This window comes from Sinohyriopsis cumingii, chromosome 5 (genome assembly GCF_028554795.1).
Source record: "Sinohyriopsis cumingii isolate HCF-2022 chromosome 5, ASM2855479v2, whole genome shotgun sequence".
NCBI classification, from domain to species: domain Eukaryota; kingdom Metazoa; phylum Mollusca; class Bivalvia; order Unionida; family Unionidae; genus Sinohyriopsis; species Sinohyriopsis cumingii.
In genome coordinates this window covers 68,335,693-68,479,871 of record NC_142965.1, presented here as the reverse complement: position 1 = coordinate 68,479,871, position 144,179 = coordinate 68,335,693, and the positions used below count along the sequence as shown (strand labels likewise).

The 144,179-nt window shown below is 36.6% G+C and overlaps 2 protein-coding genes across 12 annotated transcripts; one reads left to right on the top strand and one right to left on the bottom strand.

Annotated features, from left to right (window-relative positions):
* Positions 1-35,775: 35,775 nt before the first annotated feature.
* LOC149799370 (AMMECR1-like protein) lies at positions 35,776-124,779 on the bottom strand. 3 transcript variants are annotated; one of them, XM_089958704.1, is made up of 7 exons: positions 124,531-124,779; positions 99,000-99,110; positions 95,508-95,622; positions 91,465-91,555; positions 86,745-86,815; positions 76,063-76,164; positions 35,776-36,224 (listed from the first exon to the last, which is right to left on the bottom strand). In XM_089958704.1, the coding sequence occupies exons 1-7, from the start codon at positions 124,740-124,742 to the stop codon at positions 36,132-36,134; spliced, it is 795 nt and encodes a 264-aa protein (XP_089814830.1). In that variant the 5' UTR covers positions 124,743-124,779; the 3' UTR covers positions 35,776-36,131. The 3 variants fall into 3 exon arrangements, with proteins under 3 accessions (XP_089814830.1, XP_089814829.1, XP_089814831.1); XM_089958703.1 differs by lacking the exon at positions 35,776-36,224 and having other exon boundaries at positions 70,166-76,164; XM_089958705.1 differs by lacking the exons at positions 35,776-36,224; positions 76,063-76,164; positions 86,745-86,815 and adding an exon at positions 86,827-89,611.
* Positions 124,780-136,013: 11,234 nt separating this feature from the next.
* Positions 136,014-141,574, top strand: LOC149799369 (WD repeat-containing protein 53-like). 9 transcript variants are annotated; one of them, XM_089958696.1, is made up of 3 exons: positions 136,042-136,058; positions 136,729-136,841; positions 139,787-141,574. In XM_089958696.1, the coding sequence occupies exon 3, from the start codon at positions 139,787-139,789 to the stop codon at positions 140,816-140,818; it is 1,032 nt and encodes a 343-aa protein (XP_089814822.1). In that variant the 5' UTR covers positions 136,042-136,058; positions 136,729-136,841; the 3' UTR covers positions 140,819-141,574. The 9 variants fall into 9 exon arrangements, with proteins under 9 accessions (XP_089814821.1, XP_089814824.1, XP_089814822.1 ...); XM_089958697.1 differs by lacking the exon at positions 136,042-136,058 and adding an exon at positions 136,071-136,087; XM_089958695.1 differs by lacking the exon at positions 136,729-136,841 and having other exon boundaries at positions 136,014-136,087.
* The last annotated feature ends 2,605 nt before the right edge of the window (positions 141,575-144,179 follow it).

Here is a 144,179-nt window from a genome sequence, read left to right as displayed (position 1 = left end):
AGCAGTGTCGTGGACAGCGTTCTTAAGCAATGTATCTAAGATGCAGATTAGCTAAGACCGCACATACTGGCTTTTATTACCCCGTCTGTCCAACCAATCTTGCAAAAACATGTATGTGAAACCTTTTGGCACATTTCCACTATCTTCTAATTAAAAAAAAAACTGCATGTGATTACCCTTCCAATGCTACCAAATCAGTCCATGAGTTTTTATCTCCGCCACTAATTTTTCTTTCTTTAGTTTATATACATCTTTATTAGCGTTATACGTTTTTCAATAATGTGACTCAATGGGACATCATGCTCTCTGTCTCCGGCATGATGCCCCAGCGATAGACATCACTGTAAACTGCCACACTGCAGACATAGTAGCGATATGACTGAAAACTTGTCAAAAGCTACGTAAAAATCATAATCACACACACACGTTTTTTTAATAATATCTATTACAGTATAAGTTTTTTGTATTTCTATTACTTTGATGTATTTCTAGATGTGGTGAAATGTTAACATTGTTGCAGAAGAATTTAAATTGTTTCCGATTTATTGTTATGTATATTTGATTTAATTTATATCTGATTTAATTGTTTGTAAATTTTAAAATCTTTCTATTCTTGTAAATTTCATTATATGTCAAAATAATGTAGTTTGCTTACTAGGACCTCATATTTTTTCCAGAAAATAGTTTGACCATGACTGTTCATTTCTGTAAACTCATAAGCTGACCTGTTTCCCGACCTTAATTCAAATTTAGTAACTGTCACCTCAACAAGTTCTTTTTTATTTTTATTGTGGCAGTAATAAGAGTGAGATCGAGGCTGTAATGAGTACGTGACCCAAGGCTTGTAAATAGTTTTAGTGAAGTAAATAACTTTTATTCTTAGAGTAAAATGATTGATTTTTGTCGGGGTCATGCTGAGAGTACGTGATGTAAACATGATCACGTGACACTCATACGGGTACGCATTCTACGTCTCAAAATTACTGTATAACCATTGTTTTAGAGAAATAATCTCATTCTGGGCTAAGAATGCTTCAAGTCAAGTCGCTTCCATCTGTTGAAGCCATTTTTCCAGTCATATGTTAATTTTTCTTCAGATTATTTGGATTCAAAAGGATTAATTCTTTTTTCCTGGAAATATACGTGTGCTCGTACAGAATTCTTGTGCAAAGACATTTCTTAAAAACTTTATTTTGATTTCAAAAACCGGGGGATTATTTGCTGTGTTTTACAAGGAACTGTAGACAACCACACTACACAGGATACAGCATACGTTATCGCCTTCCATTTTGGACTCTTCGTCGGGATTCGAATTTGAATTTATTTGAACATATCAATATTAGGATTTCTAAAAGTTTTATTCGTGGATTAGTCTTGGATAAATTTTGGATTTGATTAAAAGAAATAGTTTGTTAAATATTTCAAAGCTTGTTGTTTTCACTCTTTCTTGTGTTACTGTTTATTCGAGACTAAAAAAAATACGTAACATTAAGTAGTTGCTGCTTGAATGAAATCTATTAGTACTTGGTAGTGATATTACATACTTACTTCCTCATTTGGAAGTCAACATGTAACATACAAACAAATTTAACTAACACTGGGAAACTTTGATAAATATCACATGAACATTCTTCAGCCAGATGTTGCCATCCGCAGTGTTCATTCGGACTGGTTCACCATCAATGTTTACAGTATATCTAGTAGAAATGATTAAAGGATTATATTTAAAAATACGAGATTCAATATAGTAAATGTATATCTCGTTAAAATGTTTGGCACGTTTATTCTATCAGCATCGATTAACTATTTAATTGCATTCAACTCAATCACAGGACAATATTAACGTGCTAAAGGCGTTTCTATTTAATTTTCAGTATATTGTGTCAGCGATAACTGTAATGATCTAACTTCGAGAGACCTCACAACTGACAGACACAACAACCAAGGAACCATCACATTATAAGCAGTATCAATGACTTTTGAGCTATATCATCTTTCTTTAGGACTACATCCTGCAACGCGTGGACTGTAAACTATAAATTCTGGACTAGAGTCCACCAATGTAGTTATGCGCCAAGGCTAGACGGTCTGTCTCGGATCTACACAGATAGTCGGAACCTAATGCCCATTAAATAAATTGTAAAAATCACTTCGAAATTCGCTTTTCTGTGCAAATACAATAAGCGCCATTACTTTTCTTCCACAGTTTTATTTAATTATTGGTTGATTTCTCTGACTATGATTTTCATTATTTCACTGTAATAGCATTTCAATCTCGTTGATTGTGCACTAATATCACCTCTCTAGTACTTTGTAGTCCTTTTTCCATTATATCAATTTTTTTTTTCTATGATGCATTTGCAACATTTTACAACTGATTATGACAGTGTACTCTTTCACAGAATTTCAGATTAAACCAAATTTGCCAATGCCACAAAATTGTATATCATGTAAATGGTGTCAAAGGAGTTAGAAATCAATGGATTGGACTTCGTTCATGATATCAGAAATATTGATTGTGGCATTTATGAATCTAGTCTCATTTCAAATATCACTATGTCAAATGAAAGTTCTGAAGAAAATAATATTTTAATTGCTGAATACCTACTCACGTTGGAATGGGCACTGAAGTTTACTTCATCCATGTATGTATGTAATCAATGGCTGTTTTTATCTTCCGTTTAATTGCCAAAAACATATTAGTGCTGCATTCAAACCTGCTAAAGTTGTTATCGCAATAATTAGGTACCTTTGTATAAAGGTCAGGTGTACCGTGTTGCATTTTAGTGTAACATAATGAACATTTACCTGCATACTGGGGTCCGCATATTATCAGGGCCAGATTTGGTCAGTTTCTTGCCATTCATGACATTTAGAAGCATGTTTCATTGTGTTGTTTCTTCTCTACGGTGACTTAATCGTATTACTTACCTTGACTGAAAAAGACATCTATTTCTATAATGGAAATATCTATCAATAGTGATCGTTCTCTTCGGTCATTCTTTTGTTTTATTGCAGTCATATCATTATACAATGAAAAATTATTCCCACTATTGCTACTCTGATTTATAGATGTGAGTGAGTCTTGATCATTTTCAAGCAAATGCCATATCATTCTATTCCGGCTCCTGTTATTGGTCACAGTATGAATTCAGTTCTACCCAAGACCCAGCCACTTTTTTCGGACTTCACCCATTCAGAAAGAAACAATTCCGTTTTGGTACGATATCACCGATGACAATTTAATCGACTATTGATCGATAGTAAATCGTTCGCAAGCTCGATGATCGATCATAAAATTTAATGCGATTCCCAACAATAATTATCACCACGCCTTTTCGTTATACAGAGGCAGCTGTTCCACGTTCGGTAGGAGATATAAATATACGTCAGGTCCACGCACTCCGGCAAAACCAATAAACGTCATTTCTAGATATTTTCATCAATCATATAAAAAAGGTTAAATGAGTGGAAATGTCACTTTTCACTCAAGCACGGCTGTGATATTTATTTCAATCAGTGTTTCATGAACGACTTAAATATATTTGTTGTGCTTGAATGTGAGCTGTTTTAGATAGAAACTTTGTTTAATCATAATGTCGACCTTGCCCACAACAAAAATCCCGCCCCCACGGGCTCAGAGACATTTCCAAATTGTTACCGAGATAAACACTCTGTTTTCACGTAATTCCGTATTGTGTAGATATTATCTTTTGTTGCTTTTTGTGAAAGGTCATATACATTTCGCAAAGGAAATATAAATGTCACATAGCCAATATTATTTGATTGAATAAGTCATTGATGTATCAAGCGAACGCGAAAAGTTATTATCGACATTTATACATTATATATAGAGGTTAATAATGATACTTCACAAGAAAACAATACAAATATTTTAGTAATCTGGTCACATTTAAAAACCGTATCTATAAAAATAATTTGGCAACAATATCATTGGTAAATACCACAAAGTAATGAAAGTTTTTCATTAAACTGACCCCTCTTCCATCCCATCCCAAAGTCTGGAAAAGCCAGTCCCAAAACTTAGAACGATCCCGGATTTCAAATATTCAAAGGCATGATTCGATAATGGACAGGGCCTTCATGTAAAAGTATTTTGTTCTTTTATTTAGCGACGTTTTCAATGATAAATTAAATGATGCACACCTAAATGCCTATAATGTATTTATTTATATTTTAGTTTTAATTGTAAGTTACAGCACTATTATTTCCTGATGCATGAAACAATAAACATGACATTTGTGCTTCCATTTTAATAACAAACTTGTTATATGTTTTATCTAAAATTTCTGAATGTATGCCTTCTATGATGTGTCTTATATGTACACGTGTTTTAATGTTTATCTACATGTTGTTGTTTTGTCTTATGTATAATGGTAGAACCATATCCACCGGAACTGATGATCGTTTCTAGTTGAACGATTTCAACATTTTCGTAGTATAAATGGTTAGTGGTTACCTTATTTGGCTAGTTACCTCATTCGGTTGAAATATTCAGGATTGGGCATGATAGTATTCTTGTAAATTGAAGTAGTTAACACCAGGCAAAGGCACGAAATACTGGTACTGATGATACACTGTCCGAACGCTATGGAGAAAAAATATTAGAATACCGTTAGAACTGCGATTTTGACAGAGTACTCTTTCACAGAATTTCAGATTGAACAAAATTCGCCAACGCCACAAAATTTTATATGATGAAAATGGTGTCGAAGGAATTATAAATCAATGGTCTCCACGACGATACGAAGACTCCACGCCTCCTGAATCAATAACACAATCGAATAATGACATATAGAAATGTAAATGATTTTTTATGACAACAACACAAGTATGATAATCACAAAAACTTCACGCTACCCGAATCAACAGCACAATCAGTTCATGACAAATATAGAAAGAGACAAATATTCTATGCCCAGCCCGAATCAACAGCACAAACGGTTCGTGACATACATAGAAAGAGACAAATACTCTATGCCCAGCCCGAATCAATAGCACAAACGGTTCATGACAGATATAGAAAGAGACAAATACTCTATGCCCAGCCCGAATCAATAGCACTATCCGTTAATGACAGATATAGAAAGAGACAAATACTCTATGCCCAGCCAGAATCAATAGCACAAACGGTTCATGACAGATATAGAAAGAGACAAATACTCTATGCCCAGCCAGAATCAATAGCACTATCCGTTTATGACAGATATAGAAAGAGACAAATACTCTATGCCCTGCCCGAATCAATAGCAGAAACTGTTCATGACAGATATAGAAAGAGACAAATACTCTATGCCGAGCCCGAATCAATAGCACAAACGGTTCATGAAAAATCAGAAATGTAATTGTTTTCTCGTAATGACACCATTTCAGGTATGATAATCACGAATACTCCACGCCCAGCCTGAATCAATAGAACACACGGTTAATGACATATCGAAATGTAATTGTTTTCTTTTAATGACAAAATTACAGGCATGATCATCTCGAATACTCCATGCCCAGCCCGAATCAATATAACAAACGGTTAATGACAGATATAGAAATATAATTGTTTTCTTTTAATGACAACATTACAAGTGTAACAGTCAATGCTATAGGAGCTAATAATCGACCAAGGTTACAATTGATTCACGCAGGAGTTTAAAGGTTTTTTTAAAAAAAAATTTATTCAGAAAGACAATCGAAGTAAAGAATCATAGTGACTACGGAAGTTTACCATTTTTTCATGGTTTATAGGCAACAGTTTACAGAAGCCACTTAGCAATTATTTGATGAAAAACCAATTTAATTAGTATGGTCAGACATTGTATTTATGGTGGAGATGATGTACGTAGGATGATATTGAATCAACGCAATAACCATTCCAACAAGTTTCATCTTTAGTGTGTTCAAACGAAACACGTGCCTAACGGAACATGACTTTGTGTCGAATGTCAAAGCGAAGTATTCCTGAGATGCTTTCAGAAATACGAAAGTATACATTAACAATCAGCTTTTTAACTTGAACGATAACCAAATAATTGATTTCTTCCCACGAAAATTTAAAATCATTACATGTTTCTACTTGTTTATGTATCCTTTTGTGTATGCGTTTGTTTATTAAGCGATCTCATTGTTTATGAAAGAATAACAAAGATGGTTGAAATTTAAATGTTTTACTTGAGAAAAACAAGTAGAAAAGTTACGCATTCGGTCTCGTGCGGTTGACAGGCACAAAATAATGTGATGTATTATTATATTCTTACGCACAAAATGAGAAGTGCCTTCGTAATTATGCGGGAAGAACAATACTATTAGGTGCCGGTTCGCGGCGCTAGGGACTCAAAATGGCGGATATGGAAGTACACACGTTTTGTGACGTCACGTGAAAACAACTGATAGCACACAAAAACCAATAATATAAATGTTTCCAATTTTTACACTACGAATCATTGCATCTGAGTTAGATTCTTTGTACCGTTGTTTTACAATGAATAAATAGCGGTTCGTTTTCAGTAGGATACATTTATTTTGAAAGCATCATAACATGATCATTTGCGACTTGACTAATCGTGGAAGGACTATATTCGCAATAAAATCTAATAGAAACGGAATACGAAAATGTTCAAGACTGCATCGTTATCAAATGTCAGACTTTTATGTACAGGTTATTATGATAAATTATGCGCATACATTAGCTAAGTTTTGAGAGTTAATGGAGGAGACCTACTAATGAAAAAAATATTGTTTGTAAATGCTGACTCTGTGAATGATAACAACGAAAAAACAAATTTTAAAAATAACCTAACCGAATTAGTTTTATCTGGTAGACATGTTGAAATATGTTTGTTACGGTGATAATGCTAAAGTGAATCTGTGAAATAAAAGATATCAGTGAAACTGCACTATTTTAGTGGCGTTTTACAACAACGACAAAAAAGTGAAATCAAATACAAAACAAAATTATCAAATTGTTTTTTAAGCTTGATTACCCCTACGACTATAGATTTTGTGTGTGTCTGTAATGTAATATGCTGTCAACCACTAAAATCTTGTCGTCATTCTTTGACAATGCTTAAATCTCCTGATCGTTATGATCTCAGTAAAATAACATCCTGGTAATGTTCTTTGTGACTGAATATACCATATTCGTATATTTCAAATTTCTGAATCGTTTTCATCACGCCGTTTTTTAAATTTTAAAAAGATACTTATTTTTCTTTATAAAACCTTTCTTGTGTTTCTCCCTGTTATGAAGGAATAAATTCTGACTTTAAAACATCATTGCAGTCCTCTATGAAAAGTCTTGGAATTTTATTATGCACTTGTGGAACACCAAACATGTTGCTCTTTTTGCAATCACCAATGTCATTATACGGTTTCTTGACTATTTCTGTCTCAGTACAAATACAAAAAGCATCGGTATTGGGCAAGTGTTCAATATAGATGCAGTGCATCAGTATTGGGTACAAGGTCAATATAGATACACAGTGCATCGGTATTGGGCACGAGTTCAATGTAGATACACAGTTCATCGGTATTGGGCACAAGTTGAATGTAGATACACAGTGCATGGGTATTGGGCACGAGTTCAATGTAGATACACAGTGCATCGGTATTGGGCACGAGTTCAATGTAGATACACAGTACATCGGTATTGGGCTCGAGTTCAATGTAGATACACAGTACATCGGTATTGGGCACGAGTTCAATGTAGATACACAGTGCATCGGTATTGGGCACGAGTTCAATGTAGATACACAGTGCATCGGTAATGGGCACGAGTTCAATATAGATACACACTACATCGGTATTGGGCACGAGTTCAATGTAGATACACAGTGCATCGGTATTGGGCACGAGTTCAATGTAGATACACAGTGCATCGGTATTGGGCACGAGTTCAGTGTAGATATACAGTGCATCTGTATAGGACACGAGTTCAGTATAGATACACAGTACATCGGTATAGGGCACGAGTTCAATATAGATACACAGTACATCGGTATAACGGGTTTCCCAGTTTGTATCTTCCCTTGAAAACACCAGAGGGCATATCGGTGCAACTCACTTCCGTATAGTTCAGTTAAGATGACAGATGTAGATCAAGACAATGTGACAGATCGCTCACATTATGCAAGCAAGATCGATATCTCGTTATCTTAAAAAAGAAATTCTGTTAATATTTGATCAATTATTTTTACATCTTTTTTTCTTCACTAACTTGCGATGCTCCCAGCTTTTAAATAAATATTAGCCATTTCACAACTTCATTATCTTTCCATTACTACCTTATGCTCTAGTTTGTGCGAAAGTGTATCGCTGAGCAAAAAGTTCTTATGTTTATTTTGTACAGCTTCAATCATAGCAGTTAATGGAGGTTGAACGTCAGTAGTGAAGTGGGCCACTTTAGCATCAATGGGAATTAGCATTAAAAACCACCCTGGGCCACTTTAGCGTCAATGGGAAATTTAACATTACGAAAACCCCAGGGCCACTTTAGCGACAATGGGAAATTAACATGAGAATATATTTTGGGTCTGTTGAGCGACAAGGGAAATTTAACATTGGAGAAAAAAAGCAATTCTAGGGACAAGGGGAATTTGGACATGGGATTTTTGTTGTTGTTTTTTTTAAAAAAATAAAAAAATATAAAACAAGGGGTAGGCAATTGAAAGTCTATCTCTTTTCGAGAGATGTGGGTGGCCCTGAAAAGGGCCTTTGGGTTTTATGTTAATATTAAGATATATTAACATAAATGGCACCGCATTGGTCTTCTTCTTGTCCTTAGGCTGCGCCTGGCTGCAGGACCGTAAATCAGGACTCTTTTGAGGCATCCTTGACGCTCTACATAGACTCTTCGCATCCACAGGCTGGTGTCTGTCCTGTGGATAACTGTCCAGTTGGATCGGACATACATTGGTATGTCCGTCCGGAACATCATCGAAGACACAAGCGTGGAATATTGTACGTCAGTCCACATGTTGAGGCGCCGAGAACAGGTGAATCAATGCAGTGAACTGCACTTATTTATAGGGAAAGGAAGGATTGAAACGGATTGAGTTTGTTGACCAATCCAAACACGCGTTACAAAATTCAGTCAGATCGCATCCAATCCGAAGAGAGCAGTCTGTGATGTCTCGTGGTCTATATAGATTCGCTAGCGTCTGTGCGAAGTCAATTCATGCGACAGTTATTCAACATGACGGAAACTCAGAAAACGATCAATTGGGGTGCACTAGCAGTGGAGACCACCCAAGGGAACCCGGACTTACTTTCAGAAGAGGTGAACTGGGGTTTTATGGATTTTCTTACCTCGCAAGAATTTGTTCCGGAACCTTCGTCACCTTCTTCATTACCGCACGTGGAGAATTTTAGACAGAGGCAGAAAGAAAAATTGGAGAAATTTATACAACAGCAAAAGGAAGCGGAACAAGCTTTTCTTCTACAGCAACAACAGCAAGAAGAAGAGATAAGAAAAAAAACAAGAAGAAGAAGCAGCAGCAAAGAAACAAGGGTGTGAAAATCAAACGGTCACGGTACTGTTAGACATTTTAGCGGAGTTAAGAAGTCTGAAACAAATATATCAGACTTCTTTATTACGACCGAAGAGAATACGACCTTCCCGAGCTAAACACTCCAACCCTGTGACTAAGCCTACCGTACCACCCTTAGTGATTTCAACCAAATCATCATCATCAACAGTACGCAGTCCAGAAGTAGGCCTTGGCCGTGGCAAAGGCTTAAGACAGTTAAAGTTGATTGCTTAAACTCACCCCCTACACCAAAAACCAAAGGCCCTTTTCAGGGCCATCCACGTCTCTCGAAAAGAGATACATTTTAATTGCCAATAACTCAAAAAAAAAACAATTTTACCTCTATAGTGCGTGTGTATGAATGTGTGAGTGTACGTTCTTATTTTAAAATCAAAACCCAAAGACACTTACCTTTTTATACCTAATTTATTCTTTTATAAATATTTACAATCCAATTCACAATTCACAACAGAGCACTATAAAAAGTTCATAGACTTCTTCTGTCTCATTGTTTAGTCTCTCTGTTTTTTGAATTTCTTCACCGTTACAGTCTTTTCCTCCTCTTCCTCCTCACTTTCTTCCCTTCTTCTTTTCTTCTCCTGTTTCTTTTTCTTCACCTGTCTGCTTTCTTCATCCTCTTCTTCTTCTTCTTCCTCTTAAGAATCCTTCTCTTCTTCTGGTTCCTCTTGTTTCTTTTTTGGGCAATCTGGAGACCAATGTCGTTTTTCTTGACAATAATAACAGGTATCTTGACTTTTATCTTTTCTAACCCCTTTTTTTCTTTTTTGACGGTCTGGACACTCTGAAGACCAATGCCCTTTCTTCTGACAGATATAGCAAGTATCTTGACTTTTATCTCGCAAGGAAGGAGAGTAGTCCGTCGGCTGGTCTGAAGAGAGTTTTCTAATGACCCCTCGCAAAGCTCTGATGAAACGTTAGATTTGTGTAGTCTCTTCCGTCGTTGTGCTCGGTTTGAGAGTGAAATGAATAGTGAAAGGACAAGACACACACCCTTTTATATACGCTGGTCTGCCATGACTATAAATTAGTCCATGGTGTTTAAACTTTAGTCATTTGACGTTTTGCTATCAAGATGAAACGATCCAATTCATTTAAGAAGAAAGAAGAAGAAAGTAAGAGGCAGAAACGTGATCTATCGCCTCGTACCAGGGCTGAAGTCTTGGCACAAATTCATGCCAGTGATTTTGAAGAGGACATGAGTGAACCAGAATCCGAACCCTCTAAACAAAGTTCACCACCCTTAGTCAATCCTGAAAATTACTATTCCATTCAAGAGACGGAAAAGCGTCCCTCTAGAAAATTTAGAACCACGGCTTACAAATACACGGTGAAGTTTAAAGATTTCAAGTCCGAAGTACCGTTAGAGAAAGCAGAAGGGTTCATCACCGAGATGTGGGATTCTTTACTCACCACACTCAAGCGACAATGTCAACTCAAAGAAGACGATCGCTTGAGACTTTCCATACAACACGACGGCTTGAAATCCCCTGTTTGTATCGAGTTTAGCAGCCCTGCAGAATTGACCGCTTCCAAAGTCATGAACAAGATTCAACACGTGCAACAATCCAATCACCAGTTTGACATCACCGATGGAAAAGCCACACTGGACATGACCCACTTCTCTCCTCCTCAAGGAACTGGCCGCAAAAAGATCTTATTGGTGAACGACCTTCGCAGCACCAAAAAGAGTCTCGTCCGAATTAACAACCCTCAAGACCAGATGTGTCTAGCCAGGGCTATCGTGGTGGGACGAACCTATGCTAACAAGAATGACACGGCAGAATGGAAAAGAGCCTGGAAAACTATTCAACAATCTGACCGAGCCAAACAACGAAGTGAAGCAGAACTCCTGTTACAACAAGCCGCCCTGTCCAAAGACACACCCTGTGGCATTCCTGAAATGCAAACATTGCAAGATGTCCTAGCTCCACGCTACACCTTGAAAGTGCACCCTCAAGAAATGCGTGGGCCTCTGTTGTTTCGAGGGAAAGATTTTAAAGATGGAAAATGCATTCATGTCTATTATCACGATGACCATTTCGATACCATTACCAGTATCACCGGATTCCTGGGATACAGATAATACTGTGAGAAATGTGACTATGGCTATAACAATCGAGAACAACACAAGCATTGTGGATCGAAATGCTCAGGATGTTTGGCCTCTCCACCCTGTCTGAACGAAGGGCAAGAACCAGTGCATTGTTCTGCTTGTCTGCGTACGTTTGTCAGCCATGCCTGTTACCAACAACATTTGAAGACGCAAGGTTCACAGCAGAAATGTGCTTGTCAACTGCTGAGATTGTGCCCTACGTGTGGACAAGGCATTCGTACCAATAATGCCAAGGCACACGTATGTTCAGGAAAGAAAAAATGTCACATTTGTCACCACATCGTGGACTTGGAACACCAATGCTACGGGCAAAAATACCAATCCCAACCAGAGAAAGAGGATGGACACAAGAAGAAAGGCAATTTCATCTTTTTCGATTTCGAATGCATGCAAGAGACTGGCATTCACATTCCTAATTTCTGCGTGGCTCATCGAGCGTGCGAGAAGTGCATTCAAGAACCTATCTTCAGTCATTGCCCTCACTGCAGTAAGATTCCCGGAGGGCGTGAAAAAATCTTTCGGGGACCGAACACGCCAGCCGATTTCGCCCGATGGGTCTTAGACCCTATCGACAAGACGTAGAGCCAAGAGGACATCGAATGTTACGGAGATTGTCATCGTCATGCCACGGTGATGGCTCACAATTTCTCCAGATACGATGGACAGTTTCTTTTGAGATACTATACGGAACAAGGCACCCAGCGTCCTAAAGTGACTTTCAACGGAGCCAAAATCATTTTCATGCAAGTGGGACAAGTACAGTTTAAAGATTCGATAAGTTACTTGGCCATGCCTTTGAGCCGAATGCCTAAAACATTTGGAATGACAGAAATGGCTAAAGGGTATTTTACTCACTTTTTCAATACCGAAGCCAATCAACACGCCGTTCTACCCCATTTACATGAGGCTCACTATAACGACCCTGACAATATGCGTACCGCAACGGAGGGGGCGAAAAGACCATTGGAACGCATTCGGTCGATGGCTGAGACTTAGAAAACCCCAAGATCGTGTACGAGTTTAACGGTTGCTTATTTCACGGATGTCCCGTCTGTTACCCTGGCCGCGGCACTAAAAATCTGTTTTTACAACGAACCATGGAAGACTTGTACCAAGCCACTTGTCAGCGACGCCTAAAGTTAGAACAGGAAGGATACCAAGTGGTGGAAATGTGGGAACACGAGTACGATCACCGTTTGAAAACCGATCCCGAGTTTAAATGCCTCGTGGAAAGTTACCATTTCATGGACCCGCTGAACCCGAGGAATAGTTTGTACGAAGGAAGGACCAATGCCACCTGTTTGCTGTACCAAGCCGACGAAGAGAAAAGAGAAGAAATCAAATACTTGGACGTGTGTTCGCTGTATCCCTACGTGTGCAAATATTGTCGCTTTCCTGCAGGGCACCCACAGTTGTTCACCGAACACGTCGACCTGAAAAACATTCGACAATACGAAGGCTTGATCAAGTACAAAGTTTTGCCTCCCACGAACCTATACCATCCCGTCTTACCTCACCATTGCCAAGGCAAATTGATGTTTCCTTTGTGCCGTACTTGTGCCGAAACGTGCAACCAAGACCAACCTTGTCAGCACACCCAGGAAGAACGGGCCTTGACGGGGACGTGGGTCAGCGTAGAATTGTTCAAAGCTCTGGACATGGGATGCCAACTGTTAGAAGTGTACGAAATTTGTCACTTTCCCAAGACACAACAATACCACAAGGGTGACCCCACGCAGAAAGGCATTGTCGCAGACTACGTGGATGCCTTTTTGAAACTGAAGCAAGAAGCCAGTGGCTATCCTTCCTGGTGTCACACTCCCGAAGACCAAAAGACATTCAAAGAGAAATACTGGGCACAAGAAGGCATCACTTTAGACCACATCGAGAAAAACGAAGGCAGGCGATCGTTTGCCAAAGTGATGTTAAATTGCTTGTGGAGAAAAATGGCACAACGACCGTGTTTACCCAAGACGGAGTATTTGACAGAACCTTCCCGCTACTTCCAGATGATTCACGACAAAACCAAATTCATGAAACACGTGGACGTCGTTCGCGAGGATTTGATCTTGGTCAATTACGAAGAAGATCTGGACTTTGTACAAGACGACCCCTTTGGAAATGTCATCATTGCGGCTTACGTGATAGCTCATGCTCGCTTAAAATTGTACGAAGCTTTAGAGCTGTTAGGGGAACGTGTCCTGTACTTTGACATGGACAGTTGCATTTACATCGATCACCCGAGTCAACATCACCCTGACATCGAAGGAGACCGTTTAGGAGCCTGGACAGACGAGCACCCCGACGACAAGATTCTAAGTTTCGTCAGTGGTGGTCAAAAAAATTACGGCTATGAATACCGGGACAAACAAGTGCACACGACGTGTAAAGTGAAAGGATTGACTCTGAATTATCGGACCAGTCGTGTGGTCAACTTTGGGGTATTGAAAGAAGCCTTGCAGTCTAGAGAAGATGAACACTTTAAAGTGATTACCTATCAGCCCAACAAGATTGTACGTTTACCCACTCACCACATCGTCTGTCGACCCTTGGAAAAAGTCTATCAAATCGTGTACCAGAAGCGAGTGCGACTTCCTAATCATTTCACCTTACCGTATGGACACGTCGGTACTGGTCTGTATATAAAAAGGAACCCTAGACAAGATCGATAGTTCATTGTGACTACCAAGACCAAGCGAACAAGATGAATACTTTCAGAGAAACACAAAACAAGTTCAGAAAGGCACAATTCAAGTTTGGGGCTTTTGAAGAGGAATGCGATTGTGAGCCTTGCGATGGGAACGATGCTGTACGTTGTGACCTTTGCGATGCCGTAAAGCATCATGGGAACTTTGTTCTCACTACCCCTATCATGGCAAGGGATGCTGTGCGTGTCAAATCTGAGGGATGCGAAAGCGATGCCGCTCGTCCTCTTGGACACTTTACTGGGTTTCGTTTTAAAGGTGAATGTCCACCTTCACTTCTACCCCCCTACGGATGTCATCCAGCCCTGAGCAAACTCCTGCCCATGTCACCCAACCCTCATCGAAACGAACCTGTGAAAGACGAATATTCGTTCCCTGTGCGTTTGTTGGAAAACTGCGACTTTGAAAATCGTCTTCAATCGTTCAAAGGAAAATGGCCTAACTATCTGGGAGGACCGACCCCCGAAGAATTAGCCAGAGCCGGATTTTTCTACTTGGGCCAAGGGGATAAAGTCAAGTGCTTCAGTTGCGGTGTGTCACTTCACCACTGGGAACCGCAAGATTCGGCCTACCTAGAACATGCTCGATGGTCACAGAATTGTCATTACTTACCCTTAGTGGGACCGAGACATTGAAGTAACTTGCCATGTCGTTGAAGAAGAAATGCAGATTGGCTAGGAATCAAATGTTGGATATCACCGAGACCAGTATTTAAACTCCATTTCAAAAACGATATTGAATCATTACCTAAAGAACTGCAAGAGCAGATTTACAAGGAAGTTCGGCAGTGACTTGCTAGAGTGAAATCTCAATGGGTAACTTAAGAACTTTTGTGCTGAGAAATTCACAAGAGGAAAGTGAAAAAAATTAATCAGTGTGTTAGATTTCTCTGGGTCAAGTGTGCATTCATCCTATTATATCACTCTAGACCGTTTACATCAAAAGAGTTCAATGAGATTCTTAGATGTTACCCTGAATGGCAGTGGTCAGAAATTACTCACTATGTGGATTACTTTTGCTCTAGGAGAGGATTGTGAATTGTACGGACTGACCTATTCATGGATACTTTACAAGAGAACATTCGTGCTTTGCCTGTGGAGTTGAGAGAACGCATTTACCGAGAGCTGGTCAAAATACAAGTCAAACGTAAAGAACAGTTGCATCCGTTACGTCACCAGAGGTTTAACCACTGGTACCTGAATGGTATAAGAGAACTGATTCGTCAGAAATTGTTTCAATGGTCAGACCTTGTTCAACACTTTGACCTAGTGAATGAACGAAATGTTTGTAATTTTGGTTACTTCGAGATTCACCTAAAGCAACGCATTGAGGAAGACGAGTTAAAGGATTACCAACATATTTTACGTGGAATCTGCTTAGCGGAAGACGAAACATCTAAACAAACTCTGAAGTGTAGGTTACAGTATGCAAGATTTAGATTCCTCACTGGAGAACGAAGATGTCTAGTTAGAAAGTACCTTTATTGCTTTCGAAATAAAGAGACTATAAAATCAGGAATCCATGCCACGGCTTATGTCACAAGTGACTGAACAGATTCCTTGGAAGGAACTCAATGACCATATTCAAACCGTGGATCATTACCATCAATTATTACAAGAACTCTATCCGTTCAATTTGGGACAACGCATAGTGTGTGTCTTAGTGACTTGTTTTCTGGGATTTCGTTTACCAGCGGATTCCTTGTGGACTCTTTACGAACAGTACTTACCACCCAAATGTCCTTAAATGGTCACGAAAGACTCCTTTTGCTCAAAGCCTTGCGTTTTCATCTGGATACTTCTCGACCTCTACGGGAAAAAAAGATTCGTCAACCTTTAGCTACCGAAGACGTGTATGACGATGTGTGTGTAGCTTGTGACTTACACCCCCATTAGACAGATGTTCGTGACTGGAAAAAGGAGGGTTTTGAGGCTTGGACCCATGAAGTGGTCCAGTATGCACAAGAGTTGTTCAAGGAAAAAGTTACTTTTCAACCTGTGTTAGTGACAGTGCCAGAAGAACCCGTCACCGAGAACAACCACTCGCTTCAGGACAGGACTGTCATGGACATTCCTGAGAGGTCATTCCGGGAGGACACTTGTGTGACAATACCTCATGTAGAGACTGTAAGAACGTTACACACTGTCCCTAGGACATATTGGTTACAAAAAAACATGTTGTACAGAGACTTGTTTATATTCCACTTTGATCGTTTTGATGTGTTTTTTATTGCTGTACATAACTATTTGGCTTTTATGTATTTTTGTCTTTCGTCTTGTTCATATTTGAAACATTCAATAAACGTGTCCTGAAAAAAGTATATAAACTCTTGTCTTGTTTGTTTTCGTGTCACAAGTGACATTCCTAACACTATGGCTACCTCTGCTGTCTCTGCTCCCTCTTCCTCCACTGTCAAAGTCATCGACGAACACTTAGATCGTGCCAGTTGGGAGGCTTTGTATCTTCGCCATCCCTTTAACATGCTCATTGCTGGACCTAGCGGTTCAGGCAAAACCGAATGCGTCAAACGTTTGATCGAGCATAAACATCATTTGATCGATCGACCACCTCAACGCATCATGTGGTGTTACAAAGAGTGGCAATCGGCGTACAGCCTCTTGCGAGAAAGTCAAGGCGATTCCATCGTGTTTGTGGAAGGCATTCCTAAAGAAGACGACAGCATCGTCTCTGACTCCCGTCAAACCCATTTGGTCATTTTCGACGACATGTTAGGAGAAGACGAAGAAGAAATTAAACTGTGGTTCACGCGCAAAGGGCATCATCGTAATGCCAGTGTCGTTTACATCACTCGAAATTTGTTTCAACAAAGTAAAGCCCATCGCACCATCAGTCTCAATGCGCATTACGTGGTCTTGTTTAAAAGCCCTCGAGATAAATCGCAAGTGCAAGTCTTAGCCAAACAGTTAGGAACGCCTTGGTTGACTCAGGCGTACGACGATGCCACTCAAACTCCACACGCTTATTTACTCGTCGATTTGAAACCTACGACCCCCGATGATTTGCGATTTCATACCCACTTGTTTCACCACTGGTGCCAAGACGGACGGCCTGTCCTGTACACGTCTCCGTCCTCGACTTAACTTCACTCAACAAAAAAAATCTATAAAAACCTCAGACACTTTTCGTCTGTCTCACACAGTTTAAACATGACGTCCCTTCAGTCGCATCTTCCCGTCAAATTGATTCGTGCCTTGTATGGCATCAGTCGAGAAAAAAATCCACAAATACGAGCTCGTGTCTTAGAAGCTAGTCTCAGAGAAGTCTTACGATGGTTCACGGTGACAGCACGTCAATTACTACAAGGGATCATTCAGATTCCTCATCAAACCAAATGCTTTTTTTGATCGAAACAAAGTCGCTTTGACCCAACTGGCCGATCCCCGCATCGACACTCAAACCAAAAAACAAATCATTTTGAAACCTGGAGGGAGCGGTACTCTAGGAGGGGTCATCATTCGCTTTCTCTTAAGATGGGATCCTAATGCTCCCAAACTTCTCCCCAAGAAAAAGGGCAAACGAAGCTCCAAGAAGAAGAAGAAAAAGACCAGGTCCCCAAGGAGACCCGTGTCTGCAAGAGCTTCTCCAGTGGCGGGACCCTCCTCTTACCAGACACCACCCCGGAAAAAGAAAAGAAGCCACCAGAAAAAGAAGCAGAGAAAAAGTCCCCAGAAAAGTCCACAGAAGAAAACTAGTCGCAAGAGAGGCACTTCAGCCAGGACGCAACCTTACACTCGCAAACCACGACCTGCCACGGCGGTGACCGCGTCTCCGGCAGCCTCAAGTTCATCCACTTCCCCGTTGATGACACCAAGAACTGAAGAGTACTTGGAGACGTTGATCACACCAAGAACTTCTCCGTTGATGACCCCAAGAACTTCCCCAGTGACAGGACCCTCCAGTTTAGTGGCAGTGGCTGCTGCTCACAAAGTACCATCTCCCAAAATCAAAGTTCAAGAAAGATCGGGCATGTTACAAAGTTTACTGGATTTGTCCAAGCAAGAACTGGCTCGATTTAGTCCGTTGCGTCCCTGCATGACGTGTCATGCCTGTCCTGAAGTTGATACGACGTAAAGACAATCAGTGGCGACGCGTTCCAGTATAAAAAGGTGTGTGACCAAGTAGTAGCTTTAGTGCCTTACAAACGATGGATGGAATACCATCGTTGGCAAGAACAACGCACCCCGCATTTACCTCCCAATCCCCATTTGAGCGAGATGTCCCAGTTACAACACGAATTCCTGTCCTTGATGGATCGCCAAGATTTGTCCGAAACAGAAAAATTGCAAAAGTACGGTCAACTCTTGCAACGACTGCAACTCTTCCACCAGAAAGCTTTAGACGAAACAGCTCTTCCCACTCTGAAAGATTTTAAGACCTTGATGAAAAGTCCAGCACCATCACCAGTACCACTACCATCACTACCAGTGACCAAGACAGAAAAAGGAGAAAAAGAAGAAGAAGGGTTTCAAACTCCACCAGAAAAAGTACGCAAGTTAACAACACCACCTACCTCTAGAATTGGATGGATTAAAAAGATGATGACCACCCCTTCTTCATCACAAGAGAAAAAGAAGGTGAAGACAGAAGTGAAACAAGCAAAAATATCCCCTGTTCAGGCATCCTCCTTCTCCACACCTGTTGCCGGTCGCACACGCAAAGCATTGCAATCCAAGAAAATACCCCAAGAGAAAAAGAGTAGCATCTTCCAAGAGTGGGTGCCTTATTAAGAAACTAAAAAAATGGAGAAGGTGTTAGCCAGCATTTACTACGATCCCTCTCATCCTGCAGGTTACGCAGGAGTTCAAAAATTGTATCGTGCTGCCAAAACGCGATTCAAAAGTCTCCGTTTACCTCAAGTTCAACGATGGTTACAAGAACAAGCTACCTACACTTTACACAAACCCATTCGACGCAAGTTTTCCAGAAGTCGAACCCGAGTGGAAGGCATCGATCATAAATGGCAAGCCGATTTAGCCGATGTCTCTCATTTGGCCAGCTACAATCGTGGCTACAAATATTTGTTTTGTGTCATTGACGTCTTTTCCAGATTTGCCTGGGTCGTGCCCTTGACTTCCAAATCGAGCAGTGAATTAGTGCGAGCCCTGCAACGAGTGTTGAAACAAAGCGGCCGTCATCCTCTTCGATGGTAAACGGACAAAGGCATTGAATTTCTGAACCAAGCTTTCCAAAAAGAATTAAAGAAATGTGACATTCATTTTTTTACCACCGAGAATCCCGAAACCAAAGCCAGCATCGTGGAACGTTTTCAACGCACTTTGAAAGAACGGATGTGGAAATATTTTACGCATCACCACACTCTGAAGTACATCGACATCTTACCGCACCTGGTGCAAGCTTACAACCAATCTTACCATCGAAGCATCGGAAGTGCCCCGCAAGAAGTGACTCCCGAGAACGAAGTGCTAGTGTTTGAGCGCCTGTTTGGTACGTCCCCGACGAGGGCTGCCCCAAAGAAAAGTGGAGTGTTGACCGTAGGAGATTGGGTACGCACTGGCAAAACCAAACGCACTTTCGACAAAGGTTACTTACCTAACTGGACGACCGAATTGTTTCGTGTCACTGGACGAGTGCATGGCCGTGATCCTGCCGTCTATAATTTGGAAGACATGAACGGAGAAGTGCTCAAAGAAACGTTTTACTTACCCGAGTTACAACGTGTCACCAAAAAAGAAGACGACGTGTACGACATTGAAATCATTCTCGAACGCAGAACCCGTAAAGTGGGCAAACGACGTGTCAAAGAAGTCAAAGTACTTTGGAAAGGATATCCACCCAGTTTTGATTCTTGGATCGACGCTTCGCAAGTCATCGACTATAAAAGAAGTGACCATCATGCCCTTTCACACAGACGCAGCTACGTCGACCACTCCTTCACCTAGTTCTTCTCTGGAAGATTTATAAAAACAACCTTTGTGGGTGTGGTGCGGAGAACGTGTGCCTAAAACGCAAATCGTCTTTTTCTGCCAAATCTTCGTGATGTATTGTGTCATCGGGGCAGCCATCGCCAATTTAAGTTTGCAACAAGGAGACAAACAATTGTGGACCATTTTATTGAGCAGCTGCATCGGTTACCTGCTTCACAATACCTCCCTGAAATTCTCCTCGAACGGGAACAACGGGAACCTTGTGTCCAGTACCAGTGTCAGTCACCACTCCAATAACAACAACAGCAATCCCATTTTGGGCGGAGACACTCCTCTGACGTCCGGTAACCCCTCGGACAGCCACAGAACTCTGGAATTATGAGTCACCAAAACCAATTTTACTTAACCTTACCCAGTGACAGTTCCATGGAGGTGTTTCCCAAGAACACGTTGTGCTGTTACAGGGCCCAATTACCTCAGACCATCCCATTAGATCACGAAGCCCATTGGGAAGTGGCTTTAGTAGAAATCATTCACCCGACCCAAATCCTCAATGTCTTCCCAATCAAAACTTTTTTGATGTGGAAGTTCATGACGAGCAAATGCAACAGTACTTGGATACCCATGGCAAATATAACATAAAAACCCCTGGCACAAAAAATCAAAAGTACACCACCTATCACTTGTTCATTACCCCAGGTTACTATTTTAGTGGTCAACATTTGGTTGGCACCATAGCCTCCAGGTTTAATGTCGTGTTTCTGAAAGCTTTGGAAAGTGTCAAAAAAAGTGTCACCCTGGAATACCACAAATCAGCTCGTCGCTTCTTGATGAAATTTCACGGGAGTAAAATGGTGTCCATTTTATTTTGTCCTGAATTGTTTGACATGTTGGGCGGAGACATGGACATGAGAATGGCCATGCTCAAGAAAAACGAATTACCAATCATTTACGACAACGAGTCTTTTACCAAGTTATTTCGTTCCCCGGTAGAACTGAACCAAGGACTGAATTTGATGTTTGTGTACTCCGATGTGGTGGAGTACAATGTGGTGGGACACACCTCTGTGCCGTTACTGCGTGTCATTCCTTTCAAAGTGGATTCTGCCACGACCGCTGACGAGGAAGATGGAAACACTTACCACGTTCACCGCGAATTTGTACATCTTCACTATTTGCCTGTAAGCAAGTCGTATTTGGACACGGTCAACATTGCTATAAAAGGAGATCTGGGACAAAATATTCCATTCACCAAAGGAAATGTCACGGTGAAACTCCATTTTCAAAAACGGTTCTCTCACGAGTTTTAAGTCATGTATCCAGTGTACCGAGGGGTTGCTCGACAGCGAGGACACGGTTTAGGAGATATGCTAAAATCGGCCTTTCGTTCGGTGGCTCCGGTGTTGAAACCGATGGTGACACGCGGATTGCACGCCTTGAAAGATGCGCCATTGACGCAAGGCAAAGAATTTCTCCAAAATGTCATCATCGACAAACAAAACCCAAAAGAAGCCTTCTTGAGGGCAGGCAAAAATATCTTGCTGCAAACGTTTCCCACTTTAGGTAACACTTCCCTTTTGGGCCGACGAGACACACCTATAAATGCCCTGCACGCTACCGAGTCAGGCATTCAGCAAGGACAAGGCAGAAAGAGACGACGAAGAAAACACCCTTTCACCAGACTTCACACGTCTAAAGCTAGAAAGGCAAAGAAAAGAAGAGGTGGCGCTCACCAGATAATAAGTACTTTTGAGAGAGTGACGTATGTAAGGTGAAGTAGTTCGCATTTAAAACATGCACAGTGGAGAGAATGTTTGCATACCTCTATGCTACATTAATGTAATGTGGATGATATTTCTTTTGGATATTGTACTTTTGGAAATTTTACATGATTTAAGCACACTGCTAACTAAAATGACTGCTCCCTTGTGTTAAAAAATCAGTCTGAATTAGTCTAAAGTACACTATACATAGCAGCTATTAAAACAGGGAAAATGAATTTTGCCAGACTAGACAATACCAGCTTCTGAAAGTGCAATGAATGAATTACCAAATATATAAAATGTAAAAAAGTTATCGGCTCTTTTTTATACAAATGACCTCTGAAGTTCAGGAAGTGAAAATGACCAAGTAGAGCTAGCACTTTTTTGAAAGGTGCACATTTGAAGTAAGGCCAAGCTGTATACTCTATAACCCATAGTACACCCATCAATCATACACCAAAATAAAGGGAATTAAAGGTTCTTTGCATTATACCTAAGATATACAAGGTCTTTTTTAAATAGCCAGTATAACCAGTGAGGAAAGCCGGGGACATTCTTTTTCTTTAAATTCCTAACCCTATGCAAAATGCGAAACTGTATAGCGCCACCTTAAAGAAAATAAAAAAATGTTTGCAATTATTTTTTTTTATTTTCATATAATTATGTATGATGTTCTGAATAAAATGGTACATTCATATTGCGTTTAAGCATGAAAATAAGCTAATTATGATCATTTTTCTCTTGCTTACATAATTTGCCATGAGGTATGTTTGTGTGAGTAGTGACCTTAATTATGGGGAAATTAGAAGACTTAGAATATAGGAATAGAGTCAACTTAAATTTAAAACTGTTGCAATAAGTGACAGAAATATATGGTGAAAATGTTTCTTTTCATTTATTTGCAATGAAATAAAAAAATAAATGATGAGAAAGTGAATTCGCTTCTTCCATATTAAACAATAGGCAAATATTTTACACTTTGACCTTTGACCTTTATCAAGCTGATGAGGTACCTCCCTTTTCTAATTGTAAAATTCATTGTTGATATCTCAGAAATAATTCTGGCTAGTTTCATGTTCCTATCATTCAGCATAACATTGGTTGCTATGTTTACAAAATGTAATGTGCATTCTTAAAATCGCTCACTTTTATCATGGGGGGGGGAGGCTGGACTTGTTAGAGACTCTGACACTCATAAATACTGTTCTGTGGGGAAAAAAGCAGGAGAATTATTCATAAGGATTGTTTTGATGCTTGCGACTTAAATGTTTCAGCCATATAAACATAATTAAATCATAAAAAATAATACCTACATCTTCTTTATGGTGGCGCTCACCAGTGAGGAAAGCCGGGGACATTCTTTTTCTTTAAATTCCTAACCCTATGCAAAATGCGAAACTGTATAGCGCCACCAGAACCGTTCGAGACTAAGACGTTTTCGATTATTGAGAAAGAGAAAAAAAATGATGCACCGAGAGTCTTGCGCTTGTTCTAAGTCGGAACTGGATCTGTTTGCCATGCCACCCACCATGATGACCATGCAAAAATCCCAATGGGTGGAATTTCACACCGTCTCCTCTTTGACGGATTCCGCTCCCATCGAGTTTGAAATCAAAGGTCAGCCCGAAGATTACATCGATCTGAATAGCAGTTACCTGTACTTGAAAGTGAAAGTGATCAAAACGGACAACACCAATCCAGGAGGCGATGCTAGAGTAGCTCCTGTCAACAATTTCATGCATTCCTTGTTCAGCGAAGTGGACTTGTACTTGAATAACAAACTGGTCAGCAGCAGCATGGATACTTACCCATATCGTGCCTACCTGGAAAATCTCTTGACGTACGGAAAAGAAGCCAAGAATACTCATCTGGATGCTTGCGTGGTATGGAAACCTGACACGGCAGGTGTAGCCACGTTTAGTGATACAGTCCTGACAGAAGATGACAATCCTCACAATGTGGGGTTTAACGACCGTCGTAAGAAAATTCTGCAAGGGCGAAGTTTAGAACTGATGGATCGTTTGCATTTGGACATGTGGTTACAAGAAAAGTATTTGCTCAACGGGGTGGATATCCGTCTGAGACTGAATCGTAGCAGTGCCGCTTTCCATTTGATGGCCCATGCCAATGAATACAAAACTATCATTCAAGAAGCCCGACTTTACGTGCGTCGTGTGGAAGTGTTACCTAAAGTGGGAAACGACGTCAGTCACACGTTGAGCAGAACGACCGCCAAGTATCCGATACGACGCGTAGAAGTGAAAACGTTCACCATTCCCGCTGGACAGCGATCTATGATCGAAGATCATCTGTTCCAAGGACAGTTACCCAAACCTTTGATTGTTGGTATCGTCAGGAATTCAGCCTTCAACGGAACCCACGATCAAAATCCTTTTGAGTTTCAACATTACAATGTGTCCAAGATCGAAGTCAGTCGCGACGGCAAGACCTTGTGTACCCGACCCTTTGAGCCTAATTTTGGTGTCACGAAGAATTATTTGAGACCGTACATGTCCCTGTACGAAGCCACGGGACAGTTAGGAACCAACACCAGTCACGGTATTTCGTACGACGATTATGCAGGAGGCTATGCTTTGTGGGCTTTTGATTTCACTCCAGACCAAGGCAGCGACGAGGGACATTTCCACCCTATAAAATCGGGTCAGATTCGTGTGGAACTTCAGTTTGCAAATCCACCTCCAGATCACACAGTGAACGTCCTCCTGTATGCAGAATTTGACAATACCATAGAAATCAACAGTTTGAAAGAAGTCATTCTAGACTATTAGAAGCCATGGAAGACTGTTATCCCTCTTTACCTAGTGGAGAAACTTTGGAGATGGAATGCGAGGAGACCGGGAAAGAAGAATCTCAAGACAAAGACGAAGAAGTCATCATGATGAAGTCCAGATGGCCAGAACAAGAAGCCCATTTACTCTCCTGTTTTGCCAAACACTTGGTCGAAAAAATGACGGAATTGATCAAGAAAGATTGCTATGGATGTCAAAACGATCATCCCAGTCAAATTCAACACGATAAATGCCTGATGCTGAGTCAAGAAGAAAAATTGAACGAGTATCTGGACGAAGCTTGGAGTCTCATCTCCGACGAAGTCGTGTTGCATCAGTGGTATAAAGACTTGCGTGAACATTCTTGTTCACCATTAACCACTCAAGAGATCTATCGTGTCGAAGCTCTTCTGAATCAGAGTGGGGAGACGAAGCTAAACGCCTTTTACTTCTCAGACATTTTCAAGCAAAAAGTCAGGATCGTATTGATCACTTATTATTACATGTGAAGAAGAAAAAAAACACACAAATCAATGGATACCTGGGAACTTTATTATCTTTTGAACCACAGCTCGTACACGGCTTCTTGGAATCCTGTCGTCTGTGCTAAAGATGAACTCCCTCATCGCAAACCTTAAGTCCATCTAGCTTATGTGATCAACACGGACGACAGTCATCTCCCAGGAACCCACTGGGTAGCCGTCTACTTTCCTCAAGAAGGATGTGTGGAATATTTCGATTCGTATGGATTGCCTCCTTTGGAAGACGATATCATTGACTTTATGTGAAGAAATTCTCAGACCACCCGATTCAATAATGTGAAATTACAAGGCACAGATTCCTTGGTGTGTGGACAATATTGTGTGTATTTTCTGCATCATCGCAGCCTGGGCTATTCCTTAGAACATTTAGTGACTCATTTTGATCCTCGTTCTTCTTCTAGAAACGATGTGAAAGTAGATCGATGGTTTTGTGACCATTATGCTTATCTTTTGTCTCAAGCTAGGAAACGTAGTGTCCATCAATGGCCTAATGACTTCCAACAGTGGAAATCACAATTTCATTCACAACGTTGTCAACCCTGTCCAAAATAATGTGTGAGTTGAAAAAAATGTTTGATGTTATATTGTTGGGTTATTGTTAAAAATGTTAGAGTTGTTTGTTAGTGTTAAGTGATTTTGAATAAAAAATGTTGTGTTTTGAAGAAAAAAATGCCTTTGTGGTTTGTTTGGCTATAGGAATCTTGATTCATGCTCTTTGACTTCTTACTATCCCTCTCATGACACTCATTGAACGGTCCGGCTCGAAAACCGTGAAGGGATGTTTTCCTTCACGTCCGCGCTTTGACTTTAAAGCCGGGTTAGTTTCCAGTCTAACCATCCATTGTCGACTCATCCTCCTACGAAGATGTGCTCCAAACTAGCTAAGCTACACGAAGCCTACGTGAATTTGCATAGGGTCAGACACAGTCTGATACCGAAGCCAGAAGAGATAGAGAATGTGAGAATGTTAAAAGTCACTGAAGACCTGATAGAAGAGCTCTTCAGAGAAGAAGTGAACAGGGAGAAAGAAGAATGGACAGAGAAGTACAGACTTCAGAAACAGCAGAGAGAGCAGCAACAGCAACAACAGCAGCAGCAGCAGGAACCTGAACCTGACAGAGGCTTTGTCGAGTGTCGTATCGACACCAAAGAGTTCTTCTTCTCTTTCCGAAGAAGCAGACCTATCGTCAGAAAGTCTATCGTCAGAGGACGTCGCATTCTTAGAAACTAAAAGATCGCCCTAGCTTCAACTTCGCACACAAAAAAACAGCCCTTTTCAGGGCTACCCAATACTCTAGAAAAGAAACAAAATAGATTTGCTAATGTATGTATGTATGTAGAGTAGTGTGAATATAAACACTGAATCTTTTGTGGTGTGAGTGTATGTGTTTGTGTGGATAGTAGATAATGATAATGTTTTTTTTTGCTGTTTGACGTCCGTGGAGAGTAGATTTGGGGTCTGATTTGATTGCTTTGCGTATGTGGATAGTATATTATTTTTAATGAAAATTTTTAAATTAGTAATGGGTAGTAAAAAAGTGAGTGAGTGTTTCTTTTAGGTCCGCGCGTTGTTTGGTCATGATCTAGGTAATATAACTTTTGTCTTGGGGATGTTTTCCTTCACGTCCGCGCTTTCACTATAACTTGAAAATCGCTCAGCAGTCTAGCTACCCTTGTTGATTGATGAACAATAAAAATGAGTAGCAGACTTGAAAAACTTTTTGAACTCCAGATGCACCTGGAATATGCCAGATGCCTCCTGAATGAGCTGGCTGCGGAGGCCCTTGTGGAAGAAGCCATGATAGAACAGGAGGAGGAAGAGAGAAAAATGAAAGAAGAGGAGGAAAGAAAGAGAGAGATCAGGTGTCACCCTATGATGAACCCTGTGTGCAAGGTGACACCTGAGGCAAGGACATCTCCCCAACCTGTAGCTGCACCACAGTTACAAAAGGAGGTAAGGATGCCGATTCATCCTAGAATTAGAAATAGAAGAAGAGAAAGGGAAATCTTCACTATTCCAGAGACAGAAGATTGGAATAGTGAAGCCACTCAACCCGCCTCTGCGCTTACAGAGACAAGGGTGAATTGGCAAGGAGACTGGAGTCGAAGATGTGTGTGCGGTGCCAGACCAGGAAGGTGCTAGCATTAGATAGGTGCATCTGGAGTTAAAAAAACAGCTCTTTTCAGGGCTACCCCAATCTCTAGAAAAGATATAGTAATCGATTTGCCAATGTGTGTATGTAGAGTAGTGTGAATATAAACACTGACACTTTTGTGGTGTGAGTGTATGTGTTTGTGTTTTTAAGAGCTCACGTACGTTTGTGTGGATAGTAGATTATTGGGCTTTGTAAGTGATCAGGTATGTTTCTGTGGATAGTAGATTTGGGTTTCATTTTAATGCTTTGCTTGTGTGAATACTAGATTTTGGGTTTGTTTATTGCTGCTTCACGTATGTGGATAGTAGATCATATGAAATGAGAAAAGATGGGGATGTTTTCCTTCACGTCCGCGCGTTTTAATTGATGATCTAGGTAATGTAACTTTTGGGCTTTAGGGCGATATTTTCCATCACGTCCGCGCTTTTCGTATAAGAACCCACAGTATTCGTCGTTCATACCATTCTACAAAGAACAAAAAGAAGATGTCTTCGAACCAACCTGATACAATGAAAAAATTGCAAGACGTCCTGGACAATTTGGGTATGATGGAGCAAATGTTAGTTAACCTAACCGAGGATCACTATTCTCATAGTCCCCATCGAGTGAAGATGGAGATCAACAATTTAAGAAAAGTAAAGAACATGATCAGTGATCTGTTGAAAGAAATAAAGGAGGAGAAGGAGGATGAAGAGGAAAGGATAAGGATGAGAGTATGGAACCAAAAAAAATGAAAAAGAAGAAGAAAATGAGAAGAGGAAGAAAGAAGAGGAGGAGAAGCAGAAAGAAGAGAAAAAGAAGAAAAAGGAGAAAGAAAAGAAAGAAAAGAAGAGAAAAAGTGTAGGACAGAAAACAAGAAGCTGGTGGAGAAATAGAAGAAATTAGAAGAAGAAGAAGAAAACCAAAGGCCCTTTTCAGGGCCACCCACATCTCTCGAAAAGAGATAGACTTTCAATTGCCTACCCCTTTTTTATATCTTTTTTATTTTTAAAAAAAAACAACAAAAAAAATCCCATGTTCAAATTCTCCTTGTCCCTAGAATTGCTTTTTTTCTCTCATGTTAAATTTCCCTTGTCGCTCAACAGACCCAAAATATATTCTCATGTTAATTTCCCATTGTCGCTAAAGTGGCCCAGGGGTTTTCGTAATGTTAAATTTCCCATTGACGCTAAAGTGGCCCAGGGGTTTTCGTAATGTTAAATTTCCCATTGACGCTAAAGTGGCCCAGGGTAGTTTTTAATGCTAATTCCCATTGACGCTAAAGTGGCCCACTTCACTACTAACGTCAACAATAAAAGAATTCTAACTTCTTAAGGTTCTTTTATTATTGATTTAGACTGTTTTTGCTTTTCTATTAATGTTCATTATATTTTTCATGAAATAACTTGGGTATTTTTAATATGCACAAATGTCAACCACGCTTGAACAGACAGGCGCACGTACGAGTCTCCTTGATGCATATTTGAATTTTATTTCCTTGGCTTTTCTATTAATGTTCGTTATACTGTTCATGAAATAACGTGAGTTTTTTTTTTCAAATTCACCAATGTCAACCACACTTGAACAGACACGCGCACGTACGAGTCTCCTTGATGACTATTTATTTTATTTCCTTAAACGGTTGGAAATTTTAGAGTATATTAGAGTATACACTTTGGAGAAATATCGATGTTAGACACTATCCATGTATAGGACATTTGTGGCTCTCACCTATCTGCCTGTCTGTCTGTATGCATGCCTGTCTCCTTTCATCTGGTGCATGGGTATGTATATCCTCGAATGAATGTGTGTTCGCATACGTATATTACATAAACATACTTCTGGTTAAAAACGAAGATAAATGATGCTAAACGTTAGAAAGAGTGATTGATAGATAAAGACAACAAATATGAATATTTGTGAGTATCCATTTATTGCTGACTTGTAGAGCATGTTCTTACAAGCAGTCTCTTTTTTTTTCTTCAAATCATACTGTTTGCAATTTTACATCCGGTCACGTGGATCAATATTGATTTAAAAGGCGAACCAAAGTAATGTGACGGAATCTGAGAAATAATTGGATCTTTAAAACTAACATATTTGATGCAAAGAAAGTTAAACGGAATTAAACTAATTTTAAGAAGGCTGTTCTAGATGAATTTGCTGGTGGCAGTCAGAAATGTTGTCTAAAGACCCCAGCAAATTTGAGAGTTATTGCGTGTCAGCAAAAGTAAAGAACAATCATGCTGAAATGTATTGCATGTACCGTCCGATACTTGATGTTTCAAAAGTCAAAAAGAAAATAAATTTTAAAAAAACGTCATTGGGCATGTTAATTAATCTGAACATTGTACGATATTTACACCCAAATATGAATAAATATTCCGTCTGCATTAATTACACTCATTTATCGTTATGATAGCTAATGTAATTATTGCTTTGTTAAGTTCCTCTGAATATATTAAAATACTGTGTTCAATTTTTTTAATTAAAAAAAACTTTCTGGATTAAAATATTCAGCATTACAAATCAGCTGACGTATCGAATTGGTGTTATAATTTTCTTATCGAACTTGTGTTATAACTTTCTTGACTCGTGTTATAAATGAACTATTAGCCTTGCGAAAGTAACTGAGAAAGAAGGATATATCAACATATGAAAAATGCAAAATGTTGAGATTGTTTTCGTTAATGTTATATAACCAAAAATGTGCAATAAATGTTTAAAATCGGAGAGCAGAGTGAAATGTTCCTACAAATGTATCTAAAATTAATGAATCTGTATTATCAGGTATGGACAGTGTATTTAATTTAATTATTTGATATTATTTAACTATGGAAAGTAAATATTATTTAATTATCTGATATAATGTAAGTATGGACACTGAATATAATTATCTGATTTAATGTCTATAATTATTCTACTAGTATGAACAAAAGATGTTTGACATATATAATTGATTCATTGTTTTAACCATAATGATCTGTATGTAGTACAGATAAAATTCCTTCCTTTGTTGACTTTATGTTTCGCTAACCAAGTGTATTACGGTGAACTATCCGGAACTGGAAATTTTATGTGGGCATGCGCATTGGAGCTAAGGGAGGTAATTTTAGGCGCTACGATCAGTAACTCCGTTGCAACCGTGAAACCCGCATAGGGCACGAGTTCAATATAGCTATACACTGCATCGGTATTGGGCACGATATAGATACAGGGTGTATCGGTATTGGACACGAGTTCAGTGTAGATACACAGTGCATCGGTATAGTGCACGAGTTCAATGTACATGCACAGTGCATCGGTATAGAGTACGAGTTCAATATGGATATACAGTGCATTGGTATTTGGCACGATTTCAATGTAGATGCACAGTGCATCGGTATTGGACACGAGTTCAATGTAGATACACAGTTCATCGGTATAGGGCACAAGTTAAATGTAGATACACAGTGCATCGGTATGGGCACGCGTTCAATGTAGATACATAGTAATCGGTATAGGACACGAGATCAATATAGATACAAATTGCCTCTCTATAGGGAACGAGTTCAATGTAGATACACAGTGCATCGGTATTGGGCACGAGTTCAATGTAGATACATAGATAATCTGTATCAGTCACGAGTGGTCGTAATATAGATTTCCAGTGAATATGTAACTAGTCACGAAGAGTCTCAATAAAGATATAAAGTGAATTTGTATCAATCATGAGTAGTCTCGGTATAGATACAAAATTAATTTGTAATAGTGCTGAGTTCTCTTAGTATAGCTAGAAAGGGAATCTGTATTAATCACGAGTGGTCGCAATATAGATACATAGTGACTCTGTATCATTTGTGAGTACTCCCAGCATAATATTGTGTATATTTAATTTGTATTATTTGTTTCGTTTTCTTAATGATTTTATGTTATATACAGTTGTATCTAGTACCTGACCTTGTCCCAAATCAGGTTCACTGTTTACCCAACCAGGGACATTTATTTTGTCAACAACATAATACATAGCTAAAACTTATCTATCAGTCTGGATTTTCAGATCATTATCGTCGAGGCAAGCACATTTATTGGGGTCTGTGTCAAGGACATCAAGTGTTTTACTTGCAAATTGTTACTCATTCTTGCCTTAATATCTTGAAGCAGGATCAGTCTTATTGTTGATGGATTTATTTACTGAGATAATTTATTCACTGGAAATACAAAGTGCTTATTAATATTATTGGACAGAAACATTAATATTTAGCACATATTCACACTCCAGGTCACTGCACATTAGCATATTCGTGACTACTGGCACACCATGACATTCAATGTTGGAACTTATTTAAAATACTTATGGGAATTTTGTTAGAATTTGTATGGCTATTTAAATTTTATTCACAAATCTACTCCGGTGGCCTAGTGGTTAGAGCGTCCGAATCTGATGCGGGAGGTCACGGGTCCGATCTCCAGCCGAGTCATACCAAAGACTACAAAAATGGTACCAACATCGGCCTCGCTCGGCGCTCAGCATTACGAGGTTAGTGTTAGGACAGGTCTGCCCGGTGTCAGGATAATGTGACTAGGTGGGACATCATGCTGCTTGTCTGCGGCACGATGACCCAGTGCTAGACATCACTATAAACTGTCACATTGCACACATGGTAGCAATGTGACCGAAAAATTGTTAAAGCTAAGTTAAAAATCCAAATTACACACACACACACACACACACACACACACACACTTTGTGAATTAAATCTAAATAGCCATACAATTTCTAACAAAATTCCCATTGGTATTTTAAATAAGTTCTAAACCAATAGGGTCATTGGAAAAAAAAGAGTAAAAGTTGATGATAAAATTAAATGAATTATATATGACCATTTCGATCTGCGTGTACAAGTATTTTGATTTGGAATGATGGCAACACTGGTATTTTCCGAACTTTTTAACTTTAAATATTGTGGTTTATTTTTTATTTTCACATTTTGAAAAGGGAGGGGGGCGGGGTGCACCAAATATTTTCAATGTTTCGGGCACTTGAAGGCCTTAATCGGTCACCGGAAAAAAATCCGTTGTTTTGATAATTAAGTAAACTGCATGCATACATATCTACCTTTTAATATATGTAAATGAAATAAGTAAATAAATCATTCATTTCGTGCATACTTAGAAATGCTGTACTGCACCAGACTGAGACGTCATCTCTTTATTGCAATTAGACAACAATACCAATCAATATATCATACCGTACATAACTTAGAATAAATTTCCATCTTTAAAACAAAATTTGATTGCATCATTGTTTCTGTAATGTGTTTTCTTCAACCTTGTAGCACCTTCATGCTATGAATAGAGCATATGCTGATTGATGGAATCTTTTTATTTGATGATGATCGTTTTTAAAGGCACTGGCACCAAACGCTAGATTAATATTCAGTCTGTTCTTACAAGAATTAAAAACTCAGATATTATTTTAATTTTGTTTGAAACGTGTTTGCTTGTATTGAATATGACAATATAAGTATAATAAGGCATTTATGTGTGATCCTTGTCTTGTGAGAAATATAGTAAATATTAGGCTCTCCCAATCCTAAAAGTCACCATTTCAATATCTTCTTGAAAATAAATATGCGTGAGATTAGGACACTCGTTTCGAGTCCAACGTATGTACACCATATATGAGATCATGAAACACGTTTTCAGAACAAAGTATATATACCGTACATGAAATCATGGTACTCATTTTCAGTCCATCGTATGTACACCATACATGAGATTATGACGCTCGTGTTCAGTCCAAAGTATGTATACCGTACATGAGATTATGACGCTCGTATTCAGTCCAACGTATGTACAACTTACATGAGATTATGACGCTCGTGTTCAGTCCAAAGTATGTATACCGTACATGAGATTATGAAACTCGTTTTCAGTACAAAGTATATATATCATACATGAGATTACGCCACTCATTTACAGTTAAACATGTGTATGCCACACAGGAGATTATGAAACTCGTTTTCAGTCCAACGTATGTACACCATACATGCGATTATGAAACTCGTTTTCAGTACAAAGTATGTACACCATACATGCGATTATGACACTCATTTTCAGTACAAAGTATATATATATATATATATATATATATATATATATATATATATATATATATATATATATATATATATATATATATATATATATATATATATATATATATATATATATATGTATATATATATGTATATATATATATATATATATACATATATGTATATATATGTATATATATATATGTATATATATGTATATATATGTATATATATATATATATATATATATATATATATATATATATATATATATATATATATATATATATATATATATATATATATATATATATATATATATATATATATATATATATATATATATATATATCATACATGAGATCAGGATACTCATTTTCAGTCTAACGATGGTATAGCATACACGAGATTATGAAACTCGTTTTCAGTCGAAAGTATGTATACCAAAGCAGAGACTCTGACACTCAGTATGGATACCACATCTTCGCTAGCCAAGGATCCGATATGGTTACCCTATCGACACCTTATCGGATCGAACAGATAGTTGTGTTTTGTCCTAGCGACATCTATTGGATTTATTGAGTTGCCTCCCTTAGTATGTAATACCCTCTAACCAAAAGCGTGTAACAGCGGTGCAGTCTACATCGGTCGAAAATGATGGAGGCAATTGACTTAAAAAGGATACTTTGTAAGTTTAACATCGAAGGTATGACTTCGTTCCAGAGGGGAAGTCATTAGATGTGATTTTGAGTGAACGGTATTTCAACCGGCAGTGGACAATTGCTTATTTATCAGTCCATTCAAGTGACGTGCTGCTTTGTCTAAATAGTGTAGGAACAAGGTTCAAAATTGGAAAACTTAATTTTGATTGGATATGGTGGCTTGCCGCCGCGTCCAGTGAAATTTAAAGACCCGAAGCACAGACATATCTGCTCGATACGCCAAGGTGAAGATAGGGTTAACATATCTGAAACTTGCCTTTTTCTGAAAATGACCCATGGATCTCAAAGTTTGTACGCACGTTTTATACCATAGATGTTTACAAGTGATATGTTGTCTTTAGGTTCATTTACTGAGAGGATAGAGTGAAATTTGACAAATTTTGGAAGCATCTCTCTTCCAAAGCAATAATCTGAGTGAAGAATTTGGCCCAAAATCATGACCTTTTCCTTCATTTGAACATCTTAATATATTCATCTCTCTCTCTCTCTCTCTCTCTCTCTCTCTCTCTCTCTCTCAATCCATACAGGGTTTGGGCTTGAATCCCACCATTTGTCCAGTCTTGGTCATCAACCTGAGTATATCCTTTGACAAAACCTTTTATTCCAATTGCCTCGGTAATAAATAACCTATTTATGCTGCTGTGCCTTAAAGCACCAAATCAAACCATACCAAACACCTTGGTCTTCACTTTGCACAAGCCCCACTACCCCCCCCCCAAAAAAAAAAAAAATTGGTGTACGTCTATGAAATGATACTCCACTTAACCGCTGTCTTGTATCTTAAATTGTTATTCATGAGCAAAGAACTCTTGTGAAAACGCATATAAAAAGATGCAACTATGTCACAATGTTGATACAGACAGAGAAAAAGAACATGTATTAAACAGATCTGGATTTTATCTCCTTTTCAAGTTATCATGACTCTAATGTGGCCAGTTAGCTTTTACTGCCTACTACTGTAGTCCTAAAAAAAAATTAAAGACAAAAAGATTGAAACGTAGACTATTCAAATCTCGTTCTCGCAGACGGAAAGAGATAATTACGAGCGACCTTTCCGCCATATATTTTGTTTTGTTTTAAAGTTTTTTGGTGTCGGGAGTGTCGTTTTTTATGCACATATAATTTATTTTTGTAACTTTTTACAGCAGCATTTACTCCCCTTTTGTAGCATTTACTCCCCTTTAGTACTCTTCGAACACAGAAGAATATCATTCAATTTAAAAACTGTTCTGTTTTTTTAATTATAAGATTTTTTCTCATGTTATAGAACTTTGAATGTACTGATTTCAATTTATTTTCCTTACAAATAGTTTAACGTCAACCACTGTCGTTATGTGATATGTCTCGTATTTTGCCTGTCATTTTAAAAACTCAGTGCAAGACGTACGGTGGAAAACATTATAACCTCACGAATAAAAACGTTTGAACAGATCCATTATCCAGTAACATAAACTATTACATAAGGATTAACAGTTTATTTATTTATTTACCTCACTGAAGTATGCGCAAAAAACCTCTGTTCATAATTGTGGATCATAGTTTTCTTAAGTTCACACAGAGTTTGGTTTTCTTCTGTTCTAGCTTTATTGAACGTAAACAAAATAAACTGGCAAACCCTTTTAATAATCTTTTAAATCTAATAAAGATAAAATAAGGAGAAAAAAATCAGCTGAAAAGTGTGTTAAATAAGCCATCCAATGCCGGTCTATGAGTGCATGAATACATATAATCTAGCTATTAATGTCCATAATTTGCATACAATCAATCAAAATACGACAACCACCTGCTTGTCACGGTGGCACAAAGTAACCTTTGGTCATGAAATCATTGTATGAGCAGCCTCCGTTGAACCATGAAGTCCAAGTATCCAAAGTGAAATCAGTGGTAGACATGTACATAAATCAACACACTGCAAGAAAAATTGTATATTATTAATTATTTTTTTTATCCCTATTACAATTTGCTGAAATTTGAGAGTAAGCCTACTTGATTAAGTTAGTATACAACATTAACTATTAAACATATATTTTATTTCATTAGCTTCTGTAATATGGTCTAAAGTTTACTTGAAGTGACAAATATGTCTCCTTAACAGGATATTGTTTTCTTAAGATCGAGATACAGTAACTCCATTGTTTATCGATCTAATGAACGAACAGAGTAATAAAAAAACTCAAAATTAAATCAGTTAGAACTGATCTATAGAGGATATCTACGTTCTTTGATGATAGATAGATAGATAGATAGATAGATAGGTAGGTAGGTAGGTAGGTAGGTAGATAGATAGATAGATAGGTAGGTAGATAGACAGACAGACAGACAGACAGATAGATAGATAGATAGATAGATAGATAGATAGATAGACAGATAGATAGGTAGATAGATAGATAGATATATAGATAAATAGATAGATAGACAGATAGATAGGTAGGTAGATAGATAGATAGATAGGTAGGTAGGTAGGTAGGTAGATAGATAGATAGGTAGGTAGGTAGGTAGATAGATAGACAGACAGACAGACAGACAGACAGATAGATAGATAGATAGATAGATAGATAGATAGATAGATAGATAGACACATAGATAGGTAGATAGATAGGTAGGTAGGTAGGTAGGTAGGTAGATAGATATGGAAATAGTTCATGATCGAAGTGGAAACATTGTATTGGCTGTAGTGGTAAAGCCACAAGTGAGAATACAAAATGTTTCCACTTTACAAATGAAATATGTTGCTACATCTTATCAAAAAAGGCGAAGATTTTGTTTATGTTATACATTCTTAAAGGGAAAAACTTTAAATTTGCAAGGATTTATTTCACCTTTCTTTGTCAATGAAATTAATGACAGCATTTTACAAATTTAGATTGAACATATAATGCTTCAGATTATGTGTCATGTAAAATTACTGAATGTTTTCATGAGAAAATAAGGAGACTTTTATTATCGTGAACACACTGCTTGCGCTGATTGGTGTACATAAGTTTTTTTCTCACAAATTTGTCATACTGTCATTGTGTGTAACATGTATACAATAATGAATGAATGGGTAACACGGAATATCGAATAGCAACATGTCACGAAAGTTAAGTCACGTGGAAAACTAATGATAAAAATGTAATTCCTGAAACCTGATTTTGTTCTTTCGGGATTACTTTTTATTCTTTTGTGTTTGCGCCTTTTCATTCATCACACATGTGTATTAGAAGGTATAGAGTCTTTACACACTTTATGATATATTCATTCTGATTGAGAGAGATAGAGAAGGTAAAAAAGAAACAATACAATAGGCCAATATATGGATATGCTGGTCTAAAGAGCATAATAAAATACAGATATGCTTCCTAAATGGAAACAGTTTGTTCCCACAGTGACAAAAGTGTTATCGCTATGGTGCTGATATTATTTTTCTCCCAGTGATGTCATTAGCTATCTTATGAAATATATGATAGAAGCTGATAATTAATCTATTTGACACTAACACGTGCTACTTTTCAAGATACCCAATGAAAAGTCTTTTCTTTTTGCTTGAAAAACGAATGTGAAGCACGACACCCTCGATAAAAGCCAAATGAAGTCACCAGATACAATTTAATTTTCATCGACTGTATCCATGGAAATGAGTGTGTGTGCGTGTGTCTATATATATATATATATATATATATATATATATATATATATATATATATATATATATATATATATATATATATATATATATATATATATATATATATATATATATATATATATATATATATATATATATATGTACATGTATATATATATATATAGAGAGAGAGAGAGAGAGAGAGAGACAGAGACAGAGACAGAGAGAGACAGAGATAGATAGATAGATAGAAAACATCATGCGTGTTTACGAGAGATAGAGAGATTGCAAAGTTGAAAACGCGAGAGAAAGAAAGTAGCGCTAGTGGGCGGAGCTAAATTATTATATATTTTCTTCGATTCATTCGGTATGAACAAAAGAAATTCAAAAGGGCTTAACCAACCATAAACCATGACGAAGAAAGAAAACTTGAAATATGTGGATATTTAACGGACGTACTGGGTAGACCTACTTCATGTAGTTCCATTGTACATATATTTTTCATTTTTTCTGAAAGATGGACGGGTATAACATAAAGTGTGTTATTGCAACAAGCACAATGGTGAGAATGATGGCATGCATTTATGTTACTTTCATGTAATCTGAATATTCTGTATGTAGCGTATGGTGGGGGGGGGTGCTCTTTAGTACACTAAATTTAGACGCTATCAAAATACGGAAAATTACGTTTTGCCCAATGTAGACTAGGCTAACTTCCGAATGTGCAAAATAATGAAATATAAGATAATTATTTAAAACTTTGATACAGTATCGTATAGTTTTTTATCTTCCTAATTTAAATATGAAGTCTAGAAAGCAAAAATGACCAAGCTACTAGTCTTTTGAGAGACAAACATGTCAAGTATGGCCAAATTGTGTACTCTCTAACCCGAAACTCATTTATCAAACACACCAAAATAAACAAATGGAATTAAAAGTTGGGGTTTTTTTTAAACCTAGGATAAAACGTTCTACATAACCAGGATAACCCAAGAGGAAAACCCGGGAAATTCTTTTTTAATTAGAATGTACAATACTGATATTTGGCCTTTTTTTCCAATGCCCAACTCTATCACGGTTTCACGAAAAACAAATACTTCATTTCACGGAATGTTATCTAAGTATACACTTAGACCAAAAACACTTGCTATATTTAACTGAACCATTTGGGTTCCATATCCCAAACCGCTTGTTATTTATGTCTAAATTGTGTGAACACTTTCTGTATATGACTGTATCTGTATTATGTGTAACTTTTAGCTATTGTTTGTAGATTGCATATGATCTATAAATAGGTGTTTACAAGCTTTAATTTCAATAAGAATAATTATCATATCCTAAGAAACTAAATATTCAAATTATTGGAATTGCGAAGTGCATACAAGACTCTCTGGACGTAGTCAATTCTGGGGATTATTGTGATGTCATGTGATTTTGATATTTTAACGTAGCTTTAACAATTTTTCAGTCATATCGCTACGATGTTTGCAATGTGGCAGTTTTATGTCTAGCACTGGGGCATCATGTCGGCGACATGTACCATCATGTCGCACCCAGTCACATTATCCTGACACCAGGCCGACCAGTCCTAACACTAACCTCCTAATGCTGAAAGCCAAGCGAGGCAACTCTTGGTACCATTTTTGTAGGTCTCTGGTATGACTCGGCCGGAGATCGAACCCACGACCTCCCGCATCCGGGGCGGATGCTCTAACCACTAGGCCACCGGAGCGGTGGGGATTATTGTGAATTAATTCAAATACGTTATGAACATTGTCATTGTGATTTATCAAGACTGTTTTTTTTTTTCTTCTGCTTTAAGACATTAAAAGCTATTGACACTTCAGTACGCTCAAGACTGTTGGCACTTAAGCAAAATTCAAGCATATTTGTACATCACCACATTCGAGGACCTGGAATTCGTTTGGAACTTTATTCTTTCGGACTTGTGATATAACCTTTGGGGATTATTTTGGACTTAATTCATAATACGTTCCTCTTAAATTTTTATATTTTAACTTAGAGAATTAAATTATTTGTTAAGTTTTGCAAAACGTGTTGACTTTACTTCTTTCTGTTACTTAGTTTATGACCATAAATCTGTAATACACTGAGGTATGGGGAATTACCCAGAGTTTTTACTGCAAAAGATATCTTGAGAACTGGTGTACACTTTGGAATTGTTATTGCTGTTTTGATATATTTTATATTTTTTTATTAAGTTTTAGTACGTTTTTTATGGTAGCAGCCATTTTACAACTTAACATAGGTTTAATTGGGGAATACTGTTTGAGAAATTTCACTAACTTATTCAATACATACTGTTTTGCATTATTTGTATTTTCTTAATTTAATCTTTAGTAAGTGTATTTAGGATAGCAGCACAGTCTTTGCTATATAACAAGTAACGTGTGGAAAACAAAACTGCTGGAGAGAACTTTTACTAAATTATTCAGTACAAACTGGGGGCAGAAGGATATCAAGAGGTCACAAGGTATCAATCCGCGTGCTTTCTGGTGATGATATTTCAATGTACGTCGTTTATCTCCCTCAGTAACGTGCACTAGTTTAATTGTGCTTAGCCGAAATCCTTACACTGACGTACTCGTTATCATAACAACTCTATTCGCGCTCGGCGCGAGCTGTAAAATTGTTCGCAATCCGCCTTTGCTGTCAATTAATTACATCCAAACAGGCATATACTGTAAAACATAGTACATGTATTAGCCACTGACAAGCGCAGGGGATTGAAACGTGTTATCATTATAATATGATGATTTGAACACTTCTTTATTGGACGTGGGGATTTTTTTCTTTTCTTTTTCCGCAAAAAAATGTCAAATCTTTCTTTGATTATGATATAGTACCTCTCGTGAAGTTTACTTGCTACCACGCAATCTATCATTATTCAAAGATCACGTGGGAGACAAATCAAATGTATCGCCTATTTCATTTTGTAATTTCCGCCAATAGAGAAAATGCATGTTTAACAGGAAGCAAGTGCGATACAAAGTGTTCAAGTAACAAGAACAGCAACAACAATAATAATAGCAGTATCATTATGGAGGATGGGTACTGGATTTCGGTAGCCAAGACAGGCCAACTCCTTCCATTCTCTATAACTTTATTACTTTTACCTTGATCATCACCCACAAAGGTTACTATTGTGATGATGAAATGGTTCCAACAACAATTCCGACTATGGTGCCGATAATAGTTTGGATTTGGATTTTTTTAACGTAGCTTTAACAATTTTTCATTTAATTAGCTAAAAATGTCTGCAGTGTGGCAGATTTTACTGATATATATCACTGGGGCATTATGTCGCAGACGTGAAGCATGATGTTCCACCAAGTCACATTATCATGACACCAGGCCGACCAGTCCTAACACTAACCTCGTAATGCTGAGCGCCAAGCGAGGCAGCTGTTAGTACCATTTTTGTAAGTCTTTGGACGGCTCTAACCACTAGGCCACCGGAGCGGTGCCGATAATTGTTAATGCATTCGTGATTCCGCCACACCCAGGCCAACAATGGTTGACCCGGTTGTGCTTGTAATATGAATAGTGCGGTTATTTTGGGTGTGATTTCATTTGGCAGCTGTTGTTTATCTTCGATTATTTTTTTCACGTCGGAAACATTGAGGATCTGTCATTCTTCTTTTATTAATAATATTATCGCGGAGTATAATTGCTCCACTGTCTTGCCTTCTTCAGGTGATATAACTGTCACACAATTATAGAGAATCTATGCCTGGTGAATATTTAAGTGTCCAGCGATTGTGCCTTCTGAGGGCGTAACATTAAATAATGTATGAAACAACTGTTCTTGTCTTCTCTAAAGAAACTGTTACACGGACAAGTGCATCCTTGTTAAATAACAGAGCTTCTTGGGTGAGTCAACGCTGGTACATCATAATCAACGGGGAATCTAGCTTGTTGGTGAACTCCACTTCATCGTTGTAGAAATAATCCATGAATGTTTTCATCCTTGGCTCGAAGTTGACTAATGAGCGTTTTAACGTGCAAATGCTATAACACTAAGTAGGCATTGATACAGCAGGGCAGTTCCATCTCTTGATTTTTGTTTTACCTCAGCAAGATTAAATTTCAGTATATATAATAGCAGTATAGTAAAAAGAGGCTATGAACTCTCTTTTGTCGTTATTACGAGAGCACCGCGCGCTCTTTATGGTGTACCTGTGCCTGTACAGTTTACAGTTGGATTTGACATCTAAACAAATATATATTATAGTAGTTATGGTTTGGTTGGAACAATGATGTTACGTGAAGTAGCCAGGTCACCAGAAACGTCAGTCACTGATTAAAGCAAAACATGTTCCCAGTCAGATCATTGTCGTTGAACATGTCCAGTTTTTCATGCTAAAATCCGGATTAAAATAGTAGATGAAATGGCATGACATGGTATCGACTATAGTTCTTAGCGCATGTAACGCATGTAAAGTTGAGCAATTTTTGGGAAACATTTTATGAAAAGATAAAGGCAGGGGCGTAGAGAGCGATCACCGGCCCTGGGGTAAGAAACACACGGGTCTCTTCTAGTACTTATTCAAACAAACGTTTTCTTTTATAAAATTGAAAAGTGTTGTTCTGCTATGGCCCCCATATGGGTCCATATCCTTGCTTGCCCCCAGCTCTCTTGTCAGCCCTGGATAAAGTTCTATAACATGATACGAAATTTGAGAATGCAGCAATCAAAAGTTCATTAAATGCGCAAGATTACGATATTTAGCACAGGACATTGATTTGTTCATATCCCATTTTAGTTAAATTGTAGTTGAGAGAAATTGCTGCAAGTTTTACCTTTTCGTGTAGTTGATTGGCTAACTCATATGTTGTCAAACTGTTCTCTTCTGATGTTGTGTTACTATTATACAATGTTGTAATTAATTTTTAGGCAGACAGAGGCATTATCTATTACTCAAATCATTAAATAATTAGCAAGGATCCCAATGAAACTCTTTTCAAAACAATATCTTAAAAAAGAATTATTGAACAAACAAAATCTACAAGGTCAAGAGTTCCTCTTGTTCTTTTCTATTTAACGAGTGCTGAAATTTCAACAGAACTCATATTCTAACATAAAGCAATCTCTCGCTATTAGGGGAGACAATTACAAAATTATTATGGCACTCGAACAAGGGAAGTAACTGGTAAAATCTGACTACAATTAGCTGGCAGATTAGGCAGTCTAGCAAGATTCTTGTTGATCTGGTTATGAGTTGATCATCATTCCATTTGCTTGTTAAATCATTTAGTTACACATGCAACATTAACATGGAGGAGAAAAGCAACAAATCCCATGCAAATCATCTTTCTCCATGGGTGCTCAAATGTATAATATAGGAAGGGATCAAATTCATTTGCTCACCTTGTATGTCATCTCTCCATCTGCATGTTGTTAACTTGTGTGTTGATTGTAGCAATTTGTGCTGAACTAATAATTTAAAAATACAATTGTAAGTTGGCCTTTGTTGTCGTTTTCATGGATGACAAGGAGTTTATATTATAGAAAAAAGGTATTGTCTAACATGTGCTATATATTCAGAAATATTTAATTTTAAAAATGAAATGTGTGAAAGCTAGCTATTGACATTTTAAGAACTGCGTTAATCTTAATTTAAACGTTTTGAATTCATGACATTGCAATTAACAAATCTGTCTTCAGGTAATTTATTGATTCCAAGATCTGACTGATTTGCAAGAATTCGTATTTATTTTATTTCAGAAAGTTCGTTTTTGTCATTTTCTTAAATACTGAGTGTAATCTCCAGGAGGTTATTTTATAATTTAAAAAATATTATCCCTAATTGAATATTATACAACAAACTTGAATAAAATAAACGGATAATAGTTACATGATTCAAATATAACGGGAAATGTTTTTAAAAAAAGATAACGAATGTCAGCAACCGCGAATTTGGCAAAGATTTATTACTGATCCCGCTTAAACAAACCAAGATAGAATGACGGCTGGTGCCAAGATTGTTCTTTGCTTTCTACACTAAGCTAAAAACATTTTGACCGCTATAGTACTGCACCCTATCATATGTCAACTGTTTACCCGTAACCTTCTTTTCCTGCAATATAATATATATAATACAACAAAAATGTGGCGAATAACAATCCTTTCAAGTGCACTGGATCCAGCAAGGGATGACGTGTGTCAGGGATGGAGTAAGATAAATTCAATAAACTGCCAACGAACAATGCGAAACTAGTACTTAACTAACCTTAGCGCTTTTGGTTCTTTAAGGGTCTTTTTCAAAGACAAATACAAAACATATACAGCACAAACAAATAAATCAGAAGACGGTTATGTTTGCGAAACTGTACACGGCTGTCTCTACAGGAATTAAACCTTTTAACTTTATTATGTTTCAACTAGGGTTTTTTTCAGCTTGTTTCTGATACTGGAAAATATGTATTGACCTAGAAATTGATGAGCCATAACGACATTATTTTATGTAAATTTATGTAAGTGCAAATTATATCCCGGATATTTCACTGGTATAGGAGTCATAGGCTATTAACCAAATTTAGAGAATTATTTCAAAGAAAATGTGATGGGTCCAAAATATTATTTTGTCTGTGCACGATTGACTTTTTCTAGTCTTCTTGGTTTAAACGGCTTAGTTTCAATGCTCTAAGGCGGTGTATCCAGTAAGATTCCTTTTCTTTACTGGTTTGGGAACGCCAGTTGGGGTTGTGAGCAATTGTAATAAGTGCTATATCACTGAAAGTGAGGTCAGGGGAGAAGTGTTCTGCAACCGGGCTTCTGTATAGCTTCTGTGTCATTCAATCAAATCTGTGAAGGCTGATCCTTTTGTTTAGCTTTTCAGTTTCTCCGACATACTGAAGGCTACATATCTTACATATGATGTTATAAATGACAGTCTCTGTTTTGCACGTTTTGCTTGGACCATGTATGTTTCGTTTTTCTCTAATCACTATGCTAGAAAATGTCCTGGTCTCCATCATATGTCATTTGGTTTTGCACCTTTTGTCGCCACAGGGGCCAGATTGACTAGGGTGGTCTTGATTAGTGATTGCCATTAACTTCGCCATGATTAGGATGTCCTTGAGGTTTTTTGGTCTCCGGTAGGCGACTACAGGTTTGTTAGGGAGGATTAACTTCAGTGTGTACGACGATTCCACAATGGGCCTGTGTTTCCTGATGATCTTACCTACTTTGGGGCTGTCTGGATGGTAGGTCAGGATGAATGGTATCCTATCAGCCATTTCCTTCTTTGCATATTTAATAGGTCATCGCGGTTTGATTGTTTAGCCCTTTGGGATGCCTCCGTAATCAGGTCTTTGTCGTAGCCTCGGTAAATTAAATGTTTCGATAGCTCTTCAGACTTTGTTAGGAATGTTTCATCGTCGGGGCGAATTATGCGTATCCTCAGTGCCTGGCTAAATGCGATGTTCCTAATGCAGTGTTTTGGGAGACAGCTGCTTGGGAGGAGATACTGGTGTTTGTCAGTTAGTTTCGAGTAGATGTCTGTATGAAGTTGGTTTTCTACCAGTCTGGTCTTGTGTCTAGGAAGACGTGGTTTGAGTTGGAGACTTCTGCCATGAATTTTATTAAGGGATGGAAGTTGTTTGCCTTTGATATGAAATCGTCCAGACTTTCTCTTCCATGTTGCTACTTCATTTCTATATCATCGATAAAGCGTACCCACTGGTATGGTGTAAGTTCAACCGATGCTAAAAGTTGATCCTCCAGTTTTCCCATAAAACTATAAGCATATGAAGGGGCCGCCATTTTTGTACCCATTGCGATTACATTAATTTGGAGTTAGTTTTCTTCATTAAATTCAAAGTTATTGAGTTTTAGGACAAGCTTCAGAAGTTGGACTAGGAAGGGTGAAGGTGGATTGTCTACAGTTCTAGTTTTCCATGCTTCTCTACACGCCTCCATCCCTTCGTTGTGTGGTATGTTAGTATACAAAGATGTGACGTCTAAGGAAACAAGCAATGTATCTGGCAGTAATGGTTCGCTTGCCTTACATTTTATGAGGTAATATGTCGTGTCCTGAAGATATTATGGTAATTATTGAAAATATGGTCTCATGAAATGATCCAAAATGTTTTGTTTTCCTTTATGTGGGATGCCCGTTACCGGAGATTATAGGTCTGCCCGGGTTTCCTTGTTTGTGGATTTTAGGTAGGTAGAAGATAAAATCTACCTGCCCTTGGGTTTTCTGAGCTTAAGTAGTTTGTCGTTTGCTGGTCTATGTGCCCGATTTAGTACGCCACATCAGTAATATTAGTGATGGTTTCTGCATATTCCAGTGTTGGATCGTGGTCTACTTTTTGGTAGAACCTACTGTCACCTATGTGTGTGTGTAAAGGCACCATACTATGTTACGAAGTTTGTGGTTAGCAAAATATGCATTCATTTTTGCGTTGCTAAAAGTAAATGCAAGGCAGGGAATTAACTCTTGTACGACTGATATGCAAGCAAAAGAGGTAATTCTTTTGACACCTTTAAATTAGCATTAAGAGGTTTAAATTAAAGCAAGCAAGGGAGTTAACTCACTCTTGTTACCTTATAATAAATGCATGTAGGGGAGGTAACTAATATGAGCTTGTCAGTCTTTGTTATCTAAACTCATTACATAAGCATCATCTTCCACCATCTGCTCTCATTTTTGTGTAAAATATGTATATAAACTATCGTCACCTGCCACACTACGCCATAATTGTTCTCTAAAGGGATAGTATAGCATCATTATCTGCAAGCCGGGCCATCGGTTTTATGTAAGCAACTCTAAATGATAGCATTGTGAAAGGCGGCTATTGAGGTCTCTCCATGCATTATTACAACCTCATATCAAAGCTGTTTCCGACAAAAGAATGTGCCGACAAAACTCGTTTCTTGATGTGGGCTCAAGTCAACGCCTGCATCTCATAATGACAACGATCAATGTCTGCACTCTAGAGTTATACGTGAAAACGTGCTAAGCTCATCTAATGACTACACTGGTGAGCACATAAGTGCATATTACTATACGGCTTACGATTGGTTAACTTCACTCTGACTTAGAAGGTCGTCGACAAGTGGAACAAAATCACCGTCATATGTTAGCATCACTGGTCAGACGATGCTACGCTGGCAAACTCATCATCGCGATAAGAATCCATTATGTAATGATAAATCTATAACACAAATGACAAAGACGGTTAAGTACCCCTTGGGAAAGACGTCGAGTCATTTGAATTGAATTGAATCTCCTCTACCAAAATTATTGATATTTCATATGCAAAGAGTATGTAGCATTGTCGTCTTTGTTCGGATGTATTACTAAAAGTCTACCACGTTGGTCCATAAATCCCATTGTCATTGCACCCCACCCGCCTTAAGATCCCGTTAAGATAAACAAGTACGATCCGGACTCGCACACTTTTAAGATGTGAACTTTACGGTTATCAAACCTACCCCAGACATGACTGGAAACAATGTGATCATTGATATATTAATAGTGTGATTTCTTTTCCTTCCTTGGTTAATATTCCTCCAAATAATCCCCATGATTTTACTACGCGTGGTGGAAAAGGTATCTCAGTGATCGTTTCATTTTTGTATAGCTTTTGTAGCATGGTCATTTTCAACAAAGTCTTTGATAAATGAAACCGACACACCAGAGTCTCTGACATTCTTTTCGTTTCTTTACAGTTCGTTTACGAGACGATATGCAGCCTCAAATACCTTTTTCACAAGCAATCCAAGATGCGGTTACAACTATCCCTTACCCGGCTGCTTTTGCAAAAGCTGGAGTCTCGGCCGCTGACAACGCTGGAATAAATGCGAGGAATGAAAATATTTCACTAGTCTTTTGCGTTTGTGCTTCTTGGGTAACCTTGATGTCAATGTATTTTTCTTTAGTTTGGCTGCATTCAGTTGATCAAATATTACAGTCAAACTGACGGGGAAAATTCAGTTTAACTTTTCCAGAGAAAGTTTTACCTGCAATAGTTTTTGTTGTATCGCGCACCTTTTTTTTTTGCAAGCTTCTTTCGTCTATGACCAAACTTAACTTCGTGATATTTAATCATTACAAGATCTACAATTACAGGTTTTGACACTGGTGCGTGAATGACCATCATTGGGACACGTACGCCCTCCAAGAACAGTATCTTATCCGAGAAAATCACAGCAATGCACCCCTAACCACCGGCGGGAACCTGAGTCACAAGTACATGAAATTGCAAGTCGACCACAAAATATACAGGTCAAAATGATCCACGGAAAATTAATAGATCGGATACAAGGTATAAAAGTCATGCTTGGAGATATGCATAAATGTGTCAACGTTTCGATCCTGACGCATGAACGACCTCCGCTTTTGATACGCACGTGCGACAAGAGTGTGGGTAAAATCAACCAAACTTTCTTCTGAATGAGCAGCGGGGGGGGGAGGGGCAAATCCTACAACTTTTAGAAGGTTCCAAATGCCGAAATAAGCCCTTTATAAAACCGCGAATCCTAAGGTTCCAAATGCCGAAATAAAACCGCGAGTAAACGCAATTGTTGCCGTCGTTGCTGCCCTTTGTTGTCGTTGCCCTCCCTGCGTCCTTTTTCGAAAACTAAGGTTTTTATCGAGGTACGAAAAAAATTATTTGCGTGTCTGTTGTCATAAATTAAAAATTTAAGTTAACAATAATGGCCAACATTGGAGAAGCACATTCCGCTAGATTAACTCGAGAGCGGCTAGAAGCAATAAAAAAATTTCTTCCTGTGAGAGATTCTGTAAGACAAAACTTACAAGCGCGGCAAGAAGCACAAGTTGAATATGCAACAGGCGCAGAACAATTATTTAAACCCATAACAACAGCTACTGAAAAAGCTGCGGCGATCACAGAAAGAGCTTTACTGGGAGATACCAAGGATGAGAAAGGTATTCTTCCAATATTAAAACAGACCGCTGAGCAGACTGAAAAAATTGCTACAAGAACCAAACAAACAAAAAAGATTTTACGAGATCTTCCAACTGATATAGCTGCAGCTCAGCCACAATACTTGAAGGTGCTGTTGGTGAAAAATCAAAAAAGGAAAAGAAAGGAATCGATTTTAGGGAGAAATTTGCTAAAGATGGTATACGAGAAATTCAAAAATATAAAATGAAAACTAGACAGGACACAGCCAAGTTTGGTGAGTTTGCTGTCGAACATTTTTCTTCCAAAGATCGATTTTTGAAACCCGGATACGTTAAAGTAAATAGTGGTACATGGAGAGATTGGTTGTTTAAAATAAATCAAAATGTTGATCATATAGACAAGGAAGATATTGGTTATAAGATTTATTTAGAAGGGGCAGAAAGTTATGATAAAACACTAAAGGAAAAAGAGCAAAAACAAAGAGAGCAAGAAAAAGAACAAAAACAAAAACAAAAAGAACAAAAACAAAAAGAAAAGGAACAAAAACAAAAGAAAAAGAACAAAAACGAAAAGAAAAAGAACAAAAGCGAAAACCGAAACAAAAAACGCAGGAACCTTCACCGCCATTGCAACAAACGGAGCATCCAGATGAAGAAGAAGAGTTTTACGATATACCTGACACTGGTGCTACTGGCAGTGGTTTGGGAAGTGGTCTTACTTGTCCTAACAATATCATCAATGATGTATCGCGGTTAGAAGTTCTCATAGGAGGAAAGCGAGCTGGAAATAATTCACCAGAAATAATTAATGAAGCAGCTGATATCTGTCAGCGATTATTTCAAGGTGGTATCATGGATGCTAGTATATACCGAGAACTTATTGATGAACTCGCGGACGGTGTCAGTGGCTACTACAGCGATTAGTTAAATAAATAACTAATTAAATAAAATGATCGTAGACAATTCTCATAATAGACCAGTCATGGTCAGGGTTGTAAACTCACGATATCATGTATACAAGATGACTTATGGAAATGGATTCGGTGATGTTGTTCAAGGTTTATTTGCGAGGATAGCTCCTAAAGCAATACCGATCGTAAAACAATTATCGATGGCCATTGATGTTATAAAAGATAAAGCTACTGGCGCTGTTGGTAGAGCTGCCGGTAAAGCGTTCTTGGCAATCAAGGACAGACTAGCACGATTAATACGAAGACCACAAGTGGTTCGACCTTCGCCGGTGAAATTACCAAGCACCGCAGACATGCCTGCAGATGTTAGCAAAAAAATCAATGAAGCTGCAAATCAAAAAATAGCGTCGCTTATTAATCAAGAAATAAATGCAAGTTCGGCGGCGGGCGGCGGTCTTCGTTTTAGACGATAACTTTTGCAATAAAATGTTTAAACGGGAATCTGACACAGCATTCGATATGGATCAACCGGTACGCAAAGATGAATCTGTGTGGTGATTTTCAGTATTATTCTTATGACGCACGAAACCCAAATCAACGAGGACGAATTGAATTACAGGTTCAAGATACAAGTAGATATTTCTTGCCTGCTGAAGCATTTATTGAAGTAGAAGGTGAAATTAAAAAATTAGATAACACAGACTACGCCGAGGGGGATACAATCGGTTTTGTCAATAACGGGATTATGGCCTTGTTTAGTTGTTGTTGTTGTTGTTGTGGGGTTTAACGCCATTTTTCAGCACACGATAGGCTATACATGGCGGCCAGTATTAATGGTGGAGGAAGAACCCGGAAAGCCCCGGAAAGAACCACCGACCCACGAGAAGCTACTGGCAAGCCTTGTTTAGTAGTGCCACTTATATGATTGATGGAAAAAATATTTGAATCAATTCAGAATGATGTCGATGTTGCTACAACAATAATTGGTCTAGCAAGATATTCTGATGACTTTACAAGATCAGCTGGTCCATCAATGATGTTTGCCAAGGACACTTTTGATCGTCCTAACAGTAATCAGTTTATTATTAGACGACCAAAAAACCGTGCTGCACCTAATCCTGCTGATATCGACGTGGAAGACATGATTATTAGCGCTAATACAGAATTTAATCTGGGTTTTGCAACGCGCAAACAAATGTTGAAAACGGATAGTAGAAAATTTTCTTGTGCGATTTCGCTGTCGCATATCTTTGGATTTTGCAGAGATTTCAAAAAGGTAGTTTTCGGAGCAAAACATACGGTTGTGCTTGTTAGAAAAGATATTGACAATGATGCTTTATGGCGACCTGCTGGTGACGCTGGTAAAGTATTAATAACAAAACTATCTCTGTGGATGCCGGTAATACCTCCGGCAATTACTGAAGAACAGCGATTACTTTCTTTTATGGATAAAGGTGGCAAATTGTTGTTATCGTGGTTTACAACAACCACAGATAGTATTCAAAGTAATATTAATGGTTTATTTACATGGCATATAGCATCACAGCAAGGGGTTTCCGTGCGGCGACATATTTTTATTGCTCTTCAGGATGCTGCACGAGTAAACTCACAAACACATAGTCATATGATATTTGACCAACTCGGTGTCTCAGAAATTTCTTTAAGAATAAACGGGCATCAAGAACCATCTGAAAACATACTGTTAGATTTTGGTAATAATCATGTTGCACGTGCATATCAACGTTTGACGTAATATCTGTCGCGTGATCTAAATATTGATACTGGTTTGCAAATATCACAATTGGATTTTATCTCTCATTATCCAATCTATTACTTTTCACTAGAGCATCTTGATTTAACTAAACAGTCTGTCGTTGATATGCACTTCCGGGCTAATGTGACAAGAGGAGCTATAGCTAATTACAGAGCAATCGCTGTTATACTTTCTGATAGAACAATGTTAATGGAAGGTGCTGGCGGCCGAATGAGATTCGTTGACGCACCAGTGGAAAACATGTAGACAATTAGATCAATCTCATATTAAATAAATGTCATATAGTCACGTTAATGTCACTCTGACTCCTGGTCAGATGAAAAAATTACAATCGAAAAACGCGAGCGCATGTGGGGCAACGATAACGCTAAAAAATGATCAAATCGCTAATGGTGGTCCAAACAAGTTATCGCTGACTAAAACCCAACTAAAACACTTCAATAAAGCAAAACAAGCGAAAACTGGAACTCGGCTTGATTTCGCTCCAAAAGCCATCAAAGATATGGTTAAAACCGGTGGTATATTTCCTCTTCTCGCCGCGATAACAGCACTGATAACTGCTGCTGCCCCAGCTGTCGCTAAAGCCGCCGCGTTAGGAGCTGTTGGAACCGCTGCTGGAATGGCGTTAAAGAAAGCAACTGGAAAAGGATACAAAAAAAAAGAGGACACGGCCTAAGACTTCCAGGAACTCCGCCCTCATGGTACCCAAAACGGTTCTGATAAAACACAAAGAGTTTTCACCAATGTCAAATTTTGATTTACTCGATGCTGTTAAACAATTAAATATAAAAAATTTCAGAGGCGTTTTTATGAGAGATCAGTTACCACAACAACCGAATAATCCAGAAACTGGAATTACTAATCTTGATAACACTAACGGTCCAGGAACTCAATGGGTTGCTTACGCGATACATCCACGTGGAATTATCTATTTCGATTCGTATGGGTTAGCACCGCCAGTTCAATTCCTCAAATATACAAAAGACATCCCATCGAAAGTTTGGTACTCAACGCTACCAACACCAACACTGACCGATCCTCCGATATGTGGTCGTGAAGTATTAAATGTCCTAGATGCGATATCAAAATCAATCAAACCGCCTCACAAAGTCGTTCATGAGTATAACCACTGGTCAATTTAAACAGTTTTCTGTCAAATAATGGTTGATATCTACGGAAGATCTCTTCTCAACAGAAAAGTGAAGCGCACCGATATAGACTTATCAAAATATGCGACCAAAGATGAAATCGATAATCTTTTAAGCCTGACGGGGATAGACCCAGATGAGGTTGTTATTTTTTAGGACCGACACGGAAAACTAAAGACCAGCGATATCAAATGGCATGAAATAATTCGTAGGGTTATTGGAGCTACTCCGGGTAACATCCCTGTATTCACTGACAACGGAAAAATCAAAGATTCGCTGATATCAATCGCGGCGTTAAGAGATGATACGCAGAAAGCTGCAAGGGAACGTGTAAAAAAGACCGGCGACACAATGACAGGTGAACTCAGCATGAACGGTAACAAAATAACTGTGTTAAGAGATCCAACATCCCCGGAAGATGCCGCAAACAAACAATATGTTGACGCGTTATTTACAACCGTCGGAACCATATTTGCTACTCGTTTAAAAAATACCGGCCACACAATGACAGGTGAACTCAACATGAACAAAAATAAAATAACCGTGTTAGCGGATCCAACATCCCCGGAAGATGCCGCTAAGAAAAATTATGTTGACACCGTTGACGGTAAATTATCCACGTTGCGGGACGAGTATGATGCTCACGTAAAGGCGTTTGCAAATCTTCGCAGAAACTTTAGAAAAATTTATGAAACCGGAGAGGAATTCTTTGGTACTCCGCACACCGTTGACATAAAACTTTCTGATATCAAGACCAACATTGATACGATCAAACAAACATTGCAAGATATCGTAAGTGGGATTCCTGAGATCGTTAACAAAACCAGTTTGATTAAAATCCCACCTGGAGTTACCCCCGGGCATATTACCAACATAGTATACACAGTATCATCCGGGTTTGCAACATGGTCTAAACAAAACAACACCATCAAATATACAGCAACAGTCTCTGGAGTGTATAGACTGTCTGTGTTCAGTGCTGCAAAATTTGAAATTTTCACAACATATCCCTGGCGACATTCCACTGACAAGTTTTCCGGGGTTGTGACTATCATATTAAACAAGGGGACCGAAGAAACATTTATACTGGAATCCGCCGACAAGAAATTAACCGCAACATCTTACTGGTGGTGTTTGGAATATGTAGCTGAAACACCTCAATTGGTTACTGCGTAAAATAATAAATGGCGTCAGAGTCAACAGATGCTCAGCAATATAGGTACTATCAAGTACGCGAATGGCAATCAGAGTTTAAAAAAATACCATTAACGTATGCACAATAAAAGTAAAAAAATACAAGCGGCGTGTAATCATCCTAGACACAACAGTGTATTCGGTATCCGCGATAGTTGCATTTACGGGCGTGTTATTGTCAGCGCTAACACCAGTGACAACTGCAATCGCAATCACAGTTACAGTTTCAACATCAACAACAATTGCAGGCGTTGCTAATATTATCGTGAAAAAAAATATCCTCATGCACGCTAACAAAATTGCACGAATATGAAAAGTTAAACAATGCGGCCACCAGCGCCTACTCGAAATTATCGTCGCTGATATCAAGTCTCGACGATACAGTAATATCAGATTCCGAATTTACGCTAATGGCAAAGATATACGAAGACTACACCAGTCATTTGAAGCGACAAAAGATAAATAATAATGTCGGAATTACTTCATCAAGCTCTGCTCGATATAGTCGCAAATACAAATCTGGTGAAGACTTCAATGATAACAATAATTTCGACTAAACCAGAATTCAGTATTAATTTTCCAACTGCGATTCCAGTAAACGAGATCGCGTTAGCACAATTACGAGTATATCACAGTTGGCCCAATATCAGATCAAAATCGTTTGGTGGATTGCCAGCAAATAATTCGTTTGTGTTTGCACATAAAAATAAACCCGATGGTACTCCCGACTGGAATGTCGTTGGGTTACCAACCGGGTCTTATCAAATCGAAGAAATCAATGAGGAATTACAACGTCGAATAAAATATATCACAGGAAAAGAATCTAAGATAACAATAACTGTTCATGAGCCAACGCTGTCTTCTGCCATCCAAATAAACTCTCCTGACTACTCCGTGGATATATATCAGAGTTCGATCAGAACACTGTTCGGATGGCCTAAAACTCCACCACCGGCACCACCAATACCACCAGAACCTAAAAAGTCTGATTATGTCACAGATGCGCAGTCATACCACGAAGTTGAACCATCATACAAACAACATCTGGATAGTATAAAAAATGCAACGTTGGGTAGTATTTTTAGCTTCTACGATAAGGACACTATTCGGTGGCTTTTTGAGTATAAACAAATTCCTAGCGGAGAAACTAGATTCCGGTATATTGACCTATCTCAAATTATTGAATATTTTAAAATCATTAATCAAGAACATAAAACACAACTAGAGCAATTACGACAAAGTTTCCAAGAACATCTTTTTGATATAAGTTCACGCAGCGAAATCATCAAACGCGTAGAAATATTAAATCAGCTTGTATCCGACATGGTATATATTAATCGACGAGTAATTCAGGCAATAATTGATCACACTGATGCCATAAATCGCTCTAAACCACCATTTTTATCTGCTTATTCGCTAACAGAAGCTACGCTGCCGAATTTCAAGTTTCCTGGATATAACGCAGACGAACTAAAAAATCTGTTAACGAACTAATCGATGAGTTCTTTGATGACATACTCGCACAGTACAGAAAAACACTACCGGAGCCAACTATCTTCAGACACAATAATAGTCAAACCGGAGACGGACGACATGTATCTCCGGGCATCGTAAACATAACTGAAGTGGTCGCGGTCAATCTTGTGTGTGATGTCATTAATGGCAGTTACAGCACGGACACGACAGTATCAAATCAAGTCCGGCAAGGATTTGTTCTTTATTCATTCACCCCGAAAGATATACCACCCGGATTTCTAATCTTGCAAGAGCCGATCAATCCAGTCTATCTACGATGTTATAATCCGTGGCTGACCAGAATAAATTTTAAACTAACAGACCAGTCTGGCCACCTTCTTGATTTTCGAGGTGAAACACTACATATTAATTTGCTTGTGAAATCTTAAAATTCACAAACGTTCAAGGTGGACTGTAGCTCAGTAAAAATATTTTATTTATATATATTTTGTACACAATTTCTCAATTTTGATAGGGTGTTTACTAGTAAAAATCATAGAAATCGTCGGATTTGTTAATTTTGATAGGGTGTATACTAGTAAAAATCATACGAATTTAGTAAAAAGTATATATATATATATATATATATATATATATATATATATATATATATATATATATATATATATATATATATATATATATATATATATATATATATATATATTACTGACTGACAATTAATCAAGCGAGTATTATATAATGTACCACCGCGTAAAATGTTTCATACATAACAAAGAACTTGTTGATGAAGCTGTCAAAACCGGAAAAGTTACCCCGGAAAAAATAATTGTTGACGAATACGGCACTGACGATTTTATACTGACTGATACGCAACTACAAAGACTAAAAAAAGATCATATTGTGATCGTGCATTGCAGTATACCTCAAATTTTAGAGTATATACGCGTATTTAGATCTTATATTTATAAATCTATATGTATCATCACATAAATGTTTTCGTGTATGACAAACAAGCGCTCGAGCAAGCACTTAAGGCTGCATTTACCCAAGAAGAAATTAACGTTAAATTCATTATTGACGATTACGGAAACGATGATTTCTTACTAACACAGCAATAGTTAGATAGTCTCAGACGCGAGCATATTATTTCAATTGTATGTGACCGAGATCAAATTCTCAATTATGCACACTCTTGCATTAAATCCGATCGACTAAGGAAAATATTATCTAACCAAGTATCAAGGAAGTAAAAAAAAATATTTCACTTTTTTTTTACTTTCAATTTCATTTCCAAGTACTTGACTTCATTTCCAAGTCATTACTTCCTTGATGAAGTCAAGGTGACTTTGTCAAGGTGACTTCGTCAAGAGACATACAATTCTTTAGCTTTCTTACACGAGTATTTATCATCTTCCTTGTTTTATATTCTTGGGCTAATTCCAACCTAATTTTTTCAATTGCACGAGACAACGAAACAAATTCATTTATTTGAGCTTCTTCTACTGTAGCCAGCGATTTATATAAATTCGTCTGGACTCATTATAAATCTGTACTGAGCAGGCAAAATATAACGCCCTGCGCATTTATCCTCATGTAGTGATTCAAAATCAGACATGATTGTTTCAGGATTTAGTTCATCGGATATATCAAATCCGCGCTCTTCTAATTTTTTATAGCAACAATCACATCATTGATATTTTCGTAATTCATATATATATATATAAATATTATATATTTAAAAGGAAAAAAAATTGTTCACCAACGACGACACATCTCCTTTGAGTCTCTTGGGTGTCTTATGACATCCTACCAAACTCAGGAGCGGAAAAACAACCCCCATGTGAGCCCCTAACCTGTCCAATAACAGTCTAGAATGCCCAGAGGGTGTGTTTGCGAAAGACGAAACAATTCCCCATGTTGAACCTCTAGCTTACCAAATGATATGCTAGTGGGTTCATATAAGGACAGATATATACATACACTATTTACATCTGTAAGCTCCTAAGTTGCCACCACATCTTAACAAGTTTACAGAGACAGACAACAACATATAGTATTTACACTATTACACATAGTATTTACACTATTTACATCTGTAAGCTCCTAAGGTGCCACCGCATCTTAGCAACTTTACAAGCGAGTAAGGGACAGCACAACATATAATATTTACACTATTTACATCTGTAAGCTCCTAAGGTTGCGCTCACCAGATAATATGTACTTTTGAGAGAATGACGTATGTAAGGTGAAGTAGTTCACATTTAAAACATGCACAGTGGAGAGAATGTTTGCATACCTCTATGCTACATTAATGTAATGTGGATGATATTTCTTTTGGATATTGTACTTTTGGAAATTTTACATGATTTAAGCACACTGCTAACTAAAATGACTGTTCCCTTGTGTTAAAAAATCAGTCTGAATTAGTCTAAAGTACACTATACATAGCAGCTATTAAAATAGGGAAAATGAATTTTGTCAGACTTGACAATACCAGCTTCTGAAAGTGCAATGAATGAATTACCAAATATATAAAATGTAAAAAAAGTTATCGGCTCTTTTTTATGCAATTTACCTCTGAATTTCAGGAAGTGAAAATGACCAAGTAGAGCTAGCACTTTTTTGAAAGGTGCACATTTGAAGTAAGGCCAAGCTATATACTCTATAACCCATAGTACACCCATCAATCATACACCAAAATAAAGGGAATTAAAGGTTCTTTGCATTACACCTAAGATATACACGGTCTTTTTTAAATAGCCAGTATGACCAGTGAGGAAAGCCGGGGACATTCTTTTTCTTTAAAATCCTAACCCTATGCAAAATGCGAAACTGTATAGCGCCACCTAAGGTGCCACCGCATCTTAGCAAGTTTACAAGCGAGTAAGGGACAGCACAACATATAGTATTTTTTAACTATAACTTATACTAAGGACAGTACAACATGTATTTTTTAACTATAACTTATACTAAGGACAGCACAGACAGATACGGGGTTATACTCTACGCTCAACAAAGTTGCACACCCTCCCCAAAATCAATCCCGCGAGGTGTAAAATGTCACCGCGTCAGGGTGATAACGCAGAAGTTGCACAACCTTTTGGCTTTCGAAACCCCGTACATAATTCGGACGCTAAAGTATATAAACTGACTGACACTTTGAAATCCAAAAATAGCTCACTCGGTTTTTCGTACTTCTTTTCTTAAATATAATCGCAGAAAAAATACAGATGAACCAGAAAACCAAACGAATTTAATAAAACAAGGATTTTATCTGTGAAAAAAAATATTATTTATTGTACGCCCGCCCGTGTGATAGTCTTTGATAAAATTCTTGACTTTGTCACCTTGACTTGTCAAGGGGAAGTAATTGGAGATGTTTTACTTTCCTGTTGTGATCATACAGGTTACACGGAAAATTGTTTACCCTTTTGTAGTGTATATCATTACAGTTAACTGTTGACTACAGTTGTTGCAAAATAATACTTGAATTTAGTCCTACTTATATAACCCGCTAAAGGTGATGACATCTTTTGACAAAGTCACCTTGACAAAGTCAAGGGGAGGGAACTAATTCCATGAGATATGCTTAACGGAGTTATCTCACTTAAATAATGCTATTTACATTTAAAAAACTTCAGGATTTTAGTGAATTACCTAACAATAATGAAAACAATCCTTTGTTTATTATATTTTTTGAGATGGCAGATTTGTATATATTTTCTGCGACTTTTCGTACTGAGGGCATGCAAATATCAAAATATTTGCCAGCTGAGTTCATCGATTGAAATATTATTTCTTCATTCGTATCTAAATTTATGGATACAACTCTCTTGGCTCTTTTATCACTACAGCCAGTATTACCAGACTTACCATTTTGACTTTGTGTTACAATTCTCAGATTGGATAAAGAATTGTCGAGTTTGTTGTTGTTGATATGATCGATCACAAGACCGTCTTTGATCTCTCCGTTAAATACCTCAAACACGAAGCGATGATTGTCATAATGTTTCTTTCCAACAGTAAACATTAAATAACCAGCATTGGTAACAACACCAACTGGTTTTTTTCAACTTGCAATTTCTGACTATTCCCTCACGATTTGCTTCATAGTTATTGATGATGGGATGTGGGACAAATTCTTGATTCATTTTATATATACAATGTATTTGTCTAATTTATAATTTGTCTGAAAACTTAGTTATATAATCGCGCTCACATTTTAGCGCAACATTATTATTTTTTTTTTGTTATAATATCTTTTAAGTTCACGGTATCTTTTTCCTGCGCAACTTGCACATAACTGTGTTTTACCCCTGACCCCAACACCACATCGCAGACACGGTATTGATCCTAAACTCCCCCTTCGGATGCTTTGGGAATGTTCCCCGCAGAATTCTTTTCTGCAGGATTTGTTACAAACAGTTACAGATCAAAGTTTAAGCCACTTGCATTGATTCATTATATATATATAATATTTCTTATATAAATGTTTGTCTTAAATATAATATGGAGGAGTTTGAAATATTAGCTGCAATCAAGCCCTGGAAAGCTTCTAGATTCGATCTTGACAGGCTAACTCCTGACTCGCGGAGACGAGCCCTGACTGATCTGTTTGATATTATCAGGGGTGCCAAAAAAGAATTTCGTAATGATGGAGCATCTCACGTATGGTCTACATTCAAAATTATACGCCTTGACAGAGTCAAGGACGAAGTCAATGTCGACTCTGTCAATGTTGACTCTGTCAAGGACGCTACAATGAATGATGCACGAGCGAAAACAATTATCGATTACCTCTTTGATAATCAGAAATATTTTTTCGGAATAAAATTTATTGTGCAAGCAGATTCCGATACGTGGATTATCCGTGATAAAAATGACCCTGTCCTTGCTAATGGAAAAACCGTTCTGTTAAGTAAAGATTCCAAACCAGGAATGTTGACTGGGATTGATAAACCATATTCCGCTCGAGCGTATCCTGTGACCACGGTCATTTATGGAATCTATCCGATAAAAACATCAAAAATCAATAAACTTGCCCCAATGAGATTCTCAAAACTGAATTGTGTAGCCGAGCGAGTAATGGAACATTTCAAAAATGCGATGCGCGGAAACGGTCTAACTGATCTAAGATGTTCCAAGATAGCAGCGTGGGCTGAAAAAGTCAAGGATACAGGAGCGTCAATAAACGATGTTGCCGAGCTAGAAAAAGCACTAAGATTTCCCATAACCGTAACAACGATAACAAAGGAAGTATTATACAAATCGAAATATAATCGGAACGGAGCTCCAATATCATTGATCATAACGCTCACGCTTGGACTAACGCAGTTACGATATTTCCGCGGGATCGTGTTGTGATATATTAGCCCCCGGAGTTTTCCGGGGAGAACTCTGGTAAAAATATGTTTGATTTTATTAAACAGATAAGCAAAAACGATCCTGTGTCGGTGTGGTTGTTTAAAAGTTCCGAAGATGGCGAGTATGATCAATTTGTAAGATCTAACGGTGAATTATACCGGACGGAATCTCTGCAACAGGAAATGAAAAAACTCCCAGAGAAATATTCAGAAAACACTGAGCAGTTATTAACTAATTGTTTTACAGTTCCGAGTGTTTCCGCTCACGCCGCCAGAGAAAGAAATTCATGGAAGCCAACCCGAAGTGAGTTTCTTGAAGATATACAATTGAGTTGTGTCGAGTATGGACATGGCGGTTTGTGGAATACCAAGTATGACCGCAGCGAGATGATATCAGTTGATATGGTTGCGTGTTATCCGGGAAGCTTTCTTGGGATGGGCGAGAGTAGTGGATGTTTTAAAAGATTTGGACATCCCACGAACTCGATGACACGAGTTGCTATAAACGGTCCTTTACCGATTTTTCGCTGACAGGATTTGCTCGTGTGACGTCGTTTGAATTTGCTGAAAAACTTCATCCGTGCTGTTATGTTTGGTTTGGCAGACACTTTAGTGAAAAGCGCTGGGCACCAATAGTGCTATTGCGATATATGCTTGACAGCCGAATACTGGTATCGTTGACTGTCAGTGAAGCAATCATATCATATCGACCGCAGACTTTGGTTTGGTTACCAACACCGGAGCGTATCAGTCTCGATGAAGGTATTGAAGAGTATGCACGAGAGAGTCCAAATACTCCCATGGATGTCATTGTCTGTGAGGCTCCTAAAGTTCTTAAGATTAAACTCAGCAATAGTGAAAAAAAAGCAAAGGATCTCGGGAGAAGAATAATAGATAAATTTACTCAAGGTGGCGCATATGATCATAAACTACATCACTCACGATTGATTATCGATGACGCTGAATTAAATTTTATAACTGCTGATACCACTGCGAGAAATATATTTTGTAATCGGGAGGACGCGCTCTTGTCCGACGGGAAAAAGTTAGGCACAATTGTAAGTTATATTAATGGAGAATCACCTCAACACACACATTTAAGAACTTCGATGCTGGCTTATGTTTCTATAAATTTACTTTCGATGATAAATCGATTTCCCAACACTGCAGTTAGAGTTGCAACGGATTCATTTTGTATCAATAAAAGATATTCAGAATCACTGGCTCGTTTTACAAGCACTGATGAATCATGGAGTTCGTGGAGAATAAAAAAGGACATGTTACATGGATATTGTGAATCCGCTGACGTTGAAATTAAGGATAATTATTGCAAATCAGAATTATCAGAAATGTCGAACGCACCGCCTGTGTATGATCCAATCACCAGACACAAAACCGTCTATTTGAACGGACCGGGTGTGTCTGGTAAGACAACTCGAGCGATTGAATTATTTCGAAATTCAGATATGATTGTGCTAACACCTACACAAAGACTCGCCAGGGAGATGAAACAACGAGGAGTTAATTCTTGTACTTATCACGGGTTTTTCAAATACAGCGGTGGTGTATGGACTCCAGATCGAATGGGAACAAAATATATTCCTGAGAAAGTAATCTGGGACGAAATAGACACAGTGTCGTTAGATATATTAAAATTGTTCCTGGATTGGCTGCTAACAAAAAATACAGCTGTGATAATGTGCGGCGACCACGGTCAGCCACCACCTTTTGTTGGTCCATCTCCGCATTTGTGGTTAAAAGATTTTGTTGATTATTATGAAGAAGTGTCTGATGATCATAGAGCACTTGATGCAAAGCTGAAGGAATTTAAAACATTAATCAGATTACAACCGAATAAAATTCAATGTGAAATCATGCGCGAGATGATTCCTGTAACTTCAATGAGCGACTTTTGGAAAACGTGGAGACCAAGCGATTTGATAGTGGCAAGTAGAAAGATAGTCAGAGACACACTTCAACAGCAGTTATTTCAATTACAACAAGAAAAGTTTCCAATGTTGCCAACGCCGCTGTGTTATAGACCAGCTGATACGCGGTTACAGAATATAGATGTTGATATACCAGGACAGACCGAGAAACAGAATTTAGTATTGAATGATATTGTTGCAGTTGATATCAATGTTGTTGAAGATGCACTCAAAATGAACAAATCCCCGTGGACGCTAGGATACGCAATGACGATACATTCATCTCAAGGACTGACTATCAGTGATACAACTGTCTGGATCGTTGATGATCGAATCGAGTGGTCAAATTTAGTTTACTTGCCTGTGTCCAGAGTCAGAAGAATATCTCAACTGCGAAGAATTGTCTTGGATGAGTCAATGGCTGATAATAATGAAAACAACAATGATATAATAAGAAAAAAATTAGCCGGTTACAAACAGAGTGACAAAAAAAAATAATCGCGATTTCGACCTTGATGTTGAATTTATTAACGCGTTAAAACAACAGCAGAATAATCACTGTGCGAGCTGTAATTGTATAATGTTGTGGCAGTATTCGAGTAAACACCCAAAACAATTTACCGTAGACAGAAAAGATAACAATCTTGGTCATACACGCGATAATGTGATGCTGACCTGTCTTGAGTGTAATCGACGTCGGGGTGCAGGCGCCCTTGGTGCTAGTTAAGTGATTTGGGCGGTAATTGTGTGTGCTCGGGAATTACTTGTAATTGATCACGTGTGAATCCACGTTGAGGAACAGTTGAATCCAGCCTGTAGATTGCTGGTCTACCAGTAGATCTAGTTATGTTAGATATCTTGTGTGTGGTAATACTCCAGATAGGATCAGTCGCTCTTTTTTTACCACCTTCAAGTTCACCTAGTTCATATAAATATCTCACAGTGACACTACCCAGTATTGGTCGTGATGAAAAACCACGTCGTTGTACAGGTATATGTTTTTTAGTGACCGCGATGGCAGGTTTCATGTTGGTTGTTCGAGTAATTTCATTATTTAATGCAGCTATCGCGCTTGGTAATCTTGCAACCCATTCACGAGATCTCTTGTCCTGAATGAATTCTTTCGCGTATTGATATCCAAATAACCGCTCAGCAAGTGTTCGATTAAATCGCTCAACAATTGCCTGATCACGGTGAATTGCAGTATGTCCTCGCCTGATGGCGACATTATGTTGCTTCATCAGTGATGATACTGTGCCTTGAAATTCTTTGCCAGGATCAACTTGTAGCAGCTGTGGCCATCGTAGACCACCTCGTTGATAAATTCGTTCAAACGCAGAAGCAACCTCAGATGCTGTTTTAGTCGCTAACGGTTCCGCATCTTTGTATCTACTTGCAACATCAACTACAGTTAACGCGTACTTGTATGTTCGGCGACGAATGGTATCATGTGGTAGAAATAATATATCAGCTTGGTGAACTTCATTTGGCACACTAACATCAAAATGTGCAAAGTGAATTTGTTTAGGACGCGGTAGATAAATTTGCCATATTGCTTGTTTGGATAACCAATCTGCTGCAGTATCACGTGTGACTTTTGCTGCGTTGGCAAGCTTGCCGATTGCTGCGCTACCTCTCCAGTATCCTCTTGGGGAATAATAAATCGACTCCATTATAATTAATTACTAGTGCCTAATACAAGCTTAGATTTCATCGCAGATTTTATTAACCAGCTAGCTAACTTTTCTTTGAAAGATTTATCAGTGATGGCATTTAACGCGTGAATTAATTTCACATCCGCGAGATGGCGCTGTTGCAAATCCTTACTTCGGTAAGCTACATCATGGACATAGCATGCTTTATCGATGGCATTTATCGGATACTCACCTGGATAGGGCTGATTTAAGGCATCAAGCCTGATATCAAGTCGGGTTCCAGGACCACAGTAATTATATCCTGGAAGATGTTTTTCTCCTGGGTATTTAGCCCACGGAGCTCCTGGTAATTTTCCTAACTTGGCTGCAATATCACCTCCTTTTTTTTTTACTTGACTTTGATTTTGGCGCTGACTTTGGTTTTGGCTTTGGTTTTGGCGCTGACTTTGGTTTTGACTTGTCGCCGGGAATAAATTTAAATTTCTTTGCACCACATCGTTCACACTTGCCTGTAAGCGCAGATCTGTTATTTTTTGTTGTAGTGGTTGTTATGTCTGCAGTTGGGGTACGTGCTCTACATTTCACACATTATAAATCCATATTCTTTTATAATATATCTAATGGAGATCACTGACTTTTCTGCTACAAGGAAACGAGAACCAGTTAAGCATAACTCGGTGCTACCAAATTCAATTCGAATGATAATTATAGGCCCATCTGGGAGTGGTAAGACGCAGTTGTTACTTAATTTAATAATGAAGTGGATGAAGTGGGATAAGTTGTATTTGGTAGCTCCATCTGTGGACGATCAGCGATGCTACAGCGTGTTAAAAGATTTTAATGAAAGTGCAAAATCATTAAACGACGGTGATGATGTTGTTGAATTTATTACTAGTATTGATGAATCACCAAGTATCGATGATATTGATGGGAGAATTAACAATTTAGTCGTGTACGACGATGTGATATTGGACAAACAATCAAATCCTGCCAGGATATTCTCACGCGGCAGACATAAAATCGTGGATGTAATTTATGTAACTCAACAATATACACAAATCCCGAAAGTGATCAGGGACAACTGTAACATTCTTGCGTTGTTCAACGGCGTTGACACACACAAGTTACTAAATATACATCAGACTTGGTGCAGCGGCGATATGGATATAAATAAGTTTAAACATTTCTTTAGTCGTGCTCAGGCAAAACCACATGGGTTTGTAACGATAAATTTACATGATCCTCGAACACGGTATCGAGTTGGATTAGATACAATTTTTGGATAGAAAGCAGCAGAGGGGGCGACGACAACAAAACGCAGCAACAACGGCGACAACGGCGTGGGGTTAGCCCTCCATTTCGGCGTTTGGAGGCTTCTAAAAGTTGTGGGATTCAGCCCCTTCTGGGGGCAACGACAACAAAACGGCGACAATTACGTTTACAACGAAGCGTCAGCGCGTTTTTTTAAAGGGCTTATTTCGGCGTTTGGAGGCTTCTAAAAGTTGTGGGATTCGCCCCCTCTGCTGCTGGACGAATTGTATGCAAGTACATATAGCGTGCTTTAAAAAAAAATAACCAAATAACGTCTTAAATTAAACATAAAATTATGTCAAAAGGAAAACAAAAACAATTTCTTCCCTTCATTCTGACATAATTTATTAAGAAATTATTATTATTTCTGAATAAATACTGCTTTATATAACCAAAATATCTTAACTGAATTATTGTAAGCCCTACCGAAAGCTAATGTCTGTCCATAATAAAATATATACTAATAGAGAAATAAACTATATTCAAATAGTACTAGTAACTGTGCATTTTTGAAAGTGTACGTAGTGCAAGAATATGTGTTAGTATCAAAAACATAGTAACAAGGTCCTAACATTGATGGAATGCAAACTTGATGAAGTTACAAATATTAAACTTTTATTTTTATGATATATCGCTTAATAAATTAAAGTGAATTTCAATCATGCATTTTTTAATATAATCTTTTGCATATAAATTAGTGTCAATATGATCTGTGTCAATGATCAGGTTGGAGTCGAGTAGTTTACAAAATATATACTATAAGCGAGACTATCACTCGTCTCCTGAAAACCGTTCTTTTTCTATTAGGTGCCCTTATTTACACATATTTTTGAGGCAGACAAAGCATTTCCCATTCCACTTAGGTTAGTCCCAAGTTTAGCTTTGGTTTGGTTTTGTACTTTACGGCACAGCAACACAAGTAGGTTATTTAGTGCCAAGGCAATCGGAGTAAAGTGCCTTGCCAAAGGGCACACCATGGTAGCTGACCCAGGCTGGTTCAATGGTAGGATTCGAACCTGTACCCTTTCGGTTGCAAGTCCGGCATGCTGACCACTGTGACTCCCCAGTTGAACATTGAGAATACATTATGCTGACCTACTGTTGTGGCGTGTAGTTCCATGACTCCTATCACGAATAGCACTGAAGCAATTACCTTGAACACAAAAAACAATAGGCCAATGCGGGCAATTATATATCTCAACTTACTTCGATAACTTAACAGTTAACCATTTGACCAAGCAGACGTGTGCAGATTTGTAAGAAACACAATATATGTCAACTGCCCCCCCGACTTTGTATCTTGTTTATTTAACCTAATTTGCAATAGTCCAATACAAAGAAATGTATAAAGCTAAAATCTTAAGTCATACACAGTCTCTAGCTCAAAGTCATCCAAAACCTTTAAGATGGAAGCCCAAATTCCACGTTTCATCAAAATCAGATCATAGGTATGGCTTCCAGAGAAATTAGGAATGATAGAATCTTAAATTTGTATCACTCTAGGATAGGAAAATTCCTTCTACCAGAACTATGCTAATTCTGATCCAGAGGGTAGAATTTCTATTCCAATGCAGACACATACATGTTACGGATATCTGTTTCATCTATTTAATTTATAACATATTTTCTATTTTAGTCATTTGGGTTTATGACAGTTATGTCTTTTAATTCTATAATTCAGTGGCTGGCAAGCAATATAAAGTACATGTACACTACGTTGTGGGAATCTCATTCAGAAGATCGCTATGGTCATATAAACAACTATGTCGGTCAAGTACGCCATGCATTTATTCGAATGAAGGTCACGAAACATCACATGAAACTAAAAGTTCATTTGCCCTGTTAGAACTGTCATGCACACCCTAGTTGTTGATTAGTTTAATAGTTTGAGAAAGTCAAAACATGACTGGTCGAGTTGTTTTGAAAAAAAAAATGATTTAATTATTCAAGAATCTTTTAATTAATCAGATTTCTGTTAATTTGCTGCGTATATTGAGACTATATAATAAGAATACACATTTATTCCTCAGTCCATACCAGGTTTGTAAGAGTCCTTGAGAAGAAAATTGATTTATTTATATTTGTTTTTATTGGATCTAGCGGAGTGGAAAATCTTCAATTTAAACAGTCAGTGTTTTTGGGATTACATGACTTCAATATTTAAATGACTATATTGCATTATATGAAATTTTCAAGGACTTCACTGATGTTCTACATTGAATTAAAAAGCATTTGGATTTAGAACTGTGATTCTTCCATAGTTTTAGCATCGTAGCACATAAACACATTAGAACCTTCTTTCGGAATACCTTTGGACAGTTTCCGGATTAGTAAGAAATTGATAGTATAATTTAAAATATTCTATGGATTCATATACCGTCAGTTATTTTTAATTGTTTTCACTTTCTTTGCGCGCGCGCGCGTGTGTGTGTGTGATTTAGATTTGTAACATAGCTTTAACAATTTTTCAGTCATATCGCTACGACATCTGCAGTGTGACAGTTTATAGTGATGTCTAGCACTGGGACATCGTGCCGCAGACATGTATCATGATGTCCCACCAAGTCACATTATCCTGACACCAGGCTGACAAGTCCTAACACTAACCTCTTAATGCTGAGCGCCAAGCGAGACAGCTGTTAGTACCATTTTTGTAAGTCTTTGGTATGACATGGCCGGGGATCAAACCCACGACCTCCCGCATCCGAGGCGGACGCTCTAACCACTATGCCACGTTTGCTTTAAGGTAAATTTAAATAAATTTGTATCTTCGAAACTTGAATGCTTGTTGGGTTCACCTTGTCTTCTTAATTAAGTTTAATCCCCTATATGTAACAGTAAGGAAGAATCATCATTTTCATATTTGTGAATGAAGAATGATGGTTAAAGTCACAATGTCATATTGTGAATACCAATTATTGTGAATACCGACGTAAGTATAAAACAGCACAACACCTACTAAAATATTCATTATCTCCTGATCGAGTTTAAATGGTTATTTCATACAGAAAAATTAAGTATACATTTTAAATTACAATTTAACTCGTATCGAAGATGAGTGATTGAAATTGCCACAATAGTAGCAAAATAGTCTTTGTCCAAACTGCGATAAAAAATGTGAGAGGGTAAAAAAAATAATCAATACCATTTTTATCCCCATCTTCGCTAGCCAAGGTTCCGATATGTTAACCCCTATCTACACCTTGGCGTATCGATCCGATCTTTCTGTGCTTCGCCTTCTGTGCTTCGGGTCTATGAATTTCATTGGATGCAAGCCATCACATCCAATCCAAATTAAGTTGTTCAAATTGTTCCTATAAGATCGAGACGAAGGGAGCACACGACTTGAAAGGACTGATAAATAAGCAATTATCTACTGCCGGTCCGTGTTTGTACAAATACCTTCGACTCAAATACATCTGTAATGGCATCCCTCTGGTACGTAGTCATACTTTCGGTGTTTAACTTACAAAAAATATCCTCCGTCATTTTCGGCCGATGTACAAAGCTCCACTGTTAATGGTTAGTTGGCATCACCTGCTAAGGAGGGCAACTCATGAAATCCAATAGATGTCGCTAGGACAAAGCACTAAAATATATGTTCGATCCGCCAAGGTGTAGATAGATTATCATATTGGAACCTTGGCTAGCAAAGAAATCTTATCCCAAACATTAAAAAGGAAAGACATAGTGACAAGTACTAAATTCAACTTTGATGAATAATTGATATTTCTTTCATACATAATTACAATAACAGCTCTTTTCTTTTCATTGAAAAACAGACGTAGCAAGATGAACATGTAACAAGATCAAGCAGTGCTAAATATCAAGTCGCAGGACAGTACAAACTCTAAGCATGTTGGAATGAATGGTTATCTGGATTGTTGAGAAACAATACTGTAATAATGAAGGAAATCAGTTTTTGCTAGCTTATGTAACCTACGACCAGTTATTAGGCCAAGTCACGATGAAAGAAACGGATATTTGCTATCACCTTTCTGCACTAGAAAATATCATACACGCATATGAATGTGAGACAATAACTCTCCTCTTTGTACAGGTGAGCTAAATGTGATTATGATGTTTATACGAGTATACCTGTGTGTGTGTGCGCGCGCACGCTTGTGTGTGTATGTGTGTGTGATTTGGATTTTTAACATAGCATTAACAATTTTTCAGTCATATCGATCCGATGTCTGCAGTGTTAACTTATAGAGATGTCTAGCACTGAGGCATCATGACGCAGACATGTAGCATCGTGTCCCACCCAGTTACATTATCCTGACACCAGGCCGACAAGTCCTAACACTAAACTCTTAATGTTGTGCACCAAGCGAGGCACCTGCTAGTACCACTTTTATAAGTCTTTTGTATGTCTCAGCCGGGAATCGAACTCGCGACCTCCGCATCTGAGGCGGACGCTTTAACCACTTAGGCAACCGGAGCGGTCATGAGTATACTCAGTGGTTTCAAATATGCTTTGAACTACCCCATCCGCTTTTTAAAGTTGACGCTTCCTCAAACACTTGTTAACATGACTGCAGACACCGTCAAACAAATAGAAACAAATGTGAAATAAAGATAAAACATTTATTCACTAAGCTCTAATTGAAGATGATAAAATGACAGGTGACAAAATGACTCAGGTAAACACAGACATACAAGTTTTCACCTGTATCTAAAATAGAACAGACAAGACTACCGACAGTCTGTAATCTCAATGCACACAGATACCAGATGACCTGATTTCTTAATTTCCAAAACCTTTTCATGCATATTTAAGAAATTTTACCATTTCTTAATAAACTATTGTAATATATTTTGTAAACTTTCAAAAATTACCACTCATGAACAATAGCTTTTTAATGCATTGATTATAATTTTCAAATTATGTTTGCTAATCAACTCACAACCAGTCTAAGAAATGCAATCAATTGTTATGTCAACTAAGCTTCCTCTATCACAATTCTTCTTATCTTTTGTCTGTTTTGAAAGAAAGCCCTTATTAATTTCAATTCAATTAATTACAATTTACCGATACAGAAATAAAACTGCTTCTACTTCTTGTACTAATCACTAAACTGATTTCTTAAATAAACTTTTTCCAGATTTTTCAGATTTCAAATTTTCCATTAATCCAAACAAAGATGACAGTAGCAAAATCCTTTTAGATTTCACCTTTAGTTTAACCAGCATTCAAAGCATACAGAAAGGGAGAATCAAGACAAATGAAACCAGGCTATAACTAATGATCACATGTTCAAAGAAATATACAAAATATTTATTCCACACTTTAGGGAAATGGTCTTTTGATTTAAATATAATATGCAAATTAATGTAAAATGCTTTATAGGTACTAATATTAAAAACATGATGGCCTTATGGCAAACCAATGCTTTGTACTGTTGTTCTGTAATAAACTGGAATAAAAATAAACTTTTGGAAAGAATATAGAAAACTGGGCATTCACTGTTTTTCTACCTTTCACTCTAATTATAAGTTATACAAACTGTATACTTGAAATTTCACAAATAATTATAATATATATCTATATATATCTAAAAAAAGCGTATATATATATTTATTACCACACCCAAATATACCTAGTACATGCAAGAGTGAAAAAAATACACAAATAGAAATTTAAAAAGGTGCAACTCAGAAGGTAACTACCATTTAGGTTCTTCAAAATAATGGATTTGATTATATTCAGCTAAAATCATCTAAAGAAATAGAATTGACAAAGAAAGTGTAAAATATGTAAATCCATTCACAGACAAAAGAGTCCCTGAAAAGACTGTCCAGAAATTCAAGATAAGACCATTTCTTCGTCTTAATTGCCTAGTGTTGAACCCACCTCTAATTTATGCAACAAGATTTTCAAATTAGCTGCTGTGTGGCCATATTGTTTGAATTGTAATGTCTGCACTATTTTCATTTAGGACAAATTAGACACCATGGTTATACTGGGTGTCATCATATTCATTTAGAGCCAACTAACACCAAGTCTTCTGACAAAAATATCATGCCAATAAAACATTCCATTTAGGACATTTTCAAACAAAATTTTCCAGATGGCTGCCATGGTGGCCTAACGTAATGCCAGAGCAGCATAATTTTCATTAAGGGCTAAGTAGTCTTCTCATATAAATCCCACGTCAATACAGCTTTATTGTTTAGAAGCTGTAGCAATCAGATATAAAGATGGCAGCCATGGTGGCCATATTGGATGCCAGACTGGCACCATTTTCATTTATTGATGAAAAGACACCACAAGAAGTCATTTTGATAAAAACCCTATGTTAATATAATTATGTATCCAAGTGGGATAGAAAGGGACAAGATTTTCAAGATGGCCACTGTGGCAGCCATAATGGATATATGTACAACACCATAATGTGCACATAAAAGTTTCATTCCAATTTATCTATGACTGGTAGAGATAAAACTCTATTCCAAACAAAGGTGCCCAAATAGCAAGATATGCTGTCCTCTATAGCTTACCTGTGTGCATTATCTTAAATTAACATGACGTCAACACCTATTAATAAACAGGAGTTAATTTCTTGACTTCATAAAATTTTAAATGTACATTTAATACATTTTACTTTTTCTACAGAACAGTTTCATACATTTCAAAATTATTCCAATCTATCATTCATGAACAATAAACAATTATTCCAATATATCACTCATGAACAATAAACAAATATGTTTTCCACACATAAATCATATTTTCAATTATCTTTCATTTATACTGTACCATGTGACTGGTACTCCATGCAGTTTTGGTTAACAACAGCAGTTGGATAGAATAGTTCACCATACATCTGTGTGATATAATTATAAATTTGTATCAGATCTGTTAGAAACATATAGATTGATTAAAACTTCATCATATGATGCAGAACACTACAAGTTACAATTTCGTAACATAAGAAAGGTAACTAATTAATGTATTCATGCACCCTTCTTGTGTGCTTTGACAATATTTGTAAACAATTTTGAAAAAAATATAGTTCTGTCATTTATTTCGTAAACTTCATTATTATTTTTATAGTTATCTGTAATGATAGAACTGAAACTTTATATTTTACAGAATTCATTAAGCCCTGAAGCTTGACATTCAATTAAGTTCAAGATATATATGTCTGCCAACCAATGTTGAAATGATTCAATGTTTCTATCCTTCAATTAGCATGAGAGTATTAAAAAATATCAACTAAAATGTTATAAATAAGTCCCTTCTGAGTCAAAGTCTTGTTGCATATGCCTTATTTCTGTACACAATCAAACTTTTAGGTGTCTAATGATATATCAGCTTGTTCCCCAGTTTAAATAAAACGCTAAAATTCCAGAAACTCTGATGCGATATAGAAACTAAAGCTCCGAAAAGTGACCTGGTAGTTTCTACAGTATCTGGGTGTAGAGTTATGGACCAAGTGATGATTCAGTTCAAGTTATGGATTAAGTCATTATACAGGTAAAGTTACAGACTAAGGCATTATACAGGTAAATATTATATCCTAGTTCCAATTTACTCGGCAGTTTTGCTCAAAGACAATTTGTATTAAGCATATTACCTTATATATGCTTCTGTTAGTTTACCCAGTATCTGATAGTTAATATTATGTAATCGTGTTGTAGACATTAACTTAATACACACAATGTTCTCATAAGCTGAGTCCAACTGCAAACTGTACAGATCCTGATCTGTGATCATATCAATGCTGGCAGATCTGAGTCTATGCACTTTATAATATGGCATCAGTAGAACAAACAACATAGACCCTGATCTGCCAGCAAATTATACAACAACATATCATGTTCAGTCTTGTATGCAGTTGTACTCAACTTATAAGTGAGTATATTGGGTTTTGAAAAATGCGTTTTTGTTTTGTTTGTTATTTTAAATCTAAAATAAAGATCAAAATGGCAGGTAACACAAGTCAAAACACCACTTCATGTAGGAAAGAAAAGTTCAGATATGCAGATAAAATCCTGGTTGTGAATAAGGTAATGTCATGCATGGAATTTTCCAGTTTGTATTCCACAGCTTAATACAGAATAAAAAGTGGTTGAAAGACATATATATATATATAGACAATTTCTGCTAATTACCACATTGGAATATGCAGCTAATAATATAATACACTGTATTACAATGTGTATGTATCAGAGTGTTACATCTTAGACAAGACTTCATGAAGGAGGACAAAAACCTTGAAACACAGAATTGTTCACATAAAGAACATTCAACAGTGCCATTCACAGACATAAAATAAGAGGGGGAAGCAATTAATGTTGATTTCAATGTTTCTTTCTTTTTTTAAGTGGCTATTTGTCCAGAAAGCTGTCACACAACTGATCGTCTAGTAAAACAATTTGCATGATAATACTATAATACTCCTTAAAACATGACCATGGCAACTGCAAGATGAAGTCATTCTATATTTCCATGGCCTTCTTTAAATGGTACCATGGCAACTGCAAGATGAAGTCATATTCTATATTTCCATGGGCTTCTTTAAATCAGTTCTGCTCACTAACAATCAGAGCATTGGGGAAACATCCTATGTATTTACCAGGCTAAAGGTTGTAAAATGGAGTTCCAATCTTTAACATAATCAAATTGCGAAAATGGACTTTACCTCACTCACAATGCCTCAGTTTTGAAAATTGAGTTTCATATATTTACCAAAGTACTTAGAAAATGGGAGTTTCATCCATTTACCATACTAGAGTTAGGATAATGGAGTTTCATTCATTTAATGGTCTAGAATTGGTTAAATGGAGTTCCACCACTTACAACACTAAAGGCGGTAAAACAAGAGTTCCAGTGATTTACCAGACTTAATTGTATTACAGTACCAATCCATATATAACATGCAGCTGACAGTGAACACATAAGATCCAAAGCTGGTTGCACCAGCCGATCATGGTCAACACATTCTTCTTTAAGTTACATGTAACACAACACACACCATGAGCTGATCACATCTTAGGTGAAAGCAGATCTCGGTCTAAATTGATTGTAAATGGGTAAATTGTAAATTGTGAACTCTGACAAATGTTGTAAATTACAATTACAGTGGAACAGTTGTTTATTTATTTGGTTTCTTTCAACTAAATGGAGCTTTATTTCTTTTAAACACTGCATACTGATAATTCAAAATGTTCCAATTTTATAATTATAAAAATTTCAATTTGTTCTGAAATCAAGTGGGGCTATACACCAGAACTAAATCGTGTAGCTTTCTGGACAAAAACCCACATGAAACATCCTAATAATTAATCTAATTACAACATAATAATAGCATAAAACAACATGTCCGTCCAATAATACAACACTCAATATTATCATCATCCACACATGATTAAGGATGCAGTCAAACCAGAACAATATAAATATAGCAATATATGTGATATATAATATCTTTCTTTATACTGTCACGTATAAATGTTAAAAGAAATTACTAAAAGATCAGTAATAGCGTTAAAAATGAATGTCCCACATGGACTGATTTTTTTTCTCCAGTTTACATATATGCAGTTAGGAAAAATAATGATGATAACAGCCCTCCATGGCAGGGGGTGAGGGAAAAAGAGGGATGGGGGTGAGAGTAATGAGACACCAGCATACATATCAAGCAAAGCAATTATCTTTATGTCAACAATAAATCAACAGAAAGAACATCATTGTTGGATCTACTGATTAGTACCAACAAACTGCAATGACCCCATCTTACTGGGGAATAATGCACAAGCAGATCTCGGTCTATGGAGTTTGCAGTTGGATCATATATATATATATATATATATATATATATATATATATATATATATATATATATATATATATATATATATATATATATATGTATATGGTAATTATTTTGTTATTGGTTTACCTGATACACTCTTGAAAAGTAAAATTTCATTTCTGGTGCTGATTTAAATGTAACTGACAAGGTTTTGAGTCACTGTACATTTTGAGATGTAACTGACAAGGTTTCGAGTCATTGTACATCTGGGGATGTAACTGACAAGTTTTTGAGTCACTGTGCATCTGGAGATGTAACTGACAAGTTTTTGAGTCATTGTACATTTGGAGATGTAACTGACAAGGTTCTGAGTCATTGTACACCTGGAGATGTAACTGACAAGTTTTAGAGTCATTGTGCATCTGGAGATGTAACTGACAAGTTTTTGAGTCATCGTACATCTGGAGATGTCTGACATGCTCACTTGTTAATCCTTGTTCTTTGCAGATATATTTTTTCTCGGAAATTAAATATAAAGTAGATTTGTTTTAAAACACATTCTTACCTTAGAGCAATCAGAAAAATTGAAGTCCTTCACATTTAAAATATTTAATTTTAAAACTGGAAAAAACTGTTCAAGTGGCATGAAAATCTGAACAGGCCATCTACTTATGCATACGTGCATGCCTATAAAATTTAATCTGCTTACCGTATACACTTTCTCATAAGTAAGATCCAATTGTGTAGATACAGATCTGCTGCTGCATCCTATACCATCAGATCTGGGTCTATACAGTTTGCTAGGACTATCCTGCAAAACAAACATGGACCCCAAGCTACTGTCACATAAAGCACCAGCAGATCAAAGTCTATGTTGCTTGGCCCTACTTATATCTGAGCATATACAGTTTACAGTCAAATGGTTTTTGCACATTCATGGCTCACAAAAATTTAGTCAGAAAAGTTCAAAATAATTTTTCTAAATCATAAAAATTGCCTTAATAGCATCAAAAATCAAATTTTAAACTGGGTAAATAAAGTTAATAACATTCAATTATGCAGTTGTACAGTGCACCAAAAATAAGATGAAGCATTGAGAACATGAAGGTACATATCTGAACCAAAACATGTGTGTGACCATGTGGCAAATTTAAATGTTAATGCATGCATATTAGCTCTGAAGGCACTCTTAACAAGAAATGAATAGAACCGATATGCAGAAAATGCAGCCTTGAGAATATATAGGTTGAGCATATATTTGTAACATTCTTGCAATCTTTATGCTGTCTAAACTATAAGTTGCAATATCATAACGTGGTTCGAAATTCATAAAAATGACTTTTCCAGGTAAAATTTATGTTTTGTATGCATCTGATTACAGGTAAATACTAATATTTTTCATTTTCAAGGAATCATGTGCTAGTTTTGATGTTACCCTAGCATTTCACCAGGCTAACACATCCATTTATAATTAATACAAGTCAGGACAAATTAGGTTAAACTTTTTACATCAACTACACTTCAGAACCTTGCTACAGTGCACTCGACAAGTCTGTAATTAGCATAAAGCCCATAAATTAAATCAAGTCTGGAAAGACCAGTCATTTTCTATTTAGTTTTTTCTATGTCGAAATTCAATAAAATATGTAAACAGTCCCTTAAATCTTTCATCAAAGATGTAAACAACAATAACTGGACAAAGATAACAACAAAACATGCCATAGATATTCAAGCAATTTTTCTGAGCTGCAAAAAAATGTTCACCTTAAATACAAGAAAATCAGAAAATATAGATTTACTGGGTTGAAGTGACCTTAGCACCATCCAAAGTCATGAAATACTCATTCCTAAAATAATGGAGTTTTCTTTTTATTCCTCAAATTCCCTTTTGTTTGTTCCTAATATATGTCAGAGAAAATGACACCCCACTCCTCTCAAACCAGATGGCAGTCAATCATTGTTGATTCTAAACTAAAATACGCCACTAAGCACAGTCTAGCTGGACTGTAATCAGATCAGTAGTCTAGGGCTGTCTAACTCTGAAGGCAGTGTGATTTGTTTATGGTTAGACAGCTAGGTAGTTTCCACTATAAATTATACACTACTTCAAACTGCTAAAAGTTCACAGGTGTTCATAACATCTTATTGTAAATTTTCACTACCAGATATTGAAAAAAATTGTCTGATTTCTTGAAGAATCTGACTGCCTGCTATTTAATGGCACATCAACACATGAGATGGCTATATAAAGCCCAGGCAATGAAAGTAAAATACCTTGCCCTGATACACATCAACACATGAAAGGCTATGCAGAGCCCAGGCAATGGAAGTAAAATATCTTGCCCTGATACACATCAACACATGAAAGGCTATAGTGTCTAGTACATGGGAGTAAAGTACCTTGCCATCATGAATATCAATACATGAAAGGCTATAGTGTCTAGTACATGGGAGTAAAGTACCATGCCTTCATGAATATCAACACATGAAAGGCTATAGTGTCTAGTACATGGGAGTAAAGTGCCATGCCTTCATGAATATCAACACATGAAAGGCTATAGTGTTTAGTACATGGGAGTAAAGTGCCTTGCCTTCATGAATATCAATGCATGAAAGGCTATAAGGTCTAGTACATGGGAGTAAAGTGCCTTGCCTTCAAGAATATCAACACATGAAAGGCTATACAGAGCCAAGGCAATGGAAGTGAAATACCTTGCCCTGATACACATCAACACATGAAAGGCTATGCAGAGCCCAGGCAATGGAAGTAAAATACCTTGCCCTGATACACATCAACACATGAAAGGCTATAGTGTCTAGTACATGGGAGTAAAGTGCCTTGCCATCATGAATATCAACACATGAAAGGCTATATAGTGCCAAGGCAATGAGTATAAAGTGTATTGCCCAGATAACATCAACACATGAAAGGCTATATAGTGCCAAGGCAATGAGTTTAGTGTATTGCCCAGATAACTTCAACACATGAAAGGCTATATAGTGCCAAGGCAATGAGTATAAAGTGTATTGCCCAGATAACATCAGCACATGAAAGGATGTAGTACCTAGGTAATTAAAGTAAAGTGTATTGCCCAGATAACATCAACACATGAAAGGCTATATAGTGCCAAGGCAATAAGTAAAAAGTGTATTGCTCAGATAACTTCAACACATGAAAGGCTATATAGTGCCAAGGCAATGAATACAAAGTGTATTGCCCAAATAACATCAACACATGAAAGGATGTAGTACCTAGGCAATTAAAGTAAAGTGCCTTGCATTGATGCACATCAACACATGAAAGGCTACAGAGTGTATAGGCAAGGGAAGAACCTTGCCCAGATAACATCAACACAAGAAAGGCTATGGTGCCTAAGCAACAGGAGTAAAGTGCCTTGCCCAAATAAAAGTTAACACATGCAAGGCTATGTAATACCTATGATACACATCACAACATCAAAGCCTATTGTGTCTAGGCAATGGGAATAAAGTCAATTGCCTAGATACACATCATGGCAACCAAAAGAGCCTGATCTGGGCAGGATTTGAAGCCAAGACCTTTGGCTTGTTGTTGTTGTTGTTGGGTTTAATGCCATTTTTCAGCACATGACAGGCCATCCATACATGGCAGCTAGTATCAATGGTGGAGGAAGAACCCGGCAACACTCCGGAAAGAACCACCAACCTACGAGAAGCTACTGGCAAGATTATATGCCCACATTAGCCGAATCCTTGACTTGAACCCACACAGACAAAGGTGAGATGGCAGTGATCCGTAATGGAGAGTGCTTTAGACCACTCGGGGCCCCTAACATTAGGCTTGCAATTCTGTAATGCTAACTACTGCGTCACTGCAGTTTATAACTGCTGTGAGGAAAATCCCTTAAATTTTACTGTAATGCCTATACTGATGTGTACATATAACCATCTTGGCTCTGTTGTCAGCCTATACTGATGCGTACATATAAATATCTTGGCTCTGTTGTCAGCCTATACTGATGTGTACATATAACCATCTTGGCTATGTTGTCAGCCTATATTGATGCATACATATAACCATCTTGGCTCTGTTGTCAGCCTATACTGATGTGTACATATAACCATCTTGGCTCTGTTGTCAGCCTATACTGATGTGTACATATAGCCATATTGGCTCTGTTGTCAGCCTATACTGATGTGTACATATAGCCATATTGGCTCTGTTGTCAGCCTATACTGATGTGTACATATAACCATCTTGGCTCTGTTGTCAGCCTATACTGATGCGTACATATAACCATCTTGGCTCTGTTGTCAGCCTATACTGATGTGTACATATAACCATCTTAGCTCTGTTGTCAGCCTATACTGAGGTGTACACATAACCATCTTGGCTCTGTTGTCAGCCTATACTGAGGTGTACACATAACCATCTTGGCTCTGTTGTCAGCCTATACTGAGGTGTACACATAACCATCTTGGCTCTGTTGTCAGCCTATACTGATGCGTACATATAACCATCTTGGCTCTGTTGTCAGCCTATACTGATGTGTACATATAATCATCTTGGCTCTGTTGTCAGCCTATACTGATGTGTACATATAACCATCTTGGCACTGTTGTCAGTATATAGTGATGTGTACATATAACCATCTTGGCTTTGTTGTCAGTTCTCTTGGCTACTCAGTGGAATTGGCCCCTGATGGAGTAAGGGTTCATATAACAATGACCAGATTTAAATAGGCATTTTTAACAAACAGCTCTACGGATTCACAAGATAGTCTAAATAACAATTAAAATATAATGACATGAAAAGAGGTCTCAATTTTATGAGACAAATACCTGTTTTAGATTTAAAATTCCAACGCTCAAACCAGGTACTTACCTATCCAATTAAAGACATTTTTCATGCCTTTATTTTGACTTTCACATAAAAATGAAATTTAGCTCTTTTACACTGAACGCACTGTTGGCCTAGTACTGTATAATATGAATGTATTGCACAACCATGGCTGCACACTGCTGTGACGGTTTTGATTATTACTTCATTTCCAACTTGTAATGTTTGTGATATGTACCTTCAAAGGAATTATATACAGAGCAAGAAAAAATTACTCTTTTTCTCATTGCATCAAAACGCGAGACAAAATAGGTTCTCTTAAAATTTGCAATTTTTGCATTTTATTCCGACAGTAACCATTGCAATGTATTTGACTGAGACAGCAAGCAATGCATTGTAACATGCAAAACAATTGAATGCATTTGCATATTTATCTGCAGTGCCACATAACATGTAGTTGAATGCAGAATACAGCCAATAGTAATTTACTCTGAACAAATCATGCATTAATGCAATCCAAGTATTTGACTGTTGCCCTATATCCATTCACTATGTTTCAAACAAATATAGTCCATATTAAAAAGTAACGACTAAGCACCACTCTTTAAAAGGACAAACTTTCAAATCTTTGATATTGAACAAATTGACCAAGAAGGGTACAATTACTTCCCCTCTTCCATGTGCAAGAATGTGAATTAAAGTGTCTTTCATATTTCGGAGATGGTCATAGTTATATTTCCAAACTGACTATAGCATTTGTAAGCCAAGCAAATTATTGTCAGTTGCCAGCTACTGCTGTGACGTTTATAACAAGGAATGTTTGTGTGAAGTAAATCAATGTTCACTGTCATGTGTACTGTTCCAAATCGACAACAGCATTTCTAAGCCAAGGCAATGACTGTCAGTTACCTACTAGTACTGTGATATGTTTACAACAGGCAATGCTTGTCTGCAGTAAATCACTGATCACTGTAGTGTGTTTTGTTAATCAGTGGAAGGTAATACAGCATACACTGTATTTGCAGAACATATTGGTAAAATGCAAAAATTACAAACAGGTATATGCCCCACGAGACAAAGATGGATGGTCAAATTTCTGATGCAACCAAGTTCTAGGCTAATTGAAAAAACAACAAAATAGGACAGCTGAATCAACTAATTTCTTTGTATTGGAGTACCTGATTCTCTTCAAATCAAATTAAAATGCTCTTTATTTGAAATCTTTATCTAGAGAATCTTTTATAATGTTCAGTAAAATGTATTGAAATCTCAGAAATTCAAAATTAAGGACAACATGATTCTAAACTTTCTAATAGTTAGCTTTCAAACATCTAATTTTTAACTTTAAATTTTTAGGAACAGATAGCACATGTTAGAAAATATCTAATTTGTTGTTGTTTTGGGTTGAACATCATTTTTAGCATATGATAGGCTATATATTTTGGCCAGTATAACTGGTGGAGCAAAGACCCCTGTATTAACCACCGACCCAAGGGAAGCTACAGGGAGCTTATTTATTTTGCATAACATATACTCCTTCACATGCATGAAAATGGCAACAAAGACCGACGTGCAATAGTATTTCTAAATTATGATTTCAGCTCAAATTACAAGCATCAGTGCATAAGCAAACAAGCAAAGAAAACAGATGACATACAATGTGAGCATTGCATAGATTTTACAAATGAACATGGTCCCTTCCTCTATTCCTAGTTTTTTGAGCACCCAATGTGAAGGACGATTTTCATGAATTTTGTTGTTTTTCTCTGCTTTTTTAATGTTGCATGTCTAACTAAGTGACTGAACAAGCAAATGAAAGGACAATCAAGACATAACCATAGAGATAAACATCTTGCAAGACTGTCTAGTCTTTTGCCAGCTAATTTTCTTTAGACTTTACCAGTTACTTCCCTTGTCAAATCACCCCACTATTTTGAAATAGTCCCCCTTGATAGAGAGAACTTGATGCAAGAAAACAAACTTTTGTTGGAATTTGCTCATTAATGAAAACAGAAGAGAGACTCTCGACCTTTCAGATCTTTTTCCTTTAATAATTTTCTTTTACTTTTTGTTTTTAAAAATGAGTTTTATTGGGATCCATGCAAATTATTCCATGATTTGAGTAATTAGATATTACTGCTGCTGGATAAGATCAACAAAAATAATTACAACATTGTATAATGAGGACAGTTTGACAATATGTGAATTAGTCTATATAAAATCAACTACATAAAAAGCTACAAGTTGCATCAACAACTTTAAACTACAACTATACTATAGTAAAACTGGGATAAGAACAAAACTACATCCTGAGCTATGTACTTGATCTTGCATGTTTCATGCACTTTTGATTGCCGCATTATCAAATTTCTTAAGCTGTTATTTAACTTTCTCCTTTCTGAAAAAGGTACCCCAAAAAGTGTCCAATTTTACATGCAACAAAAATAAAAGTCAATACTATGCAATCACATTTCATCTGCTACTTGATTCAAACACAAAAACTGGGCTGTATATTGGCAATCTGACCATGAACACATTTCACATTAATCACTGGTTGATCATTATTCCCACGGACTGGTTGTGTATTGTAACATCAATGTTCCAACCAAACCGTAACTATATTTGTTTATATGTCAAGTCCAACTGCAACCAGCATGGACCCAGCTCAAACACTGTATAATGTGCCTGTTTATCTGTGTCTCTGCAGTTTGTTAGGTGTAATCAAAAACACAAGCTACACAGACCCCAGCCTGCTGGAACACTATGCATAAACAGATCAGGGTCTATGTTGTTTGCAGTTGGACTGGACCTGTGAGTATATATGGTAACCCTTTCTCCTGCTTATGAAATTGTGACAAGACGTCAGATAAGTTGCAGTCCCCTGTATAAGCACACTGTATGTTGCCAATCAGACATTTAACCATTAAATAGATGCATAAAAAACCATTCTTTTCTGTTAGAAATTAAATAGAAAAGTTTCATTTCCAAAACAATTCTGAAAGCTTTCTTACCGTCTAGTCTAATCATAGCTGTTTACTCATCTACAAGAACATATTTTGGTTCATGAACTCTGATAACAGGTTCATTGGCCCAACTGCCAAAATCAACCCCTAATAAAAACATTGTGTCTTAACACTGAATTTTACTTACCCATACAATATGGGTTTTTGTCCATCACACATTAGATAGTACCTTGTTTAACATCAGATTGATTCTATATTTTAGATTACATCATGACAAGTATGATCCTTTGTACGAGATAAAAATGTCTCAGCATAATATCAGTGTTCTCAAGATTGTTTCCTTATCTCCAGATATTTTATCACAGCTTGAGACTCATCTCACACTAAAGAAAAAATTAGGTCTTGACATATAATAAAAATGTATTAATGTTGAATGTGGGATCTCAATATGAGACAAATGATCAAAACATGAAATAATTTAATCTCATGTGAGATGATTGATCTCCACATCTTATTGGTAAAGCTGTAATAAAATTGATAAGATGTTGGATAGATTAGCAAAGATTGCTAGGCTTAACACAAGATCCTGAAACTTAGGCTTCTATTATTTTAAAACTGAGATTATAATCTTGCAATATGATTCTGGTAAATGAAAACGGAAATAAATATAAAAAAATTTTTTATCTCTGACAAAGGCATACAATTGTATATCACAATGATCCAACCTTTTAGATTTTCCACTACTGATTTTAATCAATACTGACATGGCTGAGACAAATGACATCATGAGACATTTTCATCTCTGCCTAAAATTTTATAATTTTGAGATCACTGGTCTCACTGGGATGTAGTTCTGGATATAAAGGGAATTCCCTGAGACATGAACTTAGCATTCATAATGCCACTTTATTCACATTCACTTGATATACAACAAAATGTATTTCATTGTCTCTCATTACTATATACGAGTGACAATGCTTGCCCATGTGACAAAGCTATGTGGAATACACCCATTCCTCACATGTACTTGGTGACACAAAAGATAATGCCATCGTACTTACAATATTATGAATATCTGCAATGGATCTTTCTGGCTTTAGCACTGGCATGACTAATTTGCTGACCCTTAAACAGTAATCTTTGTTTACACCAAATTATTTGTTGTAAGCTTAATTTTTCATGTTGTTTACAATGATGTAAAAATTTTCAGAAAATACTCTGTATTTTGAAAACCATATCCATACCGTATATGTCATATCTGTTTTTCCAACACTATTTCCTAGTGAAAAATGACCAACAAAATAATCCATCATATGCACTGATATGGAAGTGGGAATTTCTGCCATCAGGATCAGAATTTGTGGGTAGGAACAGAGCCCTATGACCTTTGAAACTCACATCACACAATAAGATTGATTTTATTATAATCATCTTACTTTTAAAGCAAGAAAACAAAATTTCATTGACTTCCTTGTCAAATAACCTTTTCTTTGTTAATGAAATAGAAAATAAAAGTTTTTCATTATTTTCTGTTCATAAATTCTGTCATTTTAATAATCTGAAAACAAAAGAAGCTGGGATATAAATAACAGACTTATTTGATGTCTGAACACCAACAGATTTAGTCATGTCAATGATGTAACGAATCAAGTTCATTAAAACCATCAATAAATCACGACATACAAGTATTCTAACCCCAAATACCATACTACTACTAACTTTAATTGAAAATATCTGCCAAAATAGCTAGGTGCAACTTCTGACACATTTAACACTTGCTCTTTCTTCATTACAAGGTGTGTCATTATAACATGGCCCCAGCTATAACACCATTATGATTACAGTTCCCATCATTCTGAATAAACTTTTTTTCTGCTTGTAAGGTGAGCCAGTACAAGGCAAACTTGCTTATATCTCAAGACTGTTTCATGACTCCAATGAAAAGCATTATTGTAGTGGACTCCCCTGAAAAACATTATTTTAGTGGAATCACCTAAAAATCATTATTGTGATGAACTCCCCTGATCAGTGTTATTTTGATGGGCTACTCTATATATAGTCATAAAACAGGAGTTATTGATCCTCTTTAGAAAAAGGCTTTCAGCATAAAAATTTAGCTAAAATAATTAAAAAAATAGAAATGGATCATTTCAAATCCAGAATTATATTCACCTTTTGTCTGACAAGCAAAACAAAATTTACTTTACTGGCATTTCTGTTGGTACTAACATAAAACAAGTTAGGTTTGTACTAATTTTCTATAATGACATTTACTATTATTGCCTTGGCAGACTTTGATTTCAAAAGCATGGCATGGTTTTTCTAAAGATTCAAATCCAAATTCAAATCATGCAGCTGTTCAAACTGACAGGCATGAATGATGTTATCAAGTTAACATCTGCACTTATTCACACAAAGTTTGCTACAGTGTTCCTTTACTATAAAGTCACTCAATACAACTACATTCCACATAAAATATGGGTGTGATGATGGATGTTGTATTATTTGCTAAAATTTGTTTATATTTGCTGCCTAATGTGTATTACTTGACCTTAACCTTTGGCTCTCTGGCCAAATCCTACATAGTTTCTCATGATTATATTCCACATTTGTTAAATTTCTGTATACAACTAGAAACATGATGCTACAACCTTGTTTGGATACTACTCAGTACAAAGTTCCTCACTTATAACATAGGTCACAGCATTACAGAAAGGGATGAATGTGCTGCTGCCCCAGTAGTTTTTTTTATTTATATCTCTCTGCATTTTTTTAAATACATTTCTGTTACTGTATAAATACTGTGAATTAACTTTCTGGATATTCAAATGCAAACACCATGCCTGTGATCATACAGCTCTATGGCAGATTCAGTCAAACTTTCCAGCCTTGTGATACATCTCTTAGTTTTGTGGTACCATGTATACTCACATAAAAGTTGTATCCAACTGCAAACTGCACAGATCCAGATCTGCCAATGTATAATGTGCCAGCCGATCTGGGTTATGCAGCTTACAAGAAGTGCTCAGCAGAACAAACAACACAAACCCTGATCTGCTCCTGCATTATATAAAAGCATATCAGGGCCATTGCAGTTTGCAATTGGACCCAATCTATATGTGAGTACATACAGCACAAGAAAAAGCCTTCTTACAATAAGTATAATAACAATGACGTACTTTACAAATGAGATTATAAAGCCATCAATTGTAAGTTTATTCCTTTTAAAAAAGATTGTAAAGGTTAAAAAATATTTGTTTTATATTTTCTTTACACTTCACTTTCAAAAGGGACTTAGAAAGACATTTTCATTTTCATAAGTCAACTCCTCTTCTAGCAAAACACATTTCACTATCCTGTATTATAAAACATCAATACACATTTTCTTTTTATCAATACACAAACAAACATAGGCACACCAAATGCTAAGCTACCAAAGTGATGATGATCAAAGTGCAAAAGTGGTTGGGGATATGGTGGCTGTTGTCCTGCCAGAGAGCTGTTTCACCACCATCATACATGTCCATTCTGTTTTGAACCTACGTAGTCACTGTAACTAATAGTAATTTTTTCACTACGATAGCGAGTTAGTCGTATACTTCGGCGCACCTCATTGGTGATGTGACCCTTCAATCCGCCTTTTCGCAGCAAGGAATCTATAGTCTGAATTCTGTCCCATCCTGGAAACAAAAACAAGATGTTAAACAAACAAATCTTAAATTTTAGCAGCTTGCAGATGGAATCAAAAAAAGCTTTCCTGTAGTTCTTTTTATGCATGTATGTATGTATGTATGTATGTACGTATGCATGCATGCATGTATGTAAGTAAGTATAGATAGATAGATAGATAGATATATATAAATATAGTGACAGATGTTTGCGAAAAGTGTTGTCCCCTTATGGAATTATCAAATGACACATAACATGGATTGATGTTGAAACTGATGCATGTTCAAACTTAACACTGAACATTAATCTGTTTCTTTATAATAAGAACCACCTGTTCATTAAGTCACCAGAAGCAAAGATTGTAAGAGTTATTTCCCTTGCATTTTTTATTATTATCCTATCATGCATGTTCATCACCAAATTTTGTAAGCATAACTTATTTTACAAAAATCAAGTTTGCTGTACAAATTTACACTCTCTAAATACTTTATTTACATCATCGGCACTTTCTTAAATTGGACCCCACAAAAAGAGCAGCATCATGGTCTCAATGCCTTTGGTGGCATTCCATCATTCTCTTCAAACATCATAAAATACATGATCAACCTCCATTAAACATTTTAAAAGATTACAATTACAGCAAAAGTCCATCTTACTTATGGCCCTTATACTGGGGTCAATTTAACCACTATGTCACCAATCCAAGGTCTGTGGGATTAGAGAAGGATCAACTAATACTGACAACTGCATTGACACATAGCCAGTCCAATTTTCCAGAGTCACTTAAATCTGATTAGGAAGACCAGTTGATTTTCTGCAAGGACAACTGATTTACACGAAAGCTTGCCCTGCTTGTCAGTTGAAAAATCTGTATTATGTCCATCATCTTGATGATTCATGCAGATCTTGAACTACTTACTCATGTATGAATATGGACCAAATCATATCACACTTTATCAAATCAGACTAAAACCAGAACAGACAGACTGGTGGACAATATCCATCACAGTAAATACACAAAAAGATACATAAATAAAAAACGAGAGCATACATTTTATGATCTTCTCATTTGCAAAGTATACATCTGTGTACTTTACGTTTTCCAATACATGTTTGTGTAAGTAGCTGAAGTATAATTATGTCCAGAATTTAATGTCACATCAGCACAACCCTGACTATATACAACTGGTAAAAATCATAAAGATAAAAGCTGTAAAACTTTAGAAGGATACAAAAATCTTCATAAAATTTAAAAAAAATAAAGATAAAAGATGTGTGTGTGATTTGGATTTTTAACACAGCATTAACTATTTTTCAGTCATATCGCTACGATGTCTGCAGTGTGTCAGTTTATAGTGATGTCTAGCACTGGGACATCACGCCACAGACATATAGCATCATGTCCCACCCAGTCACATTACCCTTATACCAGGCTGAACACTAACATCTTAATGCTGAGCACCAAGTGAAGCAGCTGTTAGCACTATTATTATAACTCTTTGGTATGACTTGGCCAAGGTTCGAACCCATGACCTTCCACATCTGAGACAGATGCTCACTCTTTGTAAAATAAATCCTTACACAATAAGATCAAAATATTTTATACTGCCCACTTTTCTTTAAAAGTTCAAGATTTTTTCTGGTGGTATATCACCAAAAAGCTTATTAATACCTGCCTGACATGGTTAAAGTTGATACACTCAACCAGAATATGTTCAAATTCAGTTGATACTGACAGATACACATTCGAGTTGAGGTTTATACTTCAGGAGTAACAGATGTGAATTCAATATGACACTGTATCACCTACGATTTGACCAGTATGTGGGTAGCTACAATGAGTGATTTTTAATTTATTCCACATATTTTGCCAAGCACATTAAAATATATGCTGAGTTATATGATATTTGAAATCAGCTGATGGAATCGGAGTATTTGAAATTACAATTTTTTGTTTCAAAATAAATTTGTTGTTGTTGTTGTTGTTGTGGGGTTTAACGTTCAAAATAAATAAAGTGGTCTATATCAACACAAGATACAAAATTAGTAAAAAATAACTTTTTTTTATATTTATTACCATCTGTCTTGTTAAACAGATGTATATCTTATATAAATACAAATTCAATATCATAATATATATTCTACATAATATAATATACTTGTAAATACATGTACTTAATAACAACCAAAAAAAAACCTGTTTAAAGGAATTATTTCTTCAATCTGTAGGTAACAGATCTCAGCTTCTAAAATTTTAAACAAATGTTGCAAATTATACTTGCTAACTTGACCTGGTCCTTGGGTTGAAAAACCAAATAAATGCCCTTTCACTGTAACACGCACATCAAGAACACATGGTCTGACCATTCCACCCATTCTTGACTGTCATGCACTTTCAAGTCAGCTGGCAGCTTAACAGAGTAATTCCTTAAGGCTATTCAATTCAAAATCAATTGCAGAGAAATGTCAGGGGTCAAGATTCCCCTCCAGGGATTGAATAATATTATATCTTGTAGGGTTGTGGTCTGGAATGCAATGAAAGGAAAATATGGCCATCAAACTGCAGGTCCTGCATGGTACTTTCATTAACATTACACTTTTCCATGGAACTGTTCTACTGTTCACTGCTGTTGCACGCCATACATTGGGTTTTACACATAGTAAAATCCTGAAGAATGCAAAAACTGGTCACAGAACCATCAAGTTCCTTGATTGCTTGATTTCTGAAAGATCTTCCTGCAGAATGTCAGTCAGTGAAAGTGCACTAATCAAAGACAGATACCCTTGGGACATTGTCACAAGTGTACCTATATAAACAAATGTTCCATGTAAAGATACTGATTGTTCTACTATATTTATTATCATTATTATTATTATTATTTTTGTTCTTGTTTTTCTTGTGTATGTATGTATGTATGTATGCATACATTCACACATGTACATACATGTACATACATATATATATATATATATATATATATATATATATATATATATATATATATATATATATATATACATATATATATATATATATATATATATATATATATATATATATATATATATATATATATATATATATATATATATATATATATATATCAGGGCTGAGCAAATCCCATAGCCCAACGTCCCGGACTAGTCATTTTTGAAGTTGGACAAGTAAAATTTTCCAAGTCGCTAGTCCGGGATAAGTGCTTTTTAAAAAAGTCAGGCTAGTCTTTATTTTCGTGCTTTAATCACTATATCTACCTTTATTTGGCCAATCATGCCCTCTGGGCATACTGAATACTTGATTCTACTCCTATTCATGTATACATTTACATCCTGTTACCGCTTGACTGCATATTGGGCTAAGCGACCAAATTATCGGCAAATCAAAACACGTCAAACAAAAGAAAGCCAGTATGATCAATTAGCAGTGTTGTAAGCGGTTTTGTTGTAATGAGTTTACTCAATCTAGATCATAACCAGCGGCTCATTATGATTTTAATCCAGCGAGTCAGTGTAATTAAATTAATGAAAGGTACTTTACCAACATCAGTGTTGGTTTCCTTTATGAACTGATTAAATGACAGTAATGATTCTTTAATTTATAATTGATTATACAGATGATTAACTTCCACGTGCGATACTGTGTTTGAAGTGAAACAATTACGCTAATTAATGAGCTGTTTCAGTTCGTATTTCAAAGAGAAATTTGATCTTATGATCACTTTAGAAGTCGTTGTCAAGCAAGCTGATAGTTACTCTGCGGATAAAATGAGTTTGCTAAATTATTTTTGCAAGGAAGGTAATAACGACGATTTGGAGAAGGTAAATTTGTTTGAAAATGGAGGGATAAAATGTAAGACGGATACTGAGTGTGTTTGTTATCCCTGTCTTGAATATATGACACGGAAGGTGGCAGACATATACATGTACATATTTTCAAATCCATGAGCTAAAACATATATACATGAACCTGAAGAAGCCAAATGTATAACAACCAATGTTTTTAAAAATTAAATTCTTTTAAGAAATAATTATTTTGTATATTATTTCGTTTGTTTTTTTCTATGGATTAAGTACATACGTCTCATCAAATCTCGGCAAGTGATTACCATTTTGGGACCAGTGAAAAGTAAGGTGGGACTAATGAAGAGAAAGGTGGGACTAGTGAATTTTCTGAAACCACTTGTCCTGGACTAGTGGTTAAAAACAAAATTTGCTCAGCCCTGTGTGTGTGTGTGTGTGTGTCTATATATATATATATATATATATATATATATATATATGTGTGTGTGTGTGTGTGTGTGTGTGTGTGGTTTAATGGCATCATTATGATGATTACAATCATCATTAAAACTATCATTATCCAACATCTCCAAATTAAAGATAAGTGTTTATAAAGGACAAGATTTAAATCCCTTTTCTTCAATTTGCTTAAATATTTCATTTTTAAATAAAGGATAACTGTCCGCAAAAGGACAAAATTATCTGGTCCACTGACTATCCTCTAAAGGCACATTTCACTCCATAATAATTACTATTATCGTTACTGTTGTTGTTTTTATTGTTATCATCACAGTCACTATCATTATCAACACAACCATTGTCATTATTTTGTTACCATCATCATCATCACATCATCATCGTCAAAAACACAAATCTATACCTTGCTCTACTGCCACTTCTGGTAGGTATGTGGCTGTCTTCTTGTGTCCCTTCTCACTGATGAACTCTATCCGGATGCCGTGTATTCCAACCTACACCATAACAGTGGTGGTGCGGAAAGATAGAAAATTCTTTTTAGTACCATTACACTGTCAGTGTATAACTACAGATTGACCAAAATTGCCTGCAATTTCAATGTAATATGAATATTAGATTTACCCCTCACTATAAAGTACCCTATTATAAAGCATTCCCTCTATATAATGCAGATATTGCTATGGAAACTGGTTAAATTTAGTCAAGTTCTATAGTTGTCATTAATGGATGATTTAGTCTTTGACTGATAATAACCTATTAAATTGGTCCATCTTTTTAATACTGTTCATCAATGTTGACTGATTATTTATTGACCAACAGAATCAGTACCACTTAAAAGCAGCTGGCCTGCCACAAGACTTGTTAACACCATATTTTTCTGTCCAAATGTTTTCCAGAATTTACCAAAGGAATGTCAATGGCAACATAAAGACATTCATTAAATTATGTAAATTAAGCCATGTTGGAAACAAATAAAGCAAGAGCCTCAAATAGCCCTGACACGGCTCACCTTGCTGACAGCAACCTAATAGCCAAATGCCCTGACACTGCTCACCTGGCTGGCAGCAACCTAATAGCCAAATGCCCAAGAAATCTGAGTCAATAGGATGCTTTCTGATCAAGTTTCTCCAATGCTGCTGACTACATGTATTACGAAAGCAATCATTTCAAGATCCTCAAGTTTTAGCATATATACCTATATTTGACCACACAACAACATCATTAGTCTGATATTGAAAGGCCCCTATATAACACGCTTTGTGTTGGTCAAATTCTGTTCAGCATTTTTTTTTACAAATAAAGTACTGTAAATGTTTTCACCTTTTAGTAATGTCAGCCATATTTGATGCCAGAATGGTAGAATTTGTATAAATCTGAAAGGCATTCGGGTTATGTAACTTTCTGTCAAATTCTACTAAGCAGCAATTAGAAAAAGTTGTTAAATGCTTTCCTATTTTTAGTAAAAGAAGCCATATTTGATGGGAGATTGGCATCATTGACACACATTTAAAAGTCATTTATGCAAGTATGCATTCATTAAAATTTGGACAACTTATGAAGAAATGTGTTTCACAGGTAATTTTAAGTAAGTTTTCATTTTCAGTAATGGCAGCCATATTAGATTGTAAATTGACAGCTTTTAATGTCAGAGTTAGTAGCATATTTCTTTCAAAATTTTCAAGTTTTTTTCAATGATTTTCAAGGTTCAAAATCATGTTTTTCAAGGTGCATTATTACATTAATTTAAAAGGATACATAAACGAAACTGTATGTAAACACAGGTTAATACTTACTATTACTCCATATGAGGAACATTTCTTGGAAACTTATTTTTCAAGAACAAAAATTAAACATGAAGTCAGTAGTATGATCATCGATATCTTTCCCATTAATATTAAAATCCTACATCTGGGCATTAGAATAATGTAATCACTGAAGAATGTTAATTTTACTCTTTCTACACTACACTATTTACAAAGTACAAAATATTTTAAAGTTAATTTTTCAGTTCTTGTAGCTTGTCATCAAGTTGTTTTTCAAGTGCTCCAAGTTTAGCGATTTTGTCCTTTTCACTTTTCCTCAAATTATTTTGATGTCATTATAAAGGAAATTTTCCTATGGATCTTTGCTTTCAATGCATAGTCATCAGCAGCAGCTGTTGTTTCAATGTCTTTTTCAGTACCTTCCTTTCTTCTTCACTCATCCCCATAAACAAAAAAAGTAAAGATAATTGTTTTTTATATTATTGCTTATTTAAAAACAGCGTATGGATATTTTAAACTATTTCATATTAGATATATTAATATTTCTCTGAGCTTAGCTGTATTCTATATATACAGATTCATCTTGTTCATTGCAATTATCATCTGTCCTATTTTCACTCAATCCAAAATTAAGACTATATAGTTTCTATTTTAAAACTTGAATCTCTGTGTTCACAGACATACCTCATTCATCAAACATGATTTCATGATGAAGGCTTCTCGTTTTGCCTGTATTAAGCGCTATTACAAGAGCTTGATGGTTTGTTCAGTTGCATGTGACTGTGGAGCACTATCTCCCATTGCATGCAAATCAATATCCTTCTGGCATAATTGGCATTTTGCAAAGCTCTTCTGATAAAGATCTCATAATCCAAACTTCATTTAGCCACTGAAGTTAGATTTAGCAGCCAGCCATGTTGAAGCAAATGATTCAAATTTAAACCACTGCTACATCTGGGCTTCATACAAAGGGAAGTTTAAAATGTACGACTGTGCAGTGGCCAGTTGTGGAAAAATGTGAGTTCCACCATAATCTTAGCAAGAGTTTGTCTTTTGTTGTTTTTCCCCTTTTCTTTTACTTAATTCTGTAAACCGAAAACTATTTATTAATTCCTTTTGGTTTCATGAAAATCAGGGCTTTTCAAGGTACCGAGACAATATTTAGAATTTTCAAGGTGTCTTCAAGGCCTTGATGGACAAATTCATTTTTCAAGGCTTTTCAAGGTACCAGATATTATTTTGAATTTTCAAGGTGTTTTCAAGGTCCCATACAGACCCTGATATCAGAATGCTTTCTGTCAAATTTGGTAAAATATTGCTGTTTCTAATTTTAGAAATAATATCCACATTTAATGCCAGATTGGCATCATCTGTAGAATCTGAATATCCGTTAAGAAAGGCTATATTCTGCAATGTTTGATAAAATTCTGTTTAGCAGTTTTGCAAAGAAGTTGCTTAAATGTTTTTTTTCTAATTTAAAAAGAATAGCCATATATGATAGTGAACTGGCCATCTATACTGGAATGCTGTCAAGTTTGGTAAAATTCTGTTGGTGGATTGGCCTTCTATACTGGAATGCTGTCAAGTTTGGTAAAATTCTGTTGGTGGATTGGCCTTCTATACTGGAATGCTGTCAAGTTTGGTAAAATTCTGTTGGTGGATTGGCCTTCTATACTGGAATGCTGTCAAGTTTGGTAAAATTCTGTTGGTGGATTTGCCTTCTACACTGGAATGCTGTCAAGTTTGGTAAAATTCTGTGGTAGATTGGCCTTCTATACTGGAATGGCTGTCAAGTTTGGTAAAATGATGTTGGTGAATTGGCCTTCTACACTGGAATGCTGTCAAGTTTGGTAAAGTTCTGTTATTTTGTGAAAAATATAATTTATTTTTGTAATAATTTTAGCAATGGTGGCTATCTCTGATCTCAGAATGCAACTTTTATATAAATCTGAAATCCCTTTATGACAGTATGCTTTCTACCAAATTTGTTCAAATTCTGTTATACTGTTTTCAAGAATAGGTCACTTAAAAGCTTTCCTATTTTTAGTCATGATCACGATATTTGATGACAGACTGGCATCATTTTTACAAGTTTGAGAGCCCTGTATGCCTGGAGGATTTTGTCAAATTTGGTTAAACTCTGTTCAGTGTCCTTTTTTTTCTTCTTCAAAATAAGCTGTTTAACAGTTCTTCTATTTTTAGTAACTGCAGCTATATTTGGTGCAGAAACATATCATTTGTACAAATGTCAAGGGCATTTATAAACAATGTTCTGTGCAAAGTTTGTTGAATTGGTCACACAGTTTTTGAGAAAAAGTTTAACATTGCAATTGCTTATGGACAACAGAAAGATTTTTTCTATTTTTTTAAAATTAATAAATGCCTCATTTATTGAATTAGCCCAAATCAGCATCAACTTTCTACCCTTGTAATGCAGCTTACTATCAAACAAAACAAGTCAATGTGCTATGCCCTCCTTTTAAATGTGGACTCTATATTCGTTTAAGTCGGCTAAAACATTTGTCAAGTCTCGCTGCAAAGAATAAAAGTTTCATATTGTCTTTTTTCAATCATCCACTGCCAGTTTGATAAGTATGTCAATACTGGCTACAATACAACAATGAAGGAATACAGGCAAATATAAAGTGCAATGTAATAAAGAGACAAGGGAGATAATTCTTACTTCCCAATCCAGATAATCATTTGCCTCTTCAAAATGAGTAAGGATGGAGACTGAGCAATGAAGGCGTGGAAATTCATCCTTTGTGATTGGACTGAAGCGACTGTCCTTCATGGCACTGCAAAGAAAATGGGGCAATATGAGATTCACAGTTAAGAATGTTCCTGACAAGTCCAATCTTGCATTCTTTCCCAAAATTAAATCTTCTGATACCAGGCCATGTATTCAGAATACTCTCCAACCTGATGCACATTCAAACTAGTTTGGTGCTCAGTTGTGGGTAAACTAATTTACATCCAAACCATTTTCAAGATACAATCTACTTATGTATATAATGCCATAAGATGCAAAAAAATAATTAAATGGTGAAACGGTCCTGCATTAAAGATCAACCTGTCTTCAGAGACTGTCTTTGAAGTTTCTACAGGTGATCATTTTTGACAGGTTCAGCTTTACTATACGAAGAAAAATGTGCCATCTGTTTTCAAATGAATGTGTTCCAGAGTATTGTGTCCAAGTAGAAACAAAAAGCAAGGGAACTAACTCTTACTAGCATTTCCTTAGGTTAATTTAGTACACAGTCTGTGAACTGTTACTTTAAAAAGATGCTTGGAAAAATATTTATATCTGAAAATGCAATTTTTTTTAATGGTTTAAGTCTTCTGAACAGTATCAACTGATGCATATTAAACTTCATATCAAGACATAATAACATGTACCCTAGCAAAAGTCTGCCATTTTAGAGAAAATGCAAGTTTTCTGCATATTATCCACTGATGTCTGATGGCAAAGCATGAGGACAAACAGAACCTACAGTAACATTAATAATATTTCTGTCTATACAACACAAATGCCCATGCTACATATAAAGGTTTCCAAATATTGAAAACCTTAGGAAAAAAACTGCATGATAATCTGTTTAGGTAATCTACAAAGGAAATGATTTGCAAGAGTTATTTCCCTAAATAGCAATTTGAAAAACATGCCTACCAAACTTCATTGTCAATCTCACATGTTTTCTGTTTAATCATGATAAAACAATTTCAGTTTTAAAAAATGTGTAAAGAATTGAAAAACAGCTATATTGGCCTAAATATATTCTGAGGTTCATCTACATATGCATAAAGACATGCCTGTATAATTAGGCTATAATTAGTGGTCTCTTCATAATCTCTGGATCGATGGCTGGGCAAACAGTCAGACGGGAGCAAATCTAGATGCCCACACTGGAAGCATTAAACAAATGTAACCAAACATATCATTCATGGTAAATACTTGCCCCATAAACCTTGACCTTCAAAAATCTCTCAACCTGTTCACTGCTTCCAGAATCAATTGTGGGTAAAGTATAATTGATGTAAATGGGTTTAAGTTATAATATGAAACTTTATTTATCTGAAGTTGACTGCAAAAAAAGTTTTTCCAGCTTTACAGATGTACTATCAACAGCTCTTTTATGGTGAAAGAAACCGAGAATTCACTCAAGATCTCTGATGTGTGATCATTACACATACAGCCTTAAGCCTGGAGCTGACCACAGGGCTACAGAGATGTAAAGCAAACACATTATCTCTGCTTTCTTGGCATTAATCACGAAATGATTAAGTTTGTCGAATGACATTTAGGCTCAATAAAAACAGCAAGCATGTTGGGAAGCTTGTGCTGCAGACTGCATATTCATGCCTTGAAGTCACTGACAATGTGGAATATATTTTTGAGGTTGCACAGATGATGTCAGGGATACAATTTCTTAAGAAAGAAACATGCAGAAATGTATATAAATTGATTTAATTACTGGAAGTTTGAAAAGATTAAAAAAATTCAGAAAAATATGGGTTACCCATTGTCTGCCTGTATACCCCATATTATTCAATAAAATGTCCCTAACAAGAACAAAGGAAAAGGATATACAATATTCCAGCATAAAAGAAAACTCAAGAACCCACACCACCAAAGATAACAAGAGCTATAAACACTGGATGGAGACAACAAAAGGAGTGTGCATCTGACAATTATGGGCCATGATGCTATGAAATGAAAAATAATGTGCTAAAGCACTATGAAATGATAACGTAAAATGTCTGCAAATTCATAAACGATTTCAACAATTTTATGAAGCACACAAAATTGACTCAAATTCCGAGATGATTCAATGCAAAAAAACAAAGCTGGACAAAATGGACACTCATTGCACTAATCAATGATAAGTAAGGGGACAATTAATATCATGGGATGTCAGAAAATTAAACTTATCTAGGGGCTAATCAATTATAAAACTGCAGGCAAAATCCGGTTAAAATCCAACAATACTAAGTAAAATAAACTTCAGCAACACAAGTTTAAGTGAACATCGAATCAGTCCACAACTCCTGTGAATGATACCACAGACTGCTGAAAATCAAACTCAATCAAGGCCTCATCAATACAAAACTGTATTTAGTTAAAATGGAACAATCCTAGGAAATGGAACAATCCTAAGAAATGTCTGAAAATCAAAGTTAGGAATCTGGGTAATTAGGGGTCATAACTTCTGTAAATGTTGGCTGGAAAACCTTAAATCCATGGGTCACCAATATGAAGCAACATGCTGTGGAAACCAAATTTAGAAGAACAAATAATACAGAATAAATTCCAATAAATTATGTTCTGTAATGCTGAAACTTAAAATTATTGGTATTCTCATCAAAATGAAGTTGCATTTCAAATTTGGCTTAAGAACCAACAATTCTTGATAAATGCATGCTATGGAAACCTAAGTAAAGTAGACAAGCAATCAGGAGCCATAACTTCTGCAAATGTTCTGCAATGCTAGAAAATGAATTTGCTTAGGGTGTGATCAAAATATGTTGCAAGTTAAAGGTGTGGTTGAAATCCAACAATCCTCAGCAAGGTGATGGTCCAGAAACCAAAGTTTATATAGACTCAAATTCCTGAAACGTACACTAAAAATCAAGCTCATTCAAGGCTTCAGCAATGATAAAGCTGCCTACAAGACTGGTGCGATTGGCATTCAAGGCTTCAGCAATGATAAAGCTGCCTACAAGACTGGTGCGATTGGCATTCAAGGCTTCAGCAATGAAAAAGCTGCCTACAAGACTGGTGCAATTGGCATTCAAGGCTTCAGCAATGATAAAGCTGCCTACAAGACATGCATATGGCATTCAAGGCTTCAGCAATGATAAAGCTGCCTACAAGACTGGTGCAATTGGCATTCAAGGCTTCAGCAATGATAAAGCTGCCTACAAGACATGCATATGGCATTCAAGGCTTCAGCAATGATAAAGCTGCCTACAAGACTGGTGCAATTGGCATTCAAGGCTTCAGCAATGATAAAGCTGCCTACAAGACTGGTGCAATTGGCATTCAAGGCTTCAGCAATGATAAAGCTGCCTACAAGACTGGTGCAATTGGTGGAAACAAATGTAACGAGGATAGCTATATAAACAGTTAAATGGATTAAAAAGTTCATGACACTCTCATGCCCAAATACCCCACCTAGTGACTGCATATTCCCTGAGACCACTGTGCAGATTTGTTGCAGAGAATGTTCCAATACATCCTCTCAGACGCCGATCCCGACCTGTCTTCCAGGTCACAAACAAGGGGCTGAAACAAGAAGAAAATTCTATACAAATTTTGTTACTTAATTGGCATAAGTACATGCATTAAATTCAGTAAATGTCACATCTGTTACTTATGTCTCAATGTGAACATGTTGAAAACAAATTGCTTGCTTATATAATTACATAAATGAAAAGATCCCTGAAACCCAAACTACTGCAGGATACACTGTAAAATAATATTTTTAAAACAATATGCTGTATCACCCTCTAAAGGGAACAGTTTAATTTCTAAAATGCATCATATCTTTATTGTTCTATTTTATGTATAAGTAAAAAGCCTGCTTCTGTTCCTTATCTTTGGAAAAGCAGCTGGATATGGCTCCAATATCCATAAACTTTGATAATGTGGGCACCTATTTACCTGGATATAAATAAATGCATACAGGATATATATAAATGCATACAGGAGCTATATACCAAATCTGTGGCAGCTATACATGGCATCAAATGGGCACCATGTTCATTTAGGAACAACTAAACTTCCTAAGGAACTGTTTAGTGAGAACCTCATTTGATATAACCATCCAAAAAGAAACAGCAATGAGATTTTCAAGATGGCTTCTTTGGTGGCCAAATTGGGACATTAGATGACACAGCAATGAGATTTTCAAGCTGGCCTCTGTGGTGGCCATATTGGGACATTAGTTGAAATAGCAATGAGATTTTCAAGATGGCCTCTGTGGTGGCCATATTGGAACATTAGTTGAAACAGCAATGAGATTTTCAAGATGGCCTCTTTGTTGTTGTTGTTGTTGTTGTAGGGTTTAACGCCATTTTCAGCACAAGATAGGCTATACATGGCGGCCAGTATTAATGGTGTAGGAAGAATGCGAAAAAACCCCGGAAAGAACCACTGACCCATGAGAAGCTACTGGCAAGCTTTCTCACATAACCACATTAGCCGAATCCAAGACTTGAACCAACGCAGACAGAGGTGAGATGGCAGTGATCCGTAACAGTGAGCACTTTAGACCACTCGGCCACTCGGAGCCCCAAGATGGCCTCTGTAGTGGCCATATCGGGACATTAGTTGACATAGCAATGATATTTTCAAGATGGCCTCTGTGGTGGCCATATTGGGACATTAGTTGAAATAGCAATGAGATTTTCAAAATGGCCTCTGTGGTGGCCATATTGCAACATAAGTTGGCCTCACTTTTTTCTATGACCAAGCAGACATCATAAGAAGTATTTTTGTTGAAACCCCATGTTTATATGACCATGCATTTAGGAGTAGTGATAACAAGATTTTCAAGATGGCCACTATGGTAGCCATACTGGACATCAAATGGTACCAACTTCATCAAGGAACAAGTAGACCATGGGATAAACATGCATGACAAGTTTCATGGCAATCCTCCAAGTAGTATGAGAGGAGTAGTAATAACATACTTGAACTAATGGATGACTTCTATGACCAATAGATTTAAAATACAAATTGTACATAGGCTTGATTATGTTTGTATTGAAACTATCAAGCCAAGTTTTCTATTATAGACATATAATAAATATGGTAAATATATGACAAAATTACATGTATTATTTTGCCTATATATATAGATATGGATTGACTGTAACAGTGTGAAATATACCCTGGCTATATAGTGCCATTTAAAAGTTCTAAAAATGTCAACACAGCAACTTTAAGAACAAAAATATAAACCATTCAAAATACACATAACACAAATACATACAAAATAAAGGTAAATATGTTAAAATTTCTTAAAGTGTATTTAAAAAACCTGCAATTTTTGTATATGACATTTGACAACTGACTCCAGAGCAGAGGCCAGAAAAGAGCACGTCTCTCACAGATGGTTATATATCTGTACCAAGTTTGGGTAAATACTACTAAGTAGTAAAGGAGTAATGAGTTGCAGACAGTTACACTGTATCACAATATATGCTGCTTTAAAATGTTGGGATAAAGGAGTAATGAGCTGCAGTCACACTGTATCACATCATATGTTGCTATAAAGTGTTGGGATTATAGACAGTCTCACAGTATGCCTTTCTTTAAGTCTGAAGATAACAGACTGTATCATAAGACACCCTGCTTAAAGTGTGGAGATAACAGACTGTATCATCAGACACCCTGCTTAAAGTGTAGGGATAACAGACTGTATCATCAGACACCCTGCTTAAAGTGAGGAGATAACAGACTTTATCATCAGACACCCTGCTTAAAGTGTAGGGATAACAGACTGTATCATCAGACACCCTGCTTAATGTGTGGAGATAACAGACTGTATCATCCAACACCCTGCTTAAAGTGTGGAGATAATAGACTGTATCATCTGACACCCTGCTTAAAGTGTGGAGATAATAGACTGCATCATCTGACACCCTGCTTAAAGTGTGGAGATAACAGACTGTATCATAAGACACCCTGCTTAAAGTGTGGAGATAATAGACTGTATCATCAGACACCCTGCTTAAAGTGTGGAGATAACAGACTGTCTCATCAGACACCCTGCTTAAAGTGTGGGATAACAGACTGTATCATACTATACCCTGCTTCTAGTTTGGGGATAACAGTTATTAGTTCAAAGATAACCAGATTTCTTCCATGATACACCCAAACATGATAAATATTCTTTTCCCACCAATACTTAATAAGGAAAATGTGCAACTCAGGCACTGTATGATTTTAGCTTAGAAAATATACTGTGTGGAAAAGCATTTATATATGTTGATATGTACAGTGATTTTTTAAATATATTTGAATTGAGGCATGGAATGAACAATAACATATTTATAGCCAAACTCTCCAGCCTAGTAACTTCATGTTTTTGATGCCAGCACTTTGTTATGCATGTAAGTAAATAAACCTGAATATGAAACTGGAACCTGGTAAGATCTGCAGATTGAAACAAAATGGACTTGTCCACTGACCTTGGCATGACTTTGTGATAAACTTGTCTGGTTGTACCCTAATAAAAGTACTACCATACATAGTCACTTATAAGTCAAGTCAAACCCGCAACCAACAAATCTAAAATAGTATACTGTACCTACAGATCATGGTCTATGTCGTTTGTTCTACTGATTACTAATAACAAACTGCACAGACTCTGATCTGCCAGTCCATTATGCAACAGCAGATCTGGGTCTGTGCAGTTTGCAGTTGGACTCCACTTATAAGCGAGTATATGGTATGTACTAAACCTACACAGTCCCTGTAATACATTAACTGGGCAGAGAACTACCCTAGAGGTCAATGACATGAGTGTCCATTGCTACAGTACATGGTCTGGCACTTTGCCTGGCTTCTCCATGCATAGTAGTAGTGGTAGTAGATGTAACAGTAGTAATTTTGTTCAATCAACATGTAATCAAATATTCTAGTCCCAGATGTCATACATTAAAAAAAATAATTTATACTGCATACAATAACATAAAACAGTATAACAATTAAGATAATACAAAAACAATACAACAAACAGAGTACTAACACCTTATACAAAAGAAGTACATATTACTGGAGTAAACCATTACATGGCGATTAAATCTAGGATTATCCATATCAGCTTTATTATACCTATTAATAACATGGCCCAGGCCGTGGTTCAAGATTTAGGAAGCAAAACCTATATGATCAAATTATATTAAAAGTAAGAAAATTGATGAACAAATAACAACAATGGTATATATAATATATATATGTGATTACAAAGCATACAAACATTTAAAGACTATTAAAAACATAACTCAGAAGAGGACACAATTCAACCAAATGGAAAGTTCTCAATGGTCACAAATATAATAGGATCAAAACATAGATCCCATTTTTACTGTGCAAGAATAGGATTTAAAAATTGGTTCTTTGCTGAAATAAAATTTCAGTAGACGTAAGTGGGACACAATGCTCACTTGACACACATTGGATCTCAAAGGCAAATGCAATAATAAGGCCGGTATTGGGGGTTTAAAGACAGCCATGTCAGGATAGTTCCAGGCTGGTATTTGGGGTTTAAAGAGAGACATGTCAGGATAGTTCCAGGAAAGTATTTGGGGTTTAAAGACAGCCATGTCAAGATAGTTCCAGGCCGGTATTTGGGGTTTAAAGACAGCCATGTCAAGATAGTTCCAGGCTGGTATTTGGTGTTTAAAGACAGCCATGTCAGGATAGTTCCAGGCCAGTATTTGGGGTTTAAAGACAGCCATGTCAAGATAGTTTCAGCAACAGCAGTACCTTATAGAAACTGGTGATATCCTACATGTTGAGTGTAATTATATTTTTAGTAATTTATTTTGAGACTAGATGTTACATTGACAACTTTTATACAAATGTGAAAGGTGTCCATAATATGGCACAGCCTACATGAATTACATCTGGTTTAATATGGTAAGACAGTTTTGGACAGAAAGTTTACAATCATAGTTTTGGGGGATATGCAAGCAAAAGGTATAATTTTTTATTGGGGATAAGCTACATAAAGATGTTTTCAACTCAGTTCCTGTGGAAGCCACACCACTGCAAACAAAACCACCCTGGATAAATTTTGATATTACATTTGTCCTAAGAAAACATTCAAACCAAATCTGATCAGAGAAGATGTTGAAAATAGGTTTTCTATATGTTTAACTGGAAGCCACACCACTGCTAAGGTAGACACAATGGACTCAATTTTGACAGAGCAGAAACACTCCCATGAATGATCAAGCTTGATTGAAACTAACTAACCCACTCAAGATGTAAAAAAATTGGTTTTCCACTTGTAGCTATAAAAAAGTAAAAATGCTGCAAGGAAAGCCATCCCAAGCACAATTCTGAGAGCATGTCCCAAGAAACATTCCTAACAAGCTTGATACAAATTTGCTAAGCTTTCCTGGAGAGGTTGAAAATATATTTTCCATACTGCTGCCACTGCTGACTTTGGAGATACTTTTCTTTTTTGATAGAGTTTGTCCTAACAACCATTCCTACTAATATGTTTGGCTGAAATTGGCCCAGCATGTTTTGAGAAGTTAAAAATAGGTTTTCCACCTGGTTGCCTTGGAAGCCATGCCATTGCTTAAGGAAGCTATGCCCTATATAATCTTGACAGAGCTTGTCTTAACAAACATTTCCACCAAGACTGAGTGAAACAAGGCTCATCCATTCTGGAGAAAATGAAAGTATGTTTTCCAATTGGTTGCTAAGTAAAACAATTCCTGGACAAGCCATTACCAACACAATTTTGACCAAGGATACAGCAGGTCTTAAGAAATATTGCTACCAAGTTAACTGAAACTTGCTCAGCCATATCAGAGTCAGTAAAAAATAGATTTTCCACCTGGTTTATAAGGAAGTTACAGTTTCAAGAGTAGTAACAAAGTTACAGTTTCAAGAGTAGTAACCAAGTTACAGTTTCAAGAGTAGTAACCAAGTTACAGTTTCAAGAGTAGTAACCAAGATACAGTTTCAAGAGTAGTAACCAAGTTACAGTTTCAAGAGTAGTAACCAAGTTACAGTTTCAAAAGTAGTAACCAAGATACAGTTTCAAGAGTAGTAACCAAGTTACAGTTTCAAGAGTAGTAACCAAGTTACAGTTTCAAAAGTAGTAACCAAGATACAGTTTCAAGAGTAGTAACCAAGTTACAGTTTCAAGAGTAGTAACCAAGTTACAGTTTCAAGAGTAGTAACCAAGATACAGTTTCAAGAGTAGTAACCAAGATACAATTTTAAAAGAGTGCATCCTAAACAACTCTTAAAAAAAGTTGCAAAAAGCAATGATGTATTCTATCAAATGACTTTGTAAATCTAGCATGATCATTTTGGTGTATAAATCTTTGAAAGTCTGTGTTTGGATGCAGTCTAATAAATGAGCAATGTATCTGTAATATATGAACTCCTAAAGCCCGACTGGAATTCATGCAGATTATTGCTTTGAACAAAGTATGGTTCCAGTAGAATCCCTAAAAGCAGTCTGACATTTATACAGAATATTGTTTAGAGTATGTTTCCAGCTGTATCCCTAAAACCAGTCTGAAACTCAAACAGAATATTGTTCTGAGTATGTTTCAAGTAGAATCCTAAAACCAGTCTGAAATTTATAGAGAATATTATTTTGAATATGTTTCAAGTAGAATCCTAAAACCAGTCTGAAATTCATACAGAATATTGTTTTGAGTATGTTTCCAGTAATAACCTGAAACCAGTCTGAAATTCATATAGAATATTGTTCTGAGTATAAGGTTTCCTGCTGAATCCCTACAACAGGTCTGAAATTCATACAGAATATTCCTTTGCTTAAGCAAGACCTCTTTTAAAAGCAATATTGCTCTCTAACACCAAGTGAAAGAAATCTTTAAAAGAAATTCAATTAAATCATATAAAACATTTATGGGAATTGTTTCTGACTGACAATTTTTGGAGTATGCTTAACAATCAATTGTTCATGACTGAAAAGTCTCAAAATATTTTAATATTAAAAGAACACTGTTGACTTTTTATGAAGAAATCATGTATTAGAATTGCCGACAACATGCATGTTCTAGTCCAATTTAATTTTTGACAAGATATCTTCAAAATTTTTAAGAATATCATGCAGATTTTGAGGTGTGTCAGATAGAATAGCCTGGTTGAAATTTCTGGCTCTAGGATTGAAAAAGATGATGAATTTTCTGCATATATATATATATATATATATATATATATATACACACACACAGACACATATACACACACATGTATATAAGCAGTGCTTTGAAGTATATACAGTGTACATGTACCTTGCATGTATGTATATACAATACTGACCTTTACAAACACTATATGCAGACCACTGGTATAAACCAAATTCCCAAATTTACATTTACTCATGGTAACCCACACACACACACATATTTCATTGGTGGAAATCAAAACAGCCCTTGGTTACTACATGTAATTTCTACAGATGACTTTTAAATTTTATAGAATGATAAATTATGGCAAACAATCTTTACTTTCTTTGCCCCTTGTAAACAGAAACAAATACAACAGATTGTAAACAAAAAGATTCCTGTTGTAATGTTGCCTACTACCACACAGACTTTGCTGGAAATCACAACTAAGACCAATACCTTCCCATTTTAATGTGCCTACCTTTTTTTTAAAACGCAAAACTTTCACAATGCACCCCAAGGCATTAAATCCAGCAACTGGCTTTCTAATATCTACACGGTTTAATCAGATCAGGCAACATCCACTTGCGTATGGGCTGGATACCTGATTTTTAAAGTCTCATCATATATGTAAATAAGCAAATAAAACCAGGTTGTGGGCCAGATCCAGTCCACTGGCCATGGTTTGTACATGCCTGCTCTTGATGATGAGTCACATTATAAACTATAAACCAGACTAAAGCATGTGTCACTAACTGCCACTGTAGTGTCAGAGTCATGCAGATTTTCATGAAAATTAATTATTTCTGCTGTAACAAAAGTGGTCACAGAGGTAAATATGCAGTTCGAAGGTCACTGGATAGTAATGTTTCTTAATTAGTTTTGAAAACACAAACAACATAATGTCATGATGATCAGTCGTCTCACTGTAATGCACCAAGCAATACACTGCTCATCTACAATCCGATTAAATCAGATCTCAACTGTCTTACATGAACATCTGAGAGGAACCACTTTAAAGGGTCATGTTCTGCTGACCTGAGTAACTACCATAATCAATAACTTGATCAGCCAATCAGATAAAATCTTATACCTTCATGTTTGGGAGACCGAGCAGCATGGTTGAAGAGCATCAATGTGTGCCAAATATTTTCCTTCACTTTTGAATTTTTGAAAGCTTCATACCCATTGGCTAAATTCAAAGGTGACATGACCAGAACATGATCACTAAGCGGTTGCCATCAGATCTTCACAAAGGACAGTGGATACTAGATTTTAGTCAGATTGTGTTCATCTGGGGCCATAGTAAGTATTGATATGCACAATTCAGTACAGGTTGGAGGTAGGGGGTAAAATTATGGTAATAGTGATGCCCCCATTTCTTTCAGTTAAGTGTCATGCACCATCTAGCAGTGAGTGTGTGAAAGAATAACTTATGATAAAAATATTCAATATATTTTGTCCACAGACTTTGATGCAGTGTACAGTAATATGGAGTCTATGCGCAGTGAAAATGAAATTCCAGTGACACTTATGAAAAATCCATTTAGTGGCAAGAAGTGGATTTTGTATAAAACCTGGAGAAATTCAACATGAGCTGTTGTTTGCACATGCCATTCTTTCACATTCAGGGTACCATCCCCCAATCACCTGTACCAAATTGTGCCCTTAATATTCATTGGCTGGGTTGAATGGGGTCTTTTGTCTCTCAGTATGCTACAAATCTTTCTTGGATGAGTCAAGATCCCCAGTGTTCTGCTGTTAGTTAGTCACCTCAATATCTTTTAAACCAAATTCATCAGTTACATCCTCTCATTACCATTTATAACACAAACTAAATCAGCCTTTGGCTTTTGTATTCAATTAAATTTGTTCTGTTTCTGGATGAATTAATTAGGTATCATTTATAGGTAAATTATATTTTAAAAAAAACAAAAAAAAAACATTACAAACTCTTGTGATTTACTGGCAAGGACGATATCAGTCAAACTGGGTCAAATTCTGCTGTGCAGTTTTTATGAAGTAATTTTAAAAAATTTCTAATTATAACAACAGCCATATTTGATGGAAGCTCAGCATTATTTGTATAAATTTTAAAGATTAAAGGATGAGATATGCCACTCTGCTGGCCTGGTGGTTAGAGCATCCACCTAGAGCAGGATCACTGACTATACAGCAGATCTGTCAAAGTGTTTAAAGATTTTTCTATTTTTAGTAACACTGGTTTTTCTATTTATAGAAACAGTGGCCATATCTAAAAGTGGATCATCATTTGTACAAACTTGAAAGGTCTTCCTGCCAGGATGTTTTTTCTCAAATTTCATAAATTTAATTCATTGGTTTTGAAAAGAAGCTGCAGGAATTTTACTAATTTAGTAATGGCAGAAATATCTGACTGTGGATAGGCACCATTTTTTAAAATCTGAAAGCCCTTCATGTCAGTATGTTCCGCATCAAATTAAATAAAATGCTTTCAGAGATAAAGTTTAAAATAAAATATTTATGAACACACAATACACTTTGGTCAGGTAAAAATACAGAATCTGAGTACCTGTCTGGAGCAACTAAAGGTGATGACATCACCACATCAAGGTCAGTTATTATACTTAGAACAGTATCGACTGTTCATAGAGGTAATGAAAAGCAAATGATCATGCAAATGGGCTTTTGACCATGGAAATTTAGTGGCAGACTGAAATCAATTTTCAAATCCATTCACTATTTATTTCCTTTCTATTTATCCTTCATCATCCTGCATTCTTTATTTTTGAATTTAGATTCTTTGTCTCCATTACTGGTAAATTCCATTTATCATTTCATTTATGTCCTGATGTTTTTCTTGTTTGTGTATGTTAATTCTACATTCTGTTTGCATTCCATTTTCATTTCACTGGTAAAATCATTAATTTAAAAGTCAGTGTATATGAAGTATCATAAATAAAACCACAGGAACATATTAACCAAATTAACCACAAGTTTGCAACTCTAGTCATGTTTACTGTATTTCTAACTTTGTTTTAAAAAGTCTAATGTATTGTTTGTGTGTGTGTAGATCCTGCTTCTTGTATGTCACTGGTTTTGTCAATGGCAATTTGTGTGATTTTGGTATGCAGGTAGTGTACTTATCCCTCTCATGTCATGTCTGTTTGTCACTGTCAAACCTGTAGGTTTTTACAGTCCTTTCTTTTTTACCTTTGCATGTGTTTATTTTATGTTATGCTACCACTTGTGCTGGCAATAAAAACTCAGTTCAGCATGGGGATGCAATCCCAGAGTAATTTTAGTCCAAGGTTATGTACATGTAAAAACAATTCTAATGCTGTAGTGACAATCCACACAGAAAACCAGAAAACCTGTGGGACTTCATTTTATCCCATGACCTAATTATAAAATTAATATTTATCTAGATGCAATCTGATTGATGGGTTACCATTTTTTTCTGTCCACTACTTTTTTCACATTACAATCTTTACTTGTATTCTTATTTAATTTTCAACGAAGACATTAAATTAATAAATACATGTATTATCATTACAATCCAACACATCGATAGGAAACAAATGAACATTTTTATACAAAATTAAAAAAACACTCCGGTGGCCTAGTGGTTAGAGCATCCACCTAGGACGCAGGAGGTCGTGGGTTCGATCCCCAGCCAAGTCATACCAAAGACCTATAAAAATGGTACTAACAGCTGCCTTGCTTCGTGCTCAGCATTAAAAGGTTAGTGTTAGGACTGGTCGGCGTGGTGTCACAATAATGTGACTGGGTGGGACATCATGCTACATGTCTGTGGCATGATGCCCCAGTGCTAGACATCACTATAAACCGCCACACTGCAGACATCGTAGCTATATGACTGAAAAAGTCTTAAAGCTACGTTAAAAATGCAAATCACACACAAACACACAAAATTAAAAACATTTAGATACTTTGGTGCTTAATTGCAACCCGCACATGTATAAAAACTGCTTCCATCTAAAAACTAGAAAATGTGTACCAATGCTTCATATCTCCAAGCATTTATTAGCTATTAATTACAATGTCTACCACCCACCCCAACCCAATCCATGCCCACAGAAGGGTGTATCAGAGTTCTTTGACAGGAGGCAGAAATCTAAAGTCGCTTCTCAAATACAGTACAATCTGAATTTACACAATTGGTTATTTTCAGTCGAGTTATACTGCATTTAAATTACTGGACAGGCAGTATTATCAACAGCACAGACACCAGTGGTTATTTTCAGTCAAGATATATTGCATTTAAGTTATTGGACAGGCAGTATTATCAACAGCACAGACACCAGTGGTTATTTTCAGTCAAGATATATTGCATTTAAGTTACTGGACAGGCAGTATTATCAACAGCACATACACCAGTGGTTATTTTCAGTCAAGATATATTGCATTTAAGTTATTGGACAGGCAGTATTATCAACAGCACAGACACCAGTGGTTATTTTCAGTCAAGATATATTGCATTTAAGTTACTGGACAGGCAGTATTATCAACAGCACATACACTAGTGGTTATTTTCAGTCAAGATAATTTTGTTTGACTTATTGGACTGGCGGTATTGTCAACAGAACCTTTTTAGAATGCTCCAAAAAGAAGAATTGAGGCTACCATGACCATATATTTACCCGTGTGAAGTACAAACTAGCAGTTGGTCCCATATAAATGAACCCAAAATGTCCCATTTTCTATAGATCATAGTGTGACAAAATCAACACACAAATTTCAAGCACAGACACAGCAAATTTTTCTTTTCTGCTCTTTCTAATAATGTACATCTAAAGACTTACCTTCAGAGTTCTGGTTTTATTTTGAATTTTTAGATTTTACTTTGAACTTTGAGATATTATATTTCAGAATTTTATTTTGAAAATCATACCTCTTTATATGCTTATTAATACAGTGTATGGGATGCAACTTAATATGGCCGCTGCTGAAAAGGGTCTAAAGGGGAGATGACCGTTGCTGGTATCTTTTCTGAAAAGGATCTAAAGGGGAAGCCCCACTGGGTGTATAATGCAAGAGATAAGGACCATACTGCTGACTCTGGTTATGTTCCAAATTGCAGTATAGCAAAATTGATGTATATTTGATGAATGTGTGTATGGATGTTGGGTAAATAAATATACTGCATGCCAATTGGTGTTAGTATTGCACAATTTCATATGAAAATTAATCAGCTCTGTGTAAGGACATCAACTGTGTCAGGGGAATATGGGACATCTAAGACAACAAAATTTGGTACAATGACATGACTGTGTTATATCTTAATTTGTGTTATAATGAAACATGTTATTGTGGAGTTCTGCTATTTTATACAAAAAAGATTCCTATAGGAATTTACAACATAATTTCCAAAATAAATCAATGTTCAGAAAAGTTTCCAACCTGAATAAAAATAGAGAGATGGAAAAAGGTGATTATAATAATATGGTAGTGGTCTCAGTTCAAAGTCATTAAAATTAGAGATGTTGGTGTAATTCCTGTCTGTGTGTCAGATTTGAATTTTTAATGTACCTTTGGTAATTTTTCAGTCATATCGCTATGATATCTACAGTGAAGCAGTTTATAGTGATGTCGTGCTCTGAGGCATCATGCCACAGATACATAGCATGATGTCCCACCCAGGCACATTATTGTGACACCAGGCACACCAGTCCGAACACTAACCTCTTAGAACCAAACCCTAGCAAGGCAGACATAACGCTAACCTCTTAAAGCTGAGCACCTAGTGAGGAGGCTCTTGGTACCATTTTAATAAGTCTTTGGTATGACTTAGCCGGGGTTCAAACCCACAACCACCGCATCTGAGGTGGACGCTCTAACCACCAGGCCAGCAGAGTGGTCAGTGTAATTCCTGAAAGGAAAGACATAGTGAAAATCTGTAAGAAGTTGTCCTTTCATGGTTTTGTCCAGCAAATAAGTGTTAAGTTGCAAATCTGATTGGTGAATTAACACCCATTTTATTCCTGAAATTTACCGAAACACTAGAATAAATGAAGAGCTAGTTTGTCCAAAATTACTGAATGCATTACTTCCCTTGACTGCGTCTTAGCTTGCAGTTTTCTGAAATGTCATTTTAAAACAAAAGCTGACCATCCATTACTGTAGAAATACATTATGGGATGGGTCATATTAAGTGAGCATACAATGTTTTGTGCAATATATAATGATCACAACTTGTAATAAAAAACAGATCAAAAATATTTTTGACTTCTTTGAAAAGGAAAGCAAAGAAAATGTGAACTGAGTGAATAAAATAAAATGGGCCCAACTTGAAAGCACTATAAATAAAAAGATAGGTTGAAATATAAATCATTCTCTTTCATAGGATACAGAGCTAACACTTAGAATATATTTTTCATTAAATACCACTGAACCAATTACTGAAGATGAAGAAAGGCAGCAAATATCATAAGTAACATGGCAATAAAAGAATATTTTAGCTAATTTGTGAGATTTAAAATGGGTTTTACCCATTACAATCTGTTCATTTATTTCCCCACTGAACTTCCTGTACATTTAATGTGTGTGGCTGTGAAGTCTTCTGAAGCTGGGTTTGAATTAATGTTATGAGGAAGGTAATATTATACAACTGAAGAGAAATCAGTGAGGAAGAAAAATATTAAAAATCTGAGTATCACTATTATAATTGATATAGGGACTGATCATTAGATTCCGGGAGGAAAGGGGTGGGGTTTACTTTCCAACCAGGAAATATTTTTCTTGTTTCTCAACATACTTTCTTCAGCTACTATAGGATAAATTTTTTCTACAAATCAAAAGTAATTTGTTCAAGCTATTCAGAAGCATGAACTTTCCTCCCTAAAAAAAAAATCCTATTCCCAGAACAACGCCCATCTTAAAATGAAATGGTCAATCCCTACAATGAGGGAAACAATCTTAGTCCATATGTATTTTCCCTCAACTCATTTTGTTAGATGAACATTGGTCAGGATTCACTGTACAAATTAAGGTCCCAAAGTAAAGCTACGGAAAAAGGATAATATTAAAATTTCACTAACTTTAAATTTCTCAATGCTCATGATCAGAGTCATAATTATTCTCAATACAGACATATCCTTAATGCAAGCTTCCATGCAGAGAAAACACAGTTGCTGCATTTTTGTTCTATGTCCTTTCAATTCCACAACAAAGAGACAAGTGCTAATTTTAGTAACGAGTTTTCCAAACTCAAGACAATAAAAGATATAAAAAATTCCATCAATAAAACTGTCTCAGTTTTGTTCAGTTATAACTTGGATAAGCTCTCAAAACATTCTTTTTATAAAAATTGTATTTTTGTTATCAATCAATCCTGGCCACCCAAACCCACATACATGTATACTGTTTCAAGAGTCCTTCACAGCCCAGTGTCATTTGCACTCAATTATCAAGGTAGCAATGTGATTAAAGCCCAAATATATAGGTTGTTGCATATTGTACGAGCAGATCTGGGTCTGTGCAGTTCGTCAGGACCGGGTCTGTGCAGTTCGTCAGGACCAATAAGTAGAACAAACAACAGTTTGATTTGGCCTATAATCAAGTATATATGGTGTGTAATTTGTGTACTGCATGTTTTTCTCAGATTGTTAACACTGACAGTCCCATCAAAAATCCAAATGCTATTTATATTGCACTTCTGAAAATGAGTCATTTACATGTGACATAACCCACCCCCCAGTCCCCATCCCAACAAAAGAACTTCAATTATCCAGCCCATGTTTAATCATCAGGGCACTGTACATCAAAATATTAAAAACAGTACATGTACATATGTAGATATTATGATTTTTTGATAACCCGGTCTATTGTATAATACTTTTAATGTACATATTCTATTATCCATCTATTCTCATATCCATCATGGTCTTGGTCCTGCACCCTGATGGATAATTGAAGTTCTACTGTACATAAAAAGGGCTCAACCTGAAGGTACCCTAGCACTCAGTTTTGATCCTCATATGCTACTGTAGCTATGTTTAACACCAGTGATCATCAAAATGGCATCAATGTCAACAAAAACAATATATTTGATGAGTGAAAATTTAGGGGTTTGTGCTCTTGTCTACAGAATTGTTAACTTTGAAGTCAGACACCCACAAGTAAAATGTATATTTGTGCTTGTATTAATGATGTAAAAGACTAAATTTAAATGTTATCAATGACGTAAGGGACTAAATTTAGGATATATAAATGATGTAAGGGACTACATTTCGGTTATATAAATGACTCAAGGACTAAATTTAGGTTTTATAAACGATGTCAAATTTAGATTTATAACTGATGTAAGGGACTAAATTTATGTTTTATAACTAATGTAAAAGACTAAATTTAGATTTTATAAATGATGTCAGGGACTAAATTTGGGCTATATAAATGATGTAAGGGACTAAATTTAGGTTGTAATATAGGACTCATGGTACCAATTCAGTTCCCATAGTAAACCTATGCAAACACCATGATATTAAAAATTCAATAACTTAAAAAATTTTGAGTGCTCATGATCAAACCTATACTTATCAGTATAGATGAAACCTGGATATCAGCTTCTGTGTAGAGGAAAAGATATGAGCCACTGCATTTTCTGGACCAGCATGCGTTTGGAACACATGCTTTTAATTCCACACCAATTAGTCAGATGTTAATTTACTTAATGAGTGTTCCAAACTCAAGACTGTTAAAAGACTGAAATTCCATCAATAAAACAATGTCTCTTTTTTTTCTTCCACTTAGCAACTAGGATAAACTCTACACCATAACTTACATTATTAACCAATCCTGGTCAGCCTAACCCATATATACTCTATTTTATGTTCACTCATTTCCAGGCTGTTTCCCAGACCATTAGTACCATGTGTCCATCAGGGGCACACTGTAGATAGTATGTACTTCTGAGAGATAATGACAGGTATAAAGTTGTTTGCATTAGCAATATGCACAATGGAGAGAATGTTGGCATACCTCTATGTTACTTTCATGTACTGTGGCTGAAATTTCTCTGGATATTGTACTTGTGGAAGTTGTAAATGATCTATGCAAACAGATAAACAAACAAATGACTGCTACCTTGTGTTAAAAGATGAGCCTAATTAGTCTAAAGTGCACAGAATATAACAGTTATTTAAAGAGGGGAAATGAATTTTGCTGGACAAGACAATACCAGGTTCTGAAAAAGAAATGACTGAATTAAAAAATATATCAAATGTAAAAGTGGTTATCAGTTCATTTTTTTTAAATTTACATTTGAAGTCCAGGGAGTGAAAAAATGACCATCCGGAACTAGCAGGTTTTTGTTGGTTCTTTTTGTATAAGTGCACAAATGGAGTAAGGCCAAGCTGTGTACTCTATAACCCATAATGTACCCATCAATCATACTCCAAAATAAAGGGAATTAGAAGTTCTTTAACAAAGCCCAAGAGAGGTTCTTTAACAAAGCCCAAGATATTCAAGGCCTTTTTTAAGAGACCAAGATAACCAGTGAGGAAAACCTGGAATTTATTTTCCTTTAAAAATCCAAACCTATGCAAAATAAGAAACTAGAATTTCACAAAACAAATTTGTGAAATTCTTGTTCTTACCTTCAGTCATCATGTATGATGTCCTCAAGAAAATGATACATGTAAATTAACACTGATGTTATGCATGAACATAAGCTAATTATGCTTATTTTGCTCTTGCTTACACAATATGCCTCATGACATCATTGCATGCAATGACCTCAATTATGGGGAAATTAGAAGTCTTAGAACATGGGAGTGAAGTCTACTTACATTTAGAACTGTTGTTCTGGGTGAAAGAAAAATATAGTGAAATGTTTTTCTTCACACATTTGTAATGAAATTAAAGAAGAAAAAAATGAGACAATTCACTTTCAAGAATAAGCAAAACATTTTACACTTTGGGCATTGACCTCAATAAACCTGATATTTTTCATCACTGTTCACACTGTAGCATTTATTAGTAACATCTCAGGTATAAAAGATTCATGCATTTTTTAAAATTCTCCCATTTTCATCCATGGGGTGTGGGGTGCTGGGCATGTGTGGGACTTGGCTGCGAAATCATCACTGTTCTGCAGGGGATAAAACATGAGAATTATTCTCATGAGACTGTTTGTTACATGCTTACGACTTTAACGTTTCAGCTATACAACTAAAATTAAATCTATAATATAAATACCTATGCGTTACTTTACAGATGTTATGTACTTCTGACAAAGTGTGCTCTGTGTGTGGTTTGGATTTTTAATGTAGCTTCAAAACAAATTTTGTCATATCACCAAAATATCTGTAGTGTGGCAGTTCATAGAGACATCAAGCACTGGGGCATCATGCCACAGACATGTAGCATCATGTCCCACTCTGTCACATTATCTTGACACCTGGTTAACCAGTCCTAACACTAACCTCTTAATGCCAGGCACCAAGCGAGGCAGTTGCTAGTACCATTGCGATAAGTCTTTTTAAAAGTTTTTTGTAAGTATTTCTATAAATCCTAATAAAGTAGTTCTTTAATATCACTTCAATTGGCATGGATTAGAAATGCAGATGTTATTTGAAAACTGTTGCCAAAATTCTGTTAACTTCCAACAATAATTTATATTTGAACACATATGTCATTTTATTTAAATTCAAATTATAAATATATATATATATATATATATCACAGTGTCAGCCAATTCTGCGCAACAATACAACATTCTTTTAAACATTGGATCATGTGTTGTTTTTGGTCAAATATCCAATTGTATCAAGAAAGAACAACCATCTTTTTGTTGTTGTTGTTGTTGTTGTTGTGGGGTTTAATGCCATTTTTCAGCACACGATAGGCTATACATGGCAGCCAGTATTAATGGTGGAGGAAGAACCCGGGAAAACCCCGGAAAGAACCACCTACCCTCGAGAAGCTACTGGCAAGCTTTCTCACATAACCACATTGGCTGAATCTTAGACTCGAACCGCCGCAGACAGAGGTGAGATGGCAGTGATCCGTAATGAAGAGCGCTTTAGACCACTCGGCCACTCGGGGCCCCCCATCTTTTTGTTAAGGAAGTGATATTCATAAAGTGTACAAAAGTATCGCACATTTCTACCCTAATTGCATATGAAAATATGATTTCTAAATGGCAACGTGAAGACCCACTCCATGACCATCTTGAACCTGTAACCCAGAAAATCCTATTATCTATGTATCTTTTAGAATCATAAAATACAGTACATAAAAGGGGTCCCCGAGTGGTCTAAAGTGCTCTCCGTTACGGATCACTGCCATCTCACCTCTGTCTGCATGTGTTCGAGTCTAGGATTCAGCTAATGTGGGTATGTGAGAAAGCTTGCCAGTAGCTTCTCGTGGGTCGGTGGTTCTTCCCGGGTTCTACCTCCACCATTAATACTGGCCCCCATACATAGCCTATTGTGTACTGAGAAATGGTGTTAAACCCCACAACAACAGTATATAAAAGATGGAAATGTATACCTTAAAACAACTAATTTTAATCTAGGATTCCAATTTTGCAAGTTGTCCCACACAGTTTAATTGTCTGCAAAATGTCAACTTGCTGCCAGAACGGGATTCTCAAGAAATTCCCCAGTGTATAGTCTGTTTCTAAATTCTTTCAAGACAAGTTCTACTGTATATAGTCAGATACAGATCTGGGTCTGTGCAGTTTATTACAACAAGACCAACCTTAATCTGCCAATGAATTATTGGACCTGACCTACAAGTGAGTAGAGACAGTACATTTGTTTACATGTTAAAAGCTCTTCCTCTTCTTTCTTGTTCTGTGTCATAACTGCATGAATTTACTGTTTTTTGTATCTCACTTTAAACTGTTTATTTTAAATATTAATCTATTCATTCATTATTTAATGTCATGATGTGCCTACCATTAAATAGATGTAAACTATATAAATAAACATTATGTTAGAGACTCTGTATTCTGCCCAGATTTGATTTCATGCTGTGTCCCAAAACAAGGCCCAAAAATATCACTGCCTTGACACTAAACTCTTTTTATGTACTGATTTGTCAGTTTGTTGATAAACACCAAACAATTTAATGAGTAAACAATGCCTTAAAAGACAAGTTTGCCAGATTACATGTTTAAATATTCAATGATGTACATTTCCCTTCCCTACTGCATTTCAGATATACTTTTCATCAATACAAACAGATGGTAATTTCCATTGACTATTTTGACATTCACCTGATCATGAAGCCAATCGCAACCATAGGTCCACATGAGGGATTTCTTGAAAGTGAAAACAAAGTTTGGAGAACATTATAAATATCATACCACCAACAAACTGGTTCAAACATCTACTGAATCCAAAAGGCTCCAGGCAAACTTTTTCATCATTGCCAAAAGTTAAATGTGGTTTATCTCGTGAATCAACCAAATAACTCTGCCACTGAGGCCATACTGTTTTTAAACAATTTCTGGATGAAAACAACTGATGACCATGCATGGGAATGATTATGATTGTAATCGTAATTGAATGGAATCAATTACTGTGTGATCTGTAATCATAATAATTGATTTCAGAAGATCTATAATTGTATGACTGCTCCAGTACCCTAGTGGTTAGAGCGGCTGCCTCAGATCCAGGAGGTCACAGGTTCAAACCCCAGTCGAGTCACACCAAAAACAATAAATGGTACTAACAGCTGCCTCACTAGGTGTTCAGCATTAAGAGGCTGGTGTTTGGATTGGGCAGCATGGTGTCAGGATAATGAGACTGGGTGGGAAATCATGCTATATGTCTACAGCATGATGCCCCAATGCTGGACATCACTATAAACTGCCACACTGCAGACATCGTAGCAATATTACAGAAAAAGCTACGTTAAAAATCCAAATCACACACGCACACAAATTTACTGATTATATATCATCGTGACCTGATACAAAAACCACCTGTCCTGACAGACCATAATTTTTTGGCAAAAGTCACGGTCTTTCAAGACAGGTTCTACTATAGCAACCATATCTTGTTGTGAAATGGCAACATTTTAACAAACATAAAAGCCATTTATGCCAGAACACATTCTGAAATATTTTATTTTGGTCAAATTCTGTTCAATAGTTTTTGAGAAGTCATTTAATGATTTTTCTATTTTGAGCACTCTCTTGCTCCTCCCTTGTAATGCCTCAGATGACAAATAAGGTTTTTATGACAGAATTCAAGTTTTGATTTAGAAAAGGTGGCTATATTTTTGGGGGGAACAACATCTGTTGTAGAAGTTTCAAACCCCACCCTCACATCTATCCATGTGGATTTGAGTCTCAGGCTCGAACAATGTAGGTGTGTAAGAAAGTTTGTCAGTATCTTACTATGGGTCAGTTGAATACTTGTCAACAATGATATAAATACTAAAACACATGCTTTATTATTTATATCATTGCTGACAAGCATGTAATGCAGTAGGCAGTGACAATTGTAAACATATTCAAGAATCTGAAAGATGTGCAGCTGAAATGGCACAAATTTGATGATGAGAACAGAGAGCACAATCCCATGAATAATCAAGAGAAAAAATGAAGAAACCACCAGAAAATATGGAAAAAGGAAACAAAAAGGATGAAGTCTGACCCAGGAGAGGCCATGATATTCACTTACTTCTATTTGATTTCAGCTGGATCAGTGAAATTTAGACATAATCAGTAAAATTTTGTTTAATGATCTTGTAGGTAAGTGGAAAAGAATCCCAATTTCAAACCCTGGAGTAAGGCTCCAAGACCCCATATCAATATGTTCCTTGACCAAGATGCAAGCCATTTATAAAGTTTTGTCACTGCAAACTGAATTTGAGGCAAATTTTCCCTCCTTTAATGAATAGGTGTCTTCTTTGTCTCAAATGTAAATCATCCACATAGATTGGTGATAAACTGTCTCACATGTGAATCATCCACATAGTTTGGTGATAAAGAACTTTGTCTTACATGTGAATCATCCAAAAAATCACAATTCTTCATTGAGTCACCATGATCATGGTTCATACTTGTTTCAAGGATTTTTCCAGATTGTCCTAAACATGTATGACCATTACATTTGAACACCAAAATAAATAGATATTTTTAAAAACAAGCCATTTTTTAAGTTTAGTCAAGGCATCTGGTATTGAATTGAAACATGATAAGAAAAGATGGCTGGATGGAGAGGCAGATGGAGGTTGAACTAGGGTCCATGATAGAAGGTGATCATGGACAAACTGTTGCTCAAGTTCTTGTAATTTCACCCAAAGATACACAGAAAATGAAGCCTTTTCACAGAGTCTTCCATCCCTTTTTTAAAAGCAACTGTTTTTGTATTCTAACTATAATAGCAACTCATGTTGTTGTTTTTTTGAAAGAGTAATGTAACACAATTTGATTACAAATATTTTCATGTCTTTCATGAACATTTCTATCAATGTAATGATTATTTATGTCTGCAATTGCAGTTCAGTACAAGTGTCCTGCACAAAAAAGTTCACTCTTTCAACATTTTGTTTCAATGTTCAACTTGTTGTTGTTGTTGGGTTTATCGCCATTTTTCAGCACACGATAGGCTATGCATGGCGGCCAGAATTAATGGTGGAGGAAGAACCCGGGAAAACCCCAGGAAGAACCACCGACCCACGAGAAGCTACTGGCAAGCTTGCTCACATACCCACATTGGCCGAATCCTAGACTCGAACCCATGCAGACAGAGGTGAGATGGCAGTGATCTGTAACAGAGAGCGCTTTAGACCACTCAGCCACTTGGAGCCCCCTGTGTTCAACTTGTAACAGTACAAAGTGGTTGTTTGTACCCGATATATATAACCCATTTTCAAGGTTATCACCTTTGCAAATAGTTATACAATAAATTTATTGCAACAATCTAAGGAAAATATTTTCACAAAATTCAAGAGAACTGCTATTGCTTTTATATTATTTGGTTCAAAGGTTAAGAAATACTACATTCTTTTATTTTCTACATATTAATCTCTACATCAGGGATCGTCCTGGGCTTCGCCAAAGTCGCAAATTGCGATTTTTTTCCCTTATTGGCGACAAAAATATCCCATCTGGCGATATTTTTGGCGACATACTTTTTGGTTATTTAATTTGTACATACAATCATGGATTTGGACTGGATAAATTAAAAGGGAGAACGAAAGGAAGCCACAAACTTGACTAAGCAATGCATTGGAATCAATCTGTTACACAAACGATCATTTGTTCGTATTGACGACCCCATCTTTACAATGCATTGTTGCATCATAATCTGCTTATGCTGACATCTGGGCTGAGTACTGTATGCTGTGAAAGTCAATCATGATACCGCACTATACCTACAACTGACCGACTTCTGAAGACGCGAATAGAACAGATACAATTAATTGTATGGCTAATCCTTCTGTGTTTTTTTTTTTTTTTTTTTTTTTACATATACCAATACAATAGTTTCGCTGAACCTTTATAGAAAACTGATAACGTTTGAAGTACCCACTGTGTATAAATACAAAGCAAATGGAAAAAATCTCAATCACAATTATATCTGTCGCCAGTGCAGCATTTTACTCATTGATCTTTTCCTTTTGCCATCAATTCCATGTTACGGCTGCAGAGACTTAAACTCCGCAACAAGAAATAGCACACAAAAAAAAAACAGTTTTGCATAATTAATAATTATTTATTTCTCAAAATACAGGAGTGAAAGAATCCCTAAATTGGGTGTGAATTTATGCTTATATATACGGTCCAATATTGCCAGGTGTTGACTCGTGTAAGTTTCATTCGTGGGAATGGAGATCCTATTTTGCTTGTCAAGAAAATTTATACAGCATTCAGTGATCATTCTTGGGATTTAGGAAGCAATTCACTACAAGCTTTGTGAAGCTAGCCTTAAAGGGGTGGGGTGTGGGGTGTGCTGCTGAGAGACTACTGGTGTCACCTGTCAGCACTGTAGACTGTGAACGTGGATTCAGTAAGATGAACCTCATAAAAACTGACATCAGAAATAAGCTCTGCATCTCATCTCTCGAGAATTTAATGAGAATCAGCATGTACAGATGTGAAAAATTAGACTTTGAAACTGCATTCAACAAGTGGGCAGTCGTAAAATCGCGACAGACCTTCATGTAACACTTCGTAACATTTTGTTAATGCTTGTTTTAATTAAAGTATTAACTAACCCATCTTTTGTAATTTTCATTACCTGTTACATTAATAGACTAAATTAACACTTGGAAAAATGTACACTACTTGTTTTGGCGACACTTTTTGAAAACTGGCGACAAAATATTGAAGTTGGCAATTTTTTTGGCGACAGCTTTTTAAAAGCCAGGACCATCCCTGCTACATACCCACTTTCTCCCTATTTTCCTCAACTTACCTCTATTCTTGTACAAAATAGAAAAGTCACTTTGCCCAAAATTATGAGTCTAGCATGGACCCTGGACAACATCATCACATGCAGCACACTGACTAATCATGGGCATATACATGTACTGGGCTTTAGGAGGTGGTTGGTCTAGCATGGACCCTGGACAACAACATCACATGAGGCACACTGACTAATGATGGGCATATACTGGGCTTTAGAAGGTGGTTGGTCTAGCATGGACCCTGGACAACAACATCACATGCAGCACACTGACTAATGATGGGCATATACTGGGCTTTAGGAGGTGGTTGGTCTACCATGGACCCTGGACAACATTACATGAGGCACACTGACTAATGATGGGCATATACTGGGCTTTAGGAGGTCGTTGGTCTAGCATGGACCCTGGACAACAACATCACATGAGGCACACTGACTAATGATGGGCATATACTGGGCTTTAGAAGGTGGTTGGTCTAGCATGGACCCTGGATAACAACATCACACGAGACACACTGACTAATAATGGGCATATACTGGGCTTTAGGAGGTGGTTGGTCTAGCGTGGACCCTGGACAACAACATCACATGCAGCACACTGACTAATGATGGGCATATATTGGGCTTTAGGAGGTGGTTGGTCTAGCATGGACCCTGGACAACAACATCACATGAGGCACACTGACTAATGATGGGCATATACTGGGCTTTAGGAGGTGGTTGGTCTAGCATGGACCCTGGACAACAACATCACATGAGGCACACTGACTAATGATGGGCATGTACTGGGCTTTAGGAGGTGGTTGGTCTAGCATGGACCCTGGACAACAACATCACATGCAGCACACTGACTAATGATGGGCATATACATGTACTGGGCTTTAGGAGGTGGTTGGTCCAGCATAGTTCCTGGACAACAACATCATATGAGGCACACTGACTAATGATGGGCATATACTGGGCTTTAGGAGTCAGTTGGTCTAGCATGGACCCTGGACAACAACATCACATGCAGCACACTGACTAATGATGGGTATATACATGTACTGGGCTTTAGGAGATGGTTGGTCTAGCATAGTCCCTGGACAACAACATCATATGAGGCACACTGACTAATGATGGGCATATACTGGGCTTTAGGAGGCGGTTGGTCTAGCATGGACCCTGGACAACAATATCACATGAGGCATATTGACTAATGATGGGCATATACTGGGCTTTAGGAGGTGGTTGGTCTAGCATGGACCCTGGACAACAACATCACATGCAGCACGCTGACTAATGATGGGCATATACTGGGCTTTAGATGGTGGTTGGTCTAGCATGGACCCTGGACAACAACATCACATAAGGCACACTGACTAATGATGGGCATATACTGGGCTTTAGGTTGGTTTACCTGGCTACTTTTACTTTACATCCAGCTACTTTTTTTAAAAAAAATAATTTAAAAAAATGCCTGCTTTGGCAAGTCACCCTCCAGTTTTCATCTGATCTAAGGCCCTGATATAAAAGGACGGTCTTTTGGGGCAGGCAATAAAAAAAATTGGGATCTTTACTGCAGCATATTATGGCAGTGCCCCCTCTCCAATGATTAGTCCAATATGTCTTCCAAGTTTCATGAAGGTAGTGTGAATGGTCTGCTCTGAAAACTAGGATGTTCACAACACACATTTTGAAAGTAGAGTCCATATTACGGAAAAAGAAACAAAAATCCAAGCCCAGTTTTCATGTCTTTCAATATCCTCAATAGTCTCACATTCTTCCCCTATTTTTTGTTTATAAGCAAAAGATCATTTTTACATGATTAATACAATCAATATGATCACGGGAAGCAAATCTGAAAATGTTAGTTTTACTTTTATGTATATATTCATGTAAATTATAGGCAGCTGTAATAATTTGCTGCAAGTTGTATGCACGTAGATAAGCAGGCTGTATAGTTTTCTCATCAAGGTCTAGCAAAACTGGTAATTCTTACAGATTTACTAGTATGTGCTGTGCAATATAGGCCTACATGCTGTCTTTGTTCTTAAACGCTTGAAACAATGAATGTGCCCTTTGAGACCCATTTAGATGCCATATTGGTAGAGGTAATAAAAATAGAAATAATGACTGATCCTTCTGTGATGTAAGACATTTAAAAGCGGCAGCTTACAGAACAAAAACATGTTTACTTCTTTGTCTAGCTTGGTAGACTTTTGGTATGAAGAAATTATACTTACCACCCTTTTTTACTAAATGGACTCGTCTAATGTCAACATTTCTTTCAACACTGGCCGACAGTTTTTATCCTCCTTACAAGAGCAATATACCACTCCATTCTTCATAAAACCTTTGTAACCCTGAATGACTAAACATTTTTTGTAAAAATTTCAATTTCTAAAACAAAAGAATTGCCTAGCGATCCTTGTATTTAGTTTTATAGTGGGCCATACTTACTATGAGTCGTTGGTAAAACAAGGTACTTTAGGTGGCTCGTAATTATACAAGTGGCTATGAAGAACGTCAAAACAAAAGTTACACATTTCTGATGTAGCAACAGTATATCCATTTTTATGATTATTGGGATGAACACTGGACCCATTACAGCACACTGCAGGCATAGAATTGTTTAGTTTTTGTTTCTTTACACCACAACAGGATGCGGCCATATTCACCAACAAGTCACGCCAAACATTTCTAATCGACGAGGACTACAAGGCAGTTACTATTAACTGGTTTTGTAACAGAACACCGCACCGGACAAATCATGCTCGTATGATTTCCATTAAGCTAAATAAATAAATAAATAAATAAATAAATAAATAAATAAAGATGGAGCATGTGAAATGTGAAGTTTGAAACCAGGCTGTAGTTATTATAAGGAAAATAAATTTCAAACAAATTATGAGAAACATTGTATTCAACATATGAAAAAGACTCCTCAAAAAATCTTCAAATCAAGTAAAAGAAACTATACAATTTAATTAACGTCTGCATAATTTAAAACAATAATTCAGCATAAACTGTAATGAACTTCTTACCGACATCACATGAAACAAATGAGGCATTGCAACCAGGATAATTAGCAAGGCAAGCAAACACGTCATAATACATAAATAAAAATTAGACAAAACACAATGCATAACACGCGACACAAGAAGTAAAGTATTTTAAAAGCAACTTAGCAAGTGAGTAAAAGTGAATTTAGTATCTGGGTAAATTTGTATATTAAAAAAAAAACACAATTTAGAATTTTAACAAAATTAAATCATTTTTCAAAACTGAAACTTAAAATAAATGCGGAAACACCAAATTATGACTAAAAAAGGAATGCTGCAATGCAATTGACACCTTGAAAAGAAAGGACAAACAATAGAGCACTTGATTAGTACCTAAAACAAGCAAAGATAAACAATAAACGTTAACTCAAACGTTAGCTGTCATGGGGGGGGGGGTGTATTATTTGCAATTAATTGATTTACAGTTTTCGCCATTTCAAGAGATTAACTAAATTAAATGAGTTCAACTTCGATTGCTCTTTAAACTGATTTTCTAAAGAATATGTATATCTAAAAGTTATTTTGCCATAAGTTGATGTTTTGAGTCTTGGGGCATCTAAAATATTTGAATATCTCAAAAGTTATTTGCTGCGTTTAAAACATTAAATCGTCCCAACATCTGGGAGCACGTTTATGCGGCAATTTAAGTCATAACCCCAAGTCTGCGTACCTTTCGAGTTGGTATTTTTAACACAAGAAAAAGTTTATGATAGCTGGTTGTGAAATCATAATACACAAATCTCAAAGCACGCACTTGTATTTTTTCAAGTCTAGTAGCGTTCATGTCAGTGTAGAAATGCGAATGGAAAAACATTTAAACTGGAGAGGATAAATGTATATATGATTGTCATTTTGTTGAGTATAGCTAGCTGCTGACCAGTACATTTCAATACAGATAGTTGCCTTGAAGCTTTCTTAAAGAGATTCTTTATACATGTGAATCGAATTGCAGTTGATAGCCAATGCCAAATCCGAGCAGTTTAACCATTTCTTCACAATTTATGACAGCACTGTTTATGTTTAGTATAAGCTTCATATTGAAAGTCTTTATGCTCACAGCTAGTGCTTTAAACTTTGCAGGGTTGTCTTGCATTTATTCAGAGTGAACCACTCAGTCAGAATGCTGGACTGTGCTTCAAAGTATGTTAATCACGGTGTCAAAATCCGGATAGAAAAAGGACAACGTGTTATCATCGGCATAGTTATACAAAGAGACATATCTCATATAATAATAATAATAATAATAATAATAATAATAATAATAATAATAATAATAATAATAACAACAACAACAACAACAACAATAATAATAATAATAATAATAATAATAATAATAAAATATCTTTAACGAGGATAACACATCTGGTCATGGCTGACCCATTCACCCATCTGCCATGTGGTCCTCAGTTTTTGTAATCGGCTATGTTAAAAAAAATTTTTTTAAATATTTAAAACAAAATAAGAAAGAAAAAAATACACAAAGTAAAAATAGAAGACCATACACATAACCAGGTATTCGTCGCACACTCATTCGTACATATTTAACATGAATGACTGTGTGTGACTATACTGGGAAACATACAAATATGAACAATATTCAATACACAGGTACATAGATTTCATAATAGAAGATATCATTAATGAAAACATTGAAAAGTAACGGTCCAAGGATCGACCCCTGAGAAACCCCTTTTTGAATTTCATACCAAGTACTTAAGACACCTTGCAACTTAATTTGCTACTTGCGATTCAATGATTCAACTGACAGCTTAGAAAGAAACCTACTAAGTCAACTGACATACCACAAGCCCTTGATTTACAAAAAAGAATACCACGACGGAGATAGTCAAAACCTTTGAATAAATCCATCAGGGTTGCAGCTACGTATTTATTTTAGTCAACAGCCTTCATACAGTCTTAAAGCAAATTTAACAGAGTGGTCTCTTTAAAAAAAATGTCCTCAAACAATTATGCTAACTGCGTCTCAGTTGATTTCTAAAACAGTTTAGATGTGATTGGTAAAATACATAGATATATAATTACTTTTATCAAGAGGATTGTTCTTTTTCTGAAAATCGGAACTACTTAACCTTCCTTAACACGATCAGGAAAACTATTTTATTGAATAGTTTTGTTAACTAGTTCTGTAATACGTCCCATAAGAATTGGTGTCCCAGTTCAACAAGAATTTTATCCCCATTTGTTGATTTTCTAATTTAAACTTCTTATAATTTTATACACTTCTTCATTGTTAACTTGCTTAAATTAAATGTTTTATCCACCTTACTATTGTCTTAAATAGCCTTGATACTCTGGTGGGTTAGAGGGTCGAAAGGAACATCAATGTATAATTATTGAAAATTGCTCATATTTTTCTGTAATTGTTTACAATTTTGTACCTTCTGCGACTTGACTATCTAAACAGTTATTAGAAAAATATGGCTCAATAGCTGACCAGAAATTTCTATTTTTAGTACACCTCTCTATAAAACGTAAGTAGCATCTACAACAGGATCCGAATTAGCATCAGCATTATCTCCGTTATTTTTTGCTGATGCCAGCCAAAGCCCACATAAAAATGTGTCTTCCAATACATTGAAGAGGCTTCAGAAATGTACACTTCCTTCTAAAACTGCACTTCCTTCGTCTTCTTCTTCGTTTTGCTCCTGTTCTTGCAAACAAAAGTAGCACTGCCTATAAAATTGTTAAAGTTTAAGAAGTTATTCCATTGTCAGTTGAGTTTGTTGAAAACGTCTTCCCGTCTTCAAGCCTGCACGGAAAAGCTATGATGCCCCGAAAAGACTCTCAGAATGGTACAAAATGGAATACTCCCTCGTTTAGACAAATGATATATGTCTTATTTTTGCACTTCCTTGCTCCAAATTCCTTATAAAAATATTCCAGATAGTTTTGGAGGTGTTTTCCTTTCTTTCGATAATTTTTGGTATATTTTAATCATTTTGCCTACTTGATTTCCCCAAATTTTGTATTTATATTTATTACCTACATATTTCAAGTGGTCTTATCTTTATCTTTTCATAGTATTTAAAATTTTAGTAGTGACCCAGCCATATCATACTTCACTATTTGATTCTCTCTGAATCATTTAAGATATCACTGAAAGATTTAATTAACCTGTATTTGATGAACTGATGAACATTCTTTTCTCCTAAGTTGTTGTTATTCTTTCATTTGAAAATCAAAATGATCAATTAAAATAATTTTTAAACATTTTCTTGTGTGTTTGTGTATAAATGATCTGTTTATGTTTTTGAATTGTTTATTACTTTTCTACATATATTTACACTGTTAGTATTGTTGTCCTTTTTATCATTATTGCTATCTGAGACTCATAATCTTGCATAGATTCATTCTTGGCATGTTTGATGTAATTTCCGTCTTCTTATTCCGTACATGACCGCTCCGGTGGCCTTGTGGTTAGAGCGTCCGCGTCATACCAAAAACTTAACAAAAATGGTACTAACAGGTGCCTCGCTTGGCGCTCAGCATTAAGAGGTTAGTGTTAGGACTGGTCGGCCTGGTGTCAGGATAATGTGACTGGGTGGGACAGCATGCTACATGTATGCGGCACGATGCCCCAGTGTTAGACATCACTATAAACTGCCACACTGCAGACATCGTAGGGATATGACTGAAAAATTGTTAAAGCTACGTTTAAAATCCAAATCACACACACACACACTTATTCCGTACATAAATGCTGGTGTTTGTGTTGCCATCTTTACCGTTAAATGAATAATTACATCTACACACAGATAGTTGCATTCGCCACACATATGCGTAAATAATGGCTTCTTGGTGGAATTTCAAAGTTTCCGATAAACCGTATTTACTTTTAATGCTCAGAATTTCTGACTCAAACCGCGCCATATTTTTACTACGATTTGTTTACGTTTTCAAATAAAGCCTCAATGTCCTTATATGGCACACAAACAAACGGGGATGAGAACAGAAGTAATCCTTACTTGAACTAATATGGCGGTCGATCTGAACGAAAATATCGGATAAAAAAGGTAAACGAGATTTTACAACTATTTCTACAATGATTTGCGATACTTCCGGTATTAAATAAGAGGACTACTCAATTTATTGGATCATATGCAAGGAATGTGTTCAAACTGTTGATATTAGGTTAAAAGAGCGCCCGGTGTGAATCACACCCGGCTTGCTCCATTGACATGTATATGCTCATGTTTGTACCCTGTCCCCGAGGTAGGAGTAAGGGTACTAATATTAGTACTACACATATATAACATTTTGATCTGTCCATACATGTCAATATTATTGAAACTGTTCTCCTTCTGAAAACGTACTAAGATTTAGACAGAGAATAAAATGTAGGTTCTTGTATACACGTCTCACAAGCACGATGAGCCACGCAGAAATTACGGATGTGAATGCCATTTTTTTTGTGTGTGTGTACATTCTCGATTAAAAAAGATAGAATTCACTTGTTTCTTTTTCTTCTTGTGCTGGTCTTATGTGTGTGTGTGTGTGTGTGTGTGTGTGTGTGTGTGTGTGTGTGTGTGATTTGGATTTTTAACGTAGCTTTAACAATGTGTCAGCCATATCGCTACGGTATCTGCAGTGTGGCAGTTTATAGTGATGTATAGCCGGCATGATTCCCCATCATTCCGCAGACATGTAGCATGATGTCCCACCCAGTCACATTATCCTGACACCAGGCCGACCGTTAAACTCTAAATGCTGAGTGCCTAGCGCGGAGGCTGTGAGTACCATATTTATAAATCGTTGGTATGAATAGGCCGGGGTTCGAACTCACGACCTCTCGCATCCGCGGCGAACGCTCTAACTAATGAACCATCGGAGCGGTCGCTTCCGATTGTCAAATCCTCGGTCGCATTTCTCACAGTAGTGTTGGTATTCTAGAAATCCTGTCACACTAGTAATGGCATCAAATATTCTTGATGAAGATACACGTGAATGCATTTTCCATTCTTGGAAGTCTGGTAAAAGAAACACCGGAACTCCGCGAACCACTTCCACTACACAGCTAAGAGCCAACACGTCTTAAAGTTTTTGTATTTGAGGAATACCACATGCGTTCACTTTAGATCTGCCCGCTTGTTGCAAAAGGGCATCTGCTTCTGTTCGTTGTTTGGCTCTGTCCTCCTTTCTTTTTCGTTCCTCGATTGCAATAGTAACATTTGGGGGGGGGGTGTCTTTTTTGGTGGATCCGGATTTTCTTGGTCTTGTGGCAGAAGCTGATATTGTTGCTTCACGCTTGCTGATGTCATCTTCAAAATTATTCATATACTTGGCCAAACAATTTGGTAAAAGTCGCGTCACCTCTTTGTTTCTTCTTCTCCTGGTTGCTTTTCAGCAAAGTGTGTTCGTTCCATCTTGATTCCAAAATTTGATTTGACTGTTTTACACACTCTCACTTTACACACACACACACACACACACACACACACACACACACACACACACACACAAAGAGCATATAATTCATTCATCTTTCAGACTGTGAAGATGTAAGAGGCAAAACAGATCGCCTTTCTGGTCCTCGACTTCCAGAGTGTCATTCGAACGTAAACTTCAGATAGGACTACTGACCACTCCTCTCGAGATAAAAGTCAACATACTTACTATATAAGTTAATTGAAAGGTCTCTGGGTTCTTTAGTGTCCACAACGTCAAATCAAAGAAAAGAGAGGAGAAAAGAGAGATAAAGGTAAAGGGACTTATTATCATTGTCAGGAAAAAGGACAGTAGTCTTCAGAGTGTCTTAAGACAAAAGAGAAGGAATAACACATGCCAGTGACGAAATTCAAAATCGAGACAATGCAAGAAGAAAAATGGACTTTTTAATGAAATTTTCATTGCGATTCAGATTCAGGTGAGAATATATATAAAGAAAACACTAGTGTCTCTTTGTCTTGATTTCTTTTGTATGGATAATATACTAAAACACACTCATGGTGGACATTATTTGTGCTGTAATTGTTGTTTATGGGTAGGTTTGCTGTTTGTTTGTATTTTATTTTTAAAACAGCACGTGGGCCTGACATTATCAGCTCTGCCTGTTTGAACCCTTTTCCATGACCAAGTCCTACTCCTCTTGCTGCTGTTGCTGCTTTGGAAGTGGCAATAGTAACCGGCTGCCGACATCTAAACAGCGGCGAGAATGGATGTAGTGTGTGTGCGCGCGCATGCGTTTGATTTTTTAACGTAGCTTTAACAATTTTTCAGACATATCGCTACGATCAGGGCAGTAGAAAGCGATCACGGGCCCTGGGGGTAAGAAACACCTGGGCCTTTCCTAGTTCTTATTCAAACAAATATTTTCTTTTTATAACATTAAAAAGTGTTCGACCCTGGGGATATATTCCCGGTTGCCTCCCCCTCCATGACGGCCCTAGCTGCGATGTATGTAGTGTAGCAGTTTATAGTGATGTCTAGCACTGTTGTATCATACCGCAGACATATAGCATAAGGCCACACCCAGTCACATTATCCTGACACCATGCCGACCAGTCCTAACCTCTTAATGCTTAGCGCCTAGCGAGGCAGCTGTTAGTATCATTTTCATAAGCCTTTGGTACGACTCGGTCGGGGTTTAGAACCCGAGACCTCCCACATAGCAAGCATAATCATTTAAATCCGTTTTTCTTTACACACACACACACACACACACACACACAAGTTTTGCCCACCCCTTGAAAAAAAGCTGAAATGGCGTTCCTGGCTCTACCACGTATCTGAGACATTTACCGTATAATGTCGACATGGTTTGCAACTTTGTACCATTGATAAACACTTGATAAATCCCAATGAAAGTAGACACATATCATTACAACGAACTATATTATTGTAGGTTACCCGAGACCTCCCACATAACAAGCATATTCATTTAAATCCGTTTTGATTTCATACTAGGATCAGATAGAAATACATATATTTGCCCTTTGAACGGAGTTAAGATTTGCAACAGGCAGCTGTGTATTGACCGCGTGAATAAACTCCTCACATCCCGTGTGTGTCAGCTACAAAATGTATCTTTATGCAGGGACGTCATGGGGCGGGGGGGGGGGGCATTTTCCCATCCCCTGAATTTGCATGTGCTGTAAAATGTAAAATGGTTAATGTGTGGAAATTCATCAGTGATCTAGAATCAACTGCACACAGTCGCGATAATGTTTATATATGCGTATTATTGCGCAATGGGCGGATCATAATTTGATATACCAATAGTTTTGGTATATCAAATTGCTTTATACCAACACTTACTTTAAAAGCCATGTCATTTTAATGTAACTTTCCCATTGCTTAGCTTGCTACTTGTCTGTATAAACAACATAGCATGAACAGCATATTAGTGATGGTCATTCCATTAGAGTTTCTCAAGTGTACTGGTCATGGGATTACAGTAAACAGAGTGCCTGATGATTCACTTGCTTCAAGGAAAATTATTACTTGACCTTTGTCCCATATGACAAGGTAAATAGATTCAGGCCCGGCCCTAAGGCAAGGCGAATGAAGCAACCGCCTTGGGCCCCGCGCTTTCAGGAAATAACTACGCAATGAAATTGTTTTGCTTGAGGCCCCGCTCATCGCTTCTGCTGCTTAGGGCCCCGCGTGCTGCCTTGGGCCCCGCACATCCTAGGGCTGGGCATGCATAGCTTTATGATATGATATAGTTAATGTATCAGGTTTTTGTATGTACTCTGTACATTTCTATCTGAAATGTATGTTGATGTATTTTATTACCTTTAATAGGTTATTAATCTGCATAATCGTTTCCGAACCTACCATTTTGTCCATACGCTTGTCTGTCTGTCTGCTCTCTATTTTTGCTTGACACACTTATTGCTTTGTGTTTAGGTTCATTTGGTCTCACTAAATGGATAATTAATAAATATAACAGGTAGTAGTAAGTCATTCGTATTGAATGTACTGTAAACAGAATCAATGTATACATGCAGAACAATAATACTCTGATGACGGTATTGTTATGAATAGTGGAGGTAGATGTATTTTTATTGTATATGCAGGGTGTTACAAAGCAAGAGACATGTATTTATCTCTATTTACCAACTTCATGCACAGTAAACCCAATTTCTTAAAACAAAAACCTGGACTTGAATTTTCTATTCTGGGAGTAGAAGGCAAGAGCTGTAACGTGTGTGTTAACATGTTTGCTTGAGGGAATAGTATTTAGTCTATAAACACGTCCAAACCATTGTGTGTCATAGATTTCTGCGTGAAAGTGTGCATCTATTTGATTACCCTTCTTTGCATTCTACCCTATTTGTTGCGTGGTGTGGGGTTGGGTTAGAATAGCAATCAAAATGTGCTTGCTGGAGCGTATACGTGGTGTGTTTGGATAGTATATGTAATGTGTTGATTGATGATAACAAACTTAAATTTGACCCATAAAACCTTTCACCCGATAAATACTTTCGACCATATAAACATTTTTGACCCGATAATACCATCCCCATGATAAACTTATCGACCACTTTAATATAGGAGTTATTATATGTCCCCATACCAGCATTTTCATGCAAACATATATGCAGGGCCGGACTTAGGCCGATTTGACCCATTCGAGTCCCGCGCGTTAGTAATTTTTAAAACTATCTATATAGAGAAACTAATTTCAAACCCATGGAACAAAGTATTAAGTTCAATGACATATAAAACTTATTTTTAAAAGTTTATTTCCAAATGCCGTGCTCACAGGGGCCCCTCGCGCAAATTCACGGGGCCTTGCCAAAATAATTCAAATCGGGCCAAGCGTTTGCTTAGGCCGTTACTGCCATTCTGCCCATGTCATTTTTCCCCATATGACCCCCACGACACCACTCAGCTATTACTGCATCAAAACGATTTATTTTATACTGTTTCATGGCAATATAAACTAAAAGCGCAGGCGTCTGAGAACAAAGGTATGGGCATTGCAGTTGCAGATCACCGGGAACATCCAGCGATGTTTCTTCATGCACGATTTCGCTCTACTTACTCCATCAACTTGATTTGCATTCTTAGTGCTGTTATCTACTTACTCCATCAACTTGATTTGCATTCTTAGTGCTGTTATCTGCATAATGATACAGTGGTGATGCAATGTCCTCGGAGTAGAGAACAACTGACCTAGGCAAATGGGTGGGTGACGCATTCGTGAGGTTTACTTTTTATAATTTTTTTAATTTAGTTTTGGTTTGTTTTGTGCGGCACATGGGTGTTTATGTTTAATAATTTAATTAATTTATTTATGCTGCTGAATTTTTCGTAACATGTCACTTTTGGGCCGATAAATCATCACCTCACCAGTGATGACGTTGATTTTCGGGTTAGGGGCTGATATCACCTATTCATTGAAAGCTGCAATTATTCACATCCAGTTTTTTCTGCATACATCGGTGTACATTGTAAACACCTGCCGGTATTTCTCGTGGCGGTGAAGTTACCGTCGGCTTCTTTTGGTTACATGCACATTATATTTCCGGAGAAAATTCTATGTTTGGTGATTTGTAAATCCACGTGGAATAGAATAATCATCTGTCCTGTGGCCATTTTAATTTTCGCTCTAGATATGGCTGTTACCAATTACCAGTATGTCTAAAATGTATGCAGGATTCTTCCAAAATGATCTGCATGCAGCAAAATTGCATATTTTAATGAACAGGTGACATCAGAGCCACATATCTTCCATCAGTATCAACACAGATTTTGGGGGTTGATTTATCGCACTATCTCAAATTCACCTTAGTGTAAGGTGGGCAATTATTCACAAAACATTTCTTCTTCTGTTTTTTAGGGGGAGTGGCTAACTGTAACATATAAACTGAGAAAAACCAAATAGGGGCGCCATTAAAGAACACAGAAGGACATGGCGGTTGCCAGAGGTCTTGGGGCACCAAAACAGCTCATACAAATTAAATTGTAGGAAAATCGTTGGCGGGGCTATCATTGTCGCTCCGAGTGTCATTTACCCTTAGTACGCCACTGTCCGCAACACACGATTACCTTCTACTTAACTTCTCGTTTTATTTTCAAAGTTAAAGTTGTCTGCCAGTCCCCCTATAATTTTTTTTTTACTTGATTCTCAAATGTAATAATTATAATATGTTCCGACTTATTTGTAAAGTGTCGACCATATATTGTTATCAAGTGCAATGTTTGTAGGTTCTATTGCATGTAATTATAACGCACATAATAAATACATGTATATGATCGTATTATTGTATTGTGTAATTCTGGTCATATAATAAAAAGCCATATATAAAAAATAATACATCAACTGTTTACTTCAAGTAAGTAGTTCACGTTAGTCCTTAAAATGAGTTTTGTCTCAACAATTACCGACCAATTTTTCCTTAGCGACTGCATTCCGGATTATTTATTTCTGCTGCGAACAAATAACAAAGTGATCTAACAATAAAGGACTCACGGTATTAATTCAGTTCCCATAGTAAACCTATGCAAACACCATATTAAAAACTAAATAACTTAAAATGTTTTAGTGATCATGATCAAACCTATATTTATCAGTATAGATGAAACCTGGATGTCAGCTTCTGTATAGAGGAAAGTATATGATTCGTGACATTTTCTGGACCTGCACGCGTTTGAAACATATGCTTTCGATTCCGCACCAGTGAGTCAGGTGCTAATTTAGTAACGAGTGTGTCAAACTCAAGAATGTTAAAGGACCCAGATTCCATCAATAAAATAATGTCTGTATTTTTTTCTTCTCACTTACAACTAGGATAAGCTCTCAAAAGATTCTGTTTGCCTACAACATAACTTACATTATTAACCAATCCTGGCCAGACTAACTCATATATATACTCCATTTCCAGGCTGGTTCCCATTTGTCTATACCATTAATACCATATGTCCTAAAACCACACCTTGCAGCTTCCGGATTACAGGGTTAGCTAAGCATTTTTACAGCTTGTCAGGTGATCCGCTCGTTTCTCAAAAAACGGAAGTAGTAACTAGTATAATTTTGTGCCAAAGTGCACAAATAATTAATTTAAGTAGTTTGGATGTGAATTTAAAACTTTTCTAGTGGCTTGACAACGACGTACATCTAAATATAACGTGAATTCGAGGTTATAGTGCTGAATAGGTTTCGGGAATGTTCCCTGATTTGGACCGTGGCTAATTCAGACAAAAGTAGAGGCTGGTTCGACCCAAAACGTGACTGATTTGCACCATGTGATATATTACAAGAAAAACACATAACTGATTTATATTAGTAATTATTACTGTTTTTGCCACGGGCTCGTATTGACTGCCAGCCATACATCAGTATCAATTATAGTACAAGGGAGGACACTTTTCTTCTTTCTCGCGCGACCGAAATAAAAATCAATGCTATTTCAAGCTGCATTTCACGTAGCGTAATAAACTTGGTACCGATGCTTTGCTCACGCATAGCTTACATTAATACATTTAAAGAATGCCAGACCATTTTCCCATGTGACTGCTCGACATGGTCCTGATCGCGCCCGCAGGTGAAATCCCCATGAATAAAACACTGTCCTCTCATTGGTTAAAAGAAACTGATGTTCTGCATTTATTTATAACTTATTTTCAGTTGGCCAGTGAGAAAGCAGTATTCCATTCAATGTGTTTTTCTTGCATATCTAGTGGTGCGAACAGGCCTTGTCGAGCAGTTGTGTGGGGAAAATAGTTGGGCATTCCTGAAAGGTATGATAGTAAGCCAAACTTTGAATATGCATAAAAAGTTAAATGCCTGAGCTAAGCAGCCATACCAAATTTATTACGCTATGCGAAATGGAGCTTGCAATATTAGCGTTGATTCTTAAATATGTTGAATGAAAAAAGAGAGAAGTGTCCTCAGTATTATTTTATACTATGTGTATGACTGATTTTAAGCAATGATACGAACCCCTGTGATGTTTGCATACATAGTAGGAGAATGTAAAAGATTAATATTTGGTTCTTAAATTTACATATAGATTTTTTACCAAAATTACTTTCCAGTATTTCAGTAAAGAAAATATAAAGTTATCTTTTCATAAATAGGCTAGTTGACACAATCAAACAGTGATGCATATAAATTGACCCATAGTATTTATTGCTTCTCATGCAAATCGTGCTTTCTTTCACATTATATATATAACAATCAAAATTGTATCAGGATTTATTTATGAGTATAATAATCGTATAATGTACTTAACTGTAATTATTCAATTTTTATCTGCTGTTATTCAGACCTGCCAACTCTTACGATTTCACCTTAAGTCTTAACAAAAATTACCATAATAAAAACTATGGAAAAATGATTGTTGCTGATAAATTCTGATAATTGGTTCATCTGTGTTTTATTTGGATCAGGTTTCATCCTTGAATTAGTGAAATTATTCAGGGAACCAGACTATACAGCAGCACCCCAGACGCTTCAGATTGCACCTATTTGTTCATGTGAAGCCTCTGCATGATCAAACTGTTGATTATAGAATTGTTAAAAATGGCATCCAGAAAGCGATGCATGTTTAAGACAAAAGGGAAAATAAGCTTCTAGAAAAGTATTAATAATCAACACAGAAGAATAAAAAGGTGTATTCAGATTCTTGTGAATAAAAGCTGGGAAGGACATAATTCTGTTTATTGGACATCACATGCCAATTTGAGTATGTCTTGTGGCGGGAGATATGATTGCCATCGTATTGTGAAACAGAAAAGAGTTTCCAAGAATTGTGTCAAGTTGAGAGATAGCAATGAGCCATTGAGCTGCATAGGGTTAGGAACTAGAGTTTGTGCAACTGTACTATTGGTAATTAAGTCAGTGTGTATTTTACAAACTTTTCAATTGAACATAATGTTTATCGTCAATGCGGCAAACTTTTAATTACATTTTCCAGCTATACAATAGCAGTTATTGATAATTTGTTACACCTTATAGAAAACTGGTCAGTCTTATGGAAAAAAAATCAACTGCCATACTCAGATGGACTCGTCAGGGTTGGCAGGTCGTTGTTATCACTAAATTGTTATGATTTGAGTAACGTCTTAAGTCGGCAAACCAACTCATTTATTTTTCATTTTAACCTTTGAAACATGAACATATTTAATTTAAAGGCAATATTAAAGCCGTAAAATATTGATTTGTGGATATTTTTGTACATTAATACATATTTAATATAACGACTTCCCTGTAATCAGTGATCACAAAGTCATATGTCGTATTCTAGAGTGGTATTAAATTCAGTAAATTGGCAAATATAGCAGTGTTGGTCAAATGGGTTTTGCCAATGCATGGTCAGATGGTTCCACTGTTAGTGTTTACAGTTAAATTAATTAATTATGCAATAATCAAACAAAGTAATAAACAGATGGTAATAACTTAAGTCAAGATGGTATCTGAGAGTAAACTTGGGAGATACCACTATAAACAGATGAAATACCAGAGACAATTGGTTTCACTGTGGTAGACCTACACTGAGAAACCAATCTGATTAAAATCAAATCTTCACTGTCCTGCATGCGAATCATACAACGACCACTTAAGGGTCTTGTTCTAGTGACTTTTGAATTCAATTAGCCAATTGAAATGCAGCTTTCAAAAATCTCAGAGTGAATGAAATTGCTCGATACACATGGAATCAGAACACAATTAATTTTACTATATATTCTCTACTGTTGTTTCTCAGTACTGTTCTTTGTATCTTAATTATAAAAAATCATATCTCATTCTAAAGTACCTTCACAGATGAACTCAGTGAAGTTCTTGTCACTGGTTCATCAGTGTTTCTTTGAGATGCTGGACTGTAAACAATCAGTGTGCAATGAAACAGATTTCACTTCTGGATCATCACCAAGGCTTTTATTACTCAGTGTGTACTCTTGTCGAAACACACAGACAACCACACCATAAGCTCATATTTTTTAAGAAAAAAAGTACTTTTAAATCTATAACAAGAATGCCTAAATCTAACAGTCTTACATTATTTTATTTCTTTTATATAACAACTGTATCATCACGCATACAATCAATGACTTATTTCCATGATGCATATTTGAAGTCATGAATTTATTTCCTTAATGCATGTTTGAATCTGCTGTGAAATAAGATACTGTAAACAAATGTAAATGTTACATCTTAAATCCTGGACAAAATGTAATGATATTTCACATGGGCCAAATCAGCCTGAAATCGGGACCAAATAAGCTTGTTTCAAATCAGCAATGGTCTGAATCAGCCAGTCACAATGATCAACCTGTTCAAACTGGGATTTCAGAAGAATACAATTGGTGGGCACACAAGAAGTATGAAAGATAGTGACTTTAAATCTTTGGACGATTGACATAAAATTTGTCTTGACCTAGTTCAATCTGTCAGTAATTTTAAGATGCTGGTTCCGAGCCAGGCTTTAGTAATATATAATATAATTATAAGACCTTGTCACACAAATGGATTTTAAGTCAGGATAGGTGCTTTTCTTTTTTAAAGAGACTTGCCATTGGCCGGTGTCTAAAGTATTCTTTGAGCACTGGAACAACTGGACAAACGGTTGATAGCAGGAAAAAAATGCAGAAAGGCTTTTTGGTGTGAACACAGAACCATTTAAATTCTGTTTCTAAAAGTAAAAGTATACAAGTAGGGTAAAATATCTCTCTATTATTTTCAGATGACCACACTCAGTCTAAGTGGTGGCCACACTGGCTCAGTTCTGTGTGTGGATGCCTCTCCCGATGGCTCTTTTATTGCATCTGGTGCAGAAAATGGTGAGATATGCCTCTGGAAAAGGGATGGAACATTGGTACACAAGTTAGTCCAGGAACAGAATGATTGCACGTCTGTGTTTCTGTCACGGGTGAAGGAGAATATTCTGTATTCAGCTGTTGGTGACACAGTGTATGTTTACAATCTTTTAAATTTTCAGAATCCGCTTGATACGTTTAAATACAATGAAGAAGAAATCAACCAGATTCAGCTGGATGAGAATGAAACCTTTTTAGCGGCTTGTGATGACTCAGGACAAGTCAAGATAATAAATCTACAAGACAAAAATATTTTCAAAACCCTGCGCCGGAAACATACAAATATCTGCTCCACTGTTTGTTTCCGTCCACAGAAACCATGGGACATTTTTACAGGTGGAATGGATTGTAACCTGATTCATTGGGATTTCTCGCGCCCAAGATGTAAGAATCAATTTAATATGCAGGAGTTACAGGACACACCGTTAGAAATGGATGCCTATATGGTGAATCCGCCATTTATCCACCATCTCACTGCTTCACCAGATGGGAAATTTCTTGCTGTTGCCCTTGAGAATGGACATGTATCTCTATTTGATACGAGCCATAAGAATATCTTTGAATGCTTTACCCTGCTTGCTCACTCTCACGGTGCCTCCCAAGTGCATTTCATTTCGGACTCTAGATTAGTCTCAGGAGGAAATGACTCTGTTATTGCATTATGGGATATCAATAATCCAAATGAACTTGCAGATGGAAGTGAAAATCTTCCATCAAATGGACACCCACGACCACTGCACCAGCGAGACATTAACTACACAGAGGTTTGCAAATTAGGACAGATCACACTTACATCTAAAATCAATTGGTTAAAGCCTTTTGTTTGTGCAGGTGAACATTTTATAGCTGTGGCAAATCAGGCCAGTAGCCTTACAGTTCTTCCATTGAGCCTGTTATAGGGCTTCCTTACCTGTCATGACACCTAAGGGTAAAGATACTGACAATTGTCAATCCTTTCTCATTCATGAGGCAGGACAATTTTATACTTTTGTTTTTGCAGTGATTTCAGTCCTTTTGTGCTTATAGCAGTATTCATTCTGTTACCAAATATAGTTTGTATTGCTAGAAGTAGTAATTTTATGGTCCTGTACTTAAATTGAATTTCATGAGTTGAGGGAGGTAACTCAAATTCATGTAAATTATTTGACCTGATAGTAATTATCTCCCTTGGATATCATTGCCCAGAGACTTGAAACTCGTTCATAATGTTTTTATAAGGAAATCACATTAATTTCTCAGATATTGCTTAAAATGTTAAAATAAATCAAGTGACATTTAGAGTAAAGACACTTTTTAAAAGTTATTGTAAAGCTTATTAATATATGTGTAAAAGGGAGCATGAAGAGCAATGTCTTCTTCCTTCTGATCTATATAAATTGGTATCACATCAATCATCCAAGTCATCATTATTCTCAATATTTTGATTTTTCACATCTTTTGAATGACTTTTGTTATGTTTTGTTATCAATAGTTTTGTAATTTATATTCACGATTGTAAATTGTAGTGATTATATGTAGCTGGATTTGATGTTCATGCATAGAGTCTATTGTTAGAACATAAACTTGTGTAGGATCTATAAACAGATGATTATTTACATGTTTATTGTTACTAATAATAAAATTATTATTAAATAAAATAAAATTATTACTAAATATGTTAACGAGTTTTTGGCTTTGACCCCATTGTCAGGTCAGTCCGGTGGTACCTCAGAAGAATTAAAACATAATGGATGGATTAAATCATGTGAGTTCTTCAACAATGTTGACAATTTGTGATTTGTCATGTAGTAGTTGTGGTAATGTGCACTTGCACCTGTATACGAACGAGTAGCTCAAACTTGGCAGTTTTCTCATTCCTATTTCTTGTATTCTTGTTACATCAAGTCTGCAGATGTATTTTATGTTGTATTATGATAATATTTGAAAGGAAAGATACTCGTTTGAATTACTCATTGGAAATAGAAAGTGGATATTGGACTATATATTATTTTGGAACTATTGTGTATTATTCAGAGGAGTTATGGATGATGCCATTTTAACGTCATCGCTGTTGGTTGACCAGTATACTCTTGGACCTGAAGTTTATTAGAACATTTCATTCTTTTGGACTTAAATTGAGATTTTTCTGGATTATTTTGAATTCAGTTAATAACACTATAAGGTCCTCATTATTTTTCATTTTATAAGATCATTAAATTACTTGTTGAATTTCAGTTACTTAGTTTACATCCATAGACTTGTAACACTAGTTTACATCCATAGACTTGTAACACTAGTTCACATCCATAGACCTGTAACACTAGTTTACATTCATAGACATGTAACACTAGTTTACAACCATAGACCTGCAACACTAGTTTATGACTATAGAGCTGTAACACTAGTTTACATCCATAGACCTGTAACACTAGTTTACATCCATAGACCTGTAACACTAGTTTACAACCATAGACCTGCAACACTAGTTTATGACTATAGAGCTGTAACACTAGTTTATGTCCATAGACCTGTAACACTAGTTTACATCCATGGACCTGCAACACTAGTTTATGACTATAGACCTGTAGCATTAGTTTACATCCATAGACCTGTAACACTAGTTTACAACCATAGACCTGCAACACTAGTTTACGTCCATAGACCTGTAACACTAGTTTACAACCATAGACCTGCAACACTAGTTTATGACTATAGAGCTGTAACACTAGTTTACGTCCATAGACCTGTAACACTAGTTTACAACCATAGACCTGCAACACTAGTTTATGACTATAGAGCTGTAACACTAGTTTACGTCCATAGACCTGTAACACTAGTTTACAACCATAGACCTGTAACACTAGTTTATGACTATAGATCTGTAACACTAGTTTACGTCCATAGACCTGTAACACTAGTTTACATCCATAGACCTGCAACACCAGTTTGCGTCCATAGACCTGTAACACTAGTTTACAACCATAGACATGCAACACTAGTTTATGACTATAGAGCTGTAACACTAGTTTACGTCCATAGACCTGTAACACTAGTTTACAACCATAGACCTGCAACACTAGTTTATGACTATAGAGCTGTAACACTAGTTTGCATCCATAGACCTGTAACACTAGTTTGCATCCATAGACCTGTAACACTAGTTTACATCCATAGACATGTAACACTAGTTTACAAACATAGACCTGCAACACTAGTTTATGACTATAGACCTGTAACACTAGTTTACATCCATAGACCTGTAACACTAGTTTACATCCATAGACCTGTAACACTAGTTTACAACCATAGACCTGCAACACTAGTTTATGACTATAGAGCTGTAACATTAGTTTATGCCCATAGACCTGTAACACTAGTTTACATCCATGGACCTGCAAACACTAGTTTATGACTATAGACCTGTAGCATTAGTTTACATCCATAGACCTGTAACACTAGTTTACAACCATAGACCTGCAACACTAGTTTATGACTATAGACCTGTAACACTAGTTTATGTCCATAGACCTGTGACACTAGTTTACATCCATAGACCTGCAACACTAGTTTACGTCCATAGACCTGTAACACTAGTTTACAACCATAGACCTGCAACACTAGTTTATGACTATAGAGCTGTAACACTAATTTACGTCCATAGACCTGTAACACTAGTTTACAACCATAGACCTGCAACACTAGTTTATGACTATAGAGCTGTAACACTAGTTTACGTCCATAGACTTGTAACACTAGTTTACGTCCATAGACCTGTAACACTAGTTTATGACTATAGAGCTGTAACACTTTCAAGTACAGTGTACTTAGGAAAAAAGTAATATTGGGAACAAAAATACTTCTGGGCACAGTTTCAATAAATTTCTCCAAACATTTCTCCATAAATAAGATTTTACTTGATCATACTTGTGTTGGGATTTTTGTGCTAGGTGGAATAGGTCGAATAGAAAGAAACATTGAAAACTTTGTTGTTGTTGCTGGAGTAGTGTTTAACGCCATTTTTCAGCACAAGAATGAAGATAGGCTATAGTATAACTGGTGAAGGAAGAACCCTGGAAAACCCCAGGAAGAACCACCGACCCACGTGAAGCTACTGGCAGGCTTTCTCACATACCCACATTAGCCAAGTCTGAGACTCGAACCCACACATACAGAGATGGCAGTGATCCAGAACAGTGAGCTTTTTAGACCACTCGGGGCCACCTTGAAAACTTTGTAAATTGTATATGACAGATTCCTTCACATGGGTTGATGGTTCTTATA

Excerpts from the sequence above, each read along its gene's own strand:
- LOC149799370 (XM_089958703.1), bottom strand. The coding sequence starts at position 124,742 with ATGGCCGCATCCTGTTGTGGTGTAAAGAAACAAAAACTAAACAATTCT. Across the intron at positions 95,623-98,999 it reads AGGGAATATGCAGTCACTAG|TGCCATGAAGGACAGTCGCT; the intron begins GTGGGGTATTTG and ends TTTTCTTTGCAG. Across the intron at positions 91,556-95,507 it reads ATGATTATCTGGATTGGGAA|GTTGGAATACACGGCATCCG; the intron begins GTAAGAATTATC and ends GTTATGGTGTAG.
- LOC149799369 (XM_089958694.1), top strand. The coding sequence starts at position 137,791 with ATGTCTTGTGGCGGGAGATATGATTGCCATCGTATTGTGAAACAGAAA. Across the intron at positions 137,932-139,786 it reads TTTGTGCAACTGTACTATTG|ATGACCACACTCAGTCTAAG; the intron begins GTAATTAAGTCA and ends TATTATTTTCAG.